Source organism: Chinchilla lanigera, unplaced genomic scaffold, assembly GCF_000276665.1.
Source record: "Chinchilla lanigera isolate Chin_1 unplaced genomic scaffold, ChiLan1.0 scaffold00079, whole genome shotgun sequence".
Classification (NCBI taxonomy): Eukaryota; Metazoa; Chordata; class Mammalia; order Rodentia; family Chinchillidae; genus Chinchilla; species Chinchilla lanigera.
This window is the reverse complement of record NW_004955480.1, coordinates 428729-563729: the sequence shown is the minus strand read 5'-3', so window position 1 is coordinate 563729 and position 135001 is coordinate 428729. Positions and strand designations below refer to the sequence as shown.

General features: G+C 40.2%; 2 protein-coding genes across 2 annotated transcripts in view; both read right to left on the bottom strand.

The window, feature by feature from the left end:
- The window catches only part of Ppargc1a (peroxisome proliferator-activated receptor gamma, coactivator 1 alpha), a 644980-nt gene extending 624647 nt beyond the window's left edge, over positions 1 to 20333 (bottom strand). Inside the window, exon 1 of the mRNA XM_005402464.2 lies at positions 19787 to 20333. The gene's annotated coding sequence lies outside the window, so the exon portion shown is untranslated. The remainder of the gene's footprint in view (positions 1 to 19786) is intronic.
- A 41170-nt stretch (positions 20334 to 61503) lies between these two features.
- Dhx15 (DEAH (Asp-Glu-Ala-His) box helicase 15) lies at positions 61504 to 112604 on the bottom strand. The gene is made up of 14 exons (XM_005402461.2): positions 112356 to 112604; positions 105619 to 106054; positions 101072 to 101265; positions 88417 to 88576; positions 86151 to 86369; positions 81354 to 81521; positions 74501 to 74587; positions 73557 to 73706; positions 73070 to 73178; positions 72316 to 72507; positions 69449 to 69571; positions 65766 to 65956; positions 63719 to 63888; positions 61504 to 62690 (listed from the first exon to the last, which is right to left on the bottom strand). The coding sequence occupies exons 1-14, from the start codon at positions 112424 to 112426 to the stop codon at positions 62573 to 62575; spliced, it is 2388 nt and encodes a 795-aa protein (XP_005402518.1). The 5' UTR covers positions 112427 to 112604; the 3' UTR covers positions 61504 to 62572.
- Positions 112605 to 135001: the final 22397 nt, after the last annotated feature.

Here is a 135001-nt window from a genome sequence, read left to right as displayed (position 1 = left end):
AGAGGGAGAGAGAGAGAAAGAAAGAAAGAAAGAAAGAAAGAAAGAAAGAAAGAAAGAAAGAAAGAAAAAGAAAAAGAAAGAGAGAGAAAGAAAGAAAGAAAGAAAGAAAGAAAGAAAGAAAGAAAGAAAGAAAGAAAGAAAAAGAAATTTTATTGAAACTTACCTCATCAACAGCACAATCTGTGAAAACAAACTCAGAAAAACATGGAGAACTGACTGGATCAAATAGATTAAGGTTTCCCCAAAGTGTCTCGTAACCTGTCAGCATCAATCATATAAGCCACACCTATGTCCCTCTTTCCCTTTTGCCTCCAGAGTCATCATTAGCCCCACCTACCAAGCACGCCCTAGACCCTTCCTGCATATCTTCTCACTTAACTCTCGGAATAACCTCAGGCTGTAGATATCACAAGTTCCATTTTACAGATCAGGAAATTGAGGGCTAGAAACGTGAAGAGCTGGCTGCAAAACCCAAGTCTTTCACCATCACATTATACTTGAATTGCCTTCTAGAACTTCCATATGAACCGATTTGCATTTGAGAGTTCAAAATTTGAAAGTAGAATTCTTGTATATACCCATCTAGAAAGATATAAATATATCAAGATTTCTTTTTTTTTTTTTTTATATCAAGATTTCTTCCTGGGCAAAATGAGGGAGTCTAAATTGGATTATACTCACTACTAAAAATGATGACAGTATTAATAATCTCCTTGTTGAATTTATCACCACAAGTAACCCTTCACTCTTTCCTAGATTTTATAAACACTGCATGTTAACCCTGGGCCAGATGTCTACAGTCATCTTCAAAAACAATGTTACACCATGTAAATATCTGGCCAGTTGAAGAAAAGATACCAGCCTGTTCCAAATTCCTGTATTTATAACTGCATACAGGGCCCAGTGGAAATTCATCTCCCTTCCTCTTGTTGCCCGACCACCCACAGACACTGCAACCATTATGAAAGACTTTCTCAGAAACCACAAACTGCCTAAAAAAAACAATTATTTCTTTTCAGAACTCTTCTGAGTCTGCTCAAAGCCAAGAAACCTACAGGGAATTTGATGAGAATCACAAACAGATCTAAGAGTAATAGTAAGAGAAGATAACTAAGCTGAGAGAATCAGCACTTCAGCTTGGGTTGCTAATCAAATAATTCTTTGATTTTCAGTGTTTTGTTTAATCTATAATATGCCTTTCCAGCACACACCATAAACTTTGATTTCAAGTTTGCGTAAAAATGAATACTGTATCTATATTTGTGTTGTGTCTTATTGACTAGAATTGAATTAACCCTCAAGTAAGGATATTAAAGTTTTCTTAACCACTCAGGGCTTATATCTTCCACCCTAACTATCTAAAATCCTTTTCCTTTTTAGAGTACTGAACATTTTTTTAAATGCTGTCTGACACTTAAATGGGGTAAGACATTCATGACATTTTCAGTGACAGTCTCTTCTACCCATGTACACAGGTCTGTGATTGATTTATTGTGGTCCAATCCTCCTGCCTACATTACAGTCAGGACATTCCATACGTGAAGTATCTCATGAGACCAGCAGGATCAGGCTGTGTGGTGGTTATTTGTATATGTCAGTTTCACTGGTCCAGTCGTGTTTGATCAAACATCATTCTGGATGTTTCTCTGAAGGTATTTTGTCAGATGATTAACATTTCAATTGTCAGACACTGAGTAAAACAGATCATTTTCTCTGAGACAGATGGACCTCATCCAATCAGTTGAAAGCCTGAATAGAACAAAGACTGACCTCCCCTTATAACTTAAACTACACCCCCCAACACTGGGTCTCCAGCCTGCTGGCCCATTCTACAGATGTTGGACTTACCAGGTCTCTACAGTGATGGAAGCCAATTCCTTAAACAAATCTATGATTCTAACATCGTTGTCACTTGCAGGGCAGCCTCGGTTTCTTTAGTTAACAGAACACGATCCAGTTGTATCAATGGGTCTAGGAATGCTACAATTTAGATGTAAAATGCCCCCTAAAAGACTCCTGTTGGGATGTGAGGCATGGTAGAAGGAGGCAGATCACTCAAGGTGTGATCCAGAAAAGTGTATCCTTGTCCCTGGATTTTTCTTTTTCTCTCTCTGCTTGCCAGCTGCCAAGGGTTGAGCAGCTTTCCTCTGCCATGCCATTTTTGCCTTGGAGCCACCCAACCATGGACGGAAACTACCAGCCAAAATAAACCTCTGCTTTAAGCTGTGGGTGTTTGGTATTTTGTCCCAGAGAAGGGAAAGTGACTAAGACAAGGAAGGTCCATTCTGTCCATCTTCTATCACCCTTACTAGTTAGACTACAACTTTGGGTAGAGGCAGGGTGGCTTTACTTCTGTGCTGATGGTCCACCAAAAAGCGCTTGGCCCCTCGCTCACCACTCTTCTCTAAACTGTCCACCTCAATGTCACTGTGTATCTGGAGACCACCTGCTCAGGCATTTTATTAGTTTTTCCATAAGTGGAATTTTTTTCAGTTCTTTCAAGTCTACTGGAGGCCTACACTTCCATGTACTCAATACCCAAAGGTAAATGCTCTTGCCTTTGTGAATCTTACAGTCCCATAGAGGGGACCAAAAAAAAAAAAAATGTAGCAAAAAATTCACTTGGCATTCACAACCCTAACAAAGGGTGAGACATTTCAACAGTGTCACTATAACAACATTATTTTAAAATTAGGTGGAAGATGAAGGATAGAAAGAGTTATGGGTTGAATTGTGTTCCCTCAGAAAAATTTATGTAGAAGTTCTAAGCCCCATAGGGTCTTTACCAAGGAGACTACATTCAAAGGAAGTCATTAAAGTGGACCCTAATCCAACATGAATGCTGTCCTTATAAGAAGAGGGTATGTGACAGAGACATACAGAGAAGGAAGATGATGTGAAGACACAGAGAAAAGACAACCGTCTAGAAGCAGAGACAGACCTAGAACAGATACTTCGTTCACAGACCCAAGAAGGAACAAAACTTCCCAATGCCTTGATCTGGGACTTCTGGTCCCCAGAACTGTGATAAAATAAACTTCTGTTGTCTGAATCACTCAGTCCGTGGCACTTTGTTACAGCAGCCCTAGCAAAGCAACACAGAGGTTAAGTGAAAGAGTGGTAATAGAGCAGTGATTGAAGATATGAACAAATAAAAAAGTTACCATAAAGGCACCATCAGCCAGACTTGATGACTGACTAGAAGGAAGGAAGAAGAAAATCAAGACATGTGGGTCAACTTGGCCTATGGATGTAGTAAATTATAAAAGTAACCACCACACACACATGCACACACAAGTGCACACACACAAACACACACCGTTTTATGATGTGGCCTTAAAGATTCTCTCATCAAGAAGTGGAGTCTATTTCTCTACTCCCTGAATCTGGGCTGGTCCTGTGACTTGCTCTAATCAATGGACAGAAGAAATGCTTTACCAGTTCCAATTCAAGACTCATGAGGCCTTGCAGCTCCCTCTCTCTTTCTCTTCTCAAGAATTTTAGGATCACTGTCATGGACCTGAGTCTGAGTGAGCCCCCTGGATGATGGAAACCTGGTTCACAGCTTAGTTAGACCAGTTCCCCTTCCAGTACATATCACCTTCCAGATACATGAATAAGGTCATTATCTGCAGCTGATTACAGCTATATACCAGCCCAACCGAGTCCAGCAGAAGAACCACCCAGCTGAACTCAGTGCACATTACTGACTCAATTAATTGTGAACTAATACATGGTTATTGTTTTAGGTTGTTGTTCAGAGTCTGAAAGCGGTTTCTGGTATATTGTAAAATTTAACTGGCATCTAAGATTATTATTCTTGCCTTCTGTCCAGACAGGGACTTCCAGAGTAAAACAATGTGGATAAGAAATTCTGTCCTTGACATATCATGTTGAAAATATCTGTGGGACTGTTGATTGACTAACTAGTTATATGATTCTGAAGTTCAGGAGAGTTGTCTTGTCTGGAAGTGCAAATCTGAAAGACAGTCATGTGACTGATTTTCATACATGGGTAGATTGCCATAAAAGAGCAAAGATAACAACAGAAGGACAGGTCCAATGTCGGGTCCTAGCAACATCAGTATTTAAGGTTGGAGAAAGCAACAAAGTCGTTTAAGTAGAGGAAGAGAGAAGATGAGAGATGTACGGATATCACAATAATGTATATCTTGGAGTAGAAAGATAACCATTTCTCGGCAGATTTACAGTCACTGATACATCTGAAAACATAGGGCTGATAAAGTCTCAACATTTGAGAATTACAAAGTCATTAACAAAAGTATTTCACCAAACTGTTGAAGGCTTATGTCTTATTAGAGGTCATCAAATAGGCAATAAAAGGTGAGAATTTGCAAAAAATGAATGCATATAATTGTCTTACTGATCCCAGCACAAATGGGTCACCTTGCCTTAAGCATTATCCACCTCTTTGCTCCAGGTATCTATGAGCTACCAAGAGTCACCAATCTCAGTCACAGAGATCCATGCCATGAAAATGTACCCCCCCACACATCAGCTGGTCTTTTCATGATATGCAAAAGAGGGAAAGGGGAGACCAGCAGCAACTCATCAAGGAAATGAAAACTCCCTGGAAGAATTTTTGAAGCTATTAGAGATTTTTGGTACACTAAGTCCTAACTTTATTGAGTCACAAAGCTGTAACTCTTGATGAGTGAAAGTCCAGAAGATGGAAAGAGCAAATATCTACAGCACAGGTGGAAGGAAAGCTAAGAGGAGAGAGAGGTAGATTTCCACGTAAGAGACTGAAGAAATTCACGCAGATGACTGTTGATCCTCTGCTGAGAGGGGGTTCAGTGATTGGCAGGAGCATTGAGGATGATGGGAAGCGGCTGGAGATAGTGACAGTGAGTGAGCTTGATGTCCCATACAAGGCTTGCTCTATGGCACTGAAGGTGGAGAGGAAAGAATTACGATGGTGTTCTTTGGCATGACGACTTTTTTCCAGCACCATGCAATAGCCTCAGTGGAGAAGCAAACAAGGCAGAGAGTTGGACTGAGCCAAGACTGGAATTTTGTGAGCAGATCCAGAAGGGCAACAGATTAAGGTCTTTGAGATTGATGTTTTATCAGTTCCAATTTAAGACTCATGAGGGGCTGAGGATTTAGCTCAGCGGCAAAGCGCCTGCCTGGCAAGCGCAAGGTTGTGAGTTCGGTTCCCGGTACCAGAGAAAAACAAAAACAAAACAAAACAAAACAATTTAAGACTCATGAGACCTTGCAGCCCCCTCTCTCTTTCTCTTCTCGAGAACTTTGGAGTCACTGTCATGGACCTGAGTCTGGGTGAGCCCCCCAGATGATGGAAACCTGATACACAGCTTAGTTGGAACAGTTCCCCTTGCAGTGCACATCAGAATCTCTCTCTGGCTAAAAAAGGAGCATACAGAAGAATATGACTGATGATTTGCAAAAAGAGGGGGAGCAGTAGAGGGACCAGAGACCTGGGAAATAAATGGCTGAGGGAGTAGTGGAAGGGTTATGAAGCTACAGCCAAATGTGATTACAATGGAGGTGAAGGTTCCAGAAGGAGAGACATTCCAAAGCATGAGGCCAGGGTGCGGGCGATGTGACTGAGATGTTGAAGAACGAGGGGGTGAGAACTGCCACTGTGACTCTAAGTCGCTGCATACATCCTCCAGGAATGGATGCAAAAGCCCACCCTGGTGGTGGCGCCTGAACTGGATAAGAGAACATGAGCCCTCGGGGACAAGGCGAAGTAAGGAGAACATATGACCACCAGAAGAACAGGGTGCCTTCTGTGGGAATTTCACTTGGGCGTTACCGGGTCACACAGCTTTGTGCAATGGTTTCAAAATAATGTCTTGGAAGCAACAGTGTCCTTCACTCCTCTGGGCCTGAAGGTGTGAACAAATCAACAGTCGCTGCCCACCCCCTCCAGTGTACTTTCTTAAGGAAGAATAAGATTATAGTAAAGATAAGATTTAGAAGAAGAGAGTTCATTGTTAATGGATAGGGATCCAACAGCAGGGCTGGGGATTTAGCTCAGTGGCAAAGCGCCTGCCTGGGATCCAACAGCACAGTTGAAGAAATTGTGAGAAAGTCAAGTAAGAAAGGAAAAAGCAGACAGGATAGAAAAGAGAATGACCTTCACTGTGAAACATAAGCACATTTCTTTCTGTTTAAGAGATTTATTTTCTCAGATATCTCTTAAATTCTGTCATGTCTGGGTCCCAACCAGAACAACAATAATTGCATATTGGTCTATAGTCAAAATTCATCTTCCCTTGGAATTACCTCAGGAACAAGAGCCTCAGTGTTGAGTCCAGGATTATCCCTTGAAGTGTAAGTAATTCAGTGATGAGAAAAGAAATATTTTTCTCTGCAGATCTCACAGAACATAAGCTAGTAGGTATTTTCATGTATTATGCCCAGGAAGGAGAAAAAAAACTTCTCATCTGATAACCATAGTTAAATTTTTAACATAAATTGTGTGCTTGTATCATTTGACCCATATTTTATTCTAGCAGCCAAAAGAATCTGCAAAAGCTAAGGTAAATGAATGCCCTTATTGTTGTAAGCATGACCTTTTGACTGATAAGGGAATTAAAAGGTTTATTTTTGAGTTTTCAAATGGACAAAGAAAATGCTGTAAAAGGAAGATTCACTTTATAATAGCCTCCATTTGGTACTTTCACACGTAGCTGACAGAGTGTAAGTTAATAGATCTTTGTGGAAAGACAGTGAAGACAAAAGTCTTTAAATGTTGTATTCTTTGAAGCAAGTAGTCCTACTACTATTGTCCTAAAGAAGTAATCACAGATATGACCAGTTTAGTGCTATTGGTGACAGCCTAAATACGTAATAAAGGGTGACTAGGTAAATGGTCCTATAAACATAAAACAGGTACTTAAGAGCAACTAAAATAACATAGAGACGTATGAAATATTGTATGGCTATGGGCTAAAATCAAGCTTGTGATATTTACACATGATGCCCATTTAAATATGAAATACATTGGCCTAGGAAAAGACTAAAAGGATATATATCAGGATATTATATGTGATTATCTTTCAGAGTTTGGCTTATTATGGCTTTGATTTTCCTCTTTTTTCTGAACTTTTCTAAGAAAGAAATTCTAAAACAAAAATGTACCATGTCTAAGAAAAACAAATAATGTCTTTACCAGTTTTGTGCTATATGGCTTTCAATAGTAGTGTCCTACAAAATCGTTTAAATATATTTTTAAATTAAAGTGTAAAATGAAATGGAAAGATAATATTTCCTATATATGACAACACAGAACAAAAGGCATACTCATCTTACTTTCGAAAGGAAAACTTTATACTTCAGCAAACGTCCTTTTGAGGATATGCTTAAAAGAATGCTCCTACCTTTCTATATTCTGGTCCTTTTTAGTTCATAATTATGTGGCTATTGGAACTGATGTCTTTGAATTCCCAGAATGAATTAAAGATTATTCCTCTGGTCAAATGATCAATAAGGATTTTATTTAGTTCCTGTTTTTTTCCCTACACTGTATTAATGCTGTGGTTGGTACAAATAATGATAGAAGAATAACTCAAAGCTTTTATAAATCAATCAAGGAAATACCTATAGCCACTCACTTTAAATACAGCAGGCATAAAAGAACTAGTACAAATAGCATTCAATCAGTGCTTAATACTTATGAAGGCTTTGTAAATACTGTGTATACCCAAATACAAGATGAACATTTTCCCAAAATTCTCTGAAAATGGGATATGTGAGAATTTCCCAAGACTCTTATATTATAGGACATTCTCTAATTACTTTATTTAAACAACTAAGTTATGCTTGGTTAAGACTCATTAACCTGCAATGACCTCAGTTAAAGCTGGGAGATGTTTAGAGAGATCAATTGGCAGATTGGCTCCTGAGAAGGCGAATTGATTCACACAGACTTACCTATCACCCCTGAGCCGGCACCCACAATACCAGTGTTTGAAATCATTGCAAACAAGTATTTTGGCATAAGTATCAAAGACAGCATGATGTACATTTATTTAACACCTACTTTATTTCTTAGTATTCAACGTTAATAGTTTCTCTCTTCAGCAAGAAAACTCAGACTACCTTGATGATAATGATTAAGAGAGCACTTTACAGTTTATGCACATTCCTAAAATCATCCTCATACTTAATTTTACTAGTGCAACGTAAAAATTAAAATGGCTACAATTTTGGGAAAATAAGCCAGTATTTATTTTAATCAATGTAAAGAATAAATCAACCCATTGTTTTTAGACTACTTGTTCTGTAGGACCAATTTAATTAAGGGAAATAATTTTTTAAATATTTCTAATGCAATTGTTACTATCAGGGTCAAAAAAAATCAATTAGCAGTGGAGTCTGACTTCCTAAAATAAACAGTCTGACAACATTGTAAAGATGATTCCATTCCCATTTACAATGTTTTTAGCTCTGTTCATCAAAGTTCTGTAACCCTTTTAGTTAGAAATCATGCAAAAAAGTCATCAAGGATTTCATTAGCACTGCAGCACAGGCTTCAGAGTGTCCCTGACTTCTGATGCTATTTCACTCTCTAGCTGTGGTGACTAATTTGAATCTAGAAAAAAATTAGCAATCAATTGAAGTGCTACAAAATTCAAACTACAGCTTTACATTTGACTTATTAATTGAACTGTTCTGTTGATATTGTCAAGAATGGATTTCTGTGATACACAATCTTAACTTTCAGCCAAGTTTGGAAGCTCCCTTTCTCACATGGGATGGCTGGAACAGGGTGAGAAATAACTTGCTAATCTATTACTACTAACTCATCCCACCTGTGCTAGCTCCTTCCCTCTGCTAAGTGAGAGGTCAAGAGAGGGGCTGCTCATGGCCAAGTCAGCAACTCTAAGGGGGAAGACTGGCCACCCACCCTGAGAGTCCTAAGTGGCTGTTTCTAAAGCCAAACCATGACTATTCTTCTCTGTGGGCATGTTTTTTTATTTTTCCTTCTTGGTACTTTACACAACTTAAAAGAAATAATGATAGCTAGATGACAGATAGCTGAATGGAAATTTAGTAGGTAAGTAGGTAGGTTGATAGGTATAGATAGATAAATAGATAGATAGATAATAGATACAAGGCAAAATACTTGTATACTATATATGGATAAATACATCTGTACCCTACACACACACACACACACACACGTTATACCTATCATCATCTATCTTCTTTGTGTGTGTATATATGTGCAAGTACCTCTGACTAAATTACAGCTCCTAGTGGGCAAGAACAAGCATATTGCAGGTGTCGATAAATTTTATTGACTGAAAATAACTGACCACAATTATACCAACAAAATTACCCTTGACAGCCACCCATGATAAATCCCTCCTACAGTTTCCTTCAGCCTGGATGTACCCCCATATCCCTCTGCCATCCCCAACCTCACCTGCCCGGAGCCTGCCTGTGTTTCAAAGCCCAAAATGAAGGCCACCACTTTCTGAACATCTTCTGCGAGTCTCCTAGGCAAAAGGAAGCCCCTCTTCCATGGGGCCACGGGCCCCCACAGACCTGCTGTCCACCCCATGCTTACACCACCAGCTACTTTCTACCCTCTCTGCAGCCAGCTAAGGTGCTCCTTACCAGCTGAACCCATGGTGAAGGCAGCCTGTTGTATGCATCTGTGATGCCCCTGTGCCCCCCACTCATCACTTAACCCATCAGAGGGCAGCCAAGCACGATAGTTAAAGCATCTTTGGCTTGGTAGCCAGACACACTAAACATGAGTCCGGGCTCCGCCACTCACTTACTATGTGCTATTCATCAAGTCGCTTTGCCTCTCTCTGCTTTGGCTCCTTCACTGTAATATGTGACACTAGTAACAATACCCATCCCATCATGTTATTTTGATGAGTTAATCCATACAAAACTCTCTAAAAGGTTTCTGGAATATCATAATAAGTATTCAATAAATGGATTCTGCTGGGATGTTCAACCTACTTTGCTAAGAATCTACTATGTCCCAGGCACTCTACTGGTAAGTACTCTGTTGACAGTGGAGCAATTAGAGAAAGCCTGGTATCAGTCCAGCCCTTTATTAGCCCATGGTAAAGCTCTTCCAAGTCCAAGGTCTCTTTTAACCCTCCAACATCCTAGGGATGGTCGTCATTATTGCTGCCTTTGCACGGGGGCAAGCCGCGTCCCTTCTGCTCCAAATCGCACAAGCGTAAGCTCAGTGGGTGAAAAGCCTCTGACGTGTTCACCTCGCAAGCCCTCCAACTTCTAGAGATTTTTTTCCATTCCCTCCTGCAGCTCCCTTGACTCCACACAAAGCATCTTTTTTAGCATCTGTTCAGCCTGACTCCCGTCATTAGATACATTCTTGTGTGTTTATAATGCACCACTGATTTGTTTCAGACTAAATCGTAGGATCTAAAAATAAAGTGATGTTGAACATATTTCTCTGCATATTAACTTTAAAGAAATAGATTAATCTTTTAGAAATAATCAAAAATGAATGATCCACTCAGGGTGCAGCAGCTACCAAAAAAATAAAACATAAAAATATAAACCCCTCTGATTCCTGCTTTTCCTTCACTCCTCTTTTCTAAGTGTATTAATTTAAGTATATACTTCATAACGTTTCATTTCAAACATTAAGACATTTAGTGATCCTATAGTAACTCAATCGTATTCTTCCCTGGGGACTCCTAAATGGAAACAGGAGTCATTTATTCTCCAAGTCAAATTCCCACTCTCAAAAATGACACTGCAGAATCATCCTCAACATCCCAAGAGATGGAATAAAGAACAATGCATAAAGTGACATGCAATGGCGTAAAAGTTGCTCCCGCCATTTATTCCGCACATGTTGTATCTACTCTTGGTTGAGATTCAGAACTTAGAATGGCATTGCTTTTTTCCCCCAAAGAAGCTTCTCCAACACCATGGGAAGTGAGAGACACACAAATAATGACAGCCTAAGACAGAAAGAGCTGTGAAGCAGATCAATAGGAGTGAGAAAGAGAAGTCAATTTGTTACAGTTTAAATATGAAGTGTCCCCCCAAGGCTCGTGCATTGAGGCCTTGATCTCCAGTGCAGCAGCATTCAGAGGCGCAGTGACCTAGAAGGTGACTGGATTATGAGGGTACTGATCTCACCCACAGATCAATCCACTGCTGAGTTCATAGCTGAAAGGGCTATTAAGAGGTAAATCTCAGCTGGAGGAGGTAGGTCCCTGGTGGCATGACTTTTGGACAGTGCATCTTTCTTGGTCTCTTTCCTTGCTTTCTGTGCCTCCTGGCTGCCATGGGATGAGCAGGTTTTCCTTGCCACCCCTTTCTGCCATGTTGTTTCTGCCTCACCACAGGCCTAAAAGCAATGGAGCCAGTGGACCATGGACTGACATCTCCGAAACTGTAAGTCAAAATAAATCTTCCTTCCTTTTTCTCAGGTATTTTGTCACAGCAATGGAAAGTCAGCTCACACACAATTCCTGCAGAAGTGAAAAGGATGATTTGCCTACATGATAAATCATTTAAAGTGTCTCCGCCTTCAACACACACTCACTTACACTCATTTGGACCATGTGCTTCTTTTTTCTCTTTGGACCTGAAAACACCATCAACCATCAGTCCCTGGGTGTTTATCTGTCACTTAGGCTTAGTGACACAATTTGATGTTTTCCTATTACTCAGCAAATATAACTCATGCAAATGAGAACAAGTTCTGTATGCAACCCTAAATCCTGGAGTAACCTACACTTTGTAGAACACAGTCATCCCATGTCATATTTCTTTTTGGAAGAGGGAGGGCTATAGCCAACTGTGAACAAATTACCGAATTGTCAATGGAATTCAATAAATGTTGTTTAAAAAAACTAATTATTTGTTACAATAACCAGCTACTACTGCCACTTTGTATTTGGAGGTTTGTAAACTACTTCCATTTGAAATGTAATTGATTCCATTTTTATCATTTGTTCAAGTTTATGTGGTTGTTCTCATCCTAAGAGATGATAACATCTATTTTCAGCAAATTATACATTATAATTCCTCATTCAAAAGCTGTAACAGAAAACAAAATGCTAATTTATGCTATAAACAAAACTACAGAATCATAATCACTCATTGTTAACATTAGGGACTAAGCTGCTGCTACTGGAAATAATAAATTGGAACAAAATGTGGTTGGCACTGTTGGTTAGAGCTTTCTTCAGTTTTCTTTATGTCTTTTTTGCTCGTTTTGCTTTGTTGTTACACAGCCAACACACTTTCTAATACTCTTTCCAGCAGGACATTACCTAGACGACTTGTCTCCTTTCAGGCAGAAGCCAGACATTCCCTGTGCTCCTTAGCTTTCACCCGCAGCTATTTTCAGTGTATAACACGATATGCTCGCAAAACAATCGGAAGTGCACCTTCTGGAGGGAAGGATTTTAGAACCATACACCCGCTTTCCCACCTCTCCCTGTGCCTCGGACACCTTTCCTCCCCTCCCCCACCACAGGCACCCCTATATAAATATCCCTCTGGGTCCCCTTTGGTCAAGGGGTGTCTTCACCAAGGGCAAGCCTCCTCCCTTTCAGTGTAAGGTAAATAAAAACACACAAGCCCAGGAACCTCCACTAAATCAGGTCTATTCTTAAAACAAAAACATTTTAAAAAGAAAAAATGGAGGGGTGCCAATCTGGTACCATATTCCAAGCACTTTGCTTTGTTTAAATAACTATCTTTGAGTGAAAAGACTGTGACATCACCTAATGGTATTTTCCTCCTTTCTTCTTTTTTAAAACACATAATTCAAAAAGAAAGATATATTTCAATATAACTATTATATCAAAAATGTGAATTCTTTGAAGAGCCCAAAAAGCCACACTGCCTTCGAGAGTAAATCACTTTTCTGGTGCCCTTTTATTTAATGCCATCTGCTGTACACATTTACCTCTTTGCTGGCAAAGTGTGATCATTGATTTCCTCTGGTCTCTCTGGAAGGAAGTTCTGCTTCCTCGATGATGACTACAAAGGGGGAGGTGACCCCATTCTTATTCCAGTGCAAACTCTGCACTTTTACATTTCCGAGAGGGCTGCAGGAGCGTGAAGCCAGCAAGAAACCCTGCCCTCTTCGTCGAGCCTGTCTCGCTATAGCTACTGACATTTAATGTTTTCCCTCCCCTTCCTACAACTATATTGTGGAAGATCACAACCACTAAAAGGCATGAGTTCATGATGGACATAAATGTTAGGTGCATGATTTGGTGCAGAAGACACCTGTTATAACACGGGCGTGATGAGAAAGGTAAACTCCAGACTAAATCTCAAACATCACTGTGTATGGTATGAGCCCCAAATGATATTGGTTAGTTTATAACATGAAAGTGAGCACCTGCCTAAAAGATTCATACGTGTATTTTTGTGTATGGGGAGTAGGGTTTTGATTCACCTGAATAATTCCTTATAAAATTATTCTATTTGTGTATCTTAACATTACATTTCTTTGTCAGGGTGTTTACTGATACTTGTGTACATTGGGGATGAAGCCCCCACAAACTCATAACTAGTTGACTTCAGAAGCTGGCAATCTGAAGACCCTGTCTGTCTCTCCAGCTGGATTGACCCTTTAAACCAAAGTGAATGGTAAATTCGGACATCTAGTAAGTCCATCACCAAGAGGGAGAAGCTAAGCATCAGGTGGTTATGGTTCGTTCACACCAAAACAGATAACATTGCCTCACTCACCAAAGAGAGTTCTTTCTGGTTATATAAAAGAAAGAAAAGTGGGCTGGGGTAGTAGCTCAGTGGCATAAGCACCTGCCTGGCAAGTGCAAGGTTGTGAGTTTGATCCCTGGTACCACAAAACAAAACAAAAAAATAAAAGAAAGAAAAGTGAGCAAACTTGGGCTAGTAAAGGAGCTCTCCACTACTTAATAAAGCTGGCAAATAAATGGCACCATCACGAACTTATTGATGAAATGTAAGTGTGGCTACACAATGCATTTAACTTGTGCCAGAGTGTGCAGAGTGGGCATAGTAAGACTGAGCTCGCCTCAGGCTGCCTGGTGGAGGAGCACTCAGCATGCCCCTAAATAAGGCCAAGAGCTTAGCAGAGTACTTAACTTTCTGTGCTTTATTTTTCTTATCTGTGAAATGGGAATAATAATACAAGTACATACAGCCTATATTATGAAGATTAAATGAGTCATATACGTGTAAAGTGTTTGAAACAGCATTGATAAATCATGGTTAGTGTCACCACTCTTTGGTCCCCAAGTTTAAGATTTAAAGAGATTTGCAAAAAGCAAAGACTAGTTGCAAGCAGATGCCTCAGGGAGCTAGCCTTATTGAAAGAGCAAACCTAGTTCATTACAAGTCTCTTTCATTTCTCTACCTATCCAGAAAAAAAATTAGAAAATGCAGGGTTATATGAGCTGGATTTATAGTTAGATTTCTAAAATTTATTTAGAGTAAATTTGTGCAAATACATTAGGAAACTATTTTTACAGGCTGTAAGTTGGTGTGTAGCTCAGTAATAGAGTGTATGCTTATCATGTGCAAGGCCCTAAGTTCAAAATCCAGCATCAAGGGGGCTGGGGATTTAGCTCAGTGGCAAAAGCGCCTGCCTGGCAAGCGCAAGGTCATGAGTTCAGTTCCCGGTACCGGAGAAAAAAAAAAAAAAAAAAAAAAAAAAAAATCCAGCATCAAAACAAACAAAAACAAAAAGCAAAAAAAAACAAAAATATATATGTGTAGTTCATATACACACTCAGGACAATAAAAATGTTTAAAATTTACAGAATCTCAGTTTATATTTTTTGAACATTGAGATATTGCCTAATAACTTTGTAAAAGAAAGGTGTTCTCAAATCTTGATCATCTCTGTGGATCCAAACTCTGTTGTCACTTTAAGAATTACAAAATATCCAGAACAGAAGAAAAAATATTAAATTCCTTACGGTCTTGGGCTGGATTAAGAAGTAGGGTTCTTCAGTAAGAGACTTTGACTTTTCATGTCAAGTGGGGAAGAGGTAGAAAAGAAGAAAGACAGGAAGAAAGAAAGAGAGAAAGAGGAAGGAAGGAAGGAAGGAAGGGAAAAAGGGAGGGAGGGAGGAAGGGCAATCTAAATCAGCTTACAACTTACCCACATCCATTCATGATTCTGCATCAAACTTCTACCCTGCTTGAAAAGACAGTGAGTACAAAGAAATACAGGTACTGGCTAACTAAAGTCCAGAGCTGAATTCAGAACAGGCATTTCCTGTTCTGAGAAGATACAAGGATGCCATTTTATATTTCAAGTCAGGAAAATGTGATGGAGCAGTGGACTCAGAAGGGAGAGAAAAAAAAGTTAAAAACCATAGTCAAGTCTGCCGGTCACACCTTTTCTACAAACTCAGGTAAGCTACCGGTAACCAAAGAACTGGTGATTAAAGTCAGACGTCTGGCCGCATGGACACTGAGCACTCAGCTAATTGGCTCCATTTTTCACTTTCTGTTGATTGATTCTGTATCATACAGACCTGGCTTAACTTCGATTTGGGTTTACATAGTGGCAACTGATGAGATGACCCAGGTCCAAACTGCAAGCAGGAATGACGGACCACTCCACAGTCGGCCTCACGGTGGACAGAGAACACTTAAACAACTACAGGGGAGATTCCCAGGCTGAAAAGCACAGCATCAAAAGACAAAACTCGGTTTTAGAAGCTTGCACTGCTGCCATCCCTAGGCGTGAAACTGTAAATTAAAGAATGGTCTGGTGTGCGCTGCACTGAGCCAAACCAGAGACATTTCACATCCACTCTTTAATTGGGGGATCCATTCAAATTGAAACGATAACATCCACCTAAGCAGATGCTCCATATCCCCTCCCCTACACCCCCTCACTCCGGTATGTTTTGCACTTTGGCAAGTGGGCGCAAAATATCTGCAACATGGTCTGCTCAGATATAGGATGGAATTTCCCAGTTTTTAAATGGTAACAGATGTAGTTTCGGCTCTAATACACATTGGGCTGTCTCCAAAAAAATCACACACACACACACACACACACACACACACACACACACACACACACTCCCCTTACCTCAGCTTTAATAATGAAATGTCACAGAATAACTAAAAATCTTCAGTCAACAATGATTCGTGGCTGGCTTTGTGTTTGTTTGTTTTTGTTTGCATGTTTTAGTAATGAATAAATGCTCCAGTCGGTTCCAGATTTCCAGGCCTATATATCAAGAGCCTCCATCTTCATTATTTTTTTTTCACTTGCGTGTTTATAACGAGAGGTGTCATAATCATGTTTCTTGTGAAAATGAAAGTAATCAAAAAGCCTTGTGATTCCAGGAAAAGATCTTCTTAGGGAGGCATGCCTGCCTGCTATTGACGTTGTAAAAAGGCTCCTTTTACATGGTATTAGATGTTGAGAGCACATCATATTGATCTAGAAATAAAAAGCTTGATTTTTTTTTTAGTACAGTCAACCCTTACCTTCATAAGCACTTTATAACACTAGGAAGAGGGTTTTATTTTTAATTGAGGTAGAGTAAACAAATTATATTTGAAGAACATTGCTATTTTAGGGAATGGAGCATTTGTAAGCTTTTTTGGCAGGAATTCAGGTAAAATCATGAATAAGTCTCACTCTTTCAAATTTGGCCCAGACCTCCCCAGAGCAGCTCTGCTGAGTCGGAGATGGGATTTAGACTATTGCCTTTGTTTTATCCTTTTTTCTTCGTAGGCACAGTCAAGGCAGGTTTTCTCATGCCCAGACTCTGAAAATGCAAACCGGAGACCAACAAGGCCCTTATGCACAGACTGTACATTCTTCATGCCCCAAAATGGTGATGTGCCTGCTTTGGAACCCGCAAAGCCTGGTGAGACGCCTTGCTCGGGCTGCATTTAGCACCAGCCAGCGAAGCTTCGGTAGCATTTGACGGCACCCTCCCCTAATGATGTACATCTCTCATTTGTTTCTCTACTTTATCTTAAAGTTCATACCGCACCACTGGAAGAAGAAATCAATACTTCAAATAATCTCCCTTTCCCCACCATACAATTCCACTGCTCTAAGAGGAGCTCGCTGCCCAATACCAGCCTGAGAGCTAATCATCCTCCATAGAGCAGCGCCAGCTGCTTTATCAGAAATTCTTTCGATTTTCTTAGCAACACGAGTCTGTCTCCTTTTCTAGAAGAAAGATGTTGCCTTTGGGGAAATGCTTTTCCAAATCAAGTTAAACTAACTTTACCCGAAGAAACCGGTAGCTTTCCCTCTACGAAAATACCTAGCACCACCCTGTTCTGTCTTTCCTTTACTCCGAACCTGCCCACACTCCCTCCTTCTCGCCCACCTCCTCTGGTATCCAAGGAGTTGGCGCGTGATTGCCTGTCTTGCAAATTGGGCCGCGGCCCTCGCTTTTAAACGCTCTTAAAGGACTTATTTCTTAGCTCATTAAAGATGCTGCGAAACCTCCCATCGCCGTAAAGCGGTGGCACTGCGTGCTCCTGACGCCCGCGTCTCCCCTTCTCTCTTCCTTGGGTGAAATACGAAGTGGCTGAGTTTCTCGGCCAGGGGGGTGCAGGTCGGAGGCACGCGCCTGGAAACTTATCCTAACGCATCTGACTCTGGGACTGGGGGCGCGGCGCTGCCGAGGAATACTGAAGACAGGCAGGACTGGCTCCGGGTGTGTGGTTCAAGCCTTTCGTACCCGCCTTGGTCCTCAAAGGCGAGCTGGGGTTGGTTTCTGAGTCACACACACACACACACACACACACACACACACACACACAAGCGCACGGACGCCCACTCCTGGAGAGCTGGAGTTTGCCAAGCTGGAGGGGTCGTTGGCTCTTGGCAATCCTGAACGGGCGCGGGAAAGCGGGAGGACCACCTGGAGCCCACCACACTGGACAGAGTGGCCTGGAGAGAGCCTCCGGCGTCCGCCATGGGCAGCCCGGGCGTCCCTGGCCCCACTCGTGTCCCTGCAGGGTCCCCAACTACAGGGCCAGCCGACCACCTCGGCAGCTCCTGCAAGTTTCCACTCGCAGCGGGGTCTGCCCTCTCCCGGCTGCCTCACCGCGAACCCCCTCTTTGCACGCCCAAGCTGCCCTCCCACCCCGAAGGGGGCTCTGCGCCCGGCGATCGGCGGCGTGATTACTGGGGGCGCCTCCGACGCCCCCAGGCGCGGCGGCGGCCGGGCGGTCTGGCCAGAGCTCGCCGCCGCCTCCCGTGGCTGCAGCCGCGGCGGCGGGAGCCTCTCCAAGGCTCCCCGGCAGCCCTTATGTATTATTCACTCCGGTGGCCTCGGAGCTTTCTGGAGAGCCCACGCCGGAAAGACGAGCCCTTCACCTGGCAGCTACTAGTTGGGCGATTTGTTTCTTGGAAACTTGGGGTGATGAGGGGGCGGCAGAGCACATTTTTCGGTTGTTTTGCTTTAGGGCTTTGCCCCCTCCCCCGTTGCCGCGAGCTCGCAGGAGCGCGCTGCGCCCTGGGCCCGGGAGGGAGCGCGCGAGCGCCGGCGAGCGCGGCAGGCAGCCCCGCGAGCGGCCGAGGTTGGCGGGCGGGCTCCGGAGAGCAGCGCCGTGGTGGCCAGGAGAGCAGGGCAGAGCCGAGCCCGGGTCCTCGACACCCCAGCCCGCGGGCCCGCTCCCGGGGCGCGCGCTCCACGGGGCCCGGGAATCCCCGGCGCCCGGAGTTGCCGCTGCCCTTCCCCATGGCTCCTCCACCTGGCCTCTGGCCCCAACTTTCCCCAGCCCCGGGCGCGCGCGTACACACACACACACACACACACACACACACACACACACACACACACACGCACACACCTCCCTTTCCTAGACCCCAGCGCCACTTCCACATGTAGTTTGGAGATGACAGATGCCTGTAGACTTTCACCAAACAAGCGGAGGGGGCAGCAGACTACAACAGTTATTTAATTAAAAGGCATTTTTCCTCTAATTCTCGCTCTGGCTCCCAGAATAGCTTTTTCACCCCCTCCTGACCCTGAGCACATGCCTCTCTTTCCAGGTGGCCCGTGGCCCGCTGACACCCATCGCCTTCCACGCCCCCCCTTTCTGGCGTGTACCCCCAACCTCCCCGCCCCCCCCCGTCACACCGACACGAACACTACAGGCCGGCGGCGGGGAGCGTCTGGGGTACGATGCAGCCGGACTGCATTGCACAGTCATCAAAGTTAAGTGTGTGTGTTTGTGGGGTGCTCGTGCGCGCCGGGGAGGCGCGGGGTCAGGAGGAGCGGAGCCTCGGCTCGCCCCCCCATCCCCACCTCCGCGGGTCAGGGGACGCCTCTCCTGGAGATTGCAGCCATTTTAGGGAAAGAGGTGGCTCCGGGCCCGGGGGGAGTGGGCAGGACAGCGCGTCGCTGGGGGCTCGCGGCTCTGCAGCCCCTCGGCGCAAGTGGAGGGCCGGCGGGCGCCGGGCGCACAGGGGCGCGGCGCCCGCGGCGACTTCGGGAAGGTTGCGCTCGAGTTCCCTGGTTTCGCCTGGAGTTGTTCGGGGTAACGCGCCAGCTCCTGCCTCTTCCTCGGGTTCCCGCTGGGCTGGGAGGTGGTGGGGGGAGGTGTCGATGGCAGAATGGGCTCGGGAGGGACGCGACAGACCCTGGAGACCGGAGAGCTGGCGCTGGGGGAAGGGGGGACACCTCCACTCGCCGGTTGGCGCTGACCCAGACAGTGCGACCCACTTGGCCCCCCATCCTCCCCACCCCCTCCCGAGCCTCTGCCTCCCCGCCGAGTGCCAAGTGAGCCCGCGGCGGGGGGCGCGGGGAGCGACGCCGCCCGGCCCCGAGCCACCCCTTACCTGGCTGGAAGGGGTTTCCCAGGAGGAGCCGTAGTTGTAAAAGAAGGAAGAGAAGAAGGTGTCTTCCGACAGCCCGCAGCCCGCCATGCTCTGGATGCAAATAAAACGAGGAAAGAAAAAAAAAGCACACACACACACAAAAGCAACCCAAAATGTTCAAAATCAAATTAAACCAATAAGCCAAGAATATATTCTCTCGCAAAATAAAGCAAAGGAGGGGGAAGGGAATGGCCAAGGGAACGGAAACTCTCGGCGGCGCTCCCTCTCCGGGCAGCAGGGATGCTCGGCTGCCTCCGCCGCCGCTGCCGCCTCCTCGAGACGGTACCTAGAGAGGTTCGTCCTGACTTGGGCAGCCGCCGCCGCCGCCTGTGCCGGCTGCGTGTGTGCGCGCGTGTGTGTGCGTGTGCGTGTGTGTGGTGTGTGCGCGCAGAGCGAGCGAACGAGCGAGAGACCGCAGGGGAGGCGAGAGGGCGAGAGAATGAGCGAGCCGGGATGGAGGGCGCCAAGGCAGAGCGGGCGGCGGGCGTGTGCGCGCGGGGGTGCGTGTGTGTGTGCGCGTGTGTGTATGTGCGCGCGCGCGCGCGTGTGGCTGGGCGTGCGTCTGTTTGGGGAGCTCACCGGAGAGCCGGGCCCGTCACGTGGGCTCCCTGACTCCGCCGGCTGCCGGGGACAGCCTGTACTACAGCCCCGGCCACTAAATCAGCCCCCGCGGCCAGCCGGAGCTCCGCGCAGTACCCGCCCGGCTGTGCGCGCCCGAGGCTGCAGGGGGCGCGGGTGCGGCCTCGGGCAGGTGGGTGGCCGGGTGGGTGGAGTGGCGGCCGCCCCAAGCCTGGATACCGGCAAGAGGAGTGCTGGGGAGACACACAGGACCCCCGCTATGCTCCGTACCTTCTAGGCAAACCTGATTCCCACCTTGTTGGAGGATTTTTTAATTTTAATTCCTAAAAATTGCTTCCCGGTGCAGAGCCCCTTTTTCCAGCTACCAGGAAATTATTTTCACACAGTTGCTATGCCTCGATTTTCTTTTTTTCTGTGTCCCTAGTTCCCCGGGCGCGCGCGCATACTCTCAGACACACACACACACACACACACACACACACACACACACACACACACGGCCTCCTCCTCCCATCCTAAACGCAAACCCACTTCCTTTTGCCGGTTGCTGTAGTTCGCTAAGTCAATGCTACATCAAACTAGGCTAGGCTGACAAGGCTAGAAAGTGGATTTAGGGGACAATACTGCCCCAGCAGGAAGAAGGGCTCTAGTTTGGCGTTCTGTTGATTTAACACTTTAAAAACGAAAAAGGATTTTGTAGCTTCTGCACTAAAACTCAGGCCCCTTGTGTCACAATTCTTTCAAAGGCACTCTTAAGTCCTTTACATGTTGTAAAACTGTAAAAGGATATAATTTCCTCCCTCTCCCCCCCGCATGATATTTCAGGACCACTCTTTTCTATCTTAATAATTGAGTAGTTAAAAGGGTTTGTTGTTTTGTTGTTTTTTTTTTCCCCTGCAAAAAGGTATTCTTTACTTACTTCCCCTGGCTCTTTGTATAGATTTATAGAAAATAAAATTTAAATAAAAACCAGCATATCTATGTGAGAAGCGCCTCCAAGTACTTGAATCCTCACAAGAAAACTTGAAACAATCTCCTATAGGCAGTTTTATATTGTTTTCTTTCCGAATCTTTTTTTTTTCAAATGCTGCCCGTTTTTTATTCAAACCAATTTTGTTTTTCCAAGAGTTCACACTTCCTCTTGCAAATCCCCCACTTGAGGTCAAATTCCTCTGTGAAATAAACATTTCCACAGCAACCCAGTGACGTCACAAACATCGGCTCTTGATTTCAGAAGGGAAATAAAGCAAGAAGAAAGAATCCCTCTAGAAAGGGCTTTTTTTTGGCAATAGCAGAGCTCTTGAGTTTCTGAGGAGACTCTCAAAACATATTAGATTTCTGGCTAAATACCTTCTTTCTTTTTCTGAGATTGACTTATTTTCCAGAGGTATGTCAAATGACCTTAGGGGAAAAAAAAAAACAGGTCATCATTCTGTTTTTTGGCTTCAATGAAAAAGAGCAAATCAGTAGTCCCTAAATCTCACTGGCCACTATAGATTTATAAGGAAGGAAAAGACTTTTTTCCTTTAAAAAATGACATTAGAGAGAACATTAAGAGATGAAATTCAATGTACTAACTTCAGACTCAAATAATGCTGACTGACTCGGCTTCAAAAATACAATAGTTTTTAAGAAGTATTAGACCCACAGAAGCTCTATTCAGTTATCAGAATTAGCACTGAGCTCACCCTTATGGAATAGAGGGGCTTCTCTTCTTTCAGTCCCTCTATTATTTTCTGGGTCTCCTTGCTGGAAAAAGAAGAGAAGCATTCTTCACGTCGTTCCATTTCAGTCTCCCTGAACTTCTACTCCTCTAAACATTAAATGTAAAGGAACCAGAAAATATAAAATTAGGCCTAAGAGCTGGGGTTTCTTAAACTTCCTGACTAAATACAGGCCTTCAGATAACATTTGTACACAGCGTCCTCGAATTTTACAGTTCAAAAAGTGAGTTTCACATGTATATTAGCCCAATTTAATATTTTGTTCCTGCGGCCACTCGTTGCTTCCACAGATTCAGCTCAACCTTCCTTTCCATGCCAACAGAAATCACTTCCATCTGTTATCCCCTTGGCTATTGGTTGAATGAATAGATTTATTCATCACAAAAATCCCAGGAGAATCAAGACTCTCTATCCTCAATCTACAGAAGTGGAAATAAGCTCAGAGATGTTCAGTAACTTGGCTTGAGTCAATCAGCTACAAAGTGGTAAGAATTGAACCCACACCTTATGACCCCACCTGCTTGTCCCATCCAGATAGAAAGAACTAAGCCTGTCACCCCACTGCTTTTAGATGACCATTTCATTCAACCATGCTCTCACGGTGGAGCCAAAGGCACCAACCCTCTTGTTCCAAACTGATGACAAGTGTACATTTGTCCTAGGACCTGTTAGGGCCCTATTTTAGATTCATAGATGAAAAAATTGAGACTCAGTGAAAGACCCCCAAACTCCTCCTTCTACCTATAGCTAGTAAGTGGCAGCCTTGGGTCTTGAACCAAAAACTTCTGGCTCATAATTTCTCTTTCCCTAAAATTTAATCTTTCTTCTGGCTGAAAACATAGGAAAATGAGCATATGGTCCACAGAGCAGGCCCAGGGCCTGCAGAGGCATCCAGAGAGGGAGAGGAAGGAAGAGGTGATAAGAATTTCCATGGGCACCTAGGGGAACATCTGCAAAAGCAAAGTATGGCTTCTGGCCATGACGCTGGGCTCCCCTCAGATCTCCAGCACTGTCTTTTTTAAACAGAGAAGCCCCAAAGGAGGTCCGCTGAGGAAATTTCAGATAAAATGTCCCCTTCCCTCTTCTGCTCACCCCTCCCTGGGGCAGCCCTGCCACCCCGAAAGAATTCTGGCTTGCTGGGTCGCTCATTCACCTGGCATTCGCACAGTAACATGGAGGTTTGTTTGCTAGTTCCCAACAACATAAAAACAAGCCATCTTCCCCTCTACCCCACTGGGGCCCAGAGCAGATGGAGACCGCCCCTGGGGAAGCAGAGGGAGCCGCAGGCTCATTGAGAAAAGATCACTCCAGCCACCTTGCCAGCACCTTGCTGTGCCTTATGCAGATGTCTGAAGATAGAAACTCAAAGCAGAAAGCTTTCAACTTTCAAATCCGCCCTGGTGGGTTCTCCCAAGATAAACCAAACTTTCTTCTGCGTGTGCTCCTGGGTCATATTGCCAGGGCAGAATTTGTCACGCTGAAAACATGTGATTTGTTCAATTAATATTGTTTAGTGAGAAACCCATCTTTATTCATAAACACCTTTCTCCCAAGAAACAAGTTTTGCATTAACCTCATATTGGAAACTGGTTCATAGTCCAGATGATGCCAGGGTGGTTCCCTTGTTTATAAATGAGATGCATTAACACTCTCGTACCACTAGGGTGTCATTTAGAGACTGGCTGCTCTGCTCTGCAGGTGCAAGAGGCTAAATTCTTGTAGATGAGGATAAAAAATGATCAGTGTTCGCTAAAACTGCAGATGGGAAGCAGATGTAACATACAGAGGAAGTAGATTTCGTTTGGTCTCCTTCCTTTATTAGAATAATGTCCACTAAATTGTCTTATTTTTTAAAAACCCTCTGAAAGCACATACGTGAACTCCAGGCAAAGTGAACACCACTATCATTCCTGCCTTCAGGAAGCTTACAGTCTCAACAAATGTCTTTTGGTTGGGTTTATTTGGTTTTTAGTTTCCAATTTTTGTTTGTGATGATTTAAATATTTATACCCTCTCATCAAAATTATAATTACCCCAGGGAAAGATTAAAATTGAGAAGGAGTGAGACATGGAAAAGTCAAGCAGGCAGAGGGGCTGGGAGGCGAAAGAGGAGGATGTCCTGTAAAAAGGGCGGGAAGAAAAGGACAGGAAGAGGGACACAACAGTTAGGGCAGAAAGGCTCTAAGGCAGCAGTGAGCCTCAAAGTAGCCTTCAGAATAAGAACAGCAGACATGTTTTGAATTGCTCTGATGTGTGCTATGTGTTGAATGGTGTCTGTCCCATGGGGATCCTGTGTTGGGGTTGAATACCCACTCTGAGGCATTAAAAGTGTGGGAACTCAGTCTGACTATAGTATTAGAGGTGGGGCTTATGGAGGTGATTCGGGTTAGACAAACACACGATGGTTGGATAGGGGGGCTTTCTAAGAACAGGCAGAGAGACCAGATGAGACATATACCCATGCTCCCTATCTCACACCATGTGCTAGTCCTCATCACCGGGGGAACTCCACAGCAAGAAGCGCATCATTACCAGATGTGGCCTGTCAGAACCATGAGCCCAAATCAACCTGTCTTCATGAAGACCCACCCAGCCCACAGTAGTGTGGCAGTCACAACGGGCAAGTGGGCTGATCCCCTATGATGTGAGTACATAGGATCTTTCCGTGAACTTCCTTTGGGAAGGGTTGGAGTGCTAGTTTATTTGGAGGTGATCCCAAATAACATAGGGAGAGCAGTAGAAGTGAGAAAATGCTGGAGTGCTAGTTTATTTGGAAGTGAACCCAAATAAAACAGGGAGAGCAGTAGAAGTGAGAAAATGTAGCTGCACAGAACACAACTGCGAGCCAGGTGTGGTGGTGCACACCTGTAAACCCGACACTCTTAGAGGCTGATGCAGGAAGATCAAAAGTTTGAGCCCCACCTGGGCAACTTAGCAGTTTAGCAAGAGTCTGCCTCCGAGGGAGATCTAACCCTACTTGGACCCTCTGAGAGGCACCATGGACTGCACACCTCAGGAGTAACCCACGCAAGGGCTGAGGCGAGTGGGGTGCTGATCCCTCAAGTCACTGATGGCAGGTTTCGGGAGCTGTTGCTAGGTCCCCAGCATGGCAGGCCAGTGGCAAGCAGGGCAAAGTGAGGCCTGGCAGCCAGAGAAAGTCCTCAAGCAAAGTGACATAGCTGCTGATGCCAGGATCTGGGGCCGTGAACCCAGAAACTAGAGAGGCTGTGGATGTGGGTAGGGCAGCAAAGCCTCTGTGACCCAAGCATTAGCTCATTCAATTTTCCACAAAGCTGAGGCAGTGGGCACTGTAACATTTCCAGCTTTCCCAGGAGAACGTCACAGAACAGGATGGAGGGGCAGCTGCTGTTTTTACCCAGCTGATTTGGACTCTCTTCCTGGAACTGCCTCCTGTGCTTCCTTTGAGAAACACATCTCAGGTCTCCTTGATGTGGCCCAACTGTTTTGCTCCAGGACTGACTGGGTGCATCTCTCCCTCAGATGTTCACTAGAACCATAGGGACCAAGTCCCCTGGTAACACAGAACATCTCATGGTGTGAGGCAGGGAACACAGGTATGTATCTCTTCTGGTCTCTCTCCCTGTTCTTATAAAGCCCCCCATACCCAACCATCATGCATTTGTCTAACATGAATCACCTCCGTAAGATCCACCTCTAACACCACAGTCAGACTGAGTTCCTATGCCTCCTTAGAGCACAGTTGGGAAAATAAGAGGCTGGAGCTCTCCCAGGCCTAGTTAACCCCATAAGAATGAATCCACCTGCTTGAGAATGAAGCCAGCCCAAAGGAAAGAACTTGAGAAGAAGCATTACAAATGCCATTCATAGCTTATAAGCAGCTGGATCCAGCCCAACCTGAAGCTAGATGCCTCCCTGTACTTTCTAGGTGCATGAGCCAATAAATTCCTCTCTCATTATAAGCCAGTTGGAGCTAGATTCATAGAAATTGAACTACTTGGCCAGGATCACATATCTAATGAGTGTGGAGCAATAGTCAATCCACATAGCCTTACTTCCATAAGCACCGGGGTCCGCTTTCTCACCCACCATGCTCTGCAGTGGTGATTTAGCATCTAGGGCAATACAAAGCTCAGGTCAGCAGCTTCCAATCTGTTTGAGAGGATAATGGACCAGGGCACACCTTACCATTATTGAAATTATTCATTCCATCGAATCATTAAAAGTGTAGCTGTATCTTTATCCTTTGAAGAAAAGCTGGAGTGAAGGTAATAGAAAACAATTTTAAACAGGGAATTCAGACTTTCAAACTCTTGGTCTTTTTGCTGGTGAGCCAGCCAGGAGATAGTTATGGACATCCTCACTGTTAGTAAGGACTCTGGGTTACAAGACAAAGACCCAACTCTGCTGGCTGGAGCAGTAACAATGAAACTTTATTGGCTCAGCCACCTGAAAAGCCCAAGAATAGAGCTATTTTTGACAATGCTGATGCAAATCTCAAGCCAGGTCAATAATATAATTTCTTGGTTTTGCTTGCCTTCGGGTTGATCATCTCATTCTCAGTTGCATGTAGAACCTCCACTAGTACCTGGTTCACCACCCCCCACAAGGCAAAAGTCCTGAGTTCCAAGCATTGGATCTGATTGGGCCACGTGGTCATCACTCATCTCCCTAGGAATGGTGGGAGCTAGGAGAATGCAGTGGTCTGACTGGCCAGGTTTGACTCACACGTCCATCCCTGGGCTAGAAGTAGAATCAGTACCACCAAAGCAAATGAACTAAGACTGGAGGGGTGTAGACCCCCCAGAGGAAATTGGGACACAGTGTGTGCGTCAGGTTCCAGAAGAAGAATGATCAGATGTCAGCAAGCTAAATGTCAATTGTCCACCTCACACCTGCTCTGTGCTCCTCACTGAGGACACATGGCTTCTTTCCTGTCTCTCAGGAGCTCATGCTATGTTCTAAGAATAGCATCACTACATTGACCACAAAGAGCATGTCCAATAATAAATGAGGTTAACTGATGTATGTATTCTTATTTGCAGGCCACAAAATTCACTCCAGGTGTTTGAAGCAGAAAATCTCAGATAATTCCTGGGAGGACCGGATATTTGGGTTTGGATGCTACCAGTGGGAACAAAGCTTCCTGAAAGAAAAGCTGTGTGATGCTTGGAACTGGACACCAGAAATGCTGCCACTCTCTGACCCTGAAGGAAAGGAAACTTTGCTGCCTTGTTTGTCAGAGCACTGGCTCTCTCCAATTTAACAGCCAGGATGCATTGCCCACTTCCGCCTTGAGTCTAGAGAAAGTGGGTTTGCTTGAAGGCATCTTAGTCACATGACTATCTGCAAAGAAGTCTGGGAAATGTAGTTTTTTAGCTCTCTGGACTCTACCAAAGAGTTAAGTGGGAGAGTATTGCAATGAATACCAAGTAAGTTCATTTGCAGTGTCTACCATAGAGCAATTGCAGGAGCTTAGCAGAGAAGAAACCATGGCTGGACTCCAGATCTGATCATCTGTCACACTGGTGGCCTGACTTAACTCTGACATTTGCTAAATGAGAGGATCTAGATGCCAGGGGTCAGACATCCATAGAAGCCACACCTGGACCATACTTGGAAGGCCTTGGGGGCAACTGAAGACAGATGATAACAAGCTGTGATTGTCCACAGGAGAGAAAATGGGAGGAAATGGGGACCGTGATGAAGGAACAGTCTTAACACCTCCCTCCCCTTTGATGTCTACACCTAAGTCTCTCCTTAAACACTTCCACCCAGCCAGCCCAGAAGGAGCACTGTCATAAGCCTGCCACAGCCCCGCCCCCTCTTGCATAGACTCCTAATAGGCTTTTCTGCATCCTTGCTTACCCTCTACCATGCGTTCCTCATGCTGCAAACAGAATGGTCTTTTCAAAGCATAAACCTACTCATGACTTCCCTTGCATGGCCTCTAAGTACCAAAGGGTTAAGTAGGACAGCGTTGCTCCTTAGACTAAAACCCAGATCCTTCAAGTGACCCCTACGAAGTCCTCCACTCTGGGTGCTGCCAGCCGCTTCAGATCCGGCATGATGTCTCATAACCCCAGAGGGCCTCCTAAGAAGTCCCAGGGCCCCTCCGAATCGGGTTTCCACTGCATACTTGTCTGGGTGCCTCTCGAGGGACTTCCTTCTCTGTGCTCGCTGGAAGCTTCCCCACCCACACAGGCCTCAGTGCCGCCGAGGCTGAAATCCTCAGAGACACCAGATTCTTCCATACCAGCGTGCACTTGCCCCTCCCATTCCCTCTGCCTCCCTCCTTGCCTTCCCCCCCCCCCTCCCCGCCGCCATCCCATTCCTACCTGGAAGACACCTTCAAATCTATCTTGGAAGTCACTATTTTGGGGACAGCCCTCTGTGACGGCCCCAGAGGAAATTCCTGTCTCTGTTTATGTTATTTCCCATGAGCTAGTTTAATGTCCCCTGGTTTCCCACACCTAGCTCAGGACCTGCTCAATAGAAGTTGACTAAAAGAGACTGAATAAACTTTAAAAAGAAAAAAAGAATAAGAAAGAAAAAAAAGTAATCCCCCTACACAGAGCATAGCAATAAAGAAAATGTGTTCTACTACCACCTTGAGACCTCAATTAATGTGCTTTTCTCCTCATGAGTCCTTGCTTCAAACAAACAGAATCTGACAGGCCGAATTAAATCATTTATCTTTCTAGTTCTCTGCCTTGACTCTAACGCTAGTGAAAAAGCCCTGATATTTCATAAGCAAGTGGTAAAAGCAGGACCTAAGGCCCAGCACCTCAACTTTATCTGGTCAGGCTGTCCAAATACATATACAGAAGAAAATGTTTATTTCCTATGCTTCCTGTACCCTAATAGAATTAAACATGAAATCACCATATTTGATGATTTTATTTTCTCACATATACCCTAAGGAGTCTGTGTGTGTGTATACATGTTTGTGTGTGTATGCAGATACCAACCGTGTTATTCAACTCATACCTGACCACAGCTGTGAGTTTCAGAGTGCAAACAGGGTTAGCGACAAAAAATACAGCCCAAAAGCCATAAAACTTCTGCTAAATGTTCTGTTCCAGTTCCTTCTTATACATTTGAATGCTTTTTAATCTAGAGTGACCTATGGGCTTCCAACCCTGGGCCAACGAGGAAACAAAGCCCATTTCTGCTTGGCCCTGTAGAACTAATATACCTAGATGAAGTTTTCTGCGCTTCCTCTGTCTGAGCCACACAAGGCCTGCGTCACTCGGTCAGGAGTATAAACTCCCAAGGCCCCGAGAGTCGACCTCTGCGGCTCTGTCGCTGGAACCTGAAATCAGGCCACCCTGAATCGCATCTGAGCGTATCACAGAGGCCTCCGGCCATGAGGCCTACAGTATTTATTTTTCTTAAATAACAAAAACATCCTATTTACAGTCCACCATTTGGAGAGGGATAACGTGGATCTCAACACTCTGCAGATAATCCCCATGTCAGGGCCATGGGTTTAAAAATCTTTTCCTTTAAACCTTTCTCTCGGAGCTGCAGAGGAATCACTAAGGAGAGTGGTTTGGCCGTCCTGCGCCTCTCTTCTGCTGAGATGCCAAGGGTGGGATCTCTGGGGAAAGGGCAGCAGGGTCAGGAGAGGAAAGGAGGTGGTGAGACCTCCCCATGAGTGGGGGACAGCAAAGCAGAAAGAGCCTGGGAGATGCCCTATGGCCGGGAGCTGGGCAGGTGAACTCCCAGGGTCTGTCACGGCGCAGCTTGGTAAACTGGGCCTGGGATTCCGTGTTTCCTAGCAAGCCTGGGGGTGACACTACCACTGAGGCCTGGGGCCATGATTCCAGGGAGGAGACTTTTGACCTGGGGCTCCCCGTCAGAGTAGCCAGGCCAGGACCTGCTCCCTTGGAAGCTGGGCGCTGTTGGGGAAACGACTTGACTCTCTGAGTCTCAACTGTTTATCTGTGCAGTAACCATGATGGTACCTGTCACACACGTCTGCCCTGAGGATTAACTTGAGCAGCGCACAAGAGCGGCTTAGCGGGACACCTGGCATAGTGTGCACCAAGCAGCAGGTCAGGGTTGCTTACTGCTCTCTGGCTCTTGTCCCCAAGCGTTTCCAGGGTGACAGAATGGGATAGAGCCTCCTCCCCCCTCTCCATACCCCAACCTAGGGAGGGAGGCCTTGCCTGCTTCCGTCTTCTTATTATTTTTAACATTTAGACTTTTTTGGTTTCATTTGCTCACTACACAAAGTAACCTATGTTTGAGGAAAGAAAGAAAGAGGGAGATAGGAAGGGAGGTAAAGAGAGTGAGAGGGAGAGGGAGGAAGGAAAGAACAAAATCAAGTTAGAAAATACCCCTCCAGAGAGCAGATCGCGTGCGATTTCGGTCCGTCTACCTCCAGTCAGATGCACTTCTACTCTGACAATGGCTCCACATTGTACACAGCATTTTGAAATCATGTTTCCATCGGCTACATCGCAGTAAGGACAGACATAGTGGCAACAGTGGCTAGTCTCTCACAGTCAGCAATTAACTCATTAATTTTCCCTAGGCTTCCACACAAACCCTTATCATCCCTGCTTTGTAAATGAAGGACCCGAAATGCAGAAACTGGCACCTGGGGGTTCGGGCAGGAAGCCAGGAAGCCCAGAAGCACAGTTCCTGCCTTGAGTCCATGCGTTCTACACCCTGCATGGATTCATCCAGACACGCTGCTGCGTTAAGTCCGCTCCTGCCCATGTTCCATATCACAGTCTGTCCCTAGAGCATTTTTGGTGGCTGCATAGTATTCATTGCCTCTTGTTATCTCCATTTTACAGATGAGAAAAGTGAGGCTTAGATGATGCTCAATACGAGCAGAGTAAGAGGAATAAGCAGGATCTATGCTGTGGATATCTATGCTGCCAGCTGCTAGTAGGCTCCTACAGAAAGAGACGAGGAGCACCTGCTACACACGCATGGGACGTTTGTTGAACTCTGTGGACAGGGAAGCTCAGTACAGTTTTCCATGTCTGCGGGGTAAGATGCACAATAAATAAGCAAGCATACCCACAGACAAGATGATGCGAGACACTGACGTGTGCGGGAAGAATGATTTCCCACGTGCTGTGGTGAATGGGGTGGCAGTGTTAATTCTGGAAGGCTGAGGACTTAAATTCGAAATGATGGCCAAGTGACAAGGAGGAGGTGATTATGCAGTCATCTGGAGTCAGATTTTATTTAAATCTCCACACAAAACAAAAGCCTAATGGTGACCCTAGGGAATGGTGATCAGAACCATATTTTAACCTAATAAATGCACATAGAGAACCTGTGAGAAGCCAGGCATGGCCGCCCACGTTTATGATCCCAGCACTGTGGAGGCTGAGGCAAGAGGGTCACTATGAGTTTGAGGTCAGCCTGGGCTACAGAGCAAGACCCTGTCTCAAAATAAAGAAAATAAAGTAACACGTAAGAAAGAATGGCAGATTGGGGCTAACATGGCTTCAGAGCCAGAGCTGGCTGGGCTGATCCCGGCTCTGTCCTCCGGATGGCCTTTGACAGTCTGGCTCATCTCGTCTGTAAAATGGGCTTGTGGCACCCACCTTGCAGCAGGGCTGCTATGAGTCGTCACGGATCTTTCGCTACCCTTGACACTGCATGGCTGAGATGCAGTGTGTTTATCCCCAAGGGCTCCCATGTTGGAAGCGTGGTCCTCAGCAGGGCAGAGTGAGAGGCTGTGGAACATTTAGGGGAAGCGACTGATGTAGCTCGTGTGATTCCTCAGTTAGTTCTCACAAGGGCATCGGTGTAAGACAGCGAACCTGACCTCTGAATTACTCTGGCTTCCTACACTGCCCTGTGACCACTTACTTTTGCACGTGTTCCCACTACTGCGATGTCATCTACCATGAGGTCTCATCAGAGCAGAGTGGAAGCCAGCACTGGGCCATTGATCCCCAGAACCGTGAGGAAAGGAACCCTCTGTTCTAGCAGCTGCACCAGTGAGGCCTAGTGACAGCCACAGCAAGGCTGCACGACTCTGGAGGGCCTTGGTGTGCCCAGATCTCCCTTCTGGGGCCCAGTGCCTCCTACCCAGGTGTCTCCCGGGCACAGAATGAGGACAGAGACCTGGCATCTCCCAAACGTCCTAGTGTTTTGAATATGTTCCTCCATTTCCCCAGGGCCCTTGCATCCTGCCCTGGCCTAATGATTTCCTGTGCAGGGTCCACCAGAGTGCTTTCCTGTGACTGCAGAGGAAAGGCGAATCTAGCCGGACCGGCTCTGTTCCCTTCCCTCTACCCTTTTGGACCAGACCAGTCTGGCCTTGTTTTTTTTCCCCCTTGAATTGAAGAGGTTTGTCGATGCAAAGATCCTTCTAGCTTTTAACTTCTTTAATAATTTATTATTTATCTGATATTTTTGTAAATGTGTTCCTCAGCTCGGGCCTTTGCAGCTCCCATTTCCAATTTACACCTAGCTGACATAGTTTATAGTACAAGCCCTTCGTGCTCCGAAGGCAGGGTCTCCTCTGTGAACGCTTTTTTATGGTCCTAATGAGCTTCCGTGCTCCTTCCACTCAAGGGGACGTCCCTCTCCCCCTTTTACATTTTCCCGCTCACAGGCATACAAATCATATGTGTCACTAATGCAGTGTTGATTTTTCCCTGGGTTGGTTCTTTTTTTAAACATGTTTGCCCTTCAGCCTGCTATTAACCAGTTTCTTCCTACTTTGAAAAACTTGCTCTTTTAAATTTCATCATTCAGTATCTCCTCCGGGATTTTACCCTTTATTAAGAAGTCAAAACCAATTTTGGAGCAATCATAGATACCAAATAGTGTCATGAATCTTTTGTATCCTCCACAGCTCTGGCACAGAAGTCTGCTCACAGCAGGGGCATCAGAAATACCTGTTGGCTAATCTAGGTGGCCAACAAGTGGTGCTGAGAGAGGTGGGTTGGTGTGCTGGTTAAGCACGTGGGTGTGCTGTCAGACAGGCTCGAATGCTGGCTTTATTCCCGCATTGGCTGTGTGACCTTAAGTAAGTTACTTAGATGTTCTGTGTTTCAGTTTCCACTATAAAATGAGAAGGAGAATCATTTCTAGCTTCTCTCAAGGTTTGGTGCGAGGATTCACTATGTCTCCACAGGTGTTCAGGTGCATGGAGATGGCCCATCCACCAGTCCCAAAGTCATCATGCGCCTGGAAGACCAAGCTCTCTGTAAGCATTAATTTTTGTGTCACAGATTTCTCACTATTCACAAAGTATTTGGATATTAGGGATGACCTTGAATCACAGACAAAATGAGGCAGTTCATACTGCTCCTGTCCCCTCAAAATTGAGAACCACATGTGATGAAAGCAGTAAGCTCCTGTTCGTGGTTGTCCGCATAAGTGTTCTGGTGTGTGGAGATGGCCCGTTCATGGGTCCTAACATCATCATGTCACTTCTGCGTGACCTCAAGGCCACATAAAAGGCCAGGTGAACGGGGATGGAAGCCACCAACGCTGTTCTCAAACGTCTCACTTTCATTTAAATAATTTACCACCTGGTTTTAGTCTAAGACAATTGCCCACACAGTAGTTCACCACAGTTAGTAACAAGCCAGTCGGGACAATACAGCCATCCAGTCCTCTCTGAGGATGCTGGGCTCAGGTGGCAGAGGCAGAAATGCCCACTAGGGGGCGAGTGCGTTCACACATTGTTCCCTGTGGTGGCTCAGTACCAGAACTAGGGAGGGAAAGCCGGCAGATTGTGGGCACCGTCCGGCCCCATCTCTGTGTGTACTATCACCTGAAATCCTTCCACGGCCCCAGCTCAGGGCAGGGTTCTCTGTTTTAGATGTAAGAAGTCAGAGGCTCAAGGGAATTAGTTAAGTTACCCAGAACCCCAGTGCTAAGGGGACAAACTGATGGAAGACAGGTTTGGTCCCTCTGCCAGGCTGCAAGGAAAAAGCAACACTCTCTGAATGCAAGGAAAGGGCAGCACTCACCTTTGCCTGCAGGAATGTAGACAGACAAGACATGTGGACAATGACCTGGTGGTGGGTCCCATACGCACTTTCCCCCAAAGGGGCATCTGTGTAGGTTTGGATTTCCCAGTGTTTCACGGAATGAAGGTCCTGGGATGTGCTCCACACAAAGACTCTGAGCTCATACAAGTCTGTGAGATGCAGCACTCACTCGCTATTCTCTCCGGAATACAACATGCACATCAGTTTGCTAAAGGTCCCAAGAAAGTCCTGCAAGAAAGAAACTGGTTTGCTTGCCTTGATTTAACCAGCGAGCATTTCCTAGGCCTACAGACATTGTGGTTGTGACAGACATGAGGTCTACTACGTTCATTTTGAGAAAGGCTGGTTTGGGAAGATAAGGAGCATACTGAAAGTGAAGAAAGGGACTCATGTTGAATAATGCACTGCATGGCTCTCTCCAGGACGGAGGCCAGTGTGCCCAAGCAAGGTACTTAGGGAAAGCCTGAGTTACGTAACGCAAACGGACATGGAACCATATAAAAACCTAAAGTGTTTACGATATGAAGAACCATTTCAGCATTCAGGACTCCTAAAAGGAGTCAAAGGCAAAATATCATTGCAACCAAGATGTTTCACACCATGGGGTATGAAATCTGTATTTTATGAGTTTTTGATCTTGAAAGTATACTCAGAGCTAGGTCTCAGCATGGAGTGTGAGTTTATTCATGAACTGTTTTCTCTCTCTCTCTCTCTCTTTCTCTCTCTCTCTCTCTCTCACACACACACACACACACACACACACACAAAGACACACAATTGGAAAAGGCCTTTCTATGGCTGCCCCGCATGGCTGAGAAAGTACAATTCCCCAAGCCAGAGGCCGTGACCCATAGGTGGCTCCCACAGCTGCATCTTCCAGTTCAGGGAGAGACCAGCAGAGACAAGTTACGAGCCAGCTGTCGTTCTGCAGCTGGAGCAGCTGCGGGGACTGACCTTGAGTAGTTCCTCTGTCAGCACAGGAGCCAGAGGCTTGTGCTGACCTCAGGCCTCAGGAGGGCACACAGTGAAAATGCACACAGGAGTTCCTGGTGTGCTAAAGAGGGCCGCAAGCCCCTACGGCCCCTTCTTTCAACAGCTGGGATCTGCCTCCACATTTGCTGGAATATGCACTGGTCCTGGTGACAAGCTGGACCAAGAAAATAACAGCAGTATCGCTTGGTGTGTGTGAGGCTGGGTCATGAGAAGCGGGGCACCTTCCGTCATGGTCTCTGGGAACACTGTGTCATGGAACCCAGCACTCCTGGGAGGAAGACAGAGCAGCCCTGAGAACAGGCCACATGGAGTCTGGCTGAGTCCGGCAGACAGCCAGCACCATGCTGCGAGCATGTCTGTAACTGTGTGGAAGTGAACTGTCAGCTCCCAATAAGCCAGCTCGGCCACAGCCTCCCTGAATGACTCCACTCCACATTCACAAAATAAAGTAAAATGGTGCTTTAAGCCACTGAATTTGAGATCACATTGAATAGCAACACCTATCTGGAACACAGTTTTATTGAGCTACTACTATGTGACAGACACCGAAGTAAGTGTTTTGTGTGTTGTCTCCTGTCAGCTTCATAGTCTTTAATTGCTCAAGTGTGAACATGAAGACTTAGACCTTGGACAAGTCAAGAAACTCATCCAAGCCTCCCAGAAACACTGTTGGGTTTTTTTTGCCTCCAATATCTTTAGTGTCCAGGAAACTTCAGGAAAGAAAATGTATGAAATATGCTGAAGATACAATAGGTGGTAGAAAAATAGAGGAAATGGTGAGTTTGTGCAGGCTCAAAAGAATGCACCTGAGATTCTGGCATACAATACAACTTGTGGACAACTGAGAACTTTCATGCAAATATGCTCTCCCTCTGGCTTCAGGTAGGTCACTAAGAAAGAAAAAGAAGAGAGGAAATATTTTCCCAACATTGCATTCTCTTTCCTTTAGAACAGCAAGGCTAGCCTGCCAGCTGGGCCTATCACATTCGTCTTTGCTAAGAGCACTAATGGCTACAGCACCTACTATGTGTCAGGCATGGCTTCCAGTGTTTCACCTGTCAGGCAACCGCAGGGGCAATGCCTCACGTTTGTAAGGGCGTTCGCATTTACAAAGCACATTTACCCACATGCTCTCATTTCATTGTGAGAGCAGATGCTTTTCCTGGGGAGCAAGCAGAGCCAAATTCATCAACAAATGATTAATATTTATCAGGCACCACCTATGTGCTTGAGAAATATGATCCTTTCTTGCTTCCCCCTCCCCGCTGGCTTGCTTATCCCCTTTGCTTTTTTCCAAAAAAGTTGGTGCTGTCACGGTTCTTACCTGTTTCCCTCATGAGGCTGTGAGCTGCTCTTGCATATGGGGAGCCTATGTGCAGGGCCTGGGGCAGAAGAGGCAAGCGCTGCTGGTGAGGAGGATGTGCAGATGGGTGGGTGGATGGTTGACTAGATGGGGGGACGGTAAAGGGATGGATGAGTGGGTGGGTGGGAAGATCAGTTGATGGATGAGTGGGTGGAGCAATTAATGGATAGGTGGGCAGGCAGACAGATGGATGGACAGATGGATGGATGGATGCATGGATGCATGGATGCATGGATGTATGGGTGAAAGGACTGTATGCATGGTTAAGCTGTCCTCATGGTTTGGATTAAATACCCCTCAAAAGTTCCAGCTGACAGGCTTTGGGGAAGGGATTGGATCAGGAGGACTCTAACTTCATCAAGTGGATTAGTTGAACAGTTTATTATGAGGTGGGGCCAAATTGGATGAGGCAGCCACTGCGGGCATGACTCTAGGGACCCTATCTGATGCTTGACATCTTCTGCTTCTGCTCTGGCTCTTTCTCTCTCACCCATTCTGCTTCCTGGATGCCATGAGGTGAGCATTCTTCTTCTACCAGGCCCTTCTGCCAAGACATTTCTCATCATGAAATAGAACCTCTGAAGCAGTGAGCTGAGATACGTCTTTCCTGCTCTAAGTTGTTTTTCTTGGGTATTTAGTCACAATGACAGGAAGTTGACTGATGCTGAGGTTTAAAAAAGACTAAATCCTCTGGAATCACCCAGTGATCATTATATTCTTGACTCTGTTTGTGGTCCAGGTGTATAAACTTTCAGAGGGGGAAATGTACTACTTACTTTCATAAAGTTATTGGGCACTAAAGGAGGTGATTCATAGTAGAAGATCTCACAATGGCTGGCACACTTAACCCTCAAAAGAAGTAGCTAGGAAGAGGAAGAGGAGGAGACGGAGGCTGAAGAGCGTGAAAACCCGGAAGATGAGGACAGAGAAGACTGCGTAAGGAAACCTATGAAAACAGGTGCTGAGGAAGAAAACAAGTGCACTTAAAATATCCTGTCCTCAAAGTGCCCAAAGCCTGCTTAAGGAAAAAATCAAATACAGACAACAAAGTCTTCCAGGCCTTTTAGCATCAAGTGTCAAGTGCTGACATGGACGCTAGCAAGGGGGCAATAAGGGAAGGTTTCAAGATGGAGGCAGACAGGCAAGATTTGACCTTTTGGGGCAGGATGGAAGCTGGTGGAGAGGGCAGTGGGGAAGGAAGGAAGCCAGCAATAGTGAAGACACTAGGTGAGGAGGTACTTTCAGGGAATCGAGCACTAGCCCGTAGTATATCTTCCCAGCATGCTGAAAAGCAAGAGAAGACAGGAAGAGAAGGATGGGCTATCCAGACCTAAATGCAGACTGGGGAAACAGAAGTCCTCCTGACGGACACGTAGGTTTACTTGCAAAACAAAATCACAGGGGGTTGAAGTGGGATGAGAGGCATCATGCAGTGGTCACGGCAGGTTTCTGATAGCTGTGTGTGGAGAAGCGTTAGGTCTCATCCCATGATAACAGCTACTGTCAAAGTGTCCAGTCATTTGCCAAGGTATTATATGCATAACCTCACTCAATCCGCACCCCAAACTCCTCTGGCTTCTTTGCCCATTTGGCAGATGAGAAAACAGACTTCAGGAACAAACTTTAGGCACCAGAATCACACAGCTCGTAGGAGAGGGAGGCTAGGATTTGAGTCCCGATTTGCACAATTCTTAAACAGGAGGATAACACTACACACAATCCACTTTCCGTGCTGTTTGTAATGAACCAAGAGTAGAAGCTACAAGGATACAGACCTGGACTTGGCAGAAGCATGTCTCAGAATTAGGGCTGGGCCAGATTTTCTCCCAGAGAAAGTAGCCCCCTGCCCTGGAGAAATAGAAGCAGAGATGAATGGTGGGGAGAGGCATCTGATAAGAGCTCACTATGGACATCTGTCCTGTTTATTTGCTGCCTAGGCCCTGTGGAACACCTTGCCTATACCAAGCGACATACTTAGCACATTATGTGATTCTTCTCCAGGTCAGACCCTGAAACCTTGCCTCCCGGGTTTCCCTTGCAGCTGGATGTGATCCAAGCCCCACCTGTCAGGGCATCCACTTTGCTAATAAGGTTGGTGTCTGAGAACTGGCCACAGAACCAACTTTATGGCACAGAGTTTGCATCCATGCTAGGGACAGAATGTCTCTGGTGAAGTCAAGGTCTTGACAGAGAAGCGGATTTGCTGGTTGGTGGCAACATCCATGGCAATTTCCTTCTCAGACCAGATCCACATTTTCAAATATAGTTCTGGAATTTGAGACTCATTCTCCAGGACCCTCAACAAGTCCACAAGCTCCCTGCATGCTCTCAATAAATTCTTCTTTGGCCTAATGTATGGGAGTCTGTTGATAACTGTGACAGTTAACTGACTGTGTCAACCTGAGTAAGAAGCACCCAGCTAAATTGAACCAGCAGTCCTGGGTGTGGCGGAAGGGATTTACTGAAGACAAGACCCACAGTGGGTGTGAGTGGCACCAACAAATAGGCTTGTAGCCTGCATGGAATAAAAAGGGAAAGGAAGAAGCAATGCTCACTTCTGTTTCTTCAGAGAAGCTCCAGTCTTTATCTTCACCTTAGACATCATCTCCTGGCTTCTAGCACAGGACAATTCTTCAGCCTTCCATTGTAGACCAGTCAGCCTCCTGATACAGACTTGCACAGGACACTTTAGGGAACTCCAGGCCTTCAACTTTTTACTGGATTCTTTGGTTCTCCCCCACACAGACATCCCTTTTGTACTCTTCCAAACCTGATTCCGCAGGCAGCCTTTGTAAACCTAACTTGTAAATCCTTATATATTTATATATCTTACATGAAATCTGTTTCTCTAATAAGTATCGTCTGATACACTGAACAAAACGGGGGCCTCAGAAGGAACTCCTATACTCTATGTGGAGCTGACAGTAGGCACCTCTTACCCCTGTTCACAGCTCACTCTTGAGTCTACAGAGTTTCTGCCAATAAGTTAGTGAGGCAGCGTCAACATGAACTTCATACACTGGTGAAATGGCCCAGAAGCTTGAAGGCAGCCCTGCATTGACCAGGGTTCTCCAGAGAATCAGAATCAACAGGTGGAGGGGCTGGGGATTTAGCTCAGTGGCCAAAGCACCTGCCTGGCAAGCGCAAGGTCGTGAGTTCGGTTCCCGGTACCGGAGAAAAAGCAAAAAAAAAAAAAAAAAAAAAACAACAAGAATCAACAGGTGGGAGGGGAAGAAAGAGAGAGGGGTAGGGAAGATAGATAGAGACAGAAAGAGGTTGGTTTAAAGGAACTGGCTCATGCCACTGTGAAGGCTTGTAATTCTGAGCCTGCAGGGTAGACCAGTAGACTAGAGACCCAGGGAAGAGTTACCATCTCAGTCCAGATGTGGTTAGCTAACAGAAGTCTCTCTTCTTCTGTGAAAGTCAGTCTTTTTCTCTTATGTCCTTCAACTGATTGGATAAGGGGCACTCACTATATGGAGGGTCAAGTGCTTTACTCAGTCCATGGAATTAAATCTCATCTAAAATATACCTTCACAGAAAATCTGGAATAACGTTTGCTGGGTAATGGCACAGCCAAACTGTCACATAATGTTAGCCATCACAGGACTCATACACACCGAGCAGTACAACTGTATTGTTGGAGAAAGGGTGACCAACGCTGAGACAAAAACCTCCAGGAGACTGTGATAAAACACACACTTCCTACAGGTCTCACTGTGCTGCTCAGAGGGGAAACAGCCCGCAGGATGCTGGAGTACTTTTAAGAAAATTATGCACAAGGGTGAAGAAGTAATCTTTCTACTGTTTAATACAGATTAAACAGTAACACATACTAGAAGGAGCTGTTTACTTGCAAGAAATATGAAGAACACTGGGAAACCCAAGACAAAGAATAAAGGGCAATCAAGGGGCTGAGTGGTAAGACCCACTCCTCACCCTCACCCCACCTTTGTCTCTGACATGCACATTGAGTGCCTGCTGTGGGCCAGATGCTGCGTTCGCACTGAGACACATGGGAGATGACAGGAGAGTCTGTGAAGCCAGAGTCTTAACGTGGCAGTGTGTTGTGGAGCTAGTTACAAGTGGGTCAGGTGCAGCATTTCTAAATACATAGACTAGAAATGATGAATAGCAATGCATCACGCAAACTAAGCATGTTTGATGTTCCTTGTTTCTTCCAGCCTGCTTTACCTACTTGTACATACGCATGTATACTGGGCTGCCATCAAAAATGTGTGTCTTACTGTGAGCCACTGCCGCAAAGGTTTGGAAGCCACTTGAATACACTACATTATTTATTGCCCAAATCATGTTGCTGGTGAGTGAGGAGCTATGACAGAACTATGATCCAAGCAGTGTGGGGTCACAGGAGAGGACTTCCGCCAGCTCAGGGTGGACGGGAGGAGCTGGTAAACCAGATGGAGCCTCCCTCTCTGCCTGGGATGTGCCCTCAAGCACCAATAGCAGCTGGTGGAGAGGTGAGGCAGGGAGGGGGTAGTTTCTTTTTTCTTTTTTTGGTTTTTCTCCAGTACCAGGAACCGAACTCACGACCTTGTGCTCGCCAGGCAGGCGCTTTTGCCGCTGAGCTAAATCCCCAGCCCCATGGGGCAGTTTCAAAGAGTACTTTCTCAGCCAAGGGAACAGCACACGCAAAAAAAGGAAAGAGCGCAATACTGTGGGCAAAACCCAACTGGCTTGTGTATTGGTTTTTTGGTTTGTTTTTAACAACTCTGAGGCAAAGTCAGAAAAATAGTGCTTAGCCTAGACTTGAACTATGTGGATCACCCTACTATAGGGGCAGGAGACAGGGGAAAAAATAACAGGACAGACTCCTGGGGATGGGAGGCAGACCAGAGGGACGTCCTTTATCTACTTTGTGTCTCACGCTGGTGCAGGGGATGGCACCACACCTGTCTTACACTCTTCTGGAAGTAGCAGGCGATGTACAATGGCCACAAGAACAGCCCTCAGTTTGGTCACTCAGTGCTGCCGTCCTTCTGAACTTAGCCATACGCTCTTGTTCCATGCACTTCTATTCCCAAGTGCAAGGCGACCCCGGGCCGGTGGACAGTCAGTCTAAAACTTGGCCTTCCGTGCCGGTGAATCCACCGTTCACCAGACCCCACAGTGGAGGTCACCCTGGGGAAGCGCAAGAATCCTGCTGTGAGGAGGGCAGAAAAGCTCATATGTCCTTTGTTCAAAAACATAAAATGCATCTCCCAAATCTATATGACCAGAGCTTCAATGCCCTTAGGCGGTGGACTTCTTGTTGGGAATTACTTTCCTTCCACAGTCTTGATCTAGCAGGCAGAACCTGCCAGTCCTCAGCGAATGGTTGGGGTGAGGTGGGGGAGGTGACGGTGGGGACACTCATGGACACTGTGCCTGCCTTCATGAGCAGACACCTAACTGACCACTGTATTTTCTTGAACTTTGCTTTCTATACTTTGTTATGAAAATAGTAGGTATTAAGGTATGTTTTAAGATAATCATATTAAGTAGATTTAAATATTTTATATATATATATATTTGTAATCTCCTGCTAGAATGATGTCACCTCAATTTTTACTTCCCTCTCTTCAGTAAAGGCAAGTGGCATGTCCTTCGTTTAAGAGAAACATAAGATTATCAAAAGAAACAGATGCTTCTGGATCCTTCCTCTGCAGACATTACACATAAAGTGACAGTCTCTGGTGTAACCAACTACCCCTTGACTGTAAACCATGTTGATCCTGTAGATCATACTGATGGTGCCCACGGCCCATGACATGCTCAGAGCAGCCAGGCCCCACTCGAACACACCCCGTGTCCACCATTAAGTCAACCCTGTGTTCCAATGACTTGTCAGTGTCTGTCATTCATTCAACAGACACTGAGCCCCTGTGATGTATAGACACTAGTCTAAGTCTGGAATCAACAGTGATTAAGAAGAGAAATCTTGTCCTCAGGTAGCATTGGTCTAATTTATACTCACTTGCTTCCATGGTTTAATTATATTTCATGAAACCTATTTACAAACAAGTGGGAAAATAAGTTTTTGTTCCTATGAAAATGAAGTTGAAGGTTTTAGTGTGACTGCAGAGATACAAGTTGCTAAAGTAAAATTTTTGAAAAAACCTATGCTGTTGAATTTGGTGTGAGCCAGACAACCATAAAGCATTGGAGGAAATATAAAACCCTAGGATTCTACTTTGCCAAGTGTATTGAAGTTCTTCTGGATTTTTTGTTGTTGTTGTTACCAGGAATTGAACTCAGGACCTCGTGCTTGCTGGGCAGGTACTGCACCACTGAGTTAAATTGCCAGCCCTCTTCTGGAGTTTTAAGAAGTGAAGCTGGAGGTTACAGATGATGCGTTACTTTAAGGTGTGACTCGTACAAGACAGGCAGGAAACTCCAATCAACAGCCCTAGATGGCAAAACAGGAACTGAGATGAGGTAAGAGATGGGGTAAAATGTAAAGAGGCAGCTACTCTCCGGGCAATGCAGGAACAAGGAGAGTCCCTGAGAGTGAGCAAGAGTCGTCACCTTCTTGGCAGCCAAGCAGTTCCAATCTTGATGGAAAGGAGAGCTCTTACAGTTTCAAAAAATTTCTTGAGCTTGCTGTAGTAATTCCAAGCATTGAGTGAATGCATTCCGTGGATCAGGCAATGAATGTTCTCGGGTTATGGTGAGAATGTGCTGCGTGAACTCTGCGTTATGGTCTGAATGAGTGCGTCTCCCCCAAAATTCTGAAGTTGAAATCTTAACCCGCAGGCTGCTGGTTTTAGAAGGAAGGATTTTGGGAGGTGATTAGGTCACGAAGATGGCAGCTCCCATTCGTGAGCTTAGTGCCCTTATAAAAGAAGCCCCAGAGAGCTTACTCACCCCTTTCACCATGTGAGGACACAGGGAAGAAACACCATTTGTGAGCCACAGAGCAGGCCTTCACCAGCCTCTGCCAGTGCCTGGATCCCTAGCCTCCAAAACTGAGAAATAAATTTCTGTTTAGAAACTACCCAGACTATGGTATGCTATTATTATACCAACCTGCCAGGATTAAGATGCTCAGAACACTGCTTTGTGGTAGACAATACTGCTACTATTCCCATGTTATAGATGAAGAACAGGCATTGTGAGATAAATTGCTTCATTTCACACCACCTGGCTCCACGGTCTGCAATAACAGCAGTCCGATGTCTTTGAACCCCACACATGGTTCTCAGGTCCTATGAGTCATGTGGGCCCCATGCCCCAGCTCCTCCATTCTTCTTGTCCAGGTGACGTGCAGGACCCAGTCTGTGGAGCTCTGGCTGTGACTGGCTCACAGGGAATCTGGCTCCCAGCAAGGCACCCCAGATGGTGCTCCCAAGAAGGGCACTGGGATTTTTTAACCAATACAGATGGCAGTGAAGTTGGTAATTGTTGGGGTCTCTGAGAACTCTAAAAGACAATGGCAACAGAGGTACAACAGAGGGCACAGGAGGGAAAGGACTGAGTCCCAGAGCCATTGGCTGAGCCCTGGTTGGGTCTTGCATGAACCAACATACCCCTGGAGTTTTCCATTATAAACTAATATAGACCCACTTTTGCTTGATATTATTTGAGCTGGGTGTTATCTTCTATAACCAAGGTCTTTTAAACTGACACAATGCTTGTTTCTGGGTACTTTAGTTATTAGGTAAAACAATTAGGTATCCGGTCCTCAAACCATAGTTTCTAAAAGAAATTAAAAGTCCAACATGTAGTCCTACTATGAACATACAGTCTCAGTGGGAGTGAAATGCCCACCCCACCCACCCAGATGGCATCACAAGTTGAATAAAATTAGAACTATGCACAGCAACTAGATGCCACATGCAATGAGGGATACTAGCTGCCGAGGAAGGAAAGAACCAGAGCGGTGAGGGAGGGTGAGGACAGGTCAAGGGACAGGGAAGAGGCAGCTGAAAGATGAGTAGGACCTAAGCAAGCAGAGGGAACAGAGGCACCATTCCAGATAGGGACAGCCTGTACAGATGCTTAGACACCAGTGTGGACCGAACCCATGGAGCAAGCTTGTTGGTTAAGCGGGAGATGTGAGCCAATTTCCGGCTTGGAGTTCGCAAAAGCAGACCCTGAGACAAAGATTCACTCAGTGCGAGTATTTTCTTTGAGATGACCCCTGGAAACACTGGCAAGGAAGTAAGGCCAGCATAGAGACAGAAGCCAATACAAGGGCAATTATCAAGCAAGCTGCTGCAGGGCAGTGGGCATGCTACCTGCTGGGGACACAGTGGAACTCAGTTGAAACTGAGGCATCGTCTTCTGACTTCCATCCCCACTGATTCAAGGCTGCTCCTGGGGTCATGAACTCTTTACGACCAACCTGGCCACACAGGAAAAGCCTCAGGCCTAAGTGCTAGGCCCATAGGGTCTGCCATAGTCACCAGGTGCCTGATAGTCTTGTCATGGAGCCAGGAGAGCCAGGCTGTGGGTATCAGCATGCGAGGCTGTGTAAGGTCCAGTACTATCACAAAACCTGTCAGCGTTTTGCTAAATCCTGGAAATTTAGGTCCAGACAGAGGAAAGAGAAGGAATGTTTCAGTAGTCACATTGCAAGGCAGAGTGAACCCAGATAATCCCATGGTCCTCCAACTCTGCTGACGTTGGATGGTGAATTAGGATTCAACTTCACCGCGTGGTGCCCTTTAGGACTCTGCTCCTCCCAGGAAGCCCAGGTGCACCATTTGCTCAGAGCCAGCGGCTCACCTTTGCCCCTTGCCCAGCACAGAGGCTCAAATCCCTACAATTATGGTTTTAAAAAGCTGTTGGCCTTGGACCAGGGGCTCTTGTTTTTCTTATTTGCCATGTCGAATGAATGCCTGTTTCTTGCTGACAACCTGCCATGTTTCAAGCATTTCATGATTTACGCAGTGTCCTTGTTATATTAAAAGATTTGAAGAAGAAATGTACAAATGACACTACTACAGGGAAGCGAAAATGTCATTTAGGAAACCCTTCAGTCAGAGGATTCTTACCACAAGCAAGAAACTTCCTTCCTTCCATGTTTCAACACTACTTAATGGAGCCCCTACTTTGTGTCATGTGCAGTGACCAAAAGTCAGTCTCTAATCTCATATGTAAATAAAAATATATACTTGTATATTAACGTCAGGTTGTAATCAGTGCTACAAGGAAAAATAAAGCAGGGTCAGGGAATACAGTGACAAATCATGTTTTACTTGAAACAGACCTAAGTAGGTAGCATTTGGACAGGGACTCAAGAAGGTAAAAAGGGTGAGGAAAAAGGCCATGTGGGTATCTGGGGCGAGGAACATTTCAGAGACATTTCATTTAGCAGGCATTACCACAGTGATTATAGCTGGTGCACCGAGCATGAAATATAGGTTGCATTCATTTCCTATTGTTGCTGTAACAAATTACCACAAACTTAGTGTCTTAGGACAAGACAAATTAATTTACAGCTCTGGAGGTCAGAAGCCCAAAATAGGTCTGTGGGCTGAACCAAAGGTGTCAGGTCATCTGCATTCCCTCTGGAGGTTCTAGGGGAGAATGGATTTCCTTGTCCCTTCCAGCTTCTAGAAGCCACCTGCATTCCTTGGTTTGTGGTCCCTTCCTCATATAATTCCCATCTCTGCTTCTGTTATCATATTTCCTACTCTGTGAGTCTACTGCTACCTCTTAGAAGGATCCATTTGATTACAGTGGATCCATTTTGATTACAGGGGTCCTATCAAATAATCTAGGATAATTTTCTTATTTTAAGATCCTTAATTTAACCACATGTGGGAAGTCCCTTTTGGAATGGAAGATAATATGATCAAAGGTTCCAAGGATGAGGACATGAACCAATTTGGGGAGACATTATGCAGCCTGCCATGCTGGTGTGCAGTCAACATTTAATTAGTCATAATACTGGGACCTTCAGTCTTCATGGTCCACTGGCCAGGGAATGAGTGGCAAATGGAGCCCTGGGAAGAGTGGTAGTAAGTGAGCCAGGGAAGGCTAGGCAGCCTTAGGCCATTGGGCATACAGGTACAGCTTTTCAGGTTAGAAGCCAGGCATAAGGCAAAGCAGCAAGCTGAAAGACAACATGTGGAAACAACCAGCCAGATGCTTGTGAATTTGGACATGAAGGGACAACTGTCAATTGGGTTAGCTGGGATAATGACACGTGATTTTTTCAAAGAATCTTGACCAGCCAGAGTTGTACTTAGAAGCTGAGATGGCATACAGTCTGGGATTGGCTTTAAAACTCTCCTGTGACAACTACAAATGTATTGTGGAAGGTTGGCAAAACACTATTGTTGATGGGAGGGTACTGCAGGGGAGTGCACTCCAGAAGAGCTATCTGGTGCATGCTTGAAAATCTTCATCAAAAAATCTCAGATCTGGGCAGGGCTAGTTGAAGCTTAAAAAAAGGAACTTGGTTGTTCAATGAGAAAATTTAAGAGTTAAACATAAATGAAGTCATGGTCAAACTCATTAGTAGCACAGAAATGGAAATGAGAACAATGAGAAATTAACTTGGCAAAAGTGAGCCAGTGGGCTAGTACCCATTGATGGGAGTGTAGCTCCAGGGGACCTGGGCCACCATCCAAAGGAGCAATATGGTGCCACTCACTTAACGAGGCCACTCTAGAATTCCATGCAGAGCACAGAAGATGGCAAGGAGGTGCCACTGCAGCTTCACGTGTGGCAAGGGACAGAGGGAGAGAAGTTGTGTCCCTCTCTGGAAGAATGGGTGGAACCCACCAACAGCACAGTCAGAAGTAACAGATTAGATGTACCCATAGCAAGACTGGATCTCTAGACATAACAAATGAAAAAAGAAACAAAATGATACATAATGTAAATTTAAGATACAGCCCCATAAAATATTATTTGACAGGATACATAAAAACAAGGAAATTCACATGAAACCCTGAATAGCTACCTGACAGCAGAGATCAGCAAACTATGGCTCTCGGGTCAGACCCACCCTTAGCCTGTTTCTACTAATAATGTTCAGTGGGAGCACAGCCATGCCCACTTGCTTACGTACTGTCAGAAGAACTTTATTTGAACAAATAATGTCATTTACCAAAGGGCATGTACGGTTAACTCAAACCCTCTGCACCTAAGGTCTAGAAAGAAAAGAAACAAGGTTTAGGTACCAGTAACAGGGCCCTCATTTTTCCTGTTTGGTCCTCAGTTTACACAACAGCAAAAATGAGGGAACAGTGTCATCTCAGGTCTTTGCAAGTGGCTTGTGAACTACAAATGGCTTCTGAAATATAACGTTTATTGTCGGGGTAGAAAGGTGGGATGGGTAACCATAACCCATAATCCAGTGGTGTGTTCTGTCATCTTTAAGCACACAGGATGCTGGACCCCAATTTCCCTTCTCCCTTCTCATGCACATGCTTTGGATATGGAACACATAGGTCAAAGAGAAAGGAAATTGCAATGGACGGGACCCACGGTGACGGGACCCATGGTGGGCAGCAAGCTGGACACATCTGTCAAGGCCACGGAAGTGCATGGGGGAGGTGGGGGTGAGTTTTCCATGAAGGCACATGTGCAACAGGCCCGACTCTGTGTCCATCAGAAGAGGGAGCAGGCTCTGAGGGGAGTGTCACCTCATCACATCTGAGGCAGAGGGATGGGAAACTGGCAATTTCCTGTAAGAAGGTACAGCAATGGCGGCCACCATCACCTAGGTGCTGAGCACAGACCAGGCACAGGTTCAACATTTCACAGACATAAATCTCACTGAATCATCACGAAGGCCATGTAGTACATGCTGTTACCATCCCATTCTAAGGATGGTGGTATCAAAGTATTGAGGAGTAATTATCCCCAGGTCACACAACTGGAAAAACTCAGACCTACCCCCGGTCCTAAAAGGCGTCATCATCCCTGAATAAACGTAGAAACGACCCTGAGATATGAAGTTACTCAGCTACAGTATGGAGCCAGCGCCTGAACTGGACTTGGCTCGCTTCAATGTCTCACCTTTTCACCACTGCATTCTATGGGCTCCTGGAGGCCCGGGTCAACATACCAGAGAAAGCCCTTCGCTTCCCAGGGCCTGAGCTCTGGCATCCAACACAAAGGAAGCACAGGCTGGGAGCAAGAGACCCAGCTGTGTGGGAGACCAGAGGGGTCAGAGCTCACGTCGCTGTGGACGACAATCTGCTTGCTCATACTGGCTGACTGGAACAGATACTGTCAACACAGAAAGGTGACAAACTCGGGGTCTCAGGCCTAGATACAAGAATGTAGGCAAGGGCTGGGGATGTAGCTCAGCGGCACAAGCACCTGCCTGGCAAGTGCAAGGTCCTGAGTTTGATCCCCTGTACCCCCCCAAAAAAAGAATGTAGGCAAGAAGCTTCTCCAACCTTGTTAAGGTTGGGTTTGCTTCATTGAAAAAAGAGGCATTCTTGTCAGATCTAACCTACAGTATATTCTCCCTACTTATTTAAAGCAAATTATGAGAACTTAATGAAAAAAAATAAATGATATATAAATATATCAAACATGAGGTAGATGCTATGTCCATTTTACAGATCATAGAACTGGTAGAGGTGAAGTGACTTCTTCAAATGGAGAAAGAATTTGAATCCAAGTCTGACACTGGAGTTCATGTTTTAAAGCCAGACTTCTCAACTCTAGATTCACACTGGAATCAAGTGGGACCAGATCTCAATACCTGGCCCCCAAAACGAGAAAGATTTTGATTTAATTGGTCTGGGGTGGTAGGCTGAACTGATGACCACTATTTTCAGAGTGGTATGAAACATCTCTCAAAACACCAGTAAATCGCTGAACTCTCATTCCATGCCTGTGACAGAAATGCATAAAGGTGAGTTAATACAGCTGTATAATAAGCTAGGATGTATTCATAATGTGTGCTAAATGATATTCTTAAGCAATTAAATGATGCCGACTCTCAGCAATCCATAATTTGTAGTAAATGCAAATGAGCATGTTTGGCTTTGCAAGTTTTTAAAAAATCTAAACTTGGAAGGTGTAGTGTTCTGATAACTCACATCAGGGTAGGTTCCTGGGGCTTTTTCTTTTCTAAGAGAAGACATTATAATATACACCAGGAAATCGAGCCATAAAACAGAGAGCTTTGTTAAAATACAATGTGCCCAGAACTCCCAAATAGGAGTAAGTTCCAAGGTACGAAGAATGGGCCCACCAAGCAGAGCCAGTTAATTCATGATGTGGAGTTTAATCAGGGTGATCTTTTGCAAGGTTAAGGTCATTCAAAAAGGTCAAACTGCAGTGGACACACCTGCATTCCATTTCCAACTCAGTAAGTGTAACTCACTCATACTGAGCAACTAAGTTTCAGCAAGGAGGTACTCAACCAAATCTGTAGGTTTAAGCTGAAAACAGCACTGCACACTAAAGCACCAATTTGCAGCACTTACTGCTCTCTAAAATAATTTCGTCTGCTTATCAGCTAGCTATGTGTCCTGGGACATTTACTATTTCTCTGCCTTATCTTCTATACTGTGCAAAGGGAAAATACACTGGGTCCCTTCCAGGGTTATTAGGATTGAATGAGCTCATTTGTGTAAATAGGTCTAGCACAGTGCCAGGAGCAGAGAAGAGAGTCACTTAATCTCCAGTCTCCACCTTTTTCTATGACTTCTCATTAGATTAGTGGACATGAATCTTGGCACAAACATGTCTTGGAAGAATCTTGGCATTATCTTCTGTTGAGTTCAGAATTCAGTTTTCAAAACAATTCACAACCATACCTTCACCATCAGCTCTACTAGGGACTAAGGAGCTCTATTCTGCGTTAAGACCTGCATGCACTGATCATCAGTCAAGACGGGCTAAGTTACAGGGGGACACAAATAGACCCTAAACCTCCGTGGTTTCTACAACCTCTGTTGGTTTCTTGCTCCGCTTCATCTTGGGTCAGCCAGGAGCTTTGATGGGCAGCATCTCTATATAGAGTTTGCATGGCAGAGGGAGAGGCAACACGGTGAACTGCAAGTTGAGAGTGACTTTACAGCTCCCAAGTGACCCATATCACTTCTGCTCAGTCTTGTTGGCCTAAACTTAGTTTTCTGGTCCTATCAAACTCATGGGGGTGAGGCAGGCGATGCAAGCTCACCGTATGCCCCAAGCCAGAAACATGTGGAGGGCCTACCATGGGGATCTGACAGTCTACACAGCATTTGTCACACTGATTATCCAACTTAATCCTCATAGTACCAAGGTACAATTAATTCATGGGAAGTGATAATTCAATTGTAAGGTGTCAATGAAACCAACAAAAACAGCAAGAACCCAATATAATGAGTTTGGGCAACTCTGCCCTCTACTCCATGCCCAAGTGTTTTGAGCACATCCTTCAGGAGGCAACCGCTGGGAGACTTGCCTGCCCTTGCCCTGTGTGTCTTCCAAGTGGGTTCTTGTTTTGACAGGTTTTTCATTTTGTAGATGACCCTTAAGTAAAGCCCAACTATATGACTTCTCAGGTCAAAAGCTGTACTTTTTTTTTGGAAAGTGGTCATCTTATAAAATTTTTCTTGAAACAGTCCAGCATGGGTCACTGACACAACACTTTCTTAATAAGATGCAATAGGCTAAAGCATGATTTTTCTTTAGTCTGACTTTATAGTCTGAGCCCTGGATGAAGGAGACATATACCACACTTTCTCATTCTCTAAAAGATGAGGGGATGAACAGTCTCAGCAGTCAGCATGGACATTGAGCAGGTAAGTGGCTTAAATTTTCTATCTCAAGGGCAATCCCCTGGAAAGGGACAGCTCAGATGCAGTTGAAGAGATGTGTCGTTCTTGCAGGTGGGCCCCTGGCTCAGTACCTCAGCTACTTCTTTCACCATGAAGATAATAGTGTAAAACAGAAGCCTAAGGAATTGTCCTTAGGCCACTTAGTTAACTCCCATGGGAATACTCTGGTTCCAAAGGCTGACCACTGGGTGTCAGGCTTCGGGGAAAGGAAAATAAAGTTTATGAACCTCATTTAATTATGCCAGCAGATCTGAGGTGAAATTTGCTAAAGGACAGAAAACCAGCTGGCCAAGTATGTCAACGTGTCAAGGAAAGCTTACTAAACTCTCAATCATCTGAATACACCAGTACATACTTATTCACTAGACAGGCCAATGGCGTGACCTCAATCTTTCCTCTTGATTTACAAACTTAAGAGTGGTTAACTTCTACATCCAGTAATTCTGAAGGCTTCCCTGCAACAAAAAATGGGAGCTGCAGAAAGAAAACAAAGGTTGCATTCTTTGTAAACACATAGAGCTTACCAGGGAAGAGGGAAATACCTGAGTAATAATTGGAACGGATGATGTGACTGGGTATGCTTTGACATCTGCCAAATTTAGGCAGACGGGCAGCAAGAGGGAAACGTCAAGAACTGAGATTTATAAATACAGCCCAGGCCTGGGAAGAGCATGTCCAAAGGGCACAGATTAAGACTGGTAAGGGTCACCTCTGCACGGGCTGCGGTGGGGGAGAGACTAAAGGAGAACATGCTGTACAGGCGGACGAGCACTGTGGACTGCTCTCCCGACCCAAAATCTGTTCCCAAGTGTCTCCACTTCTCAAGTCTTAGTCTTCAGGGAGGAGTCATAGCCTCTGTGCCTCCTTGCCTTGGCTAGGCTACTGCAAAGCACTGATCGAAAGCACTCAGCAGTGTTCAACAGAAAACCTATGTCCACATAGCGCGGATACATCAAAACTGGAAATGTGGTTCTGTACTCCTGAAGTTTCCCTTTAAAAAGTCAAAATGAGTATCCATTACCTGCAAATTTAATGAAAAATTAAATTCTGTTTTTAGTTGTAAAAAAAAAAAAATCAGGATTCCACAGCTTCATCAGAAGCTAATCAAATGATTAGGAAAAAATAGTCTGAAATTAGCAAAGGTTTAAAATGTCCTCTCTACTTAAATCACTAAAATAATAAGTGGGATAAAGATGTTCTCTTGTAACCATCAAGTTTTATGTCCCTATTATTCTAATGCCACTGGCATAGTTCAAAAGTTATTTGGAGAAAGCAGGAAACCAAGTGGGACTACAATATTCCTATATTGTAGTATTCTATATTCCTACACTAGGAATATACTGCACGGGGTGGAAAAGCTCTCACTTGTAACAAGTGACGAACTGGGTGACCTTGAAAAGAATTTGTCTTTGGGCCTTGGTTTTCTTTGAAAGTGCACATCTGAAATCAATGACTCCTGAGGTTCCTTCCAGCACTTTCTCTGATTTATGACAGTTATTTCAATTGCAAAAGGAACTAACTACCCACTTGTCCCTCCCACTCCAGAAAAACAAAACATACAGTATCATTTTAAGAGTCAGGGAGTCAGATTCTGGTTTGGAATTTTAAAGTGCTACATGACTGCAAAGGTTAAAAACTCTTCTCTTTGAAAAATCGAAAAGGTTGACTCATCAGAGGATAAAACCCATCACCACTGCAAACCAAAGTGGATTTTCAACCTAGTAGAAAATTTGAATTGACAAAGCATGCAAAAATTAGCTCAAATAGCTGCAACCTTCCTCCACGAGTATCCTGGTAAATGCTTAGTGGTTTGACTGTTTATTGTTTATGCTGCAAGAAGCAATGAGGCTGTAAGCATGAATGTGATATGCCCAGAAACTAATCTTCGAACAGGGAAAGTCCTCTTCAAGTAGAAATAACACAGCTGAAAAATTACAAATTCTTAATTCCAGATTGTTTTAATTATTTTAACAAGATGAAGGGAGGGTCATGGGGGGGGGGTAAGTCAACTGTCAGTTAAGTGTCTGCAAATTTCCAATTTGTTACAATCACTGGATTTACATACATTGGTAGGTTAATTTTCTCCATGTATACACACAGTGAGTGACATTTTTCAAGTAACCTTTGATGTAAAGTAGAACTTTTAAAAAAATCACTTTAAGAAATCAAAATCTTTATGTAATAGAAATACTTTACCCACAGCATTCATACATTTGTGGATTCCAAATGCTTATCTAAACAGAAGCAATGTAATTAAATTGCCTTCACTCAAAACGGTGTCAGAAGGCAACTAGCCTATTTACTAGCCACTAAAATTTATGACAACACTATTTCATGGCCTGTCACCGTTTCTTTTAACCCCCAGCACCAGATCTAGGATTTCCTCAATGCCAAGGACTTATCGCAGGCACATGCTTCAGTGTGTGAACGGTGAAGAATCAGGATGGTGATGCCATACCAAGAAAGTAGATAATGACTTGGAAATAAATGGGGAGAAAGCGACAAACTGCCACTTATCAGGTTTTTCTAGTTTTCTATTTTCCAATAAAAAGCAAAAATTTAAATACTAACTACAAAAGTACACTTAGAAATTCTGTAGAAAACTCCATGACTATGGAAAACTTCTAGGATCACTACCAGTCGCCTTTATATGGTTCAGAAACAATTCAATGATATGAAAATAAGACTGACACTGTTTGCAACTAAGTGAAATGTGGCAAAAAATAGTACCTATTTCATAATGAAAATGATCTTTAGAAACTGATTTCCTGGGGCTGGGGATTTAGCTCAGCAGCAAAAGCGCCTGCCTGGCAAGCGCAAGGTTGTGAGTTCGGTTCCCGGTACCGGAGAAAAACCAAAAACCAAAAACCAAAAAAAAAGAAACTGATTTCCTGTATCTCATGAATAGAGAAACTATCAATGGTACTTGCTAATATGAAACAAACTACTGGCCTTACCTATGCCACTAAATTATTTTCCTCTCTCTGTTTTGGAATTAGAAAAATAGATCCTACAAAAGAAAACGAAGTGCTGCATGTTGGAGTTCAAAACCTTATGTGAGCCTAAGCAGCTGCTCCTGCAGGGCTGGGTAGACCAAAACCCCCTCAGGAGATGCAAATGGAAGTCAAAACGAACTTGGTCTTTCCCTGACTGAGAAAGCACCTGGCATCTGGAATTCCCTGTATACAAATACTTTGGTTATCTATCTGTAATCATTCATTGACTTTGGTGGATCAAAAATACTACACTGTCCCCTCATAAATGTAGACTCCCTTCAACATACCTTTTCTGGACAGTTCCCTTGAAGTTTTAGCTCAAATATAATCAGGAAAGGGAAAACATTTCAGTTAAGCCTGCTAGTGCTATTCATAGCAGTATCAACATTTATACATACTCTTCAGATGATTTCAAATAAGAATCCCAAGAATCAGAGATTATTGTGATCTCTCAAAAGTTACAACAAATTTTGCCAAGTCCATAAAAAGAGTGAGTTTGCTCAGGCCCCACAAAATGACTGCTTAATGCTACCTGTTAACAATGGAAGAGGAGAAGCTACCACTGACTGGCAACCAGGAGATTAGGTGCTGGTTATGTTGGTGAATCCAAACAGTTCTGCAATTATGATAATCCTTCCCTTCCAAAGCTCAGTGATGTAGGCTAGTGGTACAATTTGCCTCACACAGACGATAGGAAAGGGGAGGGGAGGGGAAGGGAGGATAATGGGGAAGGGGAGGGGAGGAGGAAAAGAAGAAGAAAAAGAAAAAAGAGAAGAAAAGAAAAAGAAAGAAAGGAGAGAGACAGAGACAGAGTGAGAGAGAGAAAGGCAGTTTAGGCTCATCCACAAACCCAGGATGTTACTACTAGTACGGGACAGGACTAGGATTTAAGAGGGGACCACCACTATAAAAAGCAAACACAAGAATGCCCTGGAAGTTTTAAAGAGTTGTTGAGAAGTTACCCATCATGTACTAGTCCTGTGCTATACTAGACACACAATGACATATGCCAGGGGTCTGGTCTTTAAGGAACTAAGAACCTAGGAAAGAAAAGTAGTCCTCAACACATAAACAGACTCCAAGTGCAGAGATGGAAAAACCAATCGATGGCTCCAAGTCATGGGAAAAAGCAGTTTGGTAAATAAGCAGGATAGAATACTGTGGTTCATTTTGGAGATAGTGCGAACCAACAAACTGAGCAAGTTGTTCTTGGATTATGTTCACTTCAGACAACAGCCGGGCATGGTGGCTCATGCCTGTAATCTCAGCACTCGGGAGGCTAAGGCAGGAGGATCACTGTGAGTTTGAGGCCAGCCTGGGCTACGATGTGAGCTCAAGGCCAGCCTGAACTGCATAGTGGGACCCTGTCTCAAAGAGACAAAAAAAAAAAAAAAAAAAGACAACGATGATTCTACTGAAACCTATACTGTAAAGCAAGAAACCATAAAAAAGTGATTGTCAGACCCTCTTCCACAAAAGCACTAAGGCCAGGCGTGGTGGTGCACGCCTGTAATCCCAGCACTTAGGAGGCTGAGCAGGAGGATTATTGTGAGTTTGAGACCAGCCTGCGCTACAAAGTGAGACTTTCTCTCAAAAAACAAAACAAAACAAAACAAAACAAATAGGACAACTAAGGACACAGGAAAAAACCCTCTTCGTGTCCACTTTCTTGTGAACATCACAGCAGAATGTGAAACTAGACTACCTTGCCCACAGTGATGCCTAGCACAGGATGCAGGTATCCTAATAATTTAGGATGAACAACCCAATATCAGAACCAGAAAGCTAATCAAGGTCTCCAACAACCAGGCTCTATTTACCCAAGCTCTCCTGTGTAATCAGCTCAGGCAAAATGGCTGCAAAACGACTTAGCCAGCCTAAGTGAGCAATGCCAGCTCTGCTTATAAACAGTCGCGTGACTGTAGGCCTCGGTTCTTCTGAAATAATGCAATCCGAGAGTTCCATACGAAAGTCAGCTCTGATCAAGGTCTGATCAAGGATGCGGAAGACCTACAATACAATCACACAAGCTGTTATGACGCTCCCTCCTTTCCTTCGTCATGCTGACCATTTCCTACATTGCCATCAGTCTTCCTGTTTCTTGGTTACAAAGTGACTACCCAAGAGCTACCCGTTCTCTCTACCACGACCCCTAACGTTACATTTCTCTACATAAGAGAAACAAACTGGGAAATTTGGACTTCAAAGGCTCTCCTTATCCCTGACAAAATTTTTACCAAAACTCATATTATCATTTTAAGGCAGCCAGCACTTTTTGAGGAAACTACTGTGTCACTATGTAATTTATTTAGTCTCTAGGAAAAAAAAAGAATAGAATTTTGGGAAGTAATGATCACACAAAAAAGCCAAATACAAAGCTTTAATGTAAAATATTTTGCAGAACAGTCTGCAGTGCATTTTTGTACTAAGCAGAACTGAGACTGTACATTAAATAAACACAGTGAAGTAATCACATAAGATCATGAATCAAGTGACACTCCGGTTTTTTAGAAAATGTTTACAGTGTAAACTTACCTATCCATTCCTTACGATGAAGACAGCATGGGGTGCTGGCAAGCTGAAGCACAGACTCCCACCTGAACAGCATCCAGGACCCCAATGCTGCGGCTACCAGGTGATGTTAAACTACATATAGACCTACCTCTGCTGAACATTCATTTTGAAAACTATTTTTCTCCATTTTTAAAAACCTATTTGGTTTGAAACATCCCAGGAGGGTCATGGGAAAAAATATGGACAACTGCACCTGGCCCTGACTACCTGCTTGTAGCCTCTTCCCTGAACCTCCATAAGCTGGCTCGCTAAAGACCAAACTGAAGATGGAATGGCACTCTGCATTCACAACTTTCACTCTCTGCAGCACAAAACTGATCTAAACTGTTTTCTTTTCTGGTCTTACCTCTACCCACTGCCTTTATGAAACATTACAAATTTGCAATCTATGCCATTTTTTCTTGTGGTGGTAACCAGAGTCCAATAATACTAAGCTTGCAGCCTAGACGCACAACTACCATGCATGCATACATATCCTACACCAACCTGCCAAGTGTGGTGACTGTGCTTCATTCTGCTAGTTCATCCCTTGTCTCTCCTTTCTTCTGCTTCTATCAGGTTCAAACTCATCATATGGGTTATTATGGCACCTTTTTAAGTGGCTTCACTGCCCCGCCTTCTGCAGTTTATCGTCTATACTGACTTGTACACTAAACTTCAAAATCCTGCACAACTCAATTCCAACCTAAAGTTGTAGCCTCATCTGCTCTTACTCTACACAGGACACAGATCACGTGCTGGCCCAACTGGACACTCAGCTGCCCCATTAACACACCACCAAAGGTAGCTTTAACACAAAAGGTATGAAGTACTTAAGGCAACAAATAAATCAGATAAACTGGATTTCAACAGTATTCAGAAGTTCTACTCTTCCCCCAAAAAACTGGAGGAAATGGTAAGACAAGGCAACAACTCAGAAAAACATTTGCCAGACACGTATCTCATGAGGACTTGGATCCAAAATGCAGAACACATCAGACTACATGAAGAACTCAGACTCAACAATAAAAGGGTAAAAAATGTGACCAGTTACTTAAGTCAAGACATACCAATGGCAAACTGGCACCTGAAAAGACGTTTAACAGTTATTAGTCGGAAGTGAAATGAAAACAAACCACAATGCAGCACAACTACACACCTACTAAAAGGGCTGAAATCTGAAATGAAAGCAGTAATTATGAAGTGCTGGCCAGGATACAGAGCAGCCGAAACACAATACTGCTGATGGAAGAGCACTTTGGAAAACTACTTGGCAGTTTGTATAAAGTTAAACATGCATTTAGCATATAATCCAGCAATCCTGATTCAGTTTTTCACCCAAGAGAAATAAAAATATGTCCATATAAAACTTGTATGCAGACAGCTTTACTAGTCATGGTCAAAAGCTAAAAACTGTCTACTTGCAGCAACTGATAAATGCATAAATATAGTATATAATGGAATACAACCCACCAGTAAGAATGTACTGATATATGCAGTAAGTCTTAAAAGCAGTATGCCAAAAGAATTCAGCCATAAAACACAACGCAATTTCATTTATGAGAAAACATTAAGCTAAAATAATAGAAAGTTCAGTGGCTGCCAAGCTATGTAAAGAAGAGGAAGATATTATCCACAAAGGGACAGGAGAAATTTTCTGGGGTGATGAAAATTAGCATTAACTGATTATATCAAACTACACGCTTAGGAAAGTGTACGTAAATAATACCATATTGCTGGACATGGTGATACCCACTTTTGGAGGCTGAGACAGTAGATCACTAGTTCAAAGATCACTAGTTTAAGTCCTGACTGGGCAAATTTGCAAGACCTGTGTTAAAAAAAAAAAAAATCAGAAAGGGTTGGGGTCAGCTGTGATGGTTCACACCTGTAATCTCAGAACTCAGAAGGCTGAGGCAGAAGAATCCCTGCAAAGTGGAAGCCAGCCTGAGCTATGTAGTGAGTCCAAAGCCAGCCCAGACTGCTTAAGACCCTGTGTCAAAAAAGGGGGAGTGGAAGAAGGGGGTGGGGATGTAGCTCAGTGTGAAGGCCCTGGGTTCAGATGTCAGTACACTGAAACTTAAATCCCTACCTCATAAATCTTGGTAGACTATGCTGTTAATTACCAAAGAAATCCTTAACACAATGTTGAAATCCTAATAAATTGCTTGCAAAACACTTTTCCACAAATTTTCTGGTTACTTTATCTGTAAGTCACATGTGGAAGCCCTGAATCCAGCTGTGAGTAAATATGACCTAAAACTTCAAGTAGGGAGATCTTACATATAAATTTGGATTTCCAGCTTTGTTCAAAAATAAGCAGACATACAAACATAGCAACTGACTATAGCCAGGGACAAGATCTCACCCCAGGAAAACTCAAATGGCTCATAATGGACTACTTAGCCACTTAAGTATAGCATTTTCTGGCAGCTGAGAGAATGTCAATTTTCAAGACTTGTCTAATTCTAACCAATCTTTTCTTTCTCAATTCCCACAGCTCTGTATCTTTTTTTCTTAAACCACACTCACCAAACCTTGCTATATATTACAATTCTTTGTACCTTTTTAAAACTCCAACTAGATCCTAATTTTAGACGGCCCCAAACTACCTCACACAATGCCTTTAAGAGCTGTTAACAAAATAAACAATGGTCAGAATCACTAATTAAATTACAAATTCTACAAAGGATTACCATCAACAAGCCAAATAAAACTGCCTCTAGGGCAAATGTTTTTTAAAATTATCTCATTATACAAATGTGAATGTCCCATGTTTATGACTTGAGTTCTCAATCAGGTTACGTTTACAACAGTCTATTAATTACAGTCTACAAAAACAGTAATTTTTAAAACTACAATAACCCCCATAGCTATTGAAAAAAAAAAAAATCCAAGACACTTGTCAGACATGTAACTCACAGGTTTGATGTTCTGGTAACGTAATCAGTAACAGAGGTGGCAAAAAAGAACTGCTTTTGCTAGGCTGAGTGCCAATGCCCTAGAAATAAACAAATGTTGTGCATCCAAGGTAGACAGTTTACAGTAAGCAAACGATGAAAGTCTCCAAATTCCAACCATTGCTGGGATACCTACAGAATTAAAAGTCACCAAAATAGTCTGTGAGGGTGTTTTCTCAGCCTTGAACCACAAGGATCAAGGCAAACATAGGTGCCTTAAATTTACAGCAAAGTTAGTAGAAGGCCAAAGTGTGCTGCGGTTGCTTGAAAGATTAATGTAATCTTATGCCACATTATCAGACACAGTAGCAGACTTGGTCCTCAGGGAAACACAATTCCAGTCCTTTGATTTACACCACAATCTGAACTGAAATCCAGAGAACACTAGGCAAGGGTTAACCTGTAATGCTCAGGAATCCTGAACCATGCTGGAGAAAGGAAAACAGGCTACTTAGCCCCAAATAAGAATAAGGAAAGATGAAAGTTAATTCTAAATGGCCAAGAACCTTTTAAACTATGTTCCAGAAGAAAAAAAATCACAACCAAGCTATTTTTCAGAAACATTTTTAGTTCAGCATTTCTACAACTATTAAGCAACCTTCAGAGGTAATGAATTGTTCTTAAAGAATCTTGAGAGGAAAGGGGCCATTAAGATTATTCCCAAACGTTTGTGGGTACCTCACAAAGCTAAAATTCTAAAATTGCAAAATTGGTCTACATATATATATATACTACATAAAAAGTTGTATGTGGAATATTTTTGTTCTTATAGATTTTGGCTAAACCAATGTAAGCAGTGATGGTGAACCTTTTAGAGCTTCCAATGTAACAGCTTGTGGTAGCACATACGCCACAAGCTTGCCACCACTGGTGTAAGATATGTTTTATCTAGTTGCATTTCTAAGTTACCTTATTAATTTTTGCAGGGTGAACAGTTCTACTTACTGGTGACCTTTTTTTCCTTACACCGTACTCATAAGAGGCACCTGGGCATGTAGGTCAGTTGTTAAAGCACTTGCCTACCATGTGTGAAACCCAGGGTTTGATTCTCAGCAGCCCAATGCCCAAAGCTCAGTTCTTCTGAGAACTAAGGAAGGAGGTCCCTTCAGATAATCTTCAAAAAGATTTCCAAACAGTAGTGCTGGAGGTTATTTTAAAACTTAATTTTCTTCTTCTAAACCACAATGGAATTACTTGGTATTTATAACTCTGTGTGAACAGGGAAAATTTTAACTTGTTTGGTGCTCAGCTGCCAAATCAGTAAGATGAAGAGGTTGGAAATCACAAAGCTTTATAAAGCCATAATTTTGCCAGTATGCATAAGAAATCCCAGGTTTGGGCAGATATGGCTAGCCTAGCAAAAGTGGAGGCTGTGGGTGGATACTGCAACGGGGAATACAAGTTCAGCTTGCTTTATTGTTCCCATGCAGCAGTTCACAATGCAGGTTCATCACTTACAAAATGGAAAGAGCACCCTAATAAACCAGCATTTAAATGTAACATGAAATACTATCCCAACTTGTAATTATTCTGAGATCAAAATCAGGCACTTACATAAATACACTAACACTTCTATACCACTAGATTTCATTTAGTAACATCTATCCATAATTTTTTAAAAAGTACCTTAACAGCTTCAAACAGTTAATTTGCCCAACTAATGCCCATGCCACGTAAAAGTCTTCTCCAGGTATATTTAAATTTCAATGACACACAGAACAAATTTCCTGTATCACTTAAAAAAAAAACTTAAAAGGGGAGAAGGGGGAGTTCAGACATTAACGAGTACAGTATTTGGTCTTTAAGTGAAAACAACTGATTTATTATAGCATCTATAATGGGCCACATCAAACATTTCATTTTTAGTTTCAAAAGGGTTAACTTGCCTACTCTCAGTTATAGGAAATTGAAGGTTAAATTCTCATTTTTAACAAACTACACAATTTGCTTTGTATATTGCATAGAACTTCCAACAATGAGAATTTAGTAAAATTGAGATCTAAAATACAATATTGTTTTTAATACAAATTAATATGTTTCAGAGGCCAGAGTATTTTAAATGTTTACCTCAGGATGATAAACACCTGACCAAAATGTGGTAACAATAAATTAGCCTCATGAAAGGAACTTTAAGAGACAAGAAACTATTCTTTCATTATTCTGTCTTCTGGGATCCTATTTCAAAAGGTATTACATACTTCATCCTATTAGATCACATACTGATTAAACTAACAAAGCAGTACACTATGCTCTTAAAAATATTGCTTTATGACTTTATCTAAGGAGTACTTCTTGTAGAAAGGTGCTACATATTTAATAGTATAATTACAATTAAAAAAAGAAAAAGCCCCACACTTGGGAAGAAAAGCAACTGCGCTTATAGAAACTAGAATAAAGATACCAAAGGGCTTTGGCCAAAATTAGTATAAATAGACTTTATTGAAGTCAGTGCCTCTGTACTGAGACAGAAGATTGTGTCTACATAAGCACAAGTTGTAACATTTCACAACTTCTAAAAGGAATGTCAACAATTACAACGATCATGCATACCATGGTCGATAATCACATTTTAGAAGCATTTTCAACCATTTCTAAAGAAATGCTCATAACATTGTTATATATAGAACTACTTTCAATAAACTGCAAAACATTGATCGACTTTTCCAGTATGAGCTACAGTGTCAACACAAAAGGGAGGCATAAATGTTTAATTTATGAAATCAGAATGGAATATTTACTGTAAAGAAAAATTAAAAAGCTTTCAAATAAAGGCCATTATTGAACCAACATGAAGAGCACAACTTGAACTTTTGAGTTCATTCATCTTTTAAAGCTGTCCTCTGAATAACTTCAGTTCTAAGCATTCAATTCAGTACTGTGAATATTCCTTGGATTGAAGTTTGGCAATAATGCGGTCCAACTGTCTTTTTGCTTCACACTGTGGGAAATTGCTCATGTCATAATATTGAGGGGCAATTTTCACCAACCTGTCCAGAAAGGGGAAAAAATTACCAAATTAACATTTACCTTAATACTAGAGTTGCTACTATGGTAGGCATTAATCATTAATACACTGACAAAGGCAAATCTACACATCCACATTTGATAAAAACACAAAAGCTAAAATTTTTACAAATGCTACCCCTTAAGGATTTTATTTAGTACAACATAAATTTTCTGTTGAATTTATCACAAACTTTACAAAGAACCTCCCAATCATTCTTTTAAAAACATTTTTTTGTATATTAACACAGTCAATGGTAAGACCACATAAGGTCACTGATTTCTTCACACTCACACACTACTTTGACTTACCTTTCCAAAGTTTTCTGGTTAGCTATTTGGTTTTTTTTTCTTAACAAAAGATTCAAGATAAAATGGTAATGTTCTACAAAATTTAAGTGTCAAAAGTCATAAATTGGTATTGAAAAAAACCCTGCACAACATTAAGAAGTGACCCACCTAAAATAAGTGTTTTCAGTCCCAGCACTCTTGGCTAACATTCCTTCATTTCATATAGAATGGGTTCTGGCAATAAATGAAAATGACATAGACGACCACAGGGGTGAGAGTAACTGTGCATCAGACTGTTCTAATTAGGTTTTCTAAAAATGCTAGTACATGAAGATACAAAATGTAGTAATTTTTAATGCTTTCACACTAACAAATAATAATTGTATTAGGACAAGTAAAACACAGCACACATTTTTGGAACCAGAGAGCTGTGTGGACTTGAGGTAAGCACAGCACCAAGAGGATGGCTCCTAAGAAACTCTTGCTGGTATGCAAATCCAAATCCTGACTATACCAATACTCCACTACCTTCTTCCCAAAGGGAAGACTGAAAGATAACCATACAATCAGGCCAACTTGCCACGCCTACACACACCAATATATATCTGTAGCTCAGGAGAGAAAACTAAGCTCCCCAGTGAGGGACGAGGTCATGACTCGCAATAGAGTCAGAGTCTATTTTAAGCAAAAAAGTAACTACTGAAACAAACACTATGCTTACCATTCTGGCTTGATATCTGTACATGTCCGGATGTAATTCTTTGTTGTTAAAACAAACTCGTTATAAAGCACCCATTCAGGCTTGTGGTCAAGAACCGTAGAGGGGTGCAACTGAACCACCTGGTTGTCTTTCACAGTCAAGTAATGTCCTGTTCGTTCTAAGTGTGCCACCTAAAAACACAGTACAGACAATGCATCTGATGTGCTGGTCACAGAAAAAAAACAGATATTCTCACGTTTTGCTTTGTTCTTTTCTGATACTGGAAATAAAACTCATAACCTCGCACTTGCCAGGCAGGCACTGTCACTGAGCTATATCCCTGGCCCTCATGTTCTGCTTTATATTCTATTCTGTCCCTATTTATCACTGCCTGTATTTGTAAGGCCTTTGGGCCAAGCATGGCTTAAATGATTAAGAATGTGTTTATGTCTCTTTAAATGACTGAAAGGGGAAAAATAAAAAGAAAAACATTTTGTGAAGCATGAAAACTCACATAAAATTCAAATTTCAATGTTCCTAAGTACTATCTGAACACAGGCACATTTGTTTATGACAGCTGTCAAATTACCTGAGCAGGCAGAGTTGAAAAGTTGTGATAGGGACTTAATGGATTCACAGAGCCTAGTATTTACAATTTGGTCCTTCCTGTCTTAGCCTAGCATAGGCTCTAAGCACCATGCGCCAACTACAAAGTAGAGGAAGAAGTACCAGATTCATGTCTCAAGTAAGAATTAAGGAAAAAAAGTGCATAACCTACCCCCACAAAAAAGACAACAGAAGAACAGTAAAAAAGTAGACATAATTCTTTCCTGTATTTTTTTAAATAACCAAACACCTCTTGACTGGTGACACTCAATACTTAATTAGCAAACACAAAAAAGAAGACAGCCTACCTTTTTTAATTATAGAACTCTGTGCATAAAGAACATGTGTGAATAATAGAAAATGAACTCAAGTTCATACAATAAACAGTAAGAAACCAGTAGGTATCAGGTACTACACTATACTACTTGCTGCTTAGAACAAATTATCAGTTTTTTGGTATTAAAAGCAAAATGAAGAATACCATTAAGTTAATCATTAAATATTTTTAAAACCTGGAGAAAAATATACTCAACTATACTATTTCTCAAACTCTTATTAAATAAAGCAAAAGATCAGATGGTGCAAAAAATATTCTTGCTGGTATTCTGATGAAAACAGAGATACCTTACCATCTGCTCTGATCCCTCACTCTCGAACTGAAGTGTTTGCGTTCACATGTTATAGCTACATAACAGTACAAAATGGTCCAGAGGTTGGCCACTTTTTGCTTAACGGACACAGCTATACTCAAGAGACAGAAACAGAATAAATAAGCAGGAAACAGAGAAGACAATTAACAGACAAATCAACCCCACCTGAAGTAAGGGATTGTATTTTTAAAAATTTACTACCAGAAGATCTTAATTTTTCAATGTAATTATCTGCTTTATATCCTTTGGGGTACATGTTGAAAATATTTAAGATTTTTTTACTCCAGTTCTGATAGCTTTCAATATACCACACATGAACTAAATTATTTTTAATCATTACTGCTTATCTCAAAAAAATATTTTGACTTGCACTGCCCAAGTACCTTACGTATAAATACAAGTGAGCACTATTCAGTACTGGAAATAAATTTATTATGTGCATATTTAAACGTGGGGTACTTAGCTTCTAGATAAAACTTTTTCTGGATCCACCTCAACTACTGCTTCCTTTTAGTACTCTGTTAAAACAGTATATCCAATTACGATCAAAATTCAGGGAGACGTGAATAAATTTATCAAAAGTCCTATGTGAAAATAGCCAAAGTATCCAATAAGGGCTACAGCAAAAAAAAAAAAAAAAAAAAATTCTTGAGTACACTAATTCAGTCAAAGAAACTAGACTGAACATAAGATCACATTTTATAGATGCTCTTAAACTCACTTTTGCATTTAAGTGGACTCAATTTTAATAAATATCACATGTATTAGAAATCACATCATGTGAACACTTCATTCCTGTATTATCCACATACCTGCATAAAATACCCAGTAACCAAAGCTTTTCTTATATTAATATAATAGTCTCTGCTTGTAAAGTCAGTACTTCGACGAGGCAAATTAAATCTGTCCATAATTCTAGATAGCTGCTGGCGTACATTGTCTGCAGACATCAGGGATCTGTAGTTAATGAAGTTGTCATAACACCACTGAACTGACTCATGATCTAAAAAGTTGGAGGGAAGAAAAAAGGAGGACCATGAATCATTTACACAGCAATATTTCTAATTAAAAAGGAATATTGTTATAAAGAGTAAAGCTAAGTAATCCTGAAAGGAGATTTACCCACATCATTTTCTTTAAATGAACTGCAATGTTACCACCTTTCCTAAAAATCTGTACTGTGGTCCTAATTAGAAACAAGACTAAAGCTTTGGGCTACTGGATGCCAAACAATGATTTTGAAATCAACTGTTCTTGCCAGGGAGATAGCTCAGTGGCACAGCGCCTGCCTGAAATCAACTGTTCTTAGTAAAATGAATTATTTACCCAGTAACATCCACCTGGTTGTTTCCAACAGATTAATAGACGTGGGGGTGGGGTGGGGGATTTTGGTAAAACGCCATGTCTTGCTCATTTTCAGTAAAAACTAGAACTTTAGGTTAAGATAATCAAATACAACATAAAAATTATAAAACAAAGCTTTAAATGATTTGTGCACTATTCTGTAATGATGCCTGAGCCACAAGCCTCTCAGCAATTTATAAGCCGTCTGAAATAAAAATGAAGCTTACAAAGATGTCTAGAAGACCTCCACATGTTCAATAAACAAGTCCTATGTCTATGCACATCAAGTAATTTCAGTACATGCATTATCGAAAGTATTGATGAGTCCTTCATAATCTTCTAACTGATCCAGTATTACCAATCTAGAGAGCTCAAATTGTACTATGATGAAGAAAACTTTACCAGGATATCTTTATGTCTCAAAGACAGGTCAGGGTAAAAAATTGCATCATTTACATCATAGATGGTTTGGTAAATAAAACAAGAGGGTTATCGTGAAATAGGAGGGGAAAAGCATTAAAATCAGAACAATATTTATCTTTCTCCAATTACTTTGACAAACACTTACCCGAGACATACGTTTTTTCTCCTGGGTTCTATCAGTCTACTAACAATGTAGACTTTGCTAAAAGACTTCCAGAGAAACGAATGTTAAATCTGGATCCATTACAAGATGCATTTCCATTTCAGAAATTATAGTGAGAGGGGATAGGAAATACATCTCTCATTTTAAAAATATGATTAATGAATTTCAATGTCTATTACAACACTTAACATGAGAAATAAAATATATCCACGTGAAGTTATACTTTGAAGGTATTTTTGCTTATGTTGATGTTCAGTATCAAGCCAAAAAGCAACAAATACAGTAGTACCTTGGTTCACAAACTTAATTCTTCCCATAATTCTGGTTGTAACTGAACTGCCTGCTGACACACTGAATGTCTTATGACAGTAAAGTGGAAAAATGATTGAATCAAACTATAAGTTGGACACTGTATCCCTATAATGCATATAGATAATATGTTTCTGTGTGTGTGTGTGCATATATATATACACACACACATACACATATATTGGAAACAGTGTAGTTAGTATATATATGCTTGCAACTCAGTTGCAACCAGAATCCTGCAGCTGTGGAAAGAATTAAGTTTGGGAACCAAGGCATCACTGTATATCTAAACTAATGTAGATTTTTGAGTATCTTAAGTTTTAGAATTCAGTCAGCAAGGATTAATGTTAAAGAAGATGATCACTACAGCACAGACACTACTGTTACAATTTGATACAATCCTTCTGATTGCTAGTTTTACAAGACAGAGTAAGGTATCTGCAGATGCTTACTGTTTAATATTTTAGAACAAAATGCTTCAAAAGGCCAAATATGTAGAAAAACAAGCATTATTTATAATTTCACCATTTTATATATTAAACTCTTCTAATTTCATATACTTTTTTGTCCATACTTAAAATAGGAAGTTTCAAAATATTATAAATCCTAAATTTTCATTTTCAAACAATTATGAAACCCAAGTGTAATTCTGTTCTTAGTTTTCGAAAGCTTAAAGCACAAATAATTTCCTAACTTTAAAAGAAATCTTTAAGATGTCTTAAACATTAAGAGGGTAAAAAAATCATTCTGTTCCTTCAAAATCTTTTAGTAATCATTTAAAATAGCACAAAGGACAATCTGAAAAACGCTCCTTCTCACGGCCTCCACTAATCTTAAGCGTGAGTTTCCAGAGTCTGATAAGATTGTCTCTCTCGGTTATGCAATATGATGCTTGGCATACAACAGAAATAAAGGGTTCCTGTAACTGACCAGGGGCTCTTTAATATTATGCATTACCACTATTTGGACACGAGGGATAAAACAAATACTCAGAAGTAAAACTATGCACTGGCCCTCAGCTAAAAAGAAAAGGAAGTTCAAAAAAGGTGAGAAATGCAAAATTTGGATGTCAACTTTACAAATCTGGAAACAACTTCTCCTTAGTAGAAATCAGAAAGATCAAGGTATTGATGTATGCCTGGCTATCAGTATCATACATTCAGCTAAACTAAGAATATGTAAGCCAAAACAATAAAAACAAAACAAAGAAGGGCAAGCTTTTTTAAATCCTGACAAATTCATTTTTATATCTTTTTTGCCCCAACACTTAATTTTTGTAAATGGTATATTCCAAATAAACCAGCTAGAAATAACTTGCTATTACTATCCTATCCATCTTCATTTAAAAATAACTGGCAAACATTTTTCTGATTGCTAAATACTGATAACATGATTTAAAGCTTGAATAGCTCACCATGTGTCTATAATAAAAATTACAGAATCATCTTACTGTTGTTGGGCATTTAGGTAGTTATCAATTTTTAGCTACAATAAATAACTCTGAGATGAAAATCTTTCAGCGCATCTGTGTCCACAGAAGACTAAAAAATAATTTCTGAAAGGGTATGATGTTTTAAAGAATACTGGTAACAAAAAATGTACTTTTCATACAGATCACAGTAATTCACATTCCTACGTCCTGTGAGTAACTGTTCCACTAAACCTACTCCCACACAGCTAAGGAATATTTGTTCCTTTAACCTTTACCAATTTTATAGCCGAGAAAAAGGTACCTCCTTCAGTTACAAAAACATTTCTTACACTAACAGCAGAGTTGAACTTTCCCCCATCACATTTACAAACCAATCACAGCTGAGAATTATCATTCAAATCTGTTGCCTATTTTATTTTATTACTTTTACTTTAACACAAAAAGCTACTTATTGATAATGTTACAGTAATGACTATATGAACAAAAAAACTATTCGTAAGAAATGTAAAATATATGGAAATGAGAAAGAAGTACATCACAATTTGTATTTTTCTGTGGCAAATTCATACAAGTCTTTCATTTGTATCACAGTATGTTTTTCAAGTTTTTATAAGAGAAGCTTTTCCCCTTGATTATAAACAAACAATTCTGAGAAAGACTGGCAATTTCTATTTTAAATGCTAGTCAGGAGTTTTTCTAAAGTACCTCTGGGTTTCTAATGTAAAGTTGTCACAGATAATAAATGAAAGTGAGATGAAGAAACATCTTCTATGCTGCAAGTGACAGTTAGACAAAGGAGTGCCTTCAATCTAATTTTCACTTACTTTGTTTAAAAGCGTGGTAGACATTCAGCAGTGTCAGATGATCTCCATCTATGTGGGCAAATCTCATCTTGGCCTCATCTGCAGCTTTCTTGGCTTCCGTGGGGCGAACAAAACACTGTGGGACTAAACAAGGTTGGTATGGGCCCAACACAAACGCCCATATCGATGAGTCACGCATTCACAGATAGAGGAACAAGGCCTAGCTAGGTCAGTTCACAGAGCATAGGGCAGGGCAGGATGGCCTCCAACTGCATCTTGGACTGTTTACTACCTTGATTTGGTACATCAACACCTAACCACATCTGCAAGACAAGAGGGTTTCAAAGCTACAGAGTACCTGATTACTTTAACTAGATCTAAAAGTAGGCATCAAAACAGCTATTCTGAAGGCCATCAAATACTACAAAGCTGAACTTATTTAAAAACCAGTGCTGATAGCTCTACCAATAACCAGAATTATGGCATCAATAGCCTTTTAGCTCACTGTAATTTTTCAAAACACCATCCATTCAATCAACTGAATGCCCATGAAGTTAGGAAGCTACACTTTCCCATTGCAGGGCTAGGAAACTTTGCGAGCAGACCACTGCCACATTCCTATCAAGATTTCTTCCCTAATTCTGTTGCTGTTACCAACAGGTAGGTATCACTATTAGCACCGGTGAGCAGAAGCATATGTAAACATAAAAGGGGTCAAGAAATCTTGGGTTTGATGATAGCAGCAGTGGTGGAAGGTTAAACCGCCTTAAAATTAAGAATGCTGTATTCAGAAAAGGCTGGGAACCTCAGCCTAGTGTTCCGACATCTTAATAAGATTAGGAAAGTAAGCCCCAAATTAAAAAAAAAAACTTAATTTGAATCAAACCCTCAATATAAAAGCAAAATTGAATATTTAAAAAGTTGACAATTAGTCTGAAGCAATCAGTATTTCAAGGGTTGTCAAAATATGTAACTACAGTATGTTTAGACCCTCAATATTAATTTACATAAAAATTTTAAGTTGTTACAAAATGTGCACTACATTTTTTGAAATACAACTTTCCTTAGTTTACTTTATCAATTCCATAGTTATAAAAAACAGTATGAAAATAAATGTTCCACAAGCTTGGGACCTTTCAACACATTTTTAAAACTCTTAAAAACTTATCAATAAAAAAATGAAGTCAGTTCAGATAAAAGAGAATGGGAATAATCCACAACAAGATCAAACACAGTATGTTACTCTTTCCCATACAGTTTCCCCTTTAAAGAAGCCGAAGTAGCCAATAAAGACAACAAAACATGATCACAGTAAATATTAAAGTCTTGCTTAATGTAATTGAAGCAAGGTAATTCATAAAGTACAGAAACTTCTCCCAGCTGAAATGTTAATGTGAATTAGCCACCAGAGTTAAGTGGAATAAGCGCCCATAAGGCCTCTCACTTGCCCCTCAAAAAGTTTAGAAAATATTTAAGTGGCACAAGGCTTTTTAAGCTCCATAAACTGTTTTTGCTCAACAACTGCCTCCTAAATCCTTATCTAACACTTCCCACAAACGGCCTGTTTAAAACTACTGCAGATAAACGCTTATTGTCTTGTAACCACGGTAAGCCTTATGTTTTGGCTAACTGCAACTAATAAGAATGACACGTAGTTGGAAAATTTCAATCTTATCCTGGTGACAAGTTTTAAAGCACTAATATTCTAAACTTAATGGTATATCTTATAAAGAGCTTAGAAAATAAAACCTGAGCAGGTGAAAGGTTAAATCTTGCCCCACATTTTCCCTAAAAACTAAAACCTTAGTACAACTGAGACTCTTAACAAAATATGTAAGAAAGGCAGACAACAACCTACCACCACCTCCGCAAATGAGACTACAATTTAATTAAAATGACTCAATACTGCCCTGCCCATCTGCTCTGAGTCTGATCAGTCATAACTCTGCAAGAAAACATTTTAGCTACTTCTTAAATAAAAATTCACACCATTAGAATATACCATATATCTAAACTATGCCATAATTTTCAGAAGTTTCAATTTATCCTTTAATTCCACAGGAGATTTTAAACTGTTTGTGGCATTAAGTAATCAAGGTAATATATCACTCTGCAATTAGAAATCAGTTCTCTCCCATACTGAAACTAGTAATACAGAATACTTTGCCTGTAAAAATTCATTTCCTACTTTTTTGCTGTCAAGAATCATTATTCATTAACAAAGTTTCTTTCTGATTTTTAGAAAATCTAATTTCCAAGTTACTATTCATTGTGGATTAATTTTTATTGCTATTTAAAAAGCACAATTTCCTTTACTTAGTACTCCATTTTTCAAAAATCAATTTTTGCTATTATGTATATTTGTTACCACCTTTTTTATGCCAGTTAAAGAATAACAGTATTGGATATTAAGCCTAAAATTAGACATTACTATTTCTATTTACTTGACATTAAATTTGAAATTCACGTTTGACTCACTGCAACAGATTTATACATGTAAAAAAGGCTCAATCTAAATATTATCAGAGGCTCACTGAATTGTGCCAAGTATTAGAACAAAGTTCTTGTGCTTTCAGTAATAAACCTCGAAGATAGCACGGATGGACTTATAGAAAAATTCAGTCACAATTGGACTCAAATTTACTGTAATTTTTATTTGCACTCAAAGAGAGCCGATGTTTTACTATGTTTTGTGCACAAACACTTAACTTCACTTTGTGTTAAATACTAGGTTATTAGGACGATCTTTACAAGATACTTAGAAAACAAAATGAGTTGCTTAAAACAATCTATAAAATCCACTATCATACTAAATGTTAAAAAACCAAAGTGAAGTCCACCCAAACTCTGAAGAGCTGGGCTCTTTTTAGTTCGTTTCCCTCTATTACCTGACAACATAGCAGTAATAGATAGGACCTCATTAGAACAGTTGTAGTCACAACTTGCAATAACCATTTTAGCCAGCTGTGGATCTAGAGGAAACTCTGCCATCATGGACCCCAATTCAGTCAGATCTCCATCATCATTTAAAGCAGCCAGATAATTCAAAAGTTCTAGAGCTCTCATCAAAGTTTCAGGAGCTGGGAGGAAAAAGCAATTTATTAGACAAGCTGTCTTCAGCAAGCAAAAATGTGACAAAGTACAAACTATTATAAGCAATCTCATTTTTCATTCTACAGTGGACCTAACTCAAAATTCAGAAACTGCCACCAAACTCAATTATACAGTTACAGTAAACAATGAATCACACAGAACTGCAAAGCTTTCCTGTAGTTAAAACTGTGTTCATCCTAAAACATTATGTGAATGTTAATTCATCTATGTATTTATCAAACTATTTTCTGTAAGAATAAGAAGGAAATCTAATTCTCACACTTTCATACCCAGATGATAATTCAATTAACATAAATTGTTGGAGTAACTTCTAAAGAGGTGAGGGTAATATGTGCTAAGATAACTCTTACATTTTAGTTTTAATACCACTACGTAAGACTTGACATAGAGTTCATCTTGAACTGTCATTTTTGAAGGGTATACGTTCTCCTACTGTTGTTAAATTGAATTTGCAACTGTAAATGAGGTTATTTTTTAAAGGGGGGGACTTGATGTATAATGATGAAATGTACTTTCATTAAATCATACCTGGTGGATCCATAAAATCAAAATGCACCAAATCATCAATCCCAAGTTTCTTCAATTGCAACACTACTGATCCTAAATTAGAACGCAGAATCTCAGGATAGGTGTTATCCTAGCAAAAAACCCAAAAATATTTGTTTGTTACATTAAACATTATTTAATTGTCCCTACGAAGATTCTGTACCTGTGCTGCTAGCCTCTTAGCTATTTGTTTTGGTATTACTTCTACATCACTGTCTCAAAGGAGGAAAGTATTTATGAACTATACCACAGAGAAATCAAGACACTTTCCTCCAACTGCCTTTGTAATATTCAAAGTGTCTAACAGTGTGCACTGCAACTCAAATGGGAGATGGGGGAGAAAATGAGTTGTGTTGGTAGGTAACACCATAAATCTCACCCAGGAAAAAACTAAGGAGTTTCTGGCTCTAAAAGAAAAGACAAAGCAAACAGCAACTTTCTTCTAGTAACATATTCAGTGTAACCTTACCTGCATTTCTGTTTTATAAGCTTTCTCTGTGTAAAGTCTGAAGCATTTCCCAGGTCTGGTACGCCCAGCACGACCAGCCCTTTGCTGAGCTGAAGCTTTACTAATGGCTGTCACCAAAAGGGATTCAACTCTGATTCGAGGATTGTATACCTATTGGGATGAAAATAATAAAAATCTTCAGCTAAAAACCAAACTACACCTAATACAACTTACCTAAAGCCCACAACTAATGATAAAGTAGTATTGATGAGCATCATAAATCACATACTACCATAGCTTGTTATCTTATGGTCTAACTTTCAGGCATTCTGACTATCAGTTTCAAAAGCCGAGGTAACATGAAAAGGCTCTTATCTAACACAGAGATGGTTTAAGTAACCTTACTCCTCCGAATTTAAAGTAACTTCTCTTTTACCATTCAGGATACTGAAAGATTATCCCTAAAACGAAACCTGAAATTTCAACACCTGATATTACGGATGAACAGCAAGAAAAATATATTGAACTTAGTCCCTAACAAGTCAGCTACTTAGTTTAACAGGAAACTTTTCTGTCAATAACATAATACATCAACATATGTAATCAGTTTATCTAAAGGATGTGTAAAAAATAAGACATATTATCTTTATTTAAGTGACATGCCTCGTATAGAGTAGAAGTAATTCTGGCTAAGTGACTGGGACCTATTCTCATTCAATCAGCATACAAGCCAAACTACCCACCCAGCTGGGTTCCTTAGCTCTCTATTCCAGTATACAAACTGAATAAAGGCCTAGGATTAAACACCTAGAACACAAAAGGCTCAGATAGTAATCTGAAAATAAAGCAAAATAGGCAAGTAATTGCTAAAAAGTAATTTTAACCATTAAATGAATGGGTTGTAAATAGTGTCAGACTCACACTTACTTTAAAAGTATCCAACTAAAACACAAAAATATGTGTACCTTTTGTTTCGCAAATCCTGGATCAATCACAAACACTACACCATCTATTGTCAAAGATGTCTCTGCAATGTTAGTTGACACAACTACCTGTTTAAAAATACAGCATACAAAATTATATTACAAATCAAGTAAAATTACCATGATATTCTCGATTAGTCACTGACTCACAAACAACACAAGAACTGTCAAACAGACAGAAGGACTTCAGGCCAATGCTTGAAGAGATCAGCTAAAATTTAAATGTTGCCCCTAACAGCAATTTCTTTTTTGTTTTGTTTTGTTTTGGTTTGGTTTTTTTCCAGTATCGGGAATCGAACTCACGATCTCGGGCTTGCCAGGCAAGCGCCGTGCCACTGAACTAAATCCCCAGTCCTACAGCAGCAATTTCTTATAGCAAGAAAGCTGTATTACTTTAGATTATCACTCAACTACACTGTATTTTGATTATTCAAACAGATACATAGCATCAAAACATTGATAAACCATACCTCAGAGAGAACCTAATATCCAAACTTTGCATATGTACTTCTTTCAACATTTTTAGCAATATTTACAAAAGAAAATCATATTTACATCATAAAAACTTAATATAGCACAAGGGGAAAAACGCAAGTTACAATCTAGTAAGATCAGAATCAAATGTAGATAGTCTGCAAAGTGTACAGTCTCAAAGGGGTAACATGCAATGTGTCACTGCATACAAAGTCACTGTTACAAACCATCAATTTACTGAAAAGGAATAATGTTCAAAGCATTCACATACCATTACAACATGATAGCTTATTTTTGCATGTACATGTTTTAATGTACTTTAGCTGTTTTAGGAAACTGAGTATTAGATATGTGAGAATTACAGGTGCTACCTACAATTTTTTCTTCTTCTAAAACAATACGAAATGGGTATTCCTTGTTAGTATTTTTACCCAGAACATCTGATTTTCAGGAACAGATTACTGACACTCAGGTGGCGATGCATATATATGCATATATATGCAAGATATAGAAGATGTATCAGATATAGACGACTCTTACAGCTTTTACAGTTTGTAAAAGGAAGATTAGACAAGGATAGGAAGTGTAAATGACATCCAAGATGTGCTGTGAGATTTAAAAGGGGTTATTTCCAGAGCACACAAAAGGCAAGCTTGCCTAAGAAAATGGCCCTTAGGTCAGTAGTTGAAGGGTAAGGTAAAAAGAAGACAGGCCACACAGGTTGATTAAGGTGTGCACAAGAACACCTATGGGCACACAACAAAAACACTTGGTTTTATATTTGCTCCTGGTCTTTCATTTTTTGAAAAACACACATAAACACACTCTTTATTTTATTAATAAAATGGCTTTAAAAATCCATAGGCTTTTGTTCTGCTAAATATTTTACTTGCAGTAATACAGTATTAACTTTTTATTTTCTGATTATGTATCTACTGAATGGGAAATTTCTCAAAATACTGGAGGAAGTCTTGAAATCTAAGTTTTCACAATCACTCATGGGAAAGTAAGAAAGCTTACACTTTTATAGGTCAAAATGAAAGGACTCACAAATGACAAAGGCATAAGAAACTGCATGTGATTTGATATTATGAAAATACATCACGCAGCCTATCTAGATGATGTACACAATTAGTACAATTAAGCAAACAAGACATAAGGTTAATAGGCAGGCTTAAGTAAAACCTGGGTGCAGTATTCTTAAAAGTCACCTTTTCATCCATAAAGAAGCAATGAATTTAGGGATGCACTTTTGATTTCTAGGGTAAGGCTAGAAATCAAAAGTGGTAAGTAGTAGTGGAAAGTTTTTGAAGTATCTGCGCTTCAAATTGCTTTGAGAATTCTTTGCGTATTATTTAGACTAGCTAACACAGGGTTGTAGGAAATAAAAAAGGAGTTCCTTATGAACTATACAGAATCACCTACATGCTTGTGATATGAGAACATTTAATTTTTTGCGAAATCTGGGGTGAAAATTGTAAGTCTGAATGAATAGTGGAGACAATTATTTTCTAAATAAGTAATTTTTAAGTTGTTTTTGGAAGATTAACATTTCCATATTTCTCCTAGAACAGAAATATATTAAAAATTTCTTGATATGATCCATTAGTTAAGGTAGTCCTGTTACCTTTAGATAGACTCCAAGCTATCTACCCATTAACTACAATAGTTTTAATTTACAAATTAGTCACAAAAAAGATTTAACAATAAACAGTAATAAACTGTTATTGAGCAATTAGAGCAATATAACAAAAATGCCAGCACCACTATTCTTGTACTTTCAGGTACTATTAAAGAAACAGGGTTACCTGCACACAAGTTCTGAGACTTTGACCACAGTAAGCCTGGTAACTTAAGTGACTAATGGGTGAGTAGTATATACACAATGGATGGGCAGGATAAAAAGATTCATATCCTAGGTAGGACAGAGATGGATTTCAAGATCTCATCACTCTATACATAATTTAAAACTTGTGGGTTATTTCTGGAATTTTTTACTTAGTATTTTCAGACCAAGGTTGATCATAGGTAACTGAAAGTAATGAAAAGGAAAACAAAACTGCGGGTAAGAGATGGACACTTCTGTATTAAAAATGGTTAGTTTTCCTCCACAAATAATTTCACTTACATATGCATGTGTCCATTTGAGTGTATGACAAATTCGGCCATACTTTATGGAGAAGTAAATGTGATTCCCTTCCTTAGGAAGTCAGAGATCATGAAGTGATTATGCCAAACTAGAAAGCCTTGTATCATTATTGATAAGAGAATTGCCAATCAAAGTCCAAAATGGGTATTTTAAATTTAAGAAATTTGCAGAAAAAGCAGCAATCTTATGGACAAAATTAATAAAAACTAAATAAATCAAAGGATCAGGGCTGGGGATTTAGCTCAGCGGCAAAGCGCCTGCCTGGCAAGCGCAAGGTCGTGAGTTCGGCTCCTGGTACCGGAGAAAAACCAAAAAAAAAAAAAAAAAAAAAGGATCACTGCTGGGTTTAATACCACCATATCTGTGAAACAGCAGTTACAAGTTTTGGTCAAAAGAGAACCCAGGCAAAATGATTTTATGAGGAATAATCTCTAATGTTAAAAAGCAAAAAAAAGAAAAAGAAAAACTTCCTGGGTATGGTGCCACTCATCTGTAATACTTGTACTCTGGGAGGCTGAGACAGGATGATCACAAGTTTGAGCCGCCACCTGGGCAAATTAGGAAGACTGCACGTCAAAAGAAAGAGCTGGGGATGTACCTCATTAGGAAGGCTCTGAATTTAACCCCCATTATTTCTAACAAACACAACAAAACCCCCCAAAAATCTATTGCAGCTTTTTACTCAAATACCTGAAAAAACTTCAGAATGTATCAAAATAGGTTAAAATACCCCCATAAAAAGACATGTTATTATTCTCTATATTTCTCAATTATTAAAAACTTGAAATTAGCACTGCTAGAAGTCCACAGGAACACAGTAACTACTGTATTTGTAAAACAATGATCCCGAAGCTCCTGAAATGGCCATAAAACTTAAACTGCAAGACAGCCCACATTTTCAAACTTTAAAATTATTCTACTGGTTTTACCAGTGAAGCTATAGAATCTGTTTTGCATAAACTGAGAATAAGATAAATAATACACTGTTTTACAAAAGGTAGTAAAATATATAAATCTACAGAAAATCACAAATGATAGAATTTTGAAACTATTAAATATTCTACTTATTCAAAAAATTTCCATGTGTTTCTCTCTCTATTCTGTGCTATTATTGTTGTATTAGAATATAACAGCCAGGTGTGGTAGCCTATGTCTACAATCCCAGCACCTGGGAGGCTGAGGCAAGAGTTCCAGGCCAGGCTGAAATCTGTCTCAAAAAAAAAAAAAAAAAAAAAAACAAAAAACCCTAACAATCAAACTTTTATCACAGTAAAAAGGAGAAAGTAACCAGGCGTGGTGGCACACGCCTGTAATTCCAGCACTCAGGAGGCTGAGGCAGGATGATCATTGTGAGTTAGGCCAGCCTGAGCTACAAAGTGAGCTCAAGGCCAGCCTAAACTGTATAGCTAAACCCTGTCTCAAAAAGACAAAAAAAAAAAAAAAAAAAAGAATCCAGAAAGTAAATCTATACATGTTCCTAAATGATTCAAAGTTAACTATAAATAATTATTAAGTAACAGCTTTCTCAATGAAATATTTCATCCTAGGAACTTGCAAAGTAGTTGTATAAATCAAGGCAGAATTAAAACCTTGATTCTTAGTCCTTTATTTTCTAAATGGAAATGGAATGTTATAAAAATTACAGTAAAATAAGCAAAAGCAAGTGAAAGGCAGTTTTCCCTGCGCCAGGACCTACTTGCTCCTCACTTTCTCCCACATAACCTGCGTGCTGGTCAATGCCTGACAAAGCCTGTCAGCAATTGCTGGCTTTCTAATGGCACCTCTACCTCAGTTTAGGCAACTGCTCTGCTCACCACTTGAAAAACAAGACTCAAGTTTAGTTCCTTCTCTGAGTTGCTCTATAAAACTTTTATTTGTGCTTGAACCTGCTGGGCTTCAGAGTTCCTCCCCATTACGAGAACAGAGCACCAACTGCTCCCTCGCTTGTCCCAAAGATCAAACACAGGGAGGCCATGACAGTGCTCTTTTCAGGGTAAGCTAAACGAAACACCATCCACCGCTGGACAATGAAGTGGTGTGTGGCCCTTAGTTTTGAATTATAAGCCAAAGGTGGGTGAGCATATATACACTGCTGAGTCATTCTTTTCAGTAAGACAACATTCTCAACATTCTTAGGATTTGTAATATAAAAAAGAAATAAATTCTAGTCTATGCATAGGCTTTTGTTCTGCAAAAGGTATTATGTTAGACTAACACCAAATGGAGTATCAATTTCTAACACATCAGTAGCTAACAAACTCAAATATGAAAGATATTGTCTTAATACGACAACTACAAGAAAAGATAGACAAAAGCAGTAAATCTTGCCACACCAATTTCACTCAATGGTAAATAAACACTTTTTAAAAATGAAAACAAATGTAGACATATAAAGTGCACATAATTTCAAAACAAATTAACTCCTTAACTTGAATAGAGAATGCATTAGCTTTTCTTACTATAGAAATGGCGTAAGAGATAACGTGTGTGTGCACGTGCACACGTATATCCATAGACGTGGAACTGAGCTAAAATAATTGAGCCCACAGAGAATTCTTTCCAGTCAACTTCAAAATTACATTCTAAAGGTATCACTTAAAACATCAAGTTTTCTTTAAAGTTCAGAATGTGCACAAAATAACACACAAAAAATATTTTAACATGTTCTGGAGACAGCACTATTGCAAAAAAATTAGAAGTTTAACACAATGAACTATAATTAGACTATTTCCCCAAAGTCAAACTTACTATACTTGATCTATCTAACCCAAAAGCTGACTTTTTTCTATCAATCTGTCAAAGACTGCTTTGTAGTTTATAATTTGTAGTCACTGAAAATATTACCAAAAAAAGATCAGAAAAAAGCAGTGCAAGAACCAAATCTGTGAACCCTCAATGCAGAAGAAAACAGACCTTAATTTTAACTAGCAAATTATGAGTAAAATTTTCAGTAGTGTTTCTCCCGTAAGAAAAAAGATGTTCATCACTGCTAGTGTACTGGTTCCTCCTACAGATACTGACTTAATGACCTACTTGTTTAATAACTGCTCACCATATGACTGGGGCAACGCTATTCAGACATATGGCCTAATGCTCAGACTTACAACCCATCATTTTATTTTTATATAGTTCTGTACATCTTGTAGATGAAAGTTTCAATGTCTTTTCTGTACAGTTTACCTTGTTTATACAGTATTGTAATTTTATACTGTTATATATTATAGTACTGCATTTTAGAAGTTATGCAAAAAAAACCAAGTCATTAAGTTGGAATTTCCTTTGATCATTTCTTTGTTTTGAGTATTACGGTAACATATGTACTGTATGTAATTTCTCACTTAGCGACCAATTCATTTAACAACCTAGCCACAGGAAAGGAATTTCATCGAAGAATTATACAGAATTAACCCTTAACAATCCCCCAAGTAATGAAGACTACAGATTAAGACTCTTAACAGCATTCACATGCAGCTATTACACCACTTAATAACTAGGCTTCAAAGTCAAGTTGGCTCAATTCCTCCAGCTGTTAAACTGTTCAAACTACTGCACTCTTATTTTCACATTATCTACTAGAATCTCCAAATCTTAAAAACTAAATAAAAATATAGCTGCTGTTTCATACTGGGAATTAGCTCTTTCGTGCCTCCGAAGTACCTAAACTATATGGTTGGAATAACCTTGTTCCTTTGTCCATGCCAAGCATGCACATCTCTTCCAATGGATCACACTGCCTTCAAGGAACTCATATTATGCAGTGTGATGAGTGTTACTGTTCTTAAAAATCTATGCCCAGTCAACAATTCACACCTATAGACATAAATTTGGTTAAATCTTAAAAAACAATTTTAAAAGGAAGGCAAAGTACCAAAAGGAAAAAAAAAAAAAAAAGTGCTTAGTTTGGCCAATGGCTTTAATGGGAGAAAGCTAACACTTGGCCCTTTGTCTTAACCCACCCTAACCAATCTTGCATTTGCCAAGGAAGGACAGCCTAAGTGGGGAGAAGCAGTACACTTTCTTCTGCTATAATCAAAAAATACACAAAATTCTACTTTAATATATTTTTCTACTTGCTTTTGAAATAAAGACTGTTTTGTTGTGTAAAATGAAGACTGCAACACCCACATTTAGTTCTTAAAACTGAACATGGTCTGTTATCTCCCAATCCTTTAGTACTTACACAACATTTGTAAAGAATGTTTCTAATGTTACCTTTCTTCCAATTGCTCCGTTCTGTTTTTTGGGAGGTGGAGGCTCAAAAATACGTTGCTGCTGCTGAGGCGGAAGAGTAGAGTACAACGGAATGATTTTAATGTCACCAACTTCAGGACCCAAATCATCAACCTCACGCTTTATTCTCTTACAGGCTTCATCAATTTCCTACAAAATAAAAGTTTTGACTCTGAAAACTGAAACACTGAAACTTTTAGTATCATCCTACTTCTATGTTATTTTATGGATACCCTATTTTTCAATCTAGTAACCAAAATTAATTTAGCAAAATCCAATGGGATTTCTAAAACCACCTAAGAAACTTTGATTTCTGTATTCAACTGAATATATAACTGCTTTATTTGCATTTCACATCCCTTTTCATATAGTCACATTTCCTAATTAATTCTCAACAAATTGTACTAAAACTGAAATTTCTCACACAGGAATATTTAACTGCACTCATGACCTTTTCAATTTTCAGAATCTAAAATAAATTGATGTGCTAGATATTTTAAATAAGCCAATTAGGCTTTAATGTCACGTATCACTAATGCAATTATATGGAAGATTTGCTTCATTGTGCCTAATGAGAACAAACATCTTTACAGTATCAACATAGCTATTTAAGAACTAGGGTAACCCAAATATCTTACAGCAGCTTCAAAACTTTCCCTACCACAGAAAATTATTCCAATGCATCTGCATTCAAATGAAAGTTTAAAGGGAAGGGGGGAAAAAAGAACATTTCTGAAAGGGAGGGGTGGCAGCTCTACAACTGGCAAAGGGACTTAAAAATGGAAAGATGGAGTATGCAGTGAACAAATGTCTAAACTTTATTCAAGCATAACTTAATTAAACTTGGAAGAGTTAGTACATTAGAGTGTCTGTTCAGTACCAGGGAGATGAATGACCCAACCATCAGAGGCTATGTTCATCAACAAATTATTTGTATTCAAAAGACAGAATGATACAAAGGGAGGGACCTCAAGGAAATGGATTTTTATAAACCTAGAATTATTCTCCCTTTAAATCCAATATTAAATAGTTTCTTTTTTGCGTCTCAAATTTCTAGAAGAAAATGAAAACAATGCTGATCAGATAAAAAAGATTAACAAAAGAAACCAATGTTTTTAGAAAGAAAATGTTTTCAAATACTCTATCTAGATTAGAATGCCCCCTGCTGGCATGCATTTACAAAATTAAGATCTCTATCAAGTAAAAAAAAATACCTTTCACCATAAACACAAAGTCAGATTTCTAATATTAAAAGCATCTGCAATTTTGTTAATTTTACCACTTGTACAACTGGAAAATAAACATATAAATGTCAACAAATAATCAGATTTCATCTAGTTAAAAAACTTAATGCCCAAATCATACTTGCTTTCAGGTTATGCTATACTAACCAATGTGCTGACCATGTATGGTGTAAAACAAAATGATAACGAAGGATATAAAGACATCCTCTAAAGCATAAAGAAAGAAAAACTCACATCATTTGCTTCTATCTAAACCAGTTTTAAACAGTTTTAAAATTCAATAAAGTCTTTCTCTTGACTTAACCTCACAGTGTAAATACACTGCAGACTGTCACAAAGCTCATCTGTGTTCATAAAAATATAAACACAAACAGGGAGAGAAAAAAAAAACACAAACAGAGGGATGGATTACAGCCATCTATTTAGTCAACAGCCCTTTCAAAAATTCAGATAAAAGTCCAACAGTTTCTGATTCCAGGAAAGATTTTCAGCTCCTAAAGCATTAATGTCAATGTATTAGTTTGGATCTTACTATGAAATCACTGCATGGTGAAAAATTATTTTACTAAGCAAACAGATAAAAGAGGATGCTGCTTAAGAAATGAGCAGTATCAACATCTTCAAGCACCCTCCTGTAAATGACTGGTATTTCCATGACAATCTCTTACCTAATCCACTTACACTTAGTACAGCTTCCTTAAAGACTTCCACTTGGGAATACTTAATTTTAAAAATCAGGGGCTGGGGATTTAGCTCAGCGGCAAAAGCGCCTGCCTGGCAAGCGCAAGGTCGTGAGTTCGGTTCCCGGTACCAGAGAAAAACCAAAAAAATAAAAAAATAAAAAAAAATAAAAATCATAGGTCCGGTCTGTATTTTACGTGTTAAAATAACAGTAGCATTTTGAGAATTCAAATCTTTCCCAACCTTTTCACAAATTTAAATTAGGCTCTACCCTCTCTTATTACAGAACTGCCATTTAAAAAGTGGTCAAAATGGTAATGTCTTAAAAACTCCACTTTCATATTTCCTAGGATTACTAAATTTCATAGAGGCTACTCAAATTTATGAAAAGTACAGATTTCCATGAATCTACAATTTAATTTCTAAGTAAACATTAAAGCTTCACAAAAAAGGGAACAGTAATAATGTTTTACATATCCTTAGCTCACCTCTACTAAACACAATGAACTCTCTTTACAAGGTAAAGATTCAAGAGTAGGTTATCTAAAGAGAACTTAAAAACATACACCAGCACACAAAACTATAGAGCTTACTATTTTTCCCTTCCCTAGCTACAGAACTAACAGCTGCCCAAATACAAACTGCAGAAAACTGGCTCAGAGAAAACCCTTCAAATTCTCACCATGAGGTCATCTGATACTTCAGATAGAATTGGAACGTGCTTAGTTATCTATCTGAGCATAATGCTTAAACAGTCACGTAAGGAAAGGAAAAAACCACTATTGGAGAAAGTGAGAAACTACAGACCAGAATAAAAGGTCAAAATGATTATTTCCAGTTTCAGCAAGTTACAGAATAAATGCTGATATACAATCAAAAACTAAATCTGGTGTATTTGTAAGCACTCACTTACAAATTGTATGCAAACTTTCAATTTAAAATAAAGCCAGGCTGAGTGGTACATGCCTATAATCCCAGCAGTCAGAGACCAAAGCAGGAGGATCACTGCTAGCTGGAAGCCAGCCCGGGCAATACATTTGGGCCAGCATGAATTATGCAGTGAACCCCTATCTTAAAAAACAAAACAAAACTGACGGGGGAGAGGGGGGAAGCCAAGGGGTAACTTCATTTATACGAAAAAATGAATTTGTGACACCCTTTATTCCTCAAAAGAACAAGAATAATTCCCTACAGGGAATTACTTTGCATCCCGTCTCCCTCAGGGACATCTAACATTGTCTGGAGACATCTTTGGTTGACACAACCACGGGGGTAAGTATTACTCCATCTAATGGGTAGGTAGGGATACTGATGCATATCCTGCAATATTCAGGGCACCCCATCACAAAAAAATTAATCAGACCACAACAACATGTAAGTGAGAAACTTGTTCTACAGGAAGGTAACCACAGCAAACAGGCCACAAATCATAATAAACAACCATTCCAGAGAAGCTCAAAGATAACTTGGTAACTCAAAGCATCTGGTCAAATCCTATCTACCAAACAGCTCTACAGAATCTAAACACTTATTGCAGTGCAGGGAGGTAATCACACGGACTTTTGATCTCTGAATCAGACTAGAGCAATTTTCTACAACACCATTTACAACCTTACTAATGTACCACAGACATCATACTGGCTAAAATAACCCTCTGGAAGAACAACCCTTAAACCTAAAAAATACAAGATGCAGATTCCTACATTTCATCTCCATACTACAGCTATTTCAGACAAGTCTGGAATAGAGGCAAGAACCTGCCTTCATTTAACAAACTCCCGCAGGCAGGCAATTCATCCACTACACATACAGATCTCTTACTATAAAAGGTGCCAAAACAGGTTAAGATTTGTATTCTTCTACCTATAATCTGAGTTTCGAGTTCTTTTATCAATGTACAACCCGATATAAATGGAGAAAAAATTCTTAACCATGCAAAAACAAAAACAGAAGGTGGGTCTGCACATGAAGCTATTTAACTTTAAGTAAGTGTCCTTCCTTTCACTAACAACCTTTCAGTGCTCAAAACCCTAATGTTTCTTTGTTGCTACCACAGTGAAGAACACAGATGTATTTACAGCACTGCAAAAAACTTCGCTGCTTGACAACACTGCTCTAGAACCCTACCACTCAGAAAGATTTGGGCTACCAAATGCTTGTTGGAAAAGTACATCCCCATTGATCTACCATGTTTTAGAAGCACACACTAGGAAATTCACAAAGCCAAGAAAAGCTTTAAGGAACCCTTCAGAAAAACTGAGGTATTTTATTTTTTTTGATCCAAATAGCATTCCTGAACTCATCTGAAGAACTTCACAGTATATATGTAAACAACACTGTGGACAAGAATTTAAAAACTAGTATAGTTAAAAATAAAATTTGTATCTAAAAATGTGGGCAATTTCAGTGAAGACACCTTACTCTTATAACCCTTAGTACACCAAAGATAGGACACAGGAGTGTTCTGATTATCAATGAACACCCACATTCACTCACAAGATAAAATTACAATACCTGCTTGATTCCAAAGCAGCTGTGACACAAATTCATAGCTCAATATACTACCACTTAGAACCAAGGCCTCTCCAAGTTGAAACCACAGTTGCTAAACCATGAAATCTTCAAAATATTCAATATTCTTGGGATAATTAAGTAGAACCTTAGTCAATTAAAAAAGATGTCCTACAGTCAACAGATACAACAGATCGTGTATTTTATATAAAAACATTTTTAAAAATTTGGAATGCTGAGATAAAAGAACATGATTAGTATGTGCCAAGTGCAGAAGTTGAAAGTTGTTGTTTACAGAACTAATATGCCAATGGCTAAACAATGAAGCAAATAATGACCATACCTCTTGACCAGTTAGGAAAAGTAGGAGATCTCCTTCTTCCTCTTCACACATATGTATCTGGATCACTGTTCGAATTGCTGCTTCAAGATAATCTCTCTCTGGTTCTGGAGTATAAAAGATCTCAACAGGATGTGTGCGTCCAGGAATAGTTAAGAGAGGACAATTATCAAAGTAAATCTGGAACTTTCCTGCATCTAGAGTAGCACTCATAACTATAACCTGAAATAAAACAGCAAATTAATAAAAGCTGTCTTTAAGGGTTCTTACATGGTCTTAAAGGAAAACACCACCTCACTATTCTATATACATAGTAGTTACAAAGAAGCTTGTGATAAGTCTTCAAATAAACAGATTCAAACTGGCCATGGTGGCACATACCTATAATCCCAGCCCTCTGGGCAGCTGAGGCAGAAAGATCCCAAATTTTAAGCTCAGCAACAGAGCAGGACCTTGTCTCAAAATAAAGATTAAAAGGTTGGAGATATACCTCAAGGCAAAGGCCAAAATTGAATCCCAAATACTGAGAGGTAGGGATGACATAGAAAGGTTGAGCTACATTAAGTTATTTCTATCTAAAAATGTTTAAAAATGTCTAATAAGTAACCTATAGTATTACCTTCATAAACAAAGTCAGTTTTAGAAATATGAGGATTGGTAAAGCACAGTATTAATAAGTAGTGAGATTATTACTATATTTTTTAAGACAAAACAACTTTCCCTATAGACAAAAGTTAGAAAAAAATTTAAAAAATCAACAAGTAGACCAGTATAAATTTTCTTTTTTCCAAATAATCTTTAATAAGCACAATTTCATTGAAAACTTTCTAAAGTAACCACAGTCTACTATATTGCTGCAGAAAGTCACGGTAAACAATGTCTTTTCCAGCCAGGTATGGAGGCACACACCAGTACCAATCACTTGGGAGGCTTCAGCAGGGAGAAGGCAAGTATGAAGCCAACATATACCCTGCCTTAAAAGTGAAAAATAAAAACTGCTAGGGATGTAGCTCAGTGGTAGAGCACTCACCTGCTCTGCACAATACCCTAGACTCGATCCCCAGTACTGCCTGCTGCCCACCCAAATTTTTAAAAAAAAGTTGTTCAGGTACAGGGTCACATGACTAGTCATATTCTCTACATGTAAATCATATGTAAACCATTAAAATTTAAGTAGAGGGACTTTTCACAGAACACTACTACTAGAGTTCATTTGTTCTTTCAGTGAAGTTTCTCCCAAAACCTTGTGGCAGTTCCTCAAAAACATTTAATTAACAATGACAGTATTCCTAACCCTAACGGATATGGGAAAAGAGAAGGGAAAGCAGGAGAAATTTTGTATGTATGTATATACAGGATAGTTAATACAGTTGTTCTACTGTATTTTATTTCTTTGCTGAAAGAAACTGTCAATAAGTCCTTGATTGATCAATATCGCATGTCTCTATCTGTTTTCCTGAGAAACCACTTTGAAGATCAATATGTAATACAATAAGCATTGTTAATTTCCTACCACTTTGTTTGTAACTCTGTATTGTCTGTACTGTTCTTTTGCCATTTTGTAAAAGGTTGTCTGTCTGTTAGTTTTCCTCCTTTTAAAGTAAAAAATAATAATAATAAAAAATGACAGTATTTACATGGTATTTCTGTTACACACATACATCCATTGACAATGACTCTAAGTCCCAAACAATGGCACAGAACAAAGCAAAAAACCTAATAAACTTTGGAGGAGAATATCACGTTTAGTTAGTTTTAACCTTTTAACAACAGTAACACTAGCCAAGGTACAAGTGGTATAGGGAGAAAAAAATCCAGCAAGATGGTAAGCAAATTTATTTCTGAAAAGCCAATTTTCCTGGGTATGTTTATTCCCCACACTCAAGCACTGAATTCTAGTGGATGTATTTGTGTTGGAAAAAGGGGCGGAATATGAGGGACAAAGCTTGGCTCATCAAAGAAAGGAGGTCTTTATGCATACTTATTGAAGGGTGAGTGAGTATTCTGGATACCAAACAATAAAGCTGTTAAGATTATGAAAGAATTGGGTAAGTTAGAAACTGGAGATTTGCCTTAAAAAAAAAAAAAAAAAAAAAAAAAAACTTAAAAGGAGAAATACAAAGTCTAAAATGAAGACATAGGAACAAACAACATAGGTACTTGAATGCTTTTCCTTTTTTTAATACTTGTGTAGTGAGCAACACATCCCCCCACTTTTATACATGTGGACACAATGAACTAGGTAGATAAAAGAAATAAATCACTTCACCTTTAAATCTGATCTTTGCCTTACAACTTCCTTCAGAACACCCATGAGGATATCTGTAGCCAATGTTCTTTCATGAGCCTCATCAAGAATTATTACACCATAACGCTCCAGGAGGGGATCATTCATAGCTTCACGAAGTAACATGCCATCAGTCATATACCTACATTCACAGAGAACATTGTTGGTCAAAATTCATTTAGGTCATTTAAAAATTAAACTCAATGACATAAAAATAAAACATTAAGACATTAGGTGAGTAAAAAACATAAACTCCTGCCCAAAATAAATATGCTATTTCATTATCAAGTGCAAAATTACGCATCAAGAAGTTTGTTAGGAGCAGTATATGCTGAACAAGTGATACATCATAAAACCTTGTTAAATACTGCAATGTACTGTGAAACATAAGACAGTGCTAATTACAGAATATACTGACTGAGTACAAGGTTTCACAAAAACACCAAAGCCAAATTTTCAATTAAAAAATTTTTTCTGTAAAAAATGTAAATACTCAACCTATAAAACAAACCAATAAACCATTTCAACTGCCTCAAATTGCTAAAATGTTACCATATGTAAGTGTACATTTAAAACAATAAAGCTTTAACAATTCCTTACTTGATAAGCTAACAATAAGGGTTGATTACAACAGGCTGGAAGTTTGAGCCTACCACTTTCCCCCTATCCCAGGATGATGAAATGACCCTAAGAAGCACACAAGAAATTCATTTATGAAGTCTCTGGAGCAGCGCCAGTATTATGGACATGTTGCTACATAAATGGAAGATAAAGACAAATGACATCAGATTGATCAAGGAATCAAAGAGAAACTAGGCTGAGAAATGGCCCAATAAAAAGGCTGTTAATATGGAATTCAGGCATCATAGGAGAGGAATCATGTGGATTCAGTAATCAGATCAAGAGTGCTTTGTACAAGATTGAGTGGATCCACTATCTCCTGTCCACTGCACCCTGGCTACTGCTATCACTAATAAAAGTACCCATAGTTTGGCACCTGGACAAAACATAGCACATCCTTAAATGCTGAAGTCACAGTTCATTCAGTTAAATAAAAGCTGGTAATTTTATTTACAAATTTAAAAGTCTAAAAAAATATATTATGACTCATCATTTTGGCTCTTCTTCAGGATTAGTCTAACCTAATCTTTCATGGACCAACTTGATTATTTTTAGCTAATGCCATCTGTTAGAACAGTAAGTTCAGTAAATTGACAGTGTATAACAGAGGTGAACCCCTGCCTTAATTCATCTAAATGTAACTCTAAATTAGTAAGACTCTGGTGACTAAGTCCACTTTCATTCCATCTATATATTTCATTTTTTCTGCAGCATTTAAAAAATAACCACCACTTCTAAGATTGACAAAGCAATATGAACAGGTATCAGATTTTATCCATTCTGTAATACTGCATATTTTCTCAAATGTAACTTGAAATTGAGAAGCACTTTAAAATAGTGCCCTAAAATTCACTGTCAACCAGGTAGAAAATCCTGGAAAAATGAGAGTAGTACTAGTTTCAGATTCCAAAAAGATATACAAATGGCTAATACAAACATGTAAAGATGTTGAAATTTATACAAAAGAAATGCAAATCAAAATCTTAAGTAGAATCCAGTTTTCACTCATAAGACTGACAAGATAAAAACTTAACGATGTTATGTTTGCAAAGGCAAGGAAAAAAATACTTATTTGCTCATTCCTCTCTGGTGGGAGCAGATAAAAATCTTCATGGGCAATCTGGCAAAAGCTGATAAAAATTCAAGCATCCCTTTAACTTAACCAACTTCACTTGTAGGGAGTTTATTTCACAAATGAGAAGGTGTCAAAAAATGTGCACAGAATGTTTTAAGAGGATACTAACGATAGTAATTATAAAAGCAAAAACCAATTTGAGCATCCATCAATATAATTAGTCAAATAAACTAGGACACAAACACAAATGCTAGGCAGCCATTAAAAAAACCTGAAGCAACTTCCTTTTACTGTTCCAGAACAATCTCTACAGCAGTGTTTAGTATATCCTGCGCCACAGTTTCACTGCACTATTATTTTATGTAAGACCTTGAAAGAAAAAAGTGCTAATTATGACAATGTCTTAACAACAATCCAGCATAGTGCATGAATCTGTGAAACTACAGCCTCTGGATCAGTAGTGGTGGCAAACCTATGGCATGTGTTACTCCTCTTTTAAGACAAAGAACGTTAGTATATGAGTCGTTTTTTCTAATCTAAAACCTCTATTCATGTCCAATTGCAGTTTTGGCACTTTGCGATAAATAAGGGGGTTTTGGGTTGCAGTTTCACTATCACTACTATAGGTGCTTTGGTATTTCTTTAATCTTTTTGAGGAGCTCTGTCAGTATCTGTGTTTTATTGACGTAAGACAGGAATCCTCCTGTACTTTATCCCAGCAGCAAAACATAATTCACTTGTGGCTATCTTCCTCAGCTTCACAAGGATTCTTATTTTTTTGCTTTGCACGTTAAAAAAAGGAGACTGGTTACTGTTTGCTCAAATACTATTCTATTTACACTTCACTACTCTTTGTCAGCCTTTCTGAATAGTAGATAACTTTTCAACAGGGAATCTTCGTGTAATATTTTTGAAGGCATTTTTTTCCCGTCACCACCTTTATAGCTCAGACGCAGTGGGCAGGATGAGGTTTCCTGGCTCTGCTTGGAAACACCATCGCTTTGAAGGCTTTTTAATTAGCAAATAAATTCAGTATTTGTAATCCCAACAACTCACTGCTTATGCGAAATGTACATGGCTCAAATGCAAGCATTCACAGACAGTAACAACCTCCAAATTGTCACAAATTAAAAGGTCTCGACAGATTTTCAGATACTAAAAATAATCACAAAATTTACAAAATACTAGATGTTAACTTGAAAACTTGGTAAAGTCACTCTCTTGACATTTTGTCTCCTCACACTCCTCAGACAACCACAACAATATGGAGGCAATGACCAAACACATTCTTTTACATTTCTGTAAGAGAAATTTCTGTATCAAAAAAGTTAATGGAACTATTATTTGTCATGCTTTAATAACTAACTGCATCAGTTACTGTTAAATGGTCAACTAAACTCAAGCACTGTCTTCCAAATTTGAGATAATTTCTAATGTTTCTTCAATATTAATTTATCACTCAGTGATCCATATCATGAGATGTCATTTATGTATCCCTGCACCATCACTTCATCTGTGAAGCTGCGTTTAGTCAAGTTTAAACACAGTATTTTAAATTTTGGAAGGTCTCTTAAAATACTCAAGTATGCTACTTTCCCAGTGAAAAAAACTTAGTAGTAGTTATTAGCATCATACAGATTCCTCATTTTGGGCTTCTTCTGTACTAGCACAATCTCCTTATAAAGATTTGGAAAAGAGGAACACATTGTATCTGTATATATTACAACAAAAAATACTAAGGAAAGACCAGACCAAGTTCTAACCTTTTAGCAACTTTGAATGTAGCCTCATTCAAAAAGAGGCTCTTAGGTAAAGTCAAAAACTTAAAAATGAATTCATCTTGGATTCAGGTTACTCCCTAAATCCAATGACCAGATATCCTTAGGAAAAGAGGAAATGTGAGGCAAAAAGGAAGCCACATGAAGACAGAGATAGAGGCAGAGGCAGAAGTACTATTCTCCTTTCTTCCTAGAAAAAGTTTTACAAATACAGAATTACATTAAGCGATGAGGAAAAAGGATGAAGAAAATGTGGTAGTTAGGAACATGCAACCTGTAGGACAAACCTGGAGTTAAGTCTCTGTTTTCCTATTGGTGTATGAACTGGGATAACAACTTCAACATCTCTAATGGTCCATTTGTAAATGTAAATAAGGTGGAAAATAAAACTCCATGCCACCTTAACTGACCTGACATACCTCATAAATCCTATGGATAACGTTTCCCTGCATACAACATATTTTAGTACACTCTGTCTTCACTAGTTGAATCAAGGTAATACTTAATATGAAACGATAAAATCTGAGAAATAAATAAAAGAGAATTGTATATATGAACCCTAAGTTGTATGCTTTAGAAAAACTTGGAAAAGTCATACACAAGCCAGGGATACAGCTCAGTGTCACAGCATCTGCCTGGCAAGTGTGAGGTCATGAGTTAGATTCCCATTACCCAAAAAAAACTGGGGGCTGGGGATGTAGCTCAGCGGCACAGGGCCTGCCTGGCAAGCACAAGGTCATGAGTTCGGTTCCCAATACCAGAGGAAAAAAAAAGAAAAAGAAAAAGAAAAGTCATACACAAATGTGAGATAATTCTTAGGTTGGAAGAGATCTGGGATTTTAAAACTTTTAAGACCAAATTAGTCCTTTTGAATTTCAGAAGGCCAATGCTTTTGTATTTTTAAAGCACATGAAGTATACATTTCACCTTAAGTAGACACTTTATAGCAAAATGGAACTTCAAAGGGCCCATACTTAATAAAATGTCACTGGTCCAACAGACTAAGGATTTTATGTTATAAGTGATGTTAATAGTAAATGAAATGTGTAGGGCAGTGGTAACAAACCCATGGCACACATGCTACAGCCGTTTGCCATCACTGGAAGCTGTAAAAGGTTCACCATCACTAGTTTAAGGCATATATAATTTTTCCATTACTACTGAACTTTTAGATTAACTCACTACAGTCTAGTCAACTTGAATGAACATCTCTAGGCTTACCCACATTAATGTACCTACACAAACAAGTTTGTGTGTAGTAAATTCTTTAAAAATGAATCAACACTTCTGAAAGTCACTGATGAAAATAAAGTACTGTCCTTCATTATCCAAGGGAAACTGGTTGTACAACTGCCAGCTGATAACAAAACCTGCAGATGCCAAAGTCTCACATAAAATATCTTCCTATGTATTAGAGAGATTAAATCATCCCTAAACTATAGTACCTAATACAAAGCAAATGCTATGTAAATAATTCTTTTTTTTTTGTCTTTTTGAGGTAAGTTTTCACTATGCAGTTTAGGTTGGCCTTAAACTCACAGCGATCCTTCTGCCTCAGCCCTCTCAGTGCTGGGATTACATGTGTGCATGACCATGCCTGATGTAAATAACTGTTACACTATTATTACATGACATGAAAAAAAAGTGTACATGCTCGATTTTCTTAAATATTTTCAGTGTGGAATGAGCTGAATTCATAGATGTAAAACCCATATGGAGCATCAAATCATTTATTCAGTTTTATTTTCCCTACCATATAACCCATTTTTGTGTAAAACCTTCAGCTATAGAATTCTTTCTCAATGACAACAGTTAAGGCACAGGAGAATACCAAGCTAAAATAGCTTTCATTTAACAGAAATCACCAAATTCAAAGAGAGAACCATGGTACCAACAATTCCACTTTTAGGATGAATAGACTTTACAATAGTTTTATCCAGGTATTAAATACATTTATTGACCTATGATGGCTTAACCGAACATAAATGGTGTTATATGACAATTTTAAGCAAACCTGATCCATGTGAACACTTTACAGAAACCTCAGACATTTGTTTAATATTTTAAGATCCACTGTGAATAGACTATGTATAATCCTTTAACCATAGTATAGGTAAATAAACCTACTTTAAATATTATATAATCTTAATATCTCAGATCTAACAGCCAACAACAGATTAAACAAACAAGTCACTGAAAATGGTATGTTAAACTGACTCAACTGGTTAAAAAAAAAACCTTATGTCTCACGAACAATAAATGTGCTCTTACTGATATACACACAATTTGTATCTTTCTTCCATACTCAACATACATAGCTGTTCCATGTAGTTCAACATTTCAACAGTAGATCATAAATTTCTTTCCAGGATTTACACATGCTCAAGTTCAATTTGATATATTCTTAGCAACAATGTTACGCTGTAGGAACCAACACTGATCTTACAACCAAATAGCACTTAAGAGTATCTTACTGGACAAAATGAGAACTATTAGATGTAAAGGGTCACATACAAAGAAAATACACAGTATTTTGAATACTGAATCTATGTTTTTATACCATAACACAACTAGGCAAAAATAAGAAATCTCAAAACCTGTTTTTACTAGTACAAATTCATTCTTAGATGAAATGCTGAACTGACCCTAAAATATGTAACTGTTTTGGCAAAGAGCTAAAGTTGTTCAATATTTTTGGAACCAAACTTTGGCCTTTTCCTGTGAGTATGTATTTCAGATTTAAGATTATCTAATCAAGCAAAACAAATCAACAAAGTAAATAAAAACTAAGAACTTTTTTAAACAAAGGAAATTCTGCTTTCCCCTACACTAGTGTTTACAGAAAGTTAACATAAATATATAGGCTCCGCTTAATGTTTTCTAAGATACTGGCACTGCATAAACACGTCTTTATAATTAATCCCTTGCAAATGCTTATGTATAAACACAAAAGCCAAATGTAATAATTTCAGTAGAAAATCAAATTAGCTTGACACGAATTAGCAAAAGCCAGTAAAATTCTACTTGTCCAGTTTAAGTCCTATACTTGAATTAGAACGAATTCTATCATATAACAGATGTTCAGTAATTTAGTTTGTATGATTAATGGCCTAAAAAAGTACCACACTTATTTTGACCTATCTCATTCACACTGTAGTGACCAGTAATGTCAAGGTTTAATTCAAGCTAAGCGTCCTCGATTATAACTCAATGCTAAAGGAAACTTTACTGAATTGCTCTTATAAGTCTATTTCTAACCACACTGGCGGGTTAATAAGATCCTGTATTTCTTAAGCTGGAAATCTACCACCACTACTAGCAGCAGCAGTCAGCACTGCTGACTGAAACATTACTAATCTGAGTGTCAGAAATTACTATAAAGCTTGTACATAGGTATATAACATTCAAAAACAACCCTATAAGGTACTATCAGTCCTATCTTCTCAAAAAGCAGTAAGCACAGGAAAGTTAACAAGGCCAAGACATGATATTAAGGAGCACAGCTAGAACAGAACTCAGCACTGTTTTTTTAATCGGTACACGTTTGTAGTACATAATGGTTATATTTACCATGGGGAGATATTACATGTGTGTAACACATTCTCTTTCATCCTTGTACCCACCCCACCCCTCCCTGTTCCATCTCCATTTGCAAAAGCTCTATTTCCTTTTCTTTTTTTCTCACCCCCCCTTAAACCCGGATTTCCCTACTTCCCATTATCTTTCATTTTGCTCTTTACTTATATATTGGACTTCTCATATACGAAAAACCATGTGATATTTAAGCTTATGTACCTGATTTATTTCACTTAGTATCTTAATTTCAGGATTTATCCATTTATCTATTAATGCTTCAAGTGTATCTTTACTGCAGAGTAGTACTCATTGTGTATACATCCCACATGCAGAATTTAGAACTGTTCCTTTAAGCTGTGCTGGGATCTACTGCACTTTCTTTTAGCTGTCTTGTCAAGTCTATTTGTAAATGATGGTGCCTTGCTGGATACTCAGTCTGGAATCTCTGAATACACCTCGTACAATTACTACTTCAGTCTGTTTTTAGGAGCCCCAAAGAACTGGCTACGGCAACACCTGCTAACCGCCCCCCATGTCACTTGTAAAGCTTCTCTGCCACCCAGTTTCTCACTGTAACAGTATCTGTATCAGGTTCATATTTGTTCAATATTTTGGGGCCCAAACTTTGGCCTTTTTTGTGAGGTTAAAAACATTCTACATTATTTATGGCTCAGATTATATGGAAAAGCTCATTTTTGGTTGGTTTGCTCAAAATTTATCTCCACTAATCTTTACAAGCGGCAGTTTATCACAACCAAGACTGTTCATTTCTCTTTGTCACTCAATTGCAGAGTTCAACTATGTTCTTATCTCTATATTATTTTTTTGGCTTTCTAGAAGCTTGCTCTCAAACTGTGTATCAGATAAGTATCTCAGGATAATACATAGTCTTACAGAACTAACATGTGTCCTCTTAAAAACTACAACATTCTGTGTTTCGTAACATAATCCTATATTGGGACTTTTATCCTTGTAAGATTCCAAAACTGAAGTGAATATGATATGCAAAAGAAGGACAAGACTAAAAGGCAAATTAGGTACACAACATTATCCCAGCACAATACGCTGTCTTGCCAAAAATTTTAGCAAAATCAGAGGATGTCCATACATGAATAATCTATTCCTTTTTCATGATTATGCTAGTCATTCAAAACTCACACTACAGTGACAAATTTCACTGTTGTCTCTTTAAGCTTCCTCTGATTTAAAGAACAAAAGAAGTTCTGTGCACAAAGCAATTTACAGAGATAAAAACACAAGCCCTGTACCCAAAGCTTATGGTCCAAATAGTCAACAATGACTGAAAAAACTATCTTTGATTATCTATATACCATCTTATAAATTCTTTAAGTTAGTCCTTTAACATCTTAAAATCAACCTAGCATGAAAATGCTGACTTAACCCTAAGCTAGAGGCTTAAAGAAAATATAGACTGGGGCTCAGAATTTAGGTCAGTTGTTGAGCTCTTTTCATAGCATGCATGAGGCACTAGCTTCACCAGCAGTGGGGCGGGGGGAGTTTACACCAAAGGACAGATAAGTTTTCTCCCCAAGTTTAAATAATTCCCTTCAGAGAAAAAGTTTTAAAAACATTGCTCCCCTTTGTAATCACAGCTACTTAAGATTAAAAGGCCAAGCCTGGGAAACTTACCACAGCAAGATTCTGTCAAAAATTAAAAGGGCTGAAGATGTAGCTCAATGACAGAGGGCTTATCCAGCATATGCAAAATCCCGCCCTGGGTTCAATCCCAAGTACTGGCCAAGCATGGTACCCACAGGAGGCTGAGGCAGGGGACTGCAGAGCTGAAGCCAGCCTGGGCTACACAGTGAGTTCAAGAACAGCCTGAACTAGAAATTGAGACCCTGTCTCAACTACCCCCATACCCAAAAATAAAAACCCAGTATTGAGGGAGAGAGAGAAAAGGGAACAAGGAAGGGAGGAGGCCGGAAGGGGAAAAGCAACAGGTCAGAAGAACAAACTGGCAGATGTATCTGAAATGCTCTAAATCTGTATCCCAAAAACTGTTACAAATAACTACTGGGTTCAAGTCAGGCTTTCTGATATAAAATTCAACTTCTCTTTTCTAATCTGAATTGAATCCTCAAATTATTCTCTCATATGAACGCCAATATTCTGTTTCAGAAGCCTAAATTCAACGTGAAATTTTACATTTAATTTCTTTTATGAAGAACATCATTAAATTTATTTTTATTGGGTATTTTGTCCCAGCAATGAGAAAAGTAACTGAGACACTATACTTAGCACTGTATGATGACACCCAAAAAACCAATTAGCTGAATGACAAAGCAGTACTTGCTACTGGGTTCCCTTAATATCAAAATATCTTAATTTTGTAGCCTGGCAATAAAACAAAAAGCATATAACCTGAAGTAACAATGAAAACAGCTACCAAACTAACAACTCCAAATAGTGTTTTTCCATAGATACAAGATCAAAGTGTTTTCTCCCCTAAAAAATTATCAGCTCAAATACTGTGGCATCAGTTTCTTGAAATTTCTTCTATCCTCAACTACAAATTGCTTCTTAAAATCCACTGCAAAGGTGCTAGACACTGATGTCATCAATGCCTTCTCCCTTATTTCCATCAAAATGAATTACGATTTAGTACTGACCACCACAAACACAGCAACGCTATCTTTTACTGATTAGTCTGATCTTCCTTAACTACCTCAGTTTTCTTTTCAATAATTTTAATTTCAAGACAGCAACAGGAAAATAAACATGCTTTAAAAAAAATGCTTTAAAAAAAATGCTTCAAAAAAGGGGGACAGACTAACCTCTGACAAACTACAGTTAGCAACTTGTCCCTGCGGACTGAATAACCATTTAAGACTAGCCTAACAGTGTGCACTAACTTATACTGGAGCCACTCCTTTGAATTAGCTTAACATAGACTTAGAATTTGAGTATGTATCACAAACACTGAAGAAACTATCTTTAGACCCTTCATTTGTACTGGGGCAACTACAAAAATACACTGGTTTAACTCAAGTAGTCTCAAACTGTGGGTATACTCTGACTTCTTCAAGTAGAGTTTTCACAAGTTAGTTCTCTTTACTACCCTTCACCAAAAATCAAGTCTCCGGACTACACAATGGCTTGCACGGTTGTTACAATGAATATTTTCTTTCTACCCAATTAACTATGTAACATCTTGAGAATAAGTAAAAGCTTTAGCTGTTTTTCACATCTAGATTCTCAGTATTAGTTACTATAGGACTATACAAACTATACTAGGGATCACAAAACACTGTTTTTAACAAAGCATTCCTATCAATAAAACTATCACTAATTCTTCTATAAAACTGGGAAGTTATACTTCAATTTCTGAAATTTCTTTTTAAGGTAACTTTTTGTTTTGGTATTGGGAATTCTTATGCTTGGTAGGCAGGCACTGTGCTGCTGAGCTATATCCCCAGGCCTAACGTAATTTATTCAAATAATAAAAACAGGGGATGGGGATTTAGCTCAGCAGCACAGCGCCTGCCTGGCAAGTGCAAGGTCGTGAGTTCGGTTCCTGATACCGGAGAAAAACCAAAAAAAAAGAAAAGAAATAATAAAAACAAAACTCTCCAGACATGGTGGTACACACCTATAATCCCAGCACTTGGGAGGCTGAGGCAGGAGACTGTTGCCAGTTCAATCAGCCTGGGCTACAAAGTGAGCTCAAGGCCAGCTTGAACTGCATAGCGAGACTGTCTCAAAAAGACAAAAAAAAAGAAAAGAAAAAAAAAATAATAATAAAAAAAAGAAAAACTACGTCTGTCCCTATCTTATCAGATTCTACAAGGAATGCCAAGAAACTTACCCTGTTTGAAATAATTTAAGTTTACTTACATCCTCTGGGAATTACTTCACAAGTATTTCTTACAATGTCAAATATCTTCATGTCACTTTGAGCTACCACATTGTTACTAGTCACTCCCTATTAACTGAACCAAAATTTTTCACAAGCATACATTTTTTTGAAAGCCTAACCCACAGAGCTCTAACACTGTAATTTTCTCACATCTCAATTTCCAAATGCTGTTCGCTATATTCAACTTCAACTTCTAAAAAAATTTTGATGCACAGTGAAAAACATGGCAGATATTCCTACTCAAGATGAGTAAAATTTTCCCTTTACTTTGCAAATCCCTGACATTATCTGCATTCTAAAATAGCATAAAAATAAGCCATGACTGTTGTCAATTACTTTGTAAGTGCAAATGATCAGTAGTTGTGCACCACTGAAGATTTTTTTTCAATGAAGATTAAAGTTTAAACGAACAACCTCACATGAAAGCATAAATATAAACTGATTTAAAGTAGCTGGGTACGGTGGTACACATCTGTAATCCCAGCAGTTGAGAGGAAAAGGCAGAAAGAGTGCCATAGTTTTGAGGTCAGCTTAGGCTACATATTGAGTTCAAGGCCAGCATGAACTACATAGTTTTTGTCCCAAAAAAGTCTGAAGCTTAATTGTAATTTGTATGAAACTAGGTATGAAGTTCCAAAAAAATGCAATATGTACCAAACAACTAAAAAATCTGACATAAAAACTGAAGAATGGATACTGTGATTAAAGAATGCTTTACAAGCTGTGATATATCAAGCAAAACTATCAGATACACACTAAATATTAAAGAGAATATATAATATCTAAGATCTACTTCAAAATAATAAGGAAAATGTTGGGATGATAGAAAAAAGAATAGCATGGGAAGGTGGGTGATAAGTACATGAAAAGCTCGTTATGCTATTTACTTCTGAATCACTATAAAATAAATCAAATGAAACAAAAGTCTCATCTATTCAGAACAGTACAGTTGTATTACTGTCTGCCATCATCAGCCTCAAGTCACTGCCCACATAACATTTCATTCCAAACACCTTCAAACCACCTCAGGGAAATTGTAACACAGTAAAGAAACCATTTCTAAAAATGACTTAAATGTCACATAAATATAAATAAGCAGAGGTAAGAAAACAACTTTTTCAAAATGACCAGGCAATATGTATCACTACATGTATAGAATGCAACTATAAGATGAAGATAAAAAAAAATCAGACAAGCTACAATGTTAGAAACTCAATATGCATGAGCACCACAACCATAAAGGAACAGCACCTTGAGGGGGCACCAACAGTGTATCAGAGAATAAGATTCCCTCTTGTAGCTCATTATGTATGCACAGCAAGTTTCTATAACTAACACTAAAAGTCCCCTCAACCACAAATATACACCTCAGTCCACATATTTAGCTTTTACTAAAATATACTTTTAAATGACACCCAAAGTGTGTCTATCAAAAGTCACACTTTATAATACTAGCAACATTTTGCCTGAGACAGCACCAAATAACTAAAATGTGACCCTTGAAATTCAGTTTCTACTAAACAGCTGTATGTACTTCCTACCAAGAAAACAAACCCATATTAGGTCATCTGGAACATCTAAGAAGGTCTACTTCAGACTATTACACTCTAAATCTGGGTAACTTGAGATTCCGCTATTAACGTTCCTTAACTGGTGGTAGAAAATTATACAGGAAACATTTATCTTAAAACGTTTTACATTACTTACTTAAGAATGGTTTTTGCACTACTGCAGTCTTCAAATCGAATGGAATAACCAACTTCCTGGCCCAACATCACATCCATTTCATCAGCAACTCTCTGAGCCACACTCATTGCAGCAACTCTCCTTGGCTGGGTACAGGCAACTCCTCTCTTGGGTCCAGGTAGTGATCTCATGTACTCCACACACCACTGTGGAATCTGTCAAATAATTTCACATTAAAATTAGTTCTACTCTGCCTAATAACTGTTAACATGAAATAATGATCTCATTCCCATTACTGAAAACAAAATTTGTTTATGAAAAATCACCAAGTTATTTACAGTTAACTTAGCCAAGGAAGGATCACCTATGACACTGACATGATTATACTCCTGAATGGGCAGGGTACTGAGGTTTTGCTCAGTACCTAAAACAGTAAACTGTCCCATCATTTATCTATGCAGTGAAAACAAATACAACTTAAAAAAAGTATTAACTACCAAAAACATCCCAAGAAAAGTATGCAGCTTTGAAACATATATACAGTGAGTGAGAAAATGTAAGTAAACAGAAATTACACCCCCTGGAGCTATACAGTCTATCTTTTAATTTAATTCAAATCTGGTTTGTAAGCCAGCAGAAGCACACGTCTAGCACATTAATTCTCTGATATGTCCATTCTCCCCTTGGCAACACTTTAGTACCATCTTAAAAGTCAATTATTACTAATTTCTGGTCTCAAATTTAGTAGGACTTAGAGCAGCAGCACTTTGCTGAAGGACAAACCAAGGGAAAAGGAGAAAAGAAAGCCTGAAGCTCAAGTTGACTCCCGTAACAGTACATTTCTCCACCATCACCCATAGTAACTGAGAGTCTCATTTTATTAAGACTACAATGGAAAAGAACCATAGCAAAAATGTAAATGCCGACATTACATAGGAATCCACTGTTGTTACAATGACATAATTTTTCTCCATCAAAAGTGACTCTAATTCTCTAGGAAGCATGCAGCATCATTTGTTCTCTAGAAAAGCATGCTGCATTTCTACAGTTATAACTGATGAAGAATGTTGGTTGCTGCCTTATTACAACATTTTAGGTCACTTGTGCAATTTTAAGGTAAATACTGTCACTGACAAAGAGCCAAAAGGAGATGATCACGCTGCTTCTCTGAGAACATAATCATACATATCTCTAAAGGGATTCAAATGAACAAAAATATTAAAACTAAAACAGCAGTATCTCCCCTGTCCTGTCAACATACTCAGGGTTATGTGCTTTTCTAGAAAGGTTTTATATATCTATTCTCATTTCACCAACTATCCTCAAAGGCAAAATTTACTTTAAAAGACAAACTAAAATGAAATTCAAAAGCATTGACTAGTAAATGAAGGATACTTAAAAGTTAACTGAGACATAAGGCAAAAATGCCCCTACTGGGCCACTGATATAGCTCAGTGGCATAAGCACCTGCCTTGCAAGCGCAAGGTCCTGAGTTCGATTCCCGGAACTAAAAAAAGAAGAAAAAACCCAGATTTTTAAATTCACTCCACATAAATGGATCATTTACTCTTATTTTTAAAAGTCTTAGTTTTAACTTAGCAACTGTCAGACTCTTAGGACTTCATATTCTTTAAAATAATTGAGGATGCCAAACAACTAATAAATTTATTGCATGTGTACACTGCAACTTGAAAATATTCAAATATTAATTTCCAACAAAAACCTATCTTGTTAACATAAATAACACTTTCTATAAGAAGTTAATTTTTCAAACCAAATTTTGTTAAGTGTGTATTGTTTTGAATTTTTACAAATCTTTAATGTTTGGCTTTTAAGCTGGCTTATCCATTTTCAGTGTTACAATATTTTATTTGTTTGAAGTACACACACTAAGCTTTTGGCTTCTGGAGACTTCCAATGGTTCCCAAACAATACATGGAGAACCACTCAGTTAGTTCTAAGGAAAATGGGATTAGGACAGAAAGCAGGCTCTGAAATACTGTATGTAGGCTACTAACTCATTCACACAAGGTATCAGTTTTTCTATTTCTTCCTTTCAGCTTCTTCCTTTCTTCCAGTTGAGGCCAACTTTCTAAAAACTGATCCTGAATCCTCTATTCTTCCTGTTTTATACATTTATCCTGAATGATTTTTTTGTACTCTTAATTCTCATAGTACCTAAATTACAATATCAACCTAAACTCCAGCTTAGTGGTCCTTTCTACCTCAAGAATATATTACTGGTATCTCAAATTCAACAAATCTGAAAGTAAAGTCACAGGCCAGTAAGGTAATTCAGTGGTACTCACGCGCCTAGTACGTGCAAGGCCCTGACTTTAATGTCTAGTGCTGCCAAGAAAAAGAAAAAGCTAAAAGCAAAGTCGTTTCTCATTTTTCTCCACGTATTTTTAATTTCTTCCATTAACACATACTTAACATCTTGGCTTTAATTCTCCCTTTATGCTTCAATTCCAATGACTTGTACGAAGTCCAAACTTGTAATGATCTCCTATATGCCTAGCATCACATCCTCACCAGACCAAGTATTTATGTAAAACTCCATCATTCCTTCTAATTAAAAAGCCCTGATAATTTTCCTATCAACAGCAAGATACACTAAGGCCCAAGCTCTACCACCAGTCTCACTTGCCCCACTGCCCCTCACACACGTGGCCACAGGACATGATACTTTCTTTCTCCAAACTCTTGCTCTTGTTGATGTTGTCCCTTTCGCTGAACCAGCCTGAGATTACCGTATGTGTATAGTACACATATTAAGTACCAATAAGGAATGTCTTTACCATGGTCATCAAAGTTAAAGATTTTGTTTGGATGGTTTTATTTTCTGAGTCAGGCTGCTTTTTAATGGTTTGCGTTGAAGTTTTACTAGTAAGGAGTATTAAAAAACTATCTGGATAAATTCACTGTTTATCATTCCCCAGATCCCCTGCAATCTTAAATATTCACATCAAGTAGCATCTCCAAAAGGCCAAATGTTAATCCAAATAATCACCAGCAATCCGAAATAAGGCTGACCATATCAGACCAGAGTAACAGCATGAAACAAATACAATGTTGCTTATAGATAAAAGGACAAAAGTTTTAATGCTGAATTCACATAAATCTATTAACTATGTAACCCAGGGCAACCCACTAAATCTCTACAAACTTCTCATGAATCTGAGCCTTGACTCATCTATAAACATGGGTTACTACCTTCCCTGCAGTTGCAGAAACATTTAAAGTGAGATTACTCCTACAAAGTGCACAGTGCTGGCTGTACTCAAGTGCTAATTAATACTATCCAACCTACACCTCCAGTCTCACTAGTCAAACAGTTGAAATAAAAATTATCATTGCCTTTTATAAATTTTTAATTTTTAAAAACATAACAAAGATATAAGGAGAAAAAAGTAACTGATTCTGTTCCTAACGTTGACAGTGTTTTCTTTCACTCAAAAAAACTAGTGGCTCAGTCTGTAGTAAAAGCTTCCAATTTTAGTTGCTATAGTTAGCTTTCAAAATGTCTCCATGAAGTACTCTAATTCCTTTGTAGCATATACAACTTCGAAAAGAGAAACTGTATGTGCAATATGCTCATGATAAACATTCATTATAGGTACATGACAAGGGCAAGTCAGTGGGAAACACAACATGAGTAATTATCTCTGTATAGTAACATGGGCAGTTATTACATATTTTGCTGAATTTTCCACAACAGCCAGGAAATTTTGTAATCAAAAGAAATTTTTACTTGAGTTCAGGTTCAAGCACAAAAATTGTACAAATATTTCTTCACCTATCATATTTATAAATGTAAAGTACAGTACAAGCTAATAGCTTCCCACCTACGTACTCATGTACACTTATGGAATGGTAAATTGATATACTCTCTATTGATGGCTATTTGGCTATATGTATCACAAGTACAAATGACATCATGACCCAATAATTTCTACTTCTACGAACATGTATACCCATGTAAAACTATTAGAAACAGCCTAGAGAGATGCCTTCCAACAGAAACCTACTACATAATAGCTCATCCATGTTTGAGAAAGGTCCTAAATCTCTTATTAACAGAACACCATTAACAGTATTTAGTTCTGTATGTATGGGGAAGGGGATATTAATTAGATGGATAGAGATCATGGGTATACTTTTCTCTATGCACTTTTTGAAAGAATAGGTTAATATTCACGTAGTTCAAAATAACAGAAACCACTCCAATGGCTCGTCTCTCTCCATCCAGCCACTAGCATACAAACTATTATGCCCCCATCAAATCTGTCCCAGAGTCAAACTGGATGGGAGATTATTACTGCCGTATCTAAGGTAATAAAACAGGAAAAATCAGCACTGTTATTTTCTCCTACAGCCTCAGGGGAGATAGCTACTTCCTAGAGGATTTCTAATGAGTCACTACAAAAAGTGCTACACATCAAAAAAACTATTCTGCAAGGTATTCTACAAGACAGACAAAATGGGAATGATCTTCAGAATCAGATAATCATCTAGTAAATCTAGGTAATTTAATAAAATCTGTACCATGGTACATAGTAACTCACCTGTGTTGTTTTACCAGACCCAGTCTCACCAACCAGTACAAATGACTGATGTCTAACCAGAATATCTGTAAACCTATCCTTGTATTCCCACACAGGGAGCTGAAGCCGTTTCTTTAGAATATCGTAATATCGAGGAGTGTGGGGTAAGTTGGTGAATGGATTAATGCACTGCGGAAGTGATGTGTGTCCTGCATGTCCGGTGTGTGTTGAATGAGCAGAATGTGTCGAATGTGTTGAATGAGCAGAGTGGGTTGAGTGAGCTGAATGGGAAGCTTTTAAAGGTGGTAATCCAGCACTGATAAGCATAGCATTAGTCGAAGCTCGCAATTCTTTCTCCTTTTCTTTCTCCCTCTCCCGCTCTCTATCTCCTCTATCACGTTCTCGGTCTCGATCTTTAGACCGATCTTCACGATCCCGGTCACGATCCCGATCTTTCCTAGAAATAAAAATTTAGAATTCAGATTCTGAATTTTATGAAAAAATGTTCTCAGCAGCATTAATAGTCACAAGAAGTATAAATGTCAACCCAATGAATAAACTGATGTAATCTCACTGGACAGCCAAACTATCAGATATAATCGTCAATGATAACCCATGCTCCACGATAAACATCTTTCTCCTCCTTTCCCTCAAATTTCTTATGCAACCTTTAACATAAGGTGAGGCAACACAAGAACTGAGTCTCCTGCAAGTAAAAAACATTCCTACTTGGACAACAAGAGTAAAAAGAAAAGGTAGCTAGACTAGCAAAATAGGATGGCATCACAATCTTTCCCAGATCCTCCCTCAAGCTTTTATGAAATGATGTTTTCTGTACTGTGCTTTATGTTATAATGCTAAGTAAAGAGTACAGTACAATATCACACCAGTCTTACAAGTAATACAAATATGAACTATGTAATTGTAGGTGAATTTGTTTTCTCAGTTTCTCTTTCTAGCACTTTATCAATGTTTATACGGAAAACTAAATTTAAAACTTTTATTTCTTTGTTTTCACTGTTTACTTTTGCATTTTAACATACTAGCAAGACACTGGAGGTATACTGCAACATCACATACCTTAGCTATAAAATTAAATATAGCTAAACTAAAACTGAACTCTACTGAACACTATTAAGTTTAAAGTGTTGAAAGTATGCAGGTAACCATTAGGTCAAGTTTAAGTGATCAATTCTGGGATCTACTTTTAATTTGTAAAGATGCTCCCTAATACAACGGTAGCTTTATTTTCTTTTTCAGTGTTGGGGGCTGAAGCCCAAGCCCTCACACAAGTTAAGCAAGCCCTGAGTTATACCTATAGCCCCTATAATGGTTAATTTTAAAATAATTTATGCTATGAAAACTGACAAACAGCATGGGATGGAGGCTGCAAGTGAAGATAGCCTCTGAAGGCCTGGTGGTAGAAATAAAATCTATGCTTATTCATTCTAATCCAGTTTACCTCAGAATAATTCCTATAGCAGATAAATTTGCCACAAGGTATGCCAACAGGGAGCTGACACTAAGCCCTTAAATGGGCTGTTATGCCCTAATCATAACACATGAAAGTAGGACAAATTTCCTGTGTCCCAAGAATCAGTAGCAAAGCAGAAAAAAAAAAAAAAAAATCCATTCTCCATGATGACATAGTTGGGTAACAATAACTGTGCCTTGGCAGAATACAGCTAAACTGCTAAACTCAACGCTGATAGAATGCTTCAATTAATGGTAAGTTGACCACCTATCTGATCTTGTCCTTCTTAAAATATGTAATTGCATTCCATACAGAACTACTTAGAGGGAATAAAAGCTTTACTTTATATAGACAATTTTCTCGTCTATCCCAGTGTTCAACCATTATAGTTACAGGGCAACAACTTAAAACTGAGGGAAGCCTCTCATTCCATCCAAACCCAAAAAAACTAATGAAAAGCCAAATAAAGAACCTAACATGAAATGTCATAATTCAGAACTTTAATAAGAGTCCTACTCTATCTTTCAAAGACAATACCAACCATTTGCTGTTTCTCTCATCCTGCTGCTCATCTAAGGCATTTAATAATGAAGTAAACATTTATATTGCCCCCAAATGCCAATGGGGCATAGTTTGCAACGGGGACCTAGAAATATACCCAGCAAAGTGAAAGGCACTGTAGCCACAATGGTAGACATCTTAAAGAAATGTGCATAACACTAAAAAACTCTTTAAAAAGGATCTGGCCTGAATAAGAATTTGTTTCTAGCATTCACTCCATCATGGGAAGGGAACAAAAAAGAAAAATTAATGAACTTCTGCAGTTCCAGACACTTAAGACAGGAACCTAACCTTTCATGAATACCCAGGGGAAGAGGGACGATGGACAAAGTATGTCACATATTATACACTGCTGCTTTGTTTTTCAGGGACCCATGTCACACACATCTTCATTACCAACAAAACAAAACAAAAACAAAAAACCTCCCAACCCACAAAAGAACAGCACAGAAGGTAGGAATCCATTTGAAAAATACAAAGATAAACCGTAAACCCACAAGTAAAAATAGTTGTGACATAGAGTACAGGGGCACAGAGAACACATGCACAACCACAGACAAGGCACTTAGTAATCTGCAAAGTGAAAAATGTTACTAAAATAACATCATACATTAAAATAAGAAAGCAAGAGGGAGGCAATGGAAAACTAATTAATTCATCTAGAAATGTTGTCCATGGCTCAAACTGTCTACCTTTAATGGGGAGCGGATGATAAAAACAAGCTCTCTGTGTTTCATCAATATTAGACTTGCGCATGTTTTGTCTTCTAAAAACGCACTTTCATTGTAAAAGTTTTGTTTTAAAAATATTAATTAATTACGGTAAAATGCTTAAAAAACACACCAAGGGCAGAGGTGTTAAAACAGTGCTTCACAGTCATTTTAAGTCACAATACCAGCAGGGACAATTTGACATAGCTGTCAAGCACATGGTTCTGTATTACTCAGCTCAATCCTGGCTCAGGATTTAAATTAGCTGTATCACAGTATTTCTTTCCTCATCTAAAATATGTGGCTATTAATGCCTTGTATAGTATTGAAAAGATTTAGTATTGTCCTTCAAGTATTGTCTAGTATATTGGAAGTACTTAATATTGGTCACCATTAAAGCTTTTGTTTTTTTCATTAAAGCTTGTAAAGTTAGCATACTAAAACTTCTAGAGAATGATAGTATACATTTTAAATAAATGACTTTTTTGCTGCCCTCTCCCCTTATGACAGTGCTAGAGAATGAAACTATGCTAGGCAAACACTTTACCACTCAACTACATACCCAAGTTTCCACCCTCTTTTCAGACAGGATCTCCCTAAATTGCCCAGGTTGGTTTTGAACTCAATATCCTCTTGCTTTAACCTGCCAAATAGCTGGGATTATAGGTATGTACCACTGAGCCCACCTCTGGCAACCTTACCTACAGAAACTTAATTCTTTTTTTTTTTTTTTAATTTTGCTTGGCATTTATTTTGACTTTTTTTTTTTTTTTTTGTACTGGGAATCAAACTCAAGATCTTGAGCTTGCCAGGTAGGTACTTATGACACTGAGCTATATCCCCTGACCCCAGAAACTTAATTCTAAGCATGTAAATATGTGTGTGTGTATGTGTGTGTGTGTGTGTGTGTGTGTATAAGGATGTTCATACTTTTCATCTAGGAAACTAAACATTAATGAACACAATATTGGTTCTGACATACCTTTACAAATGGAGTACTATGCAGCCAATGAAAAAGATAACATCTATTAGAATGACATCTGCATAAAATATGTAAATACAACAACAAACTGAAAGATCCCACTGATTCACAGTTCACAAACTGAGTAAATATGCAGGGAATTCAGAAAGTGTTCATCATAAAATTTTTCCCAAGATAAATATATGTTCAGAAAATTTGCCCTTTTCATTACACCTCTGTATATGGACATTTCCTGTGTTCCACTGGGGCAGGTTAATCTCACTTACCACAGAGAAATATTACAATAATGTGTGCATTCATATAAATTCTATAGGACAGTGTCTGCTGCAGAGTACATACTGTGTTAGTATTAACATACAAGTTTGGGGCTGGGGATTTAGCTCAGTGGCACAGCGCCTGCCTGACAAATGCAAGGTCGTGAGTTTGACTCCTGGTACCAGAAAAAAAAAAAAAAAAAAACAACATACAAGCTTTACTTTCATGCAATTAACAGGAAAAGTTCTTTGCAAAAGGTAGTATCAAACACCAACATCAGCATGAAAAACGTCTTTATGTTCAAAGTTTTCCACACCTCACAGTAAATTGTCATTCTGATAATTTTACATTGAAGATTTTGTAGACTTAGAGAAAGAGGGCAGAGTATGTAACAGACACATACAACTTCAATTTGACTCCAAAATTAAAATATGCCAACAATGAATAAACCCCTGCATAGTTGAGGACCATGAATGGGTGAAATCTTCCACAAATTACTCCCACTTCATTGAATTGGAGAAATAAGACAGTCGTACTGTTGACACCCCAGTTCACTAAAGTGACAAGCCTTTTTAATTATCAGCTCTTAAAATCTATAGGTTCCTCTTGCAGGCATCAAAATTAGTAAGACATCAACTGACTCCCCAAAAAACGTTTAGCATTAATAAACACTGTAAGCCAATTTCTAAAGAAAATCAATTTTATGAGAAATAGCAAACAAATGACACAGGAATTACCATTTAAAACTTCCCTCCAAAACTTCTCTGTAGCTCGGGCATTATTCTACAGATCACCTCTCCCTGACATACGGGCAAATATCAAATGATATCCAAAGGATTCGTGAGGCAACCATCATGCACCCAAAAAGCTAATTTTATCGACTATGTGATTTGCAAGAGAAAAGAAACGTATTATGGGACCACCAACCCTAAGAAAAGCATTGTAAATGGTGCACAAATGCCAATAAGTGAACTAGTTCTGTTCCAGTGTAAAACTTTAGTTTCATTCTCACTTCTACTGAGACATCAGTTGAATTTTAGCCAAATGACGAGCAAATTTTGCTACACAGGAATCAAGAATTATCTGTTCCTTACTTTACCAACCCATTATAAATGTCATTAATACAGACTGTAAAAATTCAATATAGTATGAGGTTGCATGCTAAAGAGTAAAAATGAAAACAGAAGTATTCTAGAATCTGCTATCAACTGTGTAATGTGTATAAGCGATCTTAACTCTAGTCTATTTCTCATCCCAAGGTAGGCTGATTATATTCTCCTGGAAGTTGTTTGCAGCTTTAATGATCTAAGACACAGTGCTCAAACATACTAACATTTTTAATTTGAAGGGGTTGGGAGGAGGCAGCCTAAGAAAACTGTCTTATGTTATTGTATTATTAAATGCCTAATATTGTAAGATTTAAAAATCTACAGAAATGTAGCATAAACCTGTTTCCATACAATAAATGCAAAGTGTGGAAGGGTACTCCTATCCTGGTTTATACTTCACACACTAATAGGTAACAACGAGATTACCTACATTACTTAGAAATCAATCTCAAAAAATGAGTGAACAAAAATTTATAAAAACTATACAGGTGACAGTGACTCTATGCCACAAGCACCCAACAAAATACAACTATGCAAAGTTATGTGGGTATTCGGACTTGTGAGGTTTTTTTTGTTTTTCTGCGTTAATTACCCAGTCATCTCTACTTCAGGAGTACTTGTTCGTGCACTGGGGAAAAAAAAAAAATTTTGCTAACAAATGCTTTAAATTAATTGATAAATTCCCCTGTAGCTTCAGGAAAAGCGTAAGAAAAAGGAATCTAGAACACCAGAAAACTATATTCAGTATTCCTCAACCTCCACCGTGACATGTTGCCGTACTTATTAACAGGTTTTAAGAAGTACCTCTGTATTTCAACAGTTACTTATGACAGCAAAAAAAAAGAGAGAGAAAGTAAAAACTTACATTAAAGAGTCTGCTTGCCACTCACCCCGGGATGCTCGGTATTATAACCAAAGCAGGAAATAAAGGAGATGGCGGGAGAGTACGCAGAGAGCGGAAGTTTGCCTACTACCTACTCTGCAATGTTTGAATGGACCGAGGCACGCTCTCTCCCGCCGAACTATTAAATCAGCCGTCCAGCCCCATCAGGTATACTCCACGTTTTCCTCTCTCCCGGAAGCCCTCCGCTCTCCCTTCCCCCGGGAACTCACTCAACTCCCGCCACCCCCCTCCCAGCCTACACCAGAATCCCCGCGCTCCTCCACTTCCCGCCCTCCGCCTCCCCTTCCCCTCCCCGAGCCACCAGACGCCCCCTCCCTCCCTCCCCCGGGCCCTCCCGCCGGGAAGCGGCCGGCGCCCTTGGACGCGAGGGCTCCGCCGCGTCCTCTCCCACCCTCGGCCCCGGCTCTAGGCCACAGTCGGGAACCGAGGCCACGCGGCCCGCGCCGCACGCCCTCCCGACCCCGTCCGAAGTGACTCTCGCAGGCCCGGCCCGGCCCGGCCCAGGCGGCGTCCTCGTGGTCGCCATAGGCCTCTCCACCCTGCCGACGGGCCCAGGCGGCGGCCCCGCCGCACACCGCCCTGACGCCCTTGCCGGACCGACTCGGCCCGGCTCTTTCCCCGATCCGTGGCTGCTGAACTGAGCCTCAAGGAAAACAAAGGCTCGGGCTCTGAGAGCCGCTCGATCAGGCCCGCTCCCGCTCGCTCCCCCGCCAGGAGGGCAACAAAGCCCGAGCCGCTGCCTCGCGCCCCCGGCCTGGCTTACCCATCGGTCCCCGCACGCTTCTTGCCGGAGGGGTAATCCTCCCCCAGGTCCAGCCGGTGCCGCTTGGACATACTCGCACTCTTCGAACGGGAGGTAGGAAAGGAAGAAACAAGCTGGCGGCTCTGCGGGCACAGCGGGCGACAGCTACTTAACTCTGGGGGACTCCCACCCCTCCCGCTACCAGAACCCACACCGTGCGGCCGGAACCAGGAGCTAAAATGGCGGCAGCGACGAGGGCTGGGCCTGCGCGCGCGCTTCCGCAGCGTGCGTGCGTGCGTGATGCGCGCGCACGCCGCCCAGAGGCGGGAATTCCAGGCCCGCCCGCCTCCGGATTGGCCAGACCTCCCTAGGCCCCATCGGCCTTCTCCCTTTTCCTGGACTTCTGGGACGTCTCAGCGGCTGCTGGGGTGGGGGTGAGCTTAACGGCTGCACGTTTCCATTTCAGTCTCGCTTTATCCTTTTGCTGTGGGAACTTTAAAAAGTCTGGCCTTGTTTAGAAAATCCCATTCGCCTGGCTTGAAGGAAGTCTGAGAGATTGTGAAACCCGTGAAGATCATATAACTAAATAGTGGCAGAGCCCCTGGAACAAAAGTTAACTCCAGACCTGGAACGTGCGGTCTTTTCAGGAGACACGCGCTTACAGTGAGAAGACTGAGGTGGGACGTGGTAAAATGCGGCATGATCCACTGTCTCCTGAAGTAGAAGAATGAATTCCAAGGGTCAATGGAGTTTAAGAGTAAGAAAGGTTTATTGAAAGAAGGGGGCCAATGCCTGTGTTGTTTTTACCCAACAAACACGTACTCAAGGTATGGATGTTTTTACTGGCCTCAGTACAGACAAGTGACAGGACACTCTTCGCTTTTTTTGCTGTGTGCCTTATAACTTTCAGATTAGCCCTACCTCTGTTTTGGTTCTTAGAGTAACTCCACAGGGTATTTTATAGATGTGGATGTGAAAGATGGGAGAGGTTGAATCACACGGCCATTAATTAGGGCTGCATCCAAAGTGATAGCAAATTGGTGGGGCAAGATGACCATACTATTATAGGCAGCTAAGTTAGTTAGAAATTAATATACAGTCAGAGAGAGACTGGGCTCTCAAGGAAACCAGTAAAAAATAAAGACATCAGAATTGTGGCTGGAGGCGCATCTGAAGAAGCCCACGCCTCAAGATAAAGATGCAATGGTCAAGCCCACATGCCTCCCTAAGGGATGAACAGTAACTTGGAATTATTCTGCAATTAGCACCACCTGATCCAGTTAGTCCAGGTAGACATAGTCACCCAGGTGGGTAACTAGAGCATCCAGACCCATCCCTTCCCGAAAATGTCTTTGTTCTTTCCGTGTACCTCTGCTATGTGACCCACTGCCCTATTGGATCTGTTATTAGCTGGGCCACTATATTTGTAATCTATAGGTTGATTATAGTTTGACCCACACTGTGACTTTGCTATATAAAATACTCCTGACAAAGGGCCTCGATGGCCACCCACTATTGGCCCCCTCCTTTCAATAAAACTTTCTTACTCTTAAACTCCATTGACCCTTGGAATTCATTCTTCTATTTCCGGAGACACAGATTTGGCACATTTAATATCTAACAGGTTGGCAGATTAGGAGTTATATTTCTCCTATGTCAGTAGGGCTGTAGATTTCTCCTAGAACCTATCTGCTTGCTCAACAGCATTGATTGCTAGAAGAAATGCATGAGAAAATTATCTATGCATTAATTCAAGCAGAGGGTTTTTTTTTTCTTTTATTTTAGTTTCATTGTTTTTGCAGGGTTGGGGACTGAACCTAGGACCTTGCCCAAGCCAGCTCTATTCAACACACCTAGCCCACAATGTTTGTCTTTCGTACTGTCTCTGGCTGCCCTGAAGACCACACTCTGTACTCTAGTAGTTCTTAGCAGATTTTCATACCTGCATTCAGTATGATTAAATGCAATTGAAATTTCACAACAGACAGGACTTTTAATTTTGTACCAAATCCATATTTACAGTCAACACAAAAGTGAATTTTTTTACTTGTAAAATATTCAGTACAAAAGTCCACTATAAATGTGCATTAACAGTATGTTGACTTTTGTCAGAGATCATGATATAGAATCACTAAATTGTGAACCTAGAAAAGAGTTCCCAGTTAACTTTATCTTTCTGCCTTATTTTACAAATGAGGGAATTTGATCACTAGGTCATGCCCACGTTCACACAACCAGTTAGCGTTAACCACAGAATCAAAATCCAGATTTCACTCCTAACAATTCCAGTTCCAAGCTCCAGGTTCCCAGTTGCAAGATTACTATAATTCAAGATTACTATTACTAAAAATGTAGAGAAATAATCAGGAAAATAGTTAGAATTCAACCCACAGAAGTGTTCCAATCTAAGAGAATCAGGCTCTCAGAAATGTGTAGGAAACTCAGTAAAGGAAAAACTGAAATCAAGGTAATGAGACTCTCCCTTTGGGCCTCGGATATATCTCAAAAAAAGCCCCAATTTATCAATTGTGTACAACCTGAGTGACTGAGGAAAGCCCATATTCACCAAAGTATGAGAGCCTTTCTGGAATCTAAAATAAAGGGAAATAGTTTCCAGATTCTGTCTGGATGGTCACACTTTCTGGGAGGAGGGGCAGAGTTCTAGGTCTAGATGATCTACTTTAGATTTTGTCAGGCCTAATTATCCCTGTAGTAAAAAACCATCCCCTGAGTCCGCACACACTTTGTGGAAGTGTTTCCAGAGAATATTCTATTTCTTTTACTCTAACTTTTTGCCCACTAGACAACATTCTGATCACTTATTTGGTCTATGGCCTGGACATAAGTCACCGAAAGAAAATATGCTGTTAACCAGGTCCAGGGCTCAAGCCAGAGGAGGGGTCTCCCAACCTAAACTAATGAAATAGATGCTCTTCCTTGAATATTTTAGTGTATTTTCATAGCAACATTGAGTTAGGTGCTGTCTTGGTTACTTTTCTCTCGTTGCTGAGACAAAATACCCAACACTCAAAATTAAGGAAGGAAAGGTTTATTTAGCTCACAGTGTGTGGAGGTTTCAGTCCATATTTGGCTGGCCCCAAGACACAGTGACACATGGCAGAGGGCAACCATTCAGGACAGAGCAAAAGGGAAGAGTGGCTGCAAGCAGCCTCTTTCTCTCCCTTACATGTGCAGACTATCCACCCCAGGATGGGTGTAGCTCTCACACCCATAATCTCAGCATTGGACCATGGATCAATCATTAACTCTAGAAGCCCACCCGATGACTGCATGAGGCTTTGGGGGGACATCCAGACACAAACCATAACAGGTGCTATGAGTTAGACTTGTTTACAGGTGAGGACACAGATGCACAAAGAATTTTGGACAGGAAGACAGTTCTAAGCTACCGCTGCTAGATACTTCTCATTCCATTTTATTTTCCTGGGATGTGTGTCATTCTCTCATTGCTGAGACATAAGACCGGACACCCACAAATTGAAGGAGGAGAGATTTATTTTGGCTCATGTTTCGGTCCAGGGTTGGCTGGCTCAAAAAAAAAAAAAAAAAAAAAAAAAAAAAAACAAAACAAACCACAGCCTGGCAGAGGTGTCTGGTAGAAGAAAGCTGCTCACTGCATGATGGCCAGGAAGCCAAGAATCAAGAGAAGAGTCAGGAGGGGAGATAGACCCTCTCAGGTAACACCCTCAGCAATCTGTCTCTTCCAACCAGACCCCACGTACTAACTGCTAAGGCAGTTCTAACGCCCCATAATCCAATCACCTTCACCATACTAGGGGCCCATAGACCACCATAACAGTGTGGTTATTGAGAATGAGTGCTCTAGTCTGACACCCACAGTGTGGCCTGACAAGTTTCTATGTTATTCAAGTAGAGAACTAGCTTACAGAGCTCTCAGGGGTTAAGTCAAAATCTGGAAGAATTAAACCCAGTCTGACTTCAGAACCACACTGTTAACCACTATATTGTATCAGTGTCACCCATCATTTGTTTATTCATGCAACAAACATTTAGGCTTCAATGCCAGACATTGAGTTAAGTGCTAAGGAAGTAAGAAAGAACCATACAGGCATAGTTCCTGCCTTTATAAAACTTGTTGGAGGGAGAAAGACAAGCATTAAACAGACAAACACATGAATAACTGTTCATAGGTAAATGCTGAAAAGGTCATCTACAGATGACTGGACTGTGACAACATATATCAAGTGGCCTTGATCTAGACTAAGGGTGAAGGAAGGCCTCACTGAGAAAAAAGACACTTAAACAAAGACCTCCCCCCGCCCCCCGCTAAAAAGAAAAAAAAGGAATAAGAAATTGACCAGGCAAAGAGGGAAGAAACTATTTCAACAGAGGCTCTGAAACTTTTAAAAAAAAGCTATCTGTAACTCAACATGGGTGCAAGGAAAGGAGGAAGAAGTGGTCTTTCAGGTGCAGAAAAGAGCAATATCATGCTGAGCCAAAGAAGTCCTGCTAAGGGCTCAAAAATTTATCCTTTCTAAAACAATAAGGAGACAACAGGAGGATTTAAGTGGGAAAGCAATGTATCGCTCGTGAGAGTTTGCCAGGAACAACCCACCAGTCTCCCTCTTTGAATTATCTTTAGCTACAAAATGCTTAGAAATTTAAAGTAATTCTCAGTACTATTTTTAATTCCCTTATCCTCTCCACTATTTAAAAGATAGAAATAGTTATGAAATGTAGTGGGTGCTATGGCTTGCCACCAAAATCTGACTTCGAGAATGAGACATCCCTCTGCTGCCAGAGGGCTGCCCACAGACACCACTCAGCTATTATTAATGTTCTATCATGAATGAGACAAATACAACTTTCTGCACCCTTTCCCTGTGGAATTAGGACACATGACCCTCCGGCACATCAGTGTCCTCCTTCAGTGTCCGTATTTCTATTGGCATTGCATTATATAGCTGTGATTGACTAAGTCACTGGTCCTAAAATCAAACTCAGTTCCCAACCTCCCTCCCTCTTCAGGAGGTTGGACTCCTCAGACAAAGGATTATGGTAATATCTAGAATATATAAAGAACTCAAAAAATACCTTCCCCCAATTGAAAGACCCACTCAAAAAATGAGCATCCAACATGAATAGAAACCTCTCAGATGAGGAAGTTCGCCAATAAATGGCTAATAAGTACATCTTAAAAAATCATCAAAATTGCTGGCCATTCAAGAAATGCAAATTAAAACAGCACTCAGGTTCTGTCTCACTCCAGAAAGGATGGCTCTCTTTAGGAAATCAAACAGTAACAAATGCTGGAGAGGTTGGGGCAGATGGAAAGCTTCTCCATTGTTGGTGGGAGTGTAAATTAGCACCACTATTATGGAAATCAGTATGGAGATTTCTCAGAAAACTAAAAATAGAAATTCCATTTGACCCAGCTATTCTCTTACATACCTTCTCATCTTATTACAGGGCTGCATGCCTATCCATATTTACAGCAGCACAATTCATGGTAGCTATAGGCCCATCATTAAATAAAGGATAAAGAAAATGTGGTATTCATGCATTATAGAGTACTATTCAGCAATAAAGAAGGATAAATTCAAGTCAGTTGTAGGAAAATGGGTGCAACTTGAGACCATAATGTTAAGTGAAATAAATCAGACACACAGCTTATGAGAAACCCAGTATATAAAGTGCAAAATAAAAGAGAGACCACAGTAGGAAAAGAGAGAGAGAAAAGTTATTATCATCCAGCATGATAATTAACTTGACAAAGACTTTTAAATAAATAAACCTGATGCTGGAAGAAACAATTTTTTTAAAAAAAATGGGGGTGGAGGAGAAGAAGGAAAAAGAATTGAGGTATATTGTATATATGTACCAAGTCCCTCAATGAATGTAATTATCATGTGCTGCAAACATGTACTAATAAAACTTGATATTAGAAAAGTTCAGGAGGTTGGACTGATATCATATCTGTTAATCGCATAGTTGGTATTTCTGGTACAAATAACTCCCGCACCCCGATCTTTGGTCATTTAGGTAAGATGCAAGGGCTCATGATAAATAGCAAATACACAACTAGCACTCAGGAAGTTCCAAGGATATCAGACTTATCTCCCAAAAACCAGACAAGGAGGCCAAACACTATCACCCAATGGCATCTGTGCCAAACTTTCCCTGTCTGATCCTATTTTCATCCTTCTCCTCACACAGATGTTGATCCTAAGTGTGCTCCTTAATGTATTTCCTAAACACTCACTTTTCATGGAACCAACATAAAAGATTTGGTGCTAGGAATGGTCCATGAAAGCAGACGGCACCACTGGATTTTGGAGTTGTCTTCTTGTTAGCTGGCAAAGGATGACTGGTGTCAGGTAGAATATAGCTCCCACAAGGAAGCAAAGAAAGTTGTTAAAACTCTCACCAGTAGTGTGCAGGGAAATGGTATATGGTGTACAGCAAAAGAGTGTGTGGTGTTCTCAAGTAGAAGGAAAACTGTAACTATGACAACACTGGAATTGAATGCTATTACTAAGTGGAACCGACACTCTGGAAAAAGGCATAAAAGGCTAAGAATGATTAATCTGCAATTGAGAGATAAATGTGAAAAACAAATGTGATAGTTAATCTTATTTGTCAATTTGTTTGGATTAAGAGACAAATAAAAATAAAAGAGACTGGGCTGTAAGGGTACTAATAGTTAACCCATTGATGAGTTCATACCTGAGGGGGCTGTTAGGAAATAGGACCCAGTTAGTGGAAGTAGGTCACTGTGGGCATGACTTTGAAGGGTATAACTTTTCTCAGGCTTTTCTTATTCTGTCTGCTTTCCAGCTGTCATTAAGCGAACAGCTTTGCTCCACCACACCCTTCCTTTACGATATTTTGCTTTACCTCAGACCACCTTAATAGAACCAGCCAACTATGGACCAAGACCTCTGAAACTGTGAGCAAAAATTAATCTTTCCTCCTTTAGATTATTTTTCTCTGGTATTTTGTCACAGTGACAGAAAACTGACAGAAATATCAGAGGTCCTTCAGAGAATACTGAAAGATTCTTATCTCCTGTAACCAAAAGGTAGAGAAAACTGACAACCAGTTCCAGGATTTAAACATAGTAGTAGCAGATGGCCAAGTGGGAACTTGCAAAGAAGGTTAAGTTCTCTACTTAGGCAAGTGTGAATTTAAAATTGGGGAATCCCTGAATAAACTTTCTAGCTTTGCTCACTTTCAGTTGTTTACTTTTAGTTGACTTTAACAATCACTTATTATGAAGGCCTCACAGCTGACAAATACATTATTAATCTATTACTAGCCTTGCTGTAGATAACATCGCTGACATGTGTTAGGACAGTGACAGTGAACCTTTTAGAGCTTTCAGTGATAGCAAACAGCCCACTGCGGCACACGTGCCATAGATCTGCCACCACTGGGTTAGGATGACAACAGTTGGCTAGATTACTTTCCAGGGACTTGAGGGCCACTTTTGTTGAAACTACTGACTCTTACTATTTTGCCACAAGAAGGATAAACCTAAGACATTTTTAGGTAAACAATGCATGATGAGACCATAGTTTTATTTATTTATTTATTTATTTTTTGGTTTTTCTCCGGTACCGGGAACCGAACTCACGACCTTGCGCTTGCCAGGCAGGTGCTTTGCTGCTGAGCTAAATCCCCAGCCCCTAGACCATAGTTTTAAATGAAATAAATTAGATGCACAAATTTAAATATCACATTGTTTCTCTTGTGTGAGAAACCCAAAGGGTAAATAAGAGCAAAATGGAGAATGAGAATTGGTAAGTAGGAAGAATGTGTTCAGATGAGAAGGAAAGTGGAAGGAGAAGGGAAGGAAGGAAAAAGGGATGACAAAATGAGAGAATGGAAAAAAATGAAAGCAAGCTTTTTTTTGTTTGGTACTGGAAATTGAACTCAGGACCTTGTGCTTACCAGGCAGGCGCTTATGCCACTGAGCTGTATCCCTGGCCCAAAAGCAAGTTTTTGTGAATGGGGAAGGAAAGATGGATTGAATGGAGGACAGGAGAATGGGACAAAAGAAAATTAAGATATATTATGTACAGGTACACATTCTCTATGATGAATGTGATCATTATGTATAGCAAACTTATACCAATAAAAATTATAAGGAATAAAAAGAAGGAGAAAGAGAAGGAGAAGAAGGAGAAGGGGAAGAAACTACTGATTCTTCCTTTGGGTCTCTGTAGGTATCCAATGGGTGACCTCCTTCACTTCAGGAGGCTAACCACTACCCTTAGACCATACCAATGCTGCCATTTTATTTTTCTTCTTTTTTCCCTTACTTTTAAAGTGCATATTATTTATACAGTTTAGTGGGTTTCATTTTAGCATATTTGTACATGCCATAATGTACTTCAGTTACTTCCCCCAGGATCCACCTTTTCCCACCCTCTCCCTAGTTTCACATGTTTTGGTCTAAATATATTAATGCTCCTATTTTCTGAATGCACATCCCAAAAAGAGCCATGAAGACCAATTACACATGTGCAGACTACCGATTACTTCACTTCTGATCACCTTTCTTCACCCTTTATATTGTCTTGCTTTCTTATCAGGTAAATACCCCCAAACCCTATCCTTACCATGAGTCTGTCATCTTCTCATGCCTGACCACCTTGTGAATAAACTCTCCTCAAAACCTGTCAGCTCAGTGATTACCACATAGTAAGCTTGGTTTGGTAACAGTTTGGTGAAGTAGCTAAGAGGAAACCCCAGACAGATCTTTTTCCCATGGCTTGACAACTCTTTACCAGTAGACAGAACCTAAAGACAAGTCCAACCAGCTGCCCGAGTCACTTGTCCCAGGTCCTGTCCCTGGATCCTTCCCTACCTTAAGATGACCAATCTTCCATGCACAGTTTCACTTTTTCAACAAAGAAATGGTTTCTGGTGACATCTTATCTGGTGAGTAACTTTAGAACAAGTGATCAGATTCCTATTTCCCCTTCCCTTTAATCTGGCCTTCATTTTGAGTATACTGGTCTCAAGGATCCCCAAATTTGATTTCCAAAATACAACTCTGGTTTGGCCTTCATTGTGAAGAAGAATTAGGGAATCTGTAGTCATAGAAGTTTTCCTTTGACCTCCAAAAGGAAGCATTAGTCTGCTCTGCTTTGATATGGAGCTGATTCTAACTGTAGAATAAATGACAAATTATATATTTTTTGAGTGAATATATCTAAATTCTGAAGAGTAGGAAATGTCAATTGGATCCCCACATGCAGCTCACTGGGTTGCATTTTCCAAAATTAAGTGACTCTCAGTAACAATCTGTGAAAAGGAAAAAGATGCTGCTCTTTTGTAATAATCCTAGTACTGTCTGGGATCAGGAAGAAGTAGTCTGAAAATGGATCCTGGAGACAGCACTAGGCAGAGTTTATTTCAAACTCATCAAGGTAAATTGTCCCCAGAAGTCCTAGGAATAGCTTTGGCACAAGTTTACTTTATTCCTTGACTTATTAACATAATTGAGGTATAGTAACATCTTATGGTCTTTTTCTGAGGATTTCATTTTTGATGCTGAGTGTGTGCTTTAATATTTTGATTTGATTGGCATGCCTAATTTAAAAGATCTTTAATGAACAGCATTAAGATAATTCTTGAGCTACAACTATAGGGTTAACATGTACAAGCCTTTAGCTCTCTATTTTTTCTGCTGACTTTATTTGCTTGTATTGTATTAAGATAAATTTGTCACTCAAGGTCACTTGGAAGTTTATTGTTTAAACCAATTCTAGCTAGAACACAAACACCCAAGAGCTAACTCTTAAACTCATTTGAGACTGAGAAAAAGGAAGCATAAGTAAAAGAGGCTTTTTAAAAACCAAGGCACTATGAGAACTGCTGTACTGGAAAAATTTCGTTCATACACTTTATGAGACTACAAATAAAAATCTTAAAGTTTAACCACATAAACAAGTGACCTTAACTTTTTTCCATTTTATCATAAATGTAACTTAGATTCAATTGTTTTATATAAACTATAAATTTACATTGCATATTACCTTGTCTCATAACTAAGATTCTAAAGTAAATGCTATAGAATCTTTGTGTATGTATGTGTTTATGTGTGTTACCTTTGTATATATGTTATATGTTGTATCTATGCAATAAAATTTCTGAAGGAACTTTATTCAAATTGGCTAACAGATAAATGACCATTCATACAAATTAAAACTGTTAAATTAATCCAGATACCTTTCAAACCACATTGCCTGTTTCAGGAATAGTACATCAAGGCCAGGGCCCTGATTGGGCAAGAGTGGGACTTTGACGTATGACAGGAGGTCATTGGAGTTGACATACCTGAAAAATCTTTCTAGATTATCCTCAATCTTCTGAGCATGCCAAAGTTGCCCCACCTCTCCTTATAAAAGTTAATGCTCCATTTTTGCAGAATGATGTAAAAGTCTTCTCTCTGCAGAAAAACATTCACCACTACCACCACCATCAGAATGCATCCCTTTCTTCTGCTGGTAGCTACACAACTATTAAGGTCACATAACTACATATGATATTCCAAGGATCTCATAGGACTAATAATATTAAAATGCAACCCTACCCTGAAGAAGTTGTAGGACTGAGGCAGGAGTATTTGCATGGGTCTGAATTCTGAAGGTTAGAGATAGGGGAAGATACAACTTAAAGTTGGAGGAGTTATTAATTTGGGAGCACTCTAAGGATTTAACATTAATGCAAGAACCCCAGGTAATGATATGAACACACTTAGGATGTCTGCAAACAGCCCACATGTCAGGGGCTTGACCTCCCGCTTGGCACTGTTGAGAGGTGGAGGGGACATTAAGAGGTGTGATCTAGTGGGAGGTGTTTTGACCATTGGGGGTGTACCCTTGAAGAGAATTTTGGGGTCCAGTCTCTTTTTCCTTCCTCTCTCACTTCTGGGGCATGAAGTGGGCAGTTTGTTTTAAAATGTGTTTCCTCCAGGAAGTGTTGCCGTAGGCTCAAAGTAACAGGGCTAATTGACTGTGGACTGGAAGCTCCAAATCTGTGTACCAAATAAAACTTTTCCAAGTTAATAGTCTTAGGTGATAGTGATGGGAAGCTTACACACAAAATATCATGCAGGTCAACACCTGCATTGTGGGAGTTCCAGCAGAAGAGGGAGGGAAGTAGGAAGAGAGACTATTTTGAGAAATACACCTGCAAACTGCCCAAATCAGATTTTATGAAAATTGAGGAATTTTTGTCAAGAAAAGACACTATGAACAGAGTAAAAAAGCAAAAGTCTCATAGAATGGGAGGAAAGATTTTCAAATCATATATCCAACTGGGGAAGGACACCTAGAATATTTAGAGAACTCCTAAAATTTACAAACAAAGTAACAATCTGACTCAAAACTGCATAAAGGACTGGTATAGACATTTTTCTAAAGAAGATGTACAAATGGCCAATAAACCCACAAAAAGATAGCCAACATTGGTGGTATTAGAGAAATGTAATCAAAATCACAATGAAATACCACTTCACATCCGTTAAGATGATTAATTTTTGTTTAAAAAACTAACAACCATTGACAAAAATGTAGAGAAATTAGAAACAATGCACATTGCTGGTAGGAATATAAAATGATGTGGCCTCTATGGAAGAAAATTACAGAAAAAATAAAAACAGAATGTGCAAATGACCCAGCAGTAGCACTTCTGGGCATATACCCCAAATAATTGAAAGTAGGAACTCAAATAGGTATTTGTAGCCAGGTGTGGTGGTGCACACCTGTAATCCCAGCACTCGGGAGGCTCAGGCAGGAGGATCATTGTGAGTTTGAGACCAGCCTGGGCTACAAAGTGAGCTCAAGTTCAGCCTAAACTGCATAGTGAGACCCTGTCTCAAAAAAAAAGACAAGAAGAAAGAAAAACATAGGTATTTGTACACAAATATTCATAGCAACCTTATTCATAGTAGCCAAAAGGTAGAAATAATCCAAATGACCATTGACAGGTAAGTGGATAAACAAAATGTAATATATACACACAAGTAAAATGTTATTTATCCTTCAAAACAAAGGAGATTTTGACACATGCTGCAGCAGCGATGAACTTTGAAAACATGGTAAGTGGAACAAACCAGACACAAAGGTCAAATATTGTAAGTCCATTTCTTTTTTTTTTCTTAAATATGGAATGCTTCACGAATTTGCGCATCATCCTTGCTCAGGGGCCATGCTAATCATCTCTGTATTGTTCCAATTTTAGTATATGTGCCGCTGAAGTGAGCACTGTCAGTCCATTTCTACAAGCATCCTGCAATAGTCAAGTTCATATTGTCAGAAAGTGGGGTGGTGGTGGTGGGGGGCTGGGTAGGAAGAGGGAGTAGGACATCATTGTTTCATGGGTGCAGAGTTTTGCTGTGGGACTAGAGACGGATGGTGGTGATGCTTGCATGTAATGTGCATGTATGTTCTTGATGTACTAAACCGTACACTTAAAATGGTTAAAAGCGTAAATTTTCTTTTGTGCATATTTTATCACAATAAGAAATGTTAGGAAAAAACAGTTAAAATATTTGCCTCTTTTAAAGACTTAAAAGATGAATAGGTGGTGTTTTCATCATACCTCCATTTAATATACTGGGCTGGCCTCTGTAGAATCCAAACACATCCTGGAGAACTAGAACGAACTATCAAAAATCTAACCAAATACTATTCCCATTTTAGAGTTCAGTTTCTATGCCTTTTGTGTGAGCTTCACCAGAGTGCATTAGCAGGAATTTGGGTGCATGTGTGGCCAATGACCTGGTAAACCCACTTTTTTTCTGTCTCTTTCAAAAAAGAAATTAGAAACAATTCACTGCTTTCCTTTGTATGTAACAGTGTCCATTTATAGCCTTGCCTAAGAGCTAAGTTATCTCTGCTGTCTGCTGTCTTCTGTCCAACGTAGTCTGAAAGGATGGAGATCAGCTAGACATCCTGCAGAGTGTCACCGTGGTCCAGTTAACTGATGACAGTATATTAGTTGAACCAAACACACAAGAAGTGGCTAGCAGGTTGGAAATCTTGGTAAGTCACATTCAAACTTTAGGGAAATATGCCTTAAAAGATTCAGGAGCCCATTATACAAAACACTTTTTTAGAGTCCAGTACTCTTAGGTATGCTGGGACATCCTTTACCAAGTAAAGGAGAAATTACTGTATCTTGTAGCTGCTGTCACGAGAATGAAAGCACAGTGACTAAGTAGCTACTTCAGGTTCTAGAGGTAATGTGCTCCTAGAAGTACTGCTGCAGCTCACATACTGCATGACACAGAAGAATCCATGTCTCACTGAGATCCTTAGAAGGAAAGGACTCTGAATCCAGTTCAGACTTCAGGGCAAGCATCTGGCCTCTCAGACCACATGGTCTGTGAGATCCTATGGTATTAGAGACAATCGGTAATAGGAAAAGATGACATGTAGGTTTATGACATGTTCCAGTCAGAATCATAATGTAGGTCCTGGCTCAAAGTCGTACCAATTTCAAAACAAACTTAGGCATCTTTAAAAAAATAGCTTTTGGGCTGTTACTGAACCCTAATAGATAAAAATGCCTAACCATGGAACATCAAATGACCATGATACCAGAACTACCCCTGATGAGCTATGCTCTATCATATCTACCAAGTTACAATCTATTTAGGATGAGTCTAGATGGAAGAAGTAAACTGATGACTGAACATCAGTAAAACAAGAAGGAACAAGCAAGTTGCATGAGTACATAGAAGCAGGTAGCTTGTGTCATCCACCACTGTTATATAGCATTTCTTTGTCATCTCCAGGTGTGTGTGGGAGCCAGTTTGTACCAGTCAGCTCATGGGAGCTTACTGTTAAAATTTCAGATATCTTATGAGCCTGTTGTTGCCGTGTTGGTAGCTTGAAATTGACCTAGTATAAATATATGATGAAAATTAGCTAATACTAAAAACCAAGGTTTTTTTCAGAAAGTGGTTGTTAAATACTTACTACCATGTCACTGCCCAGCACACATCTATGATTGCATGACAAGGGGTTCATACATGATCAGTTCATGTAGGATGGAGAAGCCTGAATTTGCTTCACAAATGATGCAAATTTTTATGCTGGGACAGGCCAAAAATGGATGATGGCGACACACTTTTCCTACTCAAGAAATCTTTAAAGATAGAGGTAAGTAGATATCCTCTCAGTGGGAAGAATTTCAGGCTGTATACTTGGTCAGCCACTTAATGTGGAAAGATAAGTGGCTGAAACTTAGAATACACAGAGACTCATGGACAGTATGACATATCTTGGCTAGGGTCCTGGAAGAGAACATTTTTGGAAGACAACAAAGACTTGAATAAAGCATTGTGGATGGACATAGGGAGGTGGGCAGAATGTAAAGATCTTTCCATTGTATGTTTATCAGAAAACATCCCTCATGCAGAAGGCACTAAAAATATAGACATATCCTATTAATTAATATCAGCCAGTCTCTGTCTTTCACCAACAGACAAAGGTAGTCATTATGAAAGCAGGTACAGCTCCAAGTATCTGACCATGAAATTCACTGTTCATATCATGTACTGCAATACCAAGAGGTCAGTGGGCTGATAGAAGGACCAGCTCAGAGACAATACCTTATGAAAAGGGCATGCCATTCTTTAGAATGTGGTGCATATTTGAAATGAATGGCCTTTATAGGGTGCTGTTTCCCCAGTAGGTAAAATACATAGGCCTTGGAAAAAATGGTGGAAGTAAGGATAGCCCTATTTCCCTTTACTCCCAGTGATCCATTTTGGTAATTGGTCCTTTCCATTCCTGAAACTCCAGGATTTTAGCACTTAAGAGTACTGGTTCCTAAAATACTTCCACAGTGGCTGCCTCTTGGGCACTTTAAGCTCTTTACACCAAGGGAGAGAAACAATGAGGAAGCAGGAGGGATGCAAAGCAAGAGTAGGACTCAACCCACCATTACTGGCTTTGAAAGGTGGAGAATGGGGACCATGAGCAAATAAATGAGTGTAGTCTCTAGAATCTGAAATCAATGATTAGCTGACAGCCACCAAGGAAACAGTCCTACCACCACAAGAAACCAAATTTTGTTGCTATCTCAATAAATAAGGACACAGACTCACCCCTACAGTCTCCAGAAGGGAACACAGCTCTGCAAGCACCTTGATTTTCGCTTGGTGAGCTTCCTATCAATCTTCTGTCATACAGACCTGTAAGATAATGAATTCTTACTGTTTTAAGATACAGCAATTTGTTACACCAACAAGAGTAAGGTGGTATAGACCCCTGGATTTGGAGTAACAGAGGCCATTGGTGATCCTTACAAGAGCTATTTCAGGAAAGTGATAGGGATGAGTATCAAAATTAGGTGAGTTGAGTGAATGGGAAATAAAAATGTAGGGAGACAATTCTTTCCAGGGAGAGAGAGATGAGACACAGTATAACAGGAAAAGCCTTGAATTCTCATAGACCGAGAAAGAATCTAGCTGGTAAAAAAATGATATTGATGTCTCTCAGAAAGGAGGTATGTATGTTAAATACAATATAATCAAGCCCCCCATGGAACGCTAGTTGGCTTTATACTAGCATTTGAGGGATCTGGGGCAAGGATACCAACTGATTGTCCTGGCCTGTGTGTTCCTCCCTGTATGGACACCAAGCACAATTGTAATGGTTGTGCTACAGTGTTCCTAGAGCAGCAACTCTGAGGGACCACATTTTGTTGGCCATGAGGACACCTTGCCAAGTTGGTGAGTACTGGCTTGAGGAGAGCTCCAGTGGAGCCTTATCCTGCCAGATCCCAGGGAAAGAACCTGGGATGCCTGTGTTGTGGCAAATGCACTTATTTAATTGAGTCACTCACAGAGGCCAGATGCAGAGACAAGCAAATTTATTGGGGGCCGGAGGTGGGCACCCAGTAACATGACCAAACATCAACCCTAAAGGGCAGGAGGGGAGAATGGTTTTACAGTTCTAGTTCCAGGTCTGGGGTTGGTGGTGCTGATATGACTTAGTGCAGCTATAAAAAGACTACAAAGCATGGGCTTAGCTTGTGACAAAAGAACAAAGGTGTTTGACATTTCATATAGGGGACAAGAGGTCTTATGACAGAGCAGGGGGTGGTATTGGGTTAGGTAACTATGACAACAGTCATAAGAAACAAACTTAAGGAAACAGAAACTTAAGCTTTAAAATGGCACTAGAACATAAAATGGTATTGGTTTAGCTTTCTTTCCCATATCACCTGGACCTAAGGAAAGCCCTGCTCCAGGGTCCAATCATTTCTACCACTTTCTCCTTCTCACAAGAAAATTGTTTAAATAGAGCAGTTGGAAAGCTTAGGGCAGCACCTTGTTACCATCACCATACAAGTGGTAACTTATTGAAGAAGTTAGTAAGAAGAATGGAAACCTATAAAAGAAAATAAAGGAAAGTAAACCACTAAGACTTGAGAACCGGCACCACACTCTAAGCCTGAACTCTTAGCACAGTGCATGAAACTTCTTAGGGGTTCTTCCAATTTCCATCTTTACACACTATCCAGAAACCTCTTCCCCTTGAGGAAGTACCAGGAAAGAGGATTTCACCATTTCCACCCATTCAGTAACGACTTGACTTCTACTGGCCCACATCCTCCCAAGAGTGGGATTAACGGGTCACTGTGCAACAAGATTCCCCTCGCCCTTTCTAAGGCAGTCTCACTATGTAGTCCAGGTTGGACTTGAATTTGCCTGTTGGTTCTTGTTCTCTTGGATCTGCACACTCACTATCTTTCTGCACTTTGCTTCTCAGAGTATGCATGCCAAAGCAGGGCATCTTGCATCTTTATATGCCTGAAAATGTCATTTTCCAGCTTTATACAGTTATGTGTGGGAAATAAAAATTGTACATATTTGAAGGGTACAGTATGATGCTTTGATATGCATATACCTTGTACAATCAAGTTAGTTTACATATGGACATCCCACATAGTCATCTTTCTGAGTGTGTGTTGAGAACACTTGAGATCTACTGTCTTACCTGGTATCTGATACATTATTTTTGACTATCATCACTGTACTGTGTATGAGGATGCCAGAACACACTCACCTCATTCCTGAAAATTTGTACCCTTTGATCAACCTCTCATTTCCTCCACCCCCAGGCCCTCAGCTCTGAGCAATCACTATTCTACAGTATGATTCTATGAGTTGACTTATAAAAGTTTCATTCACTATTTCACAAGTGACAAGATCAGCTTCATCTTCTTCTTGCTTCTCCTCTTCCCCATCCTCCTCTCCTCTTCCTTTCTCTTCCCTCTTCTCCTCTTTCTTTTGGTTTTGTTTTTGGAAACAAGATCTCACTATGTAGTCTAGGTTGGCTTTGTATTCATGACCCTCCTCTGCAAGATTTCTTTTTAAGGCTGAGTTTCTCTCTCTCTCTCTCTCTCTCTCTCTCTCTCTCTCTCTCTCTCTCTCTCTCTCTCTCTCTCTCCATTGATATGTCCATGAATACTTGAGCTGATTCTATATCTTGGCTATTATAGCAATGCTGCAGCAAACATGGGAGTGCAGATATCCCTGAAGCAGCGATTTTAACTGTTCTCCATAATAAACGTACCAATTTATGTTCCCACCAATAGTATGCAATGTTCCCTTTTCTCTGCATCTCACAAAGTTGTTATCATTTGTCTTTTTGATCTTAACCATCCAGACAGGTGTGAGGTGATATATCATTGGGGTTTTGATTTACATTTCCCTGATGATTAGTGATGTTGAGCATCTTTCATATACCTGCTGATCTTTCACATGGAAAAATGCCTTTTAAGATCTTTTACCTATTTTTAATTGGATATTTTGGGGGTTGCAAGCTTTGAACCCAGAACCTTCTCACTGAGCTACATCCCTAGCCCCCGTTTTACTTTTTAATTTGAGACAAGATCTTGCTAAATTGCTCAGGCAAAATTCAAACTTGTGATCATCCTGCCTCACCCTTCCCAAGTGATGGAATTACAGGTGTGCACCACAATGCCCAGCTCAATTGGATATTTAATTTTTATTGCTTTGCTATTGAGTTGTATGAGTTCCTTATTTTTTTTGGATATTATCATGTTACCAATTATTTTCTCCCAAACTACAGATTGCCTTTTCATTTTGTTAATTATTTCCTTTGCATAAACTTCTTAGTTTGATGTTCTTCAACTTATTTATTTTCACTTTATTGCCTGTGCTTTTGGCATCCTAAAGGAAAAAAAAATAGCTGCAGGTGGTGGTGCACATCTGTAATCCCCTGGTATTTTGAGAGACTGAGGCAGGATGATTGCAAGTTCAAGGCCAGTCGGGGCAATTTAAAGAATTAGTGAGACCTTGTCTCAAAATAAAAACTGAAAGAAGGCTTGTGATTCCTTGTGAATTTTAGAGGTCTTTTTTTTCAATTTCTATAAAAATGCCATTGGAATTTTGGTAGGAATTACATTGAACTTGTAGATTCCTTCGGGTAGCATGGGGAGTTTAACAGTACTAATTCTTCTATTTCATGAACATGGAATTTCTGTTTGTTTGTGTCTTCAATTCTTTTAGCAATGCTTTATAGTTTTCAGTGAATACATTTTTCACTTCCTTGGCTAAATTTATTCTGAGGTATTTTATTCTCTTTGTTGCCTTTATAAATGAAATTTTTGCTTTCATTTCTTTTTGTATTTTTTCCCTGTTTATGCAGGGAATTGAACTCAGAACCTTGAGTGCACCAGGCAAACACACTACCACTAAATTACATCCTTAACTTCCCTTGATTTCTTTTCTAGGTAATACATCATTAGTGTACAGGAATCCTATCAATTTTTTTGTGCTTTATTTGTGTGAAATATCTTAACTATGGTCCAAAGAAAGTTAGTAATACCTGCACTAAGAGAGGAAAACTGTGAGAATGATGATAGAGTTAATGAAAGAAATCATTGCAAAATTTGTTAAAGTCCTGGAAAAATGAATTTATAAATGAATGTTTGGGCTCTGCCTCTTTGGTTTTCTGTTATTTATTTTCTATTATTGGTACATTTTAGATATACATAATGATCACATTCATGGCAGGGAATTTGTACCTGTACATGATATATCTTGATTCTTCTTTTTTTCCCATTTCTCTACCCTTCCTTCAATCCCTCCTCCCCTCCTTATTTGCAAAAATTTTTCTATGTTTATTTTTGTGGCATTCCTTGTGGAATCCAACAGGTCAATGTCTGCTCAGGGTGTCTTGGGAGGTGGAAGACTGCTAACTCTGAGGAGTTGAACCGTCTTGAAGACAAGACGTTTGGCCAGCTCCCTCAGAGAGGGACCTGATGGGAGATGGGGTGGGGGCGGGGGAAAAGGAAGCTCCCTAGGGGACAATCAGATAAAAGTTAATTATTCAGCCAATCTGTCACCGTGACTTGCTTGCCTGCCTTGTTACCTGAAACAAACATCTGCCCTCAGCAAAACTCTGCCTTTGTTGCTCCTCAATAAATCTAGGGGTTTGAGTCAGTTCAAGGCTTCACTCCATTCTGTGAGGTCCCCTGCTCCTCGCCCCCTCATAAAAGATATTCTCTGTCTCTTGCATCTTCATTCATCTAACAGGGTTTGCTTTCCTGAGTTTGTTTATTATGGAAAGTCAGTCTGATATAGGCAAAATGCTTTCTCTGTTGTCTTTCAGTTTCTATTTTCATGGAATATTTCTTACCTCCCTTCTTGATTTCAGTATATGTGTGCCCTTCAAGCAGATGGGAGTCTCTGGTAGGCAGTTGACAGTTCTAAGTCTTGTTTTAAAAATCTATACAGCCACTCTTTTTTAAAAAAATTAGGGCACTTATTCTGTTTATATTTCAAGTATTTATTGATAAGTGAGGTCGTACTAGTGACATTTTGTTCATGGTGGTCTTTCCGTTCTTCAGTTCCTTTGCTATTTTCTTTGTTTTTTGCTGATTTCCTGTGTGGTTTGTTAATTTTCTGATGTGGGGGTGCTTTGATTTCTTTCTCTTTATTCTTTGTAAGTCTACTGTGGACTTTTGCTTTCTGATTACCTTGAAGCTTACATAAAAGCTCATACAGTTATAAGGGTATATTTAAGCTAATAACAATTTAATTGTAATCACAAACAAAACTCTATACTTTTTTTCCACACACACATTTTCTATTTTTGATGTCACAATTTACATTTTTCATTGTTTGTCCATTAGAAAGTTATTGTAACTACCATTGTTTTTTTTTTTTAACAGTTTTGTCTTTTCATTTTACAGTGAATGACAAGGGCTTTACCCCGGCTATGGTTAGAGTTCCAGCGTATTTTAGTTTGACCACATATTTACCTTTACCAGTGAGTCTTAACCTTTCATGTGTGCTTTCACGTTACTAATTATCATCCTTTCATCTCAGTTTGAAAAAACTGTCTTTAGCATTTCTTGTTGGACAGGTCTAGTGGTGATAAACTCCCTCAGCTTTTATTTGTCTGGGAGAGCCTTGTCCCTTTTCCTTTCTGAGGGATACTTTTACTGAGTAAAGTACTCTTAGTTGGCAGGGTTTTTTTTTTTTTCATTTAGCACGTTGAATGTTGTGTACTACTCTTGCTTGAGCAATGAGGCTTTGACTGCGAAATCCACTGACAATTTTTAAGGTGGACGCTTTCTCTTCTATGTGACTTGTCTCTTTACTCATGCTGCTTTTAAAATTCATTTCATCTTTCGTTTTTGTCAGTTTGATTATATGGTGTCTCGATGAAAACTTCTTTAGGTTGAACCTGTTTGGCCAACCTTTGAATGTCCTTTACCTCGATGATTGTATCTCTCTTCAGACTGGGAAAGTTTTCAGTTATCCCTTCTTTAGATACATTTCTGTTCAACGCTGATCCCCTTCCAGAATTCCCATAATCTGTAAATTAATTCTCTTAATGATATCCCATAACTCCTGTGGGCTTACTCATTCCTTTTCATTCTTTTGGTTGTTGTCATCATATTTTGCTTTTCTCTAACTGGAAAATTTTAAATAACATGTCTTCAGGTTCGCATATTCCTTTATCCTTATCAAGTCTGCTGTTGACATTGCTTATTGCATTTTTTTCATTCCATTCATTGCATTTTTCAACTGTATAATTCGTAGGCTTGTGTTTGTTTGTTTGTTTTGAATCCTGTTTCTTTCTTGCCCTTTTTGTTTTGTTCATACATTGCTTTATGTATTTTGTTGAATTGTGATTCTCTGTTCTTACCTTCTTTTTGTGGTATTGGAGCTTAAACCCAGGGCTTTATACATGATAGGCAAGTGCATTACCACTGAGTTACGTCTCTCAGTTCTCTATTTTATTTTATAGCTTGCTAAACTTTTAAAAACAATGATTTTTAATTCCTCATCAAGCACTTCGTAGGTCTCCAATTTTCTGGGTCAGTTATTAGAATATTATTACGCTCCTTTAGCAGGGTTATGTTTCCTTGGTTTTTCATGTTCTTTAAAGGCTTTCACTGTTGTTTTTGCATTTGAAGTAGCTTCCTCCTTCAGTCTTGCTAACATTAGAGAAAAATATCTTCACAGTTCAGTGCACCTAGGGATTCTGAGCCTGTCTCAGACCTTTTCTATGAATGCTGTGCACCTATTGTTACTTCTTTTGCGGGGAGAGGTTCCTTTTGTTTTCTCAGTAGTGGTTCCTTGAAATTCTCTAGTGTGAGTGCCTGGTCCAATCTTGCAGAGTTGGATTGGCTGTCTGGATGTGTTCACAAGCCATCTACAGAAGTTCACACTTGCCATCCAGAGGGTGTGCATGGGGGGCCAGCCCCAGAGTGGGAGAGGAGAGGTACGTGGAACATTTGGGGTGCCTGTGGGTTACCTGAGTGGACCCTTAAGTGAAGCATCATGAGCTCCTGACAGGAGACCTTTCTGATGGAGTTTACAGTGCAAAGCAGAGGCAAATACGATTCATGGCCCTTTGTTGGGTTCTGAGCCCTGGTTAATGTGAGCCTTTGCCTCTTTTTCTGCTCACCCTCTTCTACAGACTCAGCTGTGCCAATCTCTACAGGATTCTCAGTGGTGCAAGAAAGAAGGGGATCTCTTACATGGCATCGTATATGGCGGAGGAAGCAAGGCATCTGCTCACTATGCATTCATTCTTCAGGCTGAGAGGCCCTCTCTGCACTGAGCTGTGCTGTCTTGGGGAAAGGGTGACACAAATAAAGTGAAATCATTCTTACACTTCTCAGTACACCTGTCCTCTGGTGTTTTTGCTCCAGCTGTGTGCTGGAACTTCTCCAGTAGAGGACTCGCAGCCTCCCACACAGGTCCTCATGTCAGTGGGTTTCTATCAGAATCAGTGCTCTTTTAAACTTATTTTTTAGTTTATTAGTACCTGTTTTCAGTTCATATAGTTTATAGTCATGTTGGGGAGTGGTTACATGTACATACCACACCTTGTTTCTTTTTTTAAAATACAATATAGGACACACAACTTATAGGATTATTTTATAATATTCACTCAGTCATATATAAAGAAAGTATAGGAAATCTGTCCACACACTGAAGACCCAAAGAATCTAGCTGAGGCCTGAATCCCATGGCAATATCCCGCATGAATCCAGCTGAAGACCTAGAGCCCATAACAATGCCTCCCATGAGTCCAATTGGAGGCCAAGAGCCCATAACAATGTCTCATGCAGGCATGTTTCAAGGATGTGTGCTCAAGGAAGGCCTA

Excerpts from the sequence above, each read along its gene's own strand:
- Dhx15 (XM_005402461.2), bottom strand. The coding sequence starts at position 112,426 with ATGTCCAAGCGGCACCGGCTGGACCTGGGGGAGGATTACCCCTCCGGC. Across the intron at positions 72,508-73,069 it reads TGATTTTATGGATCCACCAG|CTCCTGAAACTTTGATGAGA; the intron begins GTATGATTTAAT and ends TTTTCCTCCCAG. Across the intron at positions 65,957-69,448 it reads CTACCACGCTTTTAAACAAA|ATCATGAGTCAGTTCAGTGG; the intron begins GTAAGTGAAAAT and ends CCAACTTTTTAG.